This window comes from Zingiber officinale, chromosome 5A (genome assembly GCF_018446385.1).
Source record: "Zingiber officinale cultivar Zhangliang chromosome 5A, Zo_v1.1, whole genome shotgun sequence".
NCBI classification, from domain to species: Eukaryota; Viridiplantae; Streptophyta; class Magnoliopsida; order Zingiberales; family Zingiberaceae; genus Zingiber; species Zingiber officinale.
In genome coordinates, this window is record NC_055994.1 from 123,063,766 (window position 1) to 123,207,944 (window position 144,179).

Consider the following 144,179-nt stretch of genomic DNA (forward strand, 5'->3'; position numbering starts at 1 on the left):
AGCCGAGCCGAGCCGAGCTTAAAATTAACCAAGCTTTTGAAATGAGTGTTCAAACTTGGCTTGATTTATTTTTTATGAGTTTGAGCTTGTTTGAAGCTTGGCTTGAGCTTGGTTCGTTTAGATGTTATCAAGCTCTCAATTCAAGCTTGGCTTGAGCTTGGCTTGAGTTTGGTTCGAGCTTGGCTTGAACTTGGCTTGAGTTTGGTTCATTTAGATGTTATCAAGCTCTCAATTCAAGCTTGGCTTGAGCTTGAGCTTGAGCTTGATTCGAGCTTGGCTTGAACTTGGCTTGAGCTTGGTTCGTTTAGATATTATCAAACTCTCAATTCAAACTTGTTTGATTGTTTGAAACTTTTAATTGTTTGATTAGTTATTAAGATTGATAATTTAAATTTATTTATTTATTTTATTTTATTTTATTTTATTATTTATTTAGCATATTGAAAATAGTTTTATTAATAAATATGATTCGTGAACATTGTTCACGAACGTTGTTCACGAACATTGTTCACGAACGTTGTTCACGAACGTTAACGAGCTGAACACATATGTGTTCAAGCTTGTTTGTTTAGCTTAACGGGCTGTTCAAGCTTGTTTGTTTAATTAATCTTATGTATATTGAACTAACATAAACAAGCTCTTACCAAACCAAACACCAAGCCTGTTCACGAACGCTTGGTTCATTTACAACCCTATTTCCAATACTTGATCGCACTAGAGATCAAGTGTCATTTTTCGTCGAGACGATCAAAATGACTTCCTCGAAAATGAGGAAGCGGCTACCTAATTACCTCTTCACAAGAGGTTGTCTAATAGCCCTCAACAAGGAGCTATGCCTTCCAAAATTCTGCAAGAAGGTGGACGGTAATAATACTTCTTGAAGAGGAGAAGCAACAACAAGGAGATCGAACTTTCCGATGGAAGAGAGGGAGAAGATCTCTATCTTCTTTCTTTGAAAGGTTTGCTGAATTTCTCCAGGGAGAGGATGAAGAACTTGCTGTTCGAATTCTTCAAAACTCAAGAAATTATGTGGCTTTCGAATTTCTCTCCAAAAATTGAAGTTGTACACAAGCACCTCACACCACGAAAGAAGCCACCGAAAATTTTTCAAGGATGAGAAGAAGAATCACTTGCTCACTCTTAAAGGAAGAAAAAAAGAAAAAAAAACGTGGTTTAGTGGATGAGTGGAGAAAATGTAAAACGTGGATGGAGATGTGTGAGTGGGAAAAGAGGAGAATAAGGGTAAAAGAAAAACAAATTTTCCTTTTCCTTTTTCATGTCACGTTGAAAAGCAAAATCCTTTTTTTTTCAATCTTTTTTTCATAATGCAATTTATTATAATTGCATTTTTTTCTTGGGTTTAAATTTTCAAAGCCCAACATCTCTTCCATCTCGGTCTATTGGATTTTAGAACTTTTCTAGAATCCAATAATGTGAGTCCATTGTAATTATATCAACGATCCAATATCGTTGATTCGTTGACACAATAAATACATTTACTCGCTATTACAATAATATAAATCTAATTTATAGAGTTTATGTAGAACTCTTCCACTCTCCTTGTTTTCTATTGATTGGAAATCAATCTAACATTTGATCATATCAAACTTTATTTGTCAATACACTGTTTGATCACATCAAACTTTATTCGCCAAATTCAACTCCTTAAATTTGACTTTCTCAATGGGAAATAGGAAAATCAATACTTATGTGACCCTCAATGGTTCAGGGATACAGTTAGTCGTGGATTCACAATTCTTTGTGATTCAAGACTATACTTGTCCTTTATGTTACTACAGGAAGCATCCGGCCATCGAACCCGAGTTTTGATAATGGTAAAGGGTTCAAAGTTAAGATTAATTGTTGTCTAACGTACTTGAATAAGTGTTTCAGGAAAGTCCTAACTGCGGTTAGGCAGGTGAAAATCCTAAGGGGTGGTAACCTTAGGTCCTATGGGCGGTAACCCTAGGTGGAGAAAAACTCTAAGGGGCGGCAACCTTATGTCCTAAGGGGTGGTAACCCTAGGTGGAGGAAAATCCTAAGGGGGGTAACCTTAGGTCCTAGGGGGTGGTAGCCCTAGTTGGAGAAAAATCATATGGGGAGGTAACCCTAGGTCCTAGGGGGTGGTAACCCTAGGCAGAAAGTCCAGTCGGTCTGGAGGACCAGACTGACATCAGGTAATCTCTCCTGAGGGGAGTAGGTGAGGGCGCGTTCCCCGCAGAGGGAACAGTAGACGTCGGGTCGACCTAGGGTTTCCGGTCGGAGATCCGAAGTCAGACCCGGACAATCCGACGACTGTCAAATACTGCTTTTACTATATTTTATGTGTGCTAATTTTGTCTTGCAGGGTATGTGTGTGTCTTGTGAACTAACATGCTTTGCAGGGACAAATGAGCAAGGCTAGCTTCGGATGAACAGTGTCCGAGGCGCCTCCATGGAGATTGGAGGCACCTCGGGTGCAAGGCAGAATCAGGCTGCGCATCAAGCTTGGAGGCACCTTAGACGGAGCTCGAGGCGCCTTGAACCAGGGCTTGGAGGCGCCTCAAGCAGGATAAGAGAAGAAGCTTTCAACGCTAATCCACGCGGCTGACTCGGCTGCTTTGAGGCGCCTCAGAAAGGTTTTGAGGCACCTCTAACACTGTTTAAAAGGGGTATTTGAGCAGTAGGTTAATTCAACGAATTGCAAATCAATCTTCTCCCGTGTGCTGCGAATAAGATGACCCAGAAGTGTTGCTACAAGTGCCCGACGACCCAGAGCTTCAAATCTTCAATTTTAGTTATCGGTACAACGTTTAATACTGTTAATCTGTAATACTTTTGTAACTGAATTTGCAAGATATAGTTGTTGCCCACAGAAAGCGATCAACGATCGTGAGCCTTGGAGTAGGAGTCACCCTAGGCTCCGAACCAAGTAAATAGCTTGTGTTTGTGTGTTGTTTTTCTATTTCCGTTGCATTTACTCGAACGATTTCCGAATCTGAAACGCGTGAAAGTCACGAGCACTATTCACCCCCTCTAGCGCTTCTCGATCCAACACTTTATTTGGGCATAACCTTAATAGCCCCATCCTATGATTAACTCCTTAATTATGGGACATCATAACTAATTATGATTAACACCCAGCGAATCATGGTAAGAGCGTCTAGTAGCACCGCCCCATGATTCCCTAGGTATCACTGAATAGTGCTTGCAAGAACTAGTCAATTATGGTTAACGTACAGCCCGGTCCCTTCATCTCATATATCCCGGTCGAATCTACAATCATTGGTACATCGAGGATTGTATATTGATTTGACAACCATGTGACATATCTTATAGTGATATCGCATGTGTAATTAGAAAACTCCTTCCCTAAAGTACATCTTACAGCTTTGATCAGAGACTTCATTCACTATAAAATAATATATTACATAAGATATCCACACCTGTAGGTGTGCGGTGAATCCCCGACTACAATACATCGACTCCTATATGTTTCGTTACTACACCCAATCTCACCACCTGATGACTCTAATAGAGTCGGTAAATGAGTCAAAGTGCAGCCCCAACATATAGAGTCTTAGTGTTGTCCCAGGTCATAAGGACTACTAGTGTACAATCACAACCAAAGACTTATCCACTCGATCAATGATAACCACTTGGAAAGTCTGTGTGAGGGATGTTCGATGAACTCATCATATGATCATTCATCTGTATGTTTGAACATCTCTATGTCCTTACTAATGAAACATGGTACACTACATCACAGATGCTAGTCTCTAGCTCAAGCAGTCTTTTATCCCTGTTTATTAGGCGACCCAATTGACTAGGAACAAACTTAGAATATATAGTGAATATTGATGTATTTCATGATGGTCATCATATGTACCACCACATCTTACTATAATATATTCAAGGATTTTATCTATGCATATAGCATGAGTATAAAGATAAATTAATGCCAAACTGAATTGAATTATATTAAAATAAAGATTGTTTATTTACATGAGTCCATAAAATCCTAGCCAACAGTTGACTTTGCAGGGCACCTACTCTAACACTTCTATGTGTTAGTTATACACCCCATCTCCACTGCAAGCTTTGTCTTCATTGTCAACCTTAACACCCTCTAGCAAGAGCTATGTAAAATTATAGTATTAAGTATGTTCATCCATTGGTCTAATTAAAAACTTGTAGCTATTTCAATGTCGACGAAGGTTGTCATCATCTCATTTAAGTATAATCACATTTCCTCTTTGAAAATTTCTTTTTTATTTAGTTGGTAATTTTAAATTACCTACATTTAATTGGTGTTTTCACAATTTGTACACACTCTTAATTATATTATTTAAAAGAGCCAAATACTATCACATTATTTCTGTGTAGTTTAGTCATCATCATATGAAAATATATATACTATTATAAGTATAATTATTATTTATAATGCCTTTTTGCATTGCATTTAATTTATCATATTCCTTTTATTTTATAATTATCATTTGTTGTCAATACTTAGATTGACATATCAATAAGAATTGCCCAACTTACCACTGAATACATAAGACATAGTAGATTTTATGAGTAAGTGATATCAGCCAAACTACATTAATCTGAACAATAAGCTTAATTTCATGAGAACTATAACAAACGACCTAAATAATTATTTATACATTTATAATTCCATGACGCTCAAATTATGTCATATCTACAGATGATTTTTTTTGAAAATAATAATTGTTGTGACCAAATGTGTTTAGGACAAATGCCCCTCTTTTTGTTGGTAGAATGGACCTTAATGAATTTCTTGAATGCTCAGATGATATTGAAAAGTATTTTAAGACATAATATGCCAGCTACTGAATGCTTACAATTCGGTAAATTCACTTTTAATGGATCCACTAAAAATTATTAGCGATATGTGGAGGCTGTTAATCTAAGAAGGACAAAAACCCATTACACATTAACATGAAATGAAAAGAAAAGACAAAGGACAAGATACTCAGTGACATGGAATAAAATGACAATTAACGAAAAAATATATTCTACTAAATTTTAATAGACGGGCCTAACATGTAAAGACAATAAATTTCTTGAAGTTAAACTCGAAGGTAACATCCAAAGACCTAGTTCACTTACAATCCATCAACTTGGAACTAAAATGAAAGAGTTGTGGTTAAATAAAGCTCCCAATAATCAACTTAATAAAATAACTCTCTTATTACAATTTTTTAAAAAAAAAACCCTCCAATGTCACTGTAAATGAGCTCCTTAGCAATGCAATTTTAGAAAAACCTTCTATTTACTGAACTCCTTTTGAAGATAATTAATGAACTTGATATTGACCAAACTTAGGCTCACAAATTTAACTCATTTGTGTTATTCAGAAAAAGAAACTATGCAAAGCAAATATCATGAACTAGTAATGGAAGAAATCTAACTTAAAATATCGCAAATTACTTGAGATGTCTCCTTTAATAGATGTGTTGTGCAAAGAGAGGGCAATACCTCTCAACCTTTCTGAACCGCGGAAGAAGAGGAATAGAGAAAAGAGATCGCGCGGAACAACAAGACAAAGACGCACAAAAGAGAGCAAACACCAGGAAGGAGAAGAAGAAGAGAAAGAAAAAGAGTTACCGTGGTTCGGCGACTTGCCTACTCCACAAAACGGCCGAAGCTTTATTAGAATTCTCTTCTACACAAGAGAATCACATCTAATGATTCTTGTGTTGTCTGATCTACAATGGGTTTACAATGATCCCTATAAATACTGCTAAACCCCCCAGACCCGGTAAAATCGTAACAGAATTTGTTATGAAAAACATAACAAAATTCTGTTATATAAAATCTTAACAGAATTTTATTTCTTCATGACTTCCATGATATCCTTCATCCAAATATGAGCCACTCACAACAATCTCCACCTTGGCGAATATTCACCCCTTCGAAGAATACGAATATCTGGACAAAACTCCATCTGGATCTCTGGGTCTGGGCTTCCTTCCTCTAGCATCTAGAGATATGGATCAAGTTCAAGCAATGCTTAAACTTCTCTGTGGTCACTGGCTTTGTCAGCATATCTGCAGCATTGTCTGCAGTGTGAACCTTCTCAAGTTGAATTTCCCCGGAAGCAATCAACTCTCTGATCTTGTGAAACCTCACATCAATGTGTTTGGTTCTCGCATGATACACTTGATTCTTCGCCAAATAGATAGCACTCTGACTATCGCATAACAACTTGACTCCACCTTGCTGAACACCCAGTTCTCTGACCAACCCTGTAAGCCATAAAGCTTCCTTCGCTGCTTCAGCTGCTGCCATGTATTCGGATTCCGTAGTAGACAATGCAACAATAGATTGTATCATAGATTTCCAACAAATAGGTCCTCCTGCCACAGTGAATACGTATCCTGTAGTAGACCTCCTGTTATCTAAATCTCCTGCATAGTCTGCATCTACGTACCCAGCAACTAAAGGATCTTCCGGTTGTCTACTGAACATGATGCCATAATTAGTTGTATTTCTCAAGTATCTGAAAATCCATTTCACTGCATCCCAATGTGGTCGACCAGGATTTGAGAGAAACTTGCTTACCATACTAACTGTTTGTGCCAAATCTGGTCTCGTGCAAACCATGGCATACATCAGACAACCAACTGCACTGGCATAAGGAACCTTTGACATCTCTTGGATCTCGTCATCCGTCTTTGGACACTGTGTACTGGATAACTTGAAGTGATGCGCCAGGGGTGTGCTCACCGACTTTGCATTCTTCATGTTGAACCTATCCAACACCTTCTCCACATAGCTACGTTGAGACAACCATAATCTCCCTGCAACTCTATTCCTGTGAATCTCCATCCCAAGAATCTTCTTGGCCTCTCCCAAATCTTTCATGTCAAATTCCTTGCTCAGTAGTCTCTTCAATTTGTCAACCTCTCTCATCTTCTTCGCAACAATGAGCATGTCATCTACGTATAGTAGTAAGAAAATCAGTGATTCATCTTCAAGGCCCTTCACATATATGCAGCAGTCATACTCGCATCTCCTATATCCGTTTTGAATCATGTATGAATCAAAACGTTTGTACCATTGCCTAGGAGATTGTTTCAGCACATAGAGCGATTTCTTCACCCCCCACACCACCTGCTCTTGTCCCGACTGACTAACCCCCTCACGTTGTGACATAAAACTCTGCTCCACCAAATTTCCATGAAGAAATGCCGTCTTCACATCCATTTGCTCCAAATACAAATCGTGATGTGCCACCAAAGCCAATACCGCTCTAATTGACGTATGTCTTACCACTGGAGAGAAAATTTCTTCATAGTCAATCCCCTTTCTTTGTGAATACCCCTTTGCTACCAACCGAGCCTTAAACTTCACTTCTTCTCCCTCGACATTGCTTCTTTCTTCTTGAATATCCACTTGCACCCTATAGCTTTCTCTCCTTCGGAAGTTCCACTAGATCCCACGTTTGGTTCTTATGCAACGACTCCATCTCCTCCGCCATAGCACTCGTCCACCTGTCCTTTTCGGAGCTATGTATTGCCTCCTGAAAAGATGTAGGGTCTCCGCTACTAGTGGTAAGTGCATAAGATACCAAGTCTTCGAATCCGTATCTAGTGGGTGGTTTTACGACTCGTCTCGTTCTACCACTAGCTATAGTGCGATGCTCCATGTGCTCTGAGCTAGAATCATCAGTCATGAGTCTCTAGCTCCACCTGCACAATATCTTTCTTTTGTTGCTTTGTGGTGTTTCCTTTCCTTCTTCCCGAGTACGTTGTAACATAGCTTTCTCGTCAAATACCACATCTCTGCTGATCACCACCTTGTTTGCCTTAGGATCCCAAAGCTTGAAGCCTTTAACTCCTTTCTGATAGCCTGAAAAATGCATTGCTTTGACTTTGCATCCAGCTTTGATCTTTCCTCACTAGATATGTGCATATAAGGTGGACATCCAAAAACTCAAGATGAGAGTATTCTACTTGATTCCCTGTCCATACTTCCATACTTTGCCTTCTAGTGCTGCCCTTGGTGATCTATTAATGAGATAACATGCCATGTTAACTGCTTCCGCCCAGAAATTCTTTGCAAGCCCTACATTCAACCTGAGACATCTTGCCTTCTCAATGATTGTCCTGTTCAACCTTTCCGCTATCCTGTTCTGCTGAGATGTTCTGCTGAGGTGTCCTGCGAACCGAGAAACGCCTCATTATCCCATGCTGCTCATAAAATTCTTGAAACTTTAAATCTGTGTGCTTGATCCCATTATCTGACGTAAGACATTTGATCTTCCTTCCGGTCTAGTTCTCCATTTCAGTTTTCCACAATCTAAACTTTGCAAAAGTTTCCGACTTGTGATGCATAAAGTATACCCAGACCTTTCGTGAGAAATTATCAGTAAAATTTACAAAATACAAGTGTCCTCCATGTGATGCTACACTGGCTGGTCCCCAGAGATCTGTATGTATGTAGTCCAGAATCCCCATCGTCTTGTTTGCTGTTGTCTTGAATTGCACTTTGCTCTGTTTCCCAAAAACACATAATTTACATAATTTAAGCTTGCATGTCTTGACACCCTTCAACAAATTTCTCTTATGAGGTTCTAGCATCCCACGTTCACCCATATACCCTAGCCGCATATGCCACAAGACAATACTGTCTGATTCAGACTCCACCGAGGCGACTCCACCTACAACTGTAGTCCCTATCAACTTGTAGATGTTTCCTGCTACCTTTTGTCCTTTCATTACCGTCAGAGCTCCCTTGCTGACTTTCATCACCCCGCTCACTGATTTGTAATTACAACCAATACCATCCAGTGTGCCTAGTGAGATCAAGTTCTTCCTTAGCTCTGGTATATATCTGACATCACATAAAGTTCTGATCACACCATCAAACATCTTGATTCTGACATTCCCTATGCCAATAACCTTGCATGATGCATCGTTTCCCATCAACACTGAACCAGAATCCACTGCCCTATAAGTGTCAAACCAATCCTTGTTTGGAGTCATGTGATATGAACATGCAGAGTCTAAAATCCATGCATCCGCCAGCTGCTCCGAACTTGACATAACTGATAGCATATCTCCATCACCGCTTTCTGAATTTTCTTCTTCAACTATGTTTGCAGACTTTGCTGAACTACTTTTGTTCTCTGCAACATATTTCTTTATCTCTGGACAATTTCTCTTGATATGACCTTTACCTCCACATTTGTAGCACGTGATCACCTTCTTCCTTCTCGACTTAGAACGAGTCTTGTTGTTGTTGTCATATCCATGTCGAGATTTGCTCCTACCACGCTCTTGGTTGCTATTTACCACAAGTCCTTCTCCTTGAGAAATTTCATCGCTTGTTTTCTTCCTTTGGTGAAAACCTAGCAACGCACTTGTGATCTCCTCCAATTTGAGAGTTTCCTTACCCCACATCAAAGTAGTAACCAAATTCTCGTACGTAGGAGATGAAGGTAGAGAATTCAACAACATCAGCGCCTTGTCTTCGTCTTCGATCTTCACATCAATCCGCTTCAGATCACTTACAATCTGATTGAATACGTTGATGTGCTGGCTCAGATCGGTTCCTTCTATCATCTTCAGCCCGAATAATTTCTGCTTGAGATACAGCTTGTTTGTCAATGATTTTGACATGTACCGGCTTTCCAGCTTTTGCCAAACTGTCACCGGTGACTCCTCGTCCATGACATGGTACATCACGTCATCCGTAAGACAAAGCCTGATTGTTGCTACTGCCTTCGCCTGAAGTTCTTCCCAATCTGATTTCTCCATGCTTTCCGGTTTTCTTTCTCCTAGCGCCTTCACCATGCCTTGTTGCACCAACAAGTCCTTGACCCTTCTCTGCCATAATCCAAAGTTTCCGGTTCCGTCAAACTTCACCATATCAAACTTCGCAGAAGTCGTCCCCGACATGTTGAAGAAATCTGCCAAAAACCTGGAGCTCTGATACCAATTGTTGTGCAAAGAGAGGGCAATACCTCTCAACCTTTCTGAACCGCGGAAGAAGAGGAATAGAGAAAAGAGATCGCGCGGAACAACAAGACAAAGACGCACAAAAGAGAGCAAACACCAGGAAGGAGAAGAAGAAGAGAAAGAAAAAGAGTTACCGTGGTTCGGCGACTTGCCTACTTCACAAAACGGCCGAAGCTTTATTAGAATTCTCTTCTACACAAGAGAATCACATCTAATGATTCTTGTGTTGTCTGATCTACAATGAGTTTACAATGATCCCTATAAATACTGCTAAACCCCCCAGACCCGATAAAATAGTAACAGAATTTGTTATGAAAAACATAACAAAATTCTGTTATATAAAATCTTAACAGAATTTTATTACGAAAAATCTTAACAGATTTTTCTTCCATGATATCCCTTCATCCAAATATGAGCTACTCGTCAACAAGATGCTTGTCAACCAATTGAATAAAGTTATTTCTTTCAATCCATTGAATTGAGATTTGAGAGTTCCTCCCCTTTAGCGGTTTGATGCTTCAATTTTGGTGACTTCTCTAAGTTCTTGGTGGTTTGATGGTTCTATTTTGGTGCTATGTCATATAGTCCATATGATCTCAATTACTTTCGACTCGGATTATGAACCTAATCAACTTTTTTTATTCTTCATTCATAGGACAAATTAGCGAGTGTGCCACCCAAGAAGTAAAACATTAGATCAATGTGCTACAATGGCTCAAATTGGTCCAGGCTGTGCTAAGCATGGGGCCGGTCCATTGATAATTTAGTGTCAACTACTTAAAAATTTAAGTATCCCATTAATGATCTGTACGCTAGCTGATTGGTTATGCAGGTGTAAGAACTCATGTTGCAGTAGTTGAACAGCCCATTACTGCAGAGGCTCAAAAGTTAGAAGCACCTGTTGTCATTGTTGCTGGAGCATCCAGAGGTATAGGAAAAGCAATAGCCTTAAAACTGGGCAAATTATTTTGTTTAAATGTATGTTGAGATTGCAATTGCTTGAACAAGCATATCACTCTGCAGGATTCATGAAATGAAGATGACAAGTCTTGTCATCTTACTTGTATTAGACCAACATCATGTCATTGGCTTAGGATTTTACTAATCTGGACAACAAATCAAGATGCTGCTGCTATATATGTATACTGGACACCTTTTATCATATGCATATTAGTTAGTAAAGATTGTTTCATGGGCCTTGAAATTCTTTAGAATTTATTAATTTGTTAAATATAGTTGATATTAGTACAAATAAATTCTCAAATATTGGGATTTAACACTTTGGTGTGGATGAAAACTTGCATTGATATACATACCTAAATCAAAATTTTCAGTCTCATATGATTATTGACCTTAAAAGCTTGTTTTCTACTAGAGGAAATGAAGAGATGGAAAAAAATTTCCTAGTTTTTCCATCTCTACATCGAGTCTCTCATTTTGAGTTGGTGTCCAAGTTCTGGTGCACAACAGCTTCTACAGATAGCACTATGATGCCTGAGACAAATATACTTTTTCCAGTAAAATTGTAGTGTGAGTTTCCTGTCCAAAACACAGATTATTACTGTTTTAATTTCCTTAATTTGGCCCACTTGTGGATCTTGGAGAGCTAGTACCATGAATGCTATATTTCTACTGAACAACATTTTTTATAGTTTCTGTTAATTATTATTCTCTATGGAAGTCAAGTTCTTGTGAATTATGCAAAGATCGTCCAAGGAAGCTGAAGAAGTATGGATCAGTCGAGTTCAAGCCATGCAAATATAGGATGATTTCATATTTTTTCAGTAATCATTCATCTCATAAAGTTTTGTTAGTTAGTTTAACAAACTAAAGTTTCAAGAAATTATCTAAAATGAGTGGAATCCATTGGGAAATGGAAGGAACTAATTGAAATTTGGTCAATCAGAGAAAAAATGGATAGAATATCTTGGCATTTGCTTGATTAGCTACTTTAAAAAACTTGGCTGATCTAGCCTTCTTTTTTTTTTTGCTTATTCTTGTTTGAATGCTAGCGAAATGGGATCAAAGAGTCTGTATCATATCTTAGAATCACATAGCCTCACTATATCACTGAATTTATTGTGAGATTGGTCAAGTAATCTCTTTGAATAGATGGAACTAATTGAAATTTGGTCAATCAGAGAAAAAAAATGGATAGAATACCTTGACATTTGCTTAAATTAGCTACTTTAAAAAACTTGGCTGATCTAACCATTCTTTTTGCTGATTCTTGCTTGAATCCTAGCAAATTAGGAGCAAAGAGTCTTTTATCTTATCTTAAATTCAAAATCACATAGCCTCACTATTACTCAATTTATTGCTGATTCTTGCTTTAGTTTTCGGTTTCTAGGATGCTTGTTTCAATAAATATGCTTGGTCCAGTCTTAATCTTGTCCTTAATAGATCTATTTAGATTAATGAACTTGCAATTTAATTTTCTGCTTAATCTCAAGTCTCCTCCTCATTGTTCATCAATGCTTTCCTTGCCCTTATGGTAGTTTGACCCAATACATTGTGATGTGCCATGTAGCCTACTCACTTTGACCAAGTTACATTCCCATAATTGTTGGGCATCACTACAATCTAAACAAGTGTATGGAAATATAATATTAAGACAATTTGCTATTCATGTGGATTTATTAACTTGATTGATGAGTCTTGTTTTATTAGATTTGAATTATTTTTTTAAAGTACAATAGAATTTATAATAATAATATAAAATATTTGTTCCCAAGTACGAATAATAGTGAAATAAAGTTTGCTTTGACTTGTCAACAGAGCAAAGTGGACTTGACCAAACTCATTATTATTATTGCCATTAAAATATCTTTCTCGCATTAGAAAAATTCCTTCCCTGTCTATTGAAATTGGTATGCATCATGTATGGAGTTAATAAAAGCACGAGGCCTATCACCACCGACCACGTGTCTTTCTGCCTTAGTTCCGCGAGTTTTTATTCGCCGTTGGATTCCGTTGCTTCTCTTTCATCCACCGTCCACTCGAATCGTCTTCAAATTCGAGAATCTTCCAGGAGTCGACGCCCCCATAAAACCGTCGTCTTATCCCTTTGACAGCCCACTCTAACACACAGCGGAGGTCTCCCTGCGCCGCTGCGCTACCACCGGCCCGCTAGCCTTGGATTAGGGTTTGCGTCTTCTGGGTTCGTAGGCTTATTCGATCGTCCATGGCGACCTCGTCGGCGCAAATCCACGTCCTCGGCTCTTCCGGCGCCTTCCCTTCTTCTAAGTTGCCGTCCTCTCGCTTTGCCGCTTCCAATTCTCTCTTCTTCGGCCTTCGCCGACCTAGCGGCGCTCGGATTGTTTCGGGACGCCGGAGCCATGGCTCCGGTTATAAGCCCCTGCGGGTGGCGTGCGAGAAGGTGGTCGGGATCGATCTCGGCACCACTAACTCCGCCGTTGCTGCCATGGAGGGAGGGAAGCCGACGATCGTGACCAACGCCGAGGGACAGCGAACCACGCCCTCGGTGGTGGCCTACACGAGGAACGGCGACAGGTTGGTGGGGCAAATTGCCAAACGGCAGGCCGTGGTCAACCCTGAGAATACATTCTTTTCGGTGAAGCGGTTCATCGGACGGAAGATGTCAGAAGTGGACGAGGAGTTGAAGCAAGTCTCTTATCGGGTTCTGAGAGACGAGAATGGAAATGTCAAGCTCGATTGCCCTGCCATCGGGAAACAGTTTGCTGCTGAAGAGATCTCAGCTCAGGTAATTCATTTTATCTTGCTTTGAGGGTCTATTTCGTTTAGTAGTATGCCGTGGGAGCTATTTAGTTTAAAGTTTTTTTATGAGAAGTTTGCTAGCTTGAGTTTCAGTCCACTGACATAACAGTGGCCGCAACTTGTTTCCCTTCCCTAATTGTTTAGTAGCTAGTGATTAAAGTGACCATATTATTGAGAATCATTTTACTATAAAAAAAATAATATAAAAACTGTCATGATGGCTTGTTGAATTGTTGGACCTTTGTTGCAAATATTTGTGGTTAAGTTAAATTCCATAACTAATGTTGTCACAGTTCTGATTGCTAAGCTTTGGCTTGGCTGCATTATTTTTGCCTTGATTGTTGAAAACTTTTTTTCCCTGTTCTTCAGGTTTTGAGAAAGCTCGTGGATGATGCTTCCAAGTTTTTGAATGATAAAGTTACGAAAGCGGTGGTAACTGTTCCTGCTTACTTCAATGATTCTCAAAGGACAGCTACAAAGGATGCTGGCCGTATTGCTGGTTTAGAAGTCCTTCGTATCATTAATGAGCCAACAGCTGCATCATTGGCATATGGGTTTGAAAAGAAAAATAATGAAACTATTCTGGTATTTGATTTGGGAGGTGGCACTTTCGATGTTTCAGGTAAACAGGCTTACTGATGTTTATTTATTTTTGTAATTATCTTATCTAACCAATTTCATTTTCAGATGTTATTTGTAATTTCAGATTACTAAGACCCTAGGGCATTTCAATCGTCCAGTTCAGTATGGATATGTTGGTAGTTTGCACTTTATGTCTATGTTAAATAGTTCGAAGAACTATAGTGTTCATTATAACAGAAAAAAATAGAGTTCAGTAATATCTTTGGGATTTGAATTCTTCTGATGTTAAGAGGTAATTTTGAATGTACATTTATGCACAAGCATCTTGTGAGTCTCACATCATTGATTTCAACTTTTGTAAAATTCAGATCAAACACATTATTTAGTAGTTTGAAATTTGTTCCATTATCTTATAAATTTAAAGGCATAGAATGCCTTTGTTACATTATTGAGATGAATATGCTTTGAATGTTAAAGATGGCAGTATATTTGGTAGTTCTTATTGTGGTTGGCTGCAAAAATTTGCCTTTGATTGACTGGACCATACCTAATTGTATGTTGCAGGGGTTCGATAGTTGGAAATTTAGTTGTTAATCTATGAACAGAAACTCAAATCACATAGCACTTAATACTCTATCCTCACTATTTATTCACAAAGTTTCTTTGTTAACAAGCATATGACACTTAGTTGTATTGCATGAGATTAATAGGAATAGATAGATGAAAACTGGTTAAAAATTGATTTGGATGATTTAGCAGGCATGGAGCAGTAACAGTGTGTTCATACTTATGAAACTATTTATTGAATAGACAATCTACCTTAGTTTCGTATAGGTTATGCTTCATGACATAAGGAGATCATGATAAAGGTTTTAAAAAAGCATGCATGAAAGTAGCTTCTTAACAATCTACTTTGTATGTGTTGCTATTCTTTTCTAGTCTAAAATTTTTTTGTCATCACTGTCGATTACCATTAGTATTTTTTTCCCTTATTCACTGCTTACTCACTTCTCACTCTCAGCTTATAAAGTCATTGTTTAATCCTCTATATTGCAGTTCTTGAGGTTGGAGATGGTGTTTTTGAAGTGCTATCAACATCTGGGGACACACATCTCGGTGGTGATGACTTTGATAAGGTTGGTTTCTCAATATGTTAAACTTTGCATTTTAATATTTATACATGAAATGTGTTTTCCTCTTAATGCTTGCGCGTCAATGCAGAACCTGGCAGAGGCACTTGTCATTTTCTTGTTTAGTAGTTTAGTAGGTGAACTATATGTGCTTATTTGCAATTGATTTTGCTAACAAAAATATTTGAATATCTTGTAAATGCAGCTGCGATGTTTGTTTATTCCAACTGTTTTACCCATTCGTTTGGTTGGTGTTTGATCATTAATGTTAAACACAGTTGTATTGTTTTCCTTCTGTACTATATGATGCTTGAGCTAAGTTTTAAAGTTTATACGATTGAATTATGTTTATTACACATGTTTCCTTATAATGACATTACTTGATAGCGCAAAGTTTAAAATTTTGAGCCGTATTGATATTTAGGTCTATAACCAAAATAATATTGTTTTGATACTATATCATGTTATGCCGATACAATTCTGACTCTTATTTACTTTCAAATGTAAGTCTATGCCAATTTAAAAAATTATTTCCATTAATTTTTTTAGAACAATAGGCTACTCTACTAATTATTATATGAATCTCGACCAACTTACTAATATATCAAAAGTAGTGATATTGTGCATTAGATGGGAGCATCGGTTCCTATAGCATTCATGTGAGTTCAACCCATGAATTTTTAAGATCTAAATGAAATAGCTCTCCTATGGCATTGACATTGATTTCGACGTGTTCATCAATATTTCTTGATTCACTACTGGGAGTTGGATTAACACCATTGGAATTGAAACTAATATAGGCAAATGATAAGGACATGCATATGCCATTAAGCTATGAGATAATGGATCACCATATGATCTATGAAAGCTATAATAAAAGGTGGAGAGTGTGACAAACTTTGAACATAATGCTGCTAAACTCTCCTGCATATTTCAATAAGTATGAACTTCATTTCGTCTACCACCTTTTTATTGAGTTCGTTGCTATTGGCTCTTAATATGTCTAGCACCATGATCATCATCCTTGGTTGCATGCAAGCAACGTTGCTCACGTGTCTAGGGCACAAATGTTCGAGTTGAGGGAATATTTTCACCACCACCTAGTTCAACTTCACAATCATTGCCACCATTAGTAGTTGCATTACTATCGACACTATATCATTCCAATCTTCTTGTCAGATTGTCGTATTAGAAGACGATGTTTCATCCCTCTCATCAAGATCTTGCTCAACGATTCCATGGAGTGGAGCTGAATCCAGGTGGATGGCATTTGCGCATTCAGGCTGGATGCTGTCAGTGATGTTAGAAGCCAGTGGACATGCTCATTAAATTATGTTATGATTCATAATAATCATGTACTCCACCTTGGTAAATGGATCCATAGGGTCTGGCAACTGTTATAAAGAGATATCAAGCTCTACATGACTAGTAGAAAATGAATGTCTACCAACTTTACTGCATTAGGCCATAGAATATCATACATATTCTTCTTACTAAATTGCTAAAATGCTAAAACAATATTTATGTTGATCAGAGAGTTGTTGACTGGCTTGCCGCTGACTTTAAGAGAGACGAAGGAATTGATCTGTTGAAAGACAAACAAGCCCTTCAGAGGCTGACTGAAACAGCTGAAAAAGCTAAGATGGAATTGTCATCCTTGACTCAAACAAACATTAGGTTGGTGTATCTTGTCATTTTTTATTTTATCTCACTGTCTTTAGAGTTGATCTTTCTAAGTTGATTGCACGCTTAATCTTTTGCTAGTTTACCATTTATCACCGCCACTGCTGATGGTCCTAAGCATATAGAGACCACAATTACAAGGGCGAAATTTGAGGAACTTTGTTCAGATCTTCTGGACAGGTATGCCAAAACCTTATTTCTTGATATTCCCTGATCAGCAATGTGCCAGTTTGTGTTTCTTATGAGACAGGAAAGGACAAATCAAAATTCTGCTGAGTTTGGATATATCTTAGTTTTATTGTAACATGTCTGTTTCATTTTGGTTTTTACTTAGAACTTATTTAATCTTTGTTCTACTTGTATTGATTGTCATACCAGGCTTAGAACACCTGTTGACAATTCCTTGAAAGATGCAAAACTCTCATTTAAGGACATAGATGAGGTAATCCTTGTTGGTGGGTCAACCCGTATCCCAGCAGTACAGGAACTTGTGAAGAAGATGACTGGAAAGGATCCTAATGTCACTGTCAATCCTGATGAGGTTGTCGCTCTTGGTGCTGCAGTTCAGGTTTGGCTTCCAAAACCATTATTATTAATCATGCAAATAGTTATTTTAAATTTATTCTCTTATGTGTATTTTTCATTTTTAAATGTGGCAAATTGGTGCCTGCGAGTCAAGTTCTTGTCCTTGAAACTTATAAGAGCTCTCCTAGTATGCAAAGGTTTATATTCACTATGACAGAACAATAATTACAACTAGAGAAATCCGATGCTTAAGATGAGTCAGTGGAGTATATATTTTTATATGTATCTGAGTTCATAACTAGTAAAATCTTTGGCTTAATGTTTTGCGGAAGTTCTTTGCTGCTTCTGATATTTTCATTTACACTGTGCACACAAATTTGCACGAAACAATTTTGGAGCAACACTTGTCTTTTGTGGTGGGGTCGTTAGCTTGCTTGTTATTGGCTTGTAGCTAAGACATTCAGCATTGACTTGAGGTGCATTTGCGAGCAGATTCCAATGCCTGAAGCACATGAATATTTTCTCATTATTGGCTTTTGCTCTTTTGTTTTCAGGCAGGAGTGCTGTCTGGCGATGTCAGTGACATTGTCCTCCTTGATGTCACACCACTATCTCTTGGTTTGGAAACGTTGGGCGGGGTGATGACAAAAATCATTCCGAGGAACACAACACTTCCGACATCCAAATCGGAAGTGTTTTCCACAGCAGCAGATGGTCAGACAAGCGTCGAGATAAATGTTCTACAGGGAGAGAGAGAATTTGTGAGGGACAACAAGTCACTTGGCAGTTTCCGTCTTGATGGAATCCCTCCAGCACCACGAGGAGTGCCACAGATTGAAGTCAAGTTCGACATTGATGCCAATGGAATGCTGTCTGTAACTGCTGTCGACAAGGGCACTGGAAAGAAACAAGACATCACCATCACTGGTGCTAGTACCTTGCCTAGCGATGAGGTGAGATTTTCATCTATTTTTTCATATTTGAGATTCTCTATTGATCAAGTAGAAATGATCCAAAGAATTTTGAGATTTCGTTTTCCAGTTTTAGTCAACTGTATTATATGAATTTATGCAGGTAGAAAGAATGGTGAAGGAAGCTGAGAAGTTCGCAAAAGAGGACAAGGAGAAGAGGGATGCCATCGACACGAAGAACCAGTCCGAATCTGTGATTTATCAGACGGAAAAGCAACTGAAGGAGCTTGGTGACAAGGTACCTGCTGCTGTCAAGGAGAAGGTCGAAGCCAAGCTTAAGGATCTCAAAGATGCAGTTGCAAGTGAATCGACTCAGGGCATGAAGGACACAATGGCTGCGTTGAACCAGGAGGTGATGCAGCTTGGCCAGTCACTGTATAACCAACCAGGTGCAGCTGGTGCTGGTCCAACTCCTGGAGCTGATGGCGAGTCTGCAGGAACATCGCCCGAGGAGTCTGATAACGGTGATGTTATCGATGCGGATTTCACGGATAGCAAGTGAGCATGGTCAGGTGGGTAGGAGACAATTTTCACGAAAATCCTCAGCTATATAGGTGGAAAAAAAATTGAATCCTTGAAGATCAACACTAAGAGCACACTAATGGGATAGGTGCCAACAGGTTTGTGAGCAAATTATATGCGTTAGGGATAAATATGAGGCTTATTTTCCTTCAAGAAAAATGTCGTGCATTATCACATCTTTTTTATTCTGTAAGCTCAAATTATGAATTCTTAATGCTTTGAAAGCTAGATTCTTCCAGTTGCTGACTATTGCCAAAAACTAATTCCCAAGGATGGATAATTTGGTTTGCTGAAGTTTCTTTTGTTAAAAATATTCTGGAGATAGGTGGGCTACATCAACTCAACTATCATCAGCAACACAATAAATACACTTGCAAACTTGAAACACACTGCAGAGGAATATCAACCTAGCTGCACACTACATAAGTCTATCTATATGCTATGTCCTAAGGGTCTTGTTGCTCAGGCTTGCTGTTGAAGTAAAATCAAACCACTGGTATAAGTGAGGGCTTGGGTTCTTGATTAGATTGCTGTTCTTTGCCAGATTCATCCGTTGCCAAATCTTGTGCACCGAGGCAGAAGTACTGGTTCATCAAGCGAATATTTACAAGACTAGCTCTCGGTGTCACAGAATCTGCCGTTGCACTGCAATTTATTGCAGAACTTGAACAGGAGGCTCTATCATTTTCACTTCCCAAACATACTCCTTTGTCTTTCTCTGTTGTAGATGATAATGATGATCGTGAAAATGAGCCTGGATCAGTATGCACAGCCGGAGCTAGATGAGGCATGGTTTGAAACACTCCTCGCATTAGACTCGCTGATAGTTTCTTTTTAGTTGTGGAACTTGGCGTTGGAGCAGCACTTCTGACAGAAAGTGTTCGCTGCTTAATGATACCTGGTGCCGTCACCGAGAAGCGTTGTCGGAGGGGAGTTAGAGCATCTTCTTTGCCAACCAATTTCTTGAAAGATTCCAATGATTCATCATCTCCAAACTTATTTGGTGTCTCAGATGTCTTCTCCTTCCGACGAGGCCACCTGAGTAGAATCTTGAGATGCCTTGCTGCATTACTAATAGGATTTTGTTTCTTCTTATCGTAAAACCCATGGCTTTCGTCCAAGGCACTGATGTGGGTGGCCTCACTCTTACTAGCAGTGGAACATGAGCTCAGCCTTCCGCTAGCCTCGGAAGCTTCGATCCCCGTGTATAAGAATATTTCAGCATCCGAAACCCTAAACGAAGTACCTGGACTGCTTCCAGCGCATTGCATTTTTATGTGGGAAGCAATGGCTGACCTTGCCCTGTAGTCCTTCGACTTGGCAATTCCGCCAGCAGAAATCAATTGTTTGATAAGCATCTCAGAAGATGCTGATCGCGGGTGCTGCCTGACTATGTCCAAGGGTGTAACACCATCATTATCTCGAATATTAAGGTTGATAGATCGAATCTTCATCAGAAGTTCAACTAGGTCTGTATGCACATTGCTAATGACAGCCATATGGAGGACAGTCCTTCCATCATTGTTCCTCTCATTGATGATCTTATCGATATTTACAATGGTTCCATCAACCAACTGCTTCATGAGATTCATTTGCCGATCAAGTCTTTTGAAACCAGGAGTGCAGAAGCCCGCCACTGCCATATGAAGGAAAGTATCGCCGGCATTGTTTGTTAAAAGGGAGGACGATGGAGAAACCATAATTATGGCTTCTACAACTGATAAGTATCCTCGAAAAGCCGCCACATGCAAGGCTGTGTTTCCTCGGCTATCTCTAGAGTCAATCACATCAAAACATACAAGTAGATCCTGGACTACCTGGATCATTAGATAATGCTTACAAGTGTGAAACAGAGTTGACTAACCTAGAAACAAATATGCGATTAGAAATTTGCTAAAGAATGGCATGAGATTAGCAAGTGAAAGGCAAGATTCAAAAGAGCATTTAGAGTTACTAGAGAAGTTAATATCCTTCATTCATCCTTAATATCTTTCAGCTTTTACCCCTTCTATCCTCCCAACTAAACAAGGTCCTAGGGAGTAAGGATGAACAATATCAAACCGTAATATGCTCCCTACAATCCTTTCTTCATTCATCCTTGATATCAAAAAAAAAAATGTGGAACCACCACATCAACAGCCCCCCTAGAGCCGGTTCCACGGATATGGAGGGAGGTAAATGCAAGTACACAGGGAGAAAGTGCATCATGGCGGAGACGTTAACCCCAGGCAGTGACACCCCAGGGATCGACCCCTGAACCTTTCAGTCACAGAACCATGCACTCCCCATCTGTGCTACGCTCTGGGGACATTCATCCTTGATATCAAGGTCGTAGGGAGGAAGGATAACCAATATCAAATCATGGCATGCTCCCTACAATCCTTCTTCATTCATCCTTAATATCTTTCAGCCTCTAACCTCCCAACTAAACAAGGTCATAGGGAGGAAGGATGAACAACAGCAAACCGTGGTATGCTTCCTACAATCCTTCATTCATCCTTAATATCTCTCAGCTTCTATCATCCCAACTAAACAAGGTCTTAGGGAGGAAGGAAGAACAATATCAAACCGCGGCGTGCTCCCTACAATCCTTTCTTTGATGCGACAAACAACCTAAAGAAAGCAGCAACATGTGGATTGACGGCAATTGCGACCATCACAAGTGGATAAAAGAAACCCTTGTCATGCAACTTGTAGTGAAATTGCTAAGTTATCTTCAAGCAAAAAACACTAATGCAAGCAATGAATCAAGATCAAAACCTATTTGTCAGAATCAATACTGTGTTCTTCAAAGTAGAAGCATTTCTCACCTCGACCTGTCCTCTTCCGGCAGCAGAGTGCAAGATGGTCGATCCTTGAGTATCTCTGTAAGCCAATACATCTGAGCAATCGGCAAGAAGTTCCTTCAAGAACTCCAAGTTTCCTCCTCTGGCAGCAGAATGCAGAGCCCTGTTCACCATCTCCCACCTAAAGCCAGAATCAAATCCTCCACCACCACCACCACCACCAGTGTCGCCGCCGCCGCCAATGGAAGATTTAGGTGACACTGCAAAATCAAACAGCAGCCTACAAACCTCTGAATTCTTGCTCCTCGCTGCAGCATAAAAGATATCAGTGACACCATACTCTCCTTCACCAAACACCACCAAGGGGTCTCTCTCAAGCAGCTCCCTCACAAAGCTCACGTCGCCAGCAGAGGCCGCCGTGTAGAGTAGCCACCCGCCGTACCCGGCCCGGACCAGTGAGTTCTTCTTGTTCTTCCTGTCGCACTCATGAAAGAGATTCCGAGCCACGAAAGATCGGTTTTTGGCCACGTCGGCGAACTGCGCGTCGTCGTCCCACACCGTCTCGAGCCGCCGGATGCGGCGAAGCGACGAGAGCTTGATGAGGAGATTGGCGTCGAGGTTAAGCAGCTGCCGGACGAGGTCGTAGTGACCATTGGCTGCTGCCCAATCGATCGGAGAGGCGTACCACCACTGGTCGCCCGTGCTCTCCCACCGGAGCGGGAAGTAGGGTTCCGTCATTTACCTGAATCAAAAGAAGCCAAATCTCATCCAAGCATCAAAAACCCTAGTTTCACACGCGAACAGACGAACTTTCACAAGATATCGCCAAAATCGGTACTCGCATCAAACAAAGAACAAACAAAGCCAGCCTAAACCGCGCATATCCAATCTGAAAGAACCCTAATAATCCCTAAACAGTAGAGCTCCCATTCTGGAGATTATATCGCTGCAAAAAGATGCAAGAACCAAAAAAAAAAATGGAAATCTAGAAAAGTAAACTTACACTAGAAGCGACGTCCAGATCAAAGAGGAGAAATGAAGTTTAAATCCATCTTCTTTCAGATCAACAGTTCAAGAACTACCAGAGGACACGATTATATAGATGGTACTCGTGGCGAAGAACCCAGAGCTCGCTCTGCCACCAAAAGAGACCAAAGAAAAAAAAGTGGTGAAGAGCTTTTGAGTGGGAGCAGCGAAGATAATGATGGCGACTGGCAGCTTGCCTCCATCTCCATATATCCGATCAGATCAGATCATTCCCAAAAAGAGACCTGAACTGGAAGAACGTTCCAGCTCTTCTCGTTAGCTCTTCTCGTTTGGACACTTTGCAGAGTGGAAGTTCCAAAGCTGAAGGGAAATTATGAAAAATAGCCCCTCGGGTTTAGGGTAATTCTCGATTTAACTCGAGTTTATTGCGGTGTCTCATGTCTTGTAGGACTATAAATGAATCAAGCGTTCGTGAATAAGTTTGGTATTCGGTTTGATAAGAATTTATTTATGTTTATTCAATATACACAAGATTAATTAAATAAATAAGTTTGAACAATTCGTTAAACTAAATAAGCAAGCATGAACACATATATATTAAGTTCGTTAATGTTCGTGAACAACGTTTGTGAATAATGTTCATGAACAATATTCACGAACTATATTCATTAATAAAATTCTTTCAATATGCTAAATAAATAATAAAATAAAATAAACAAATAAATTTAAATTATCAAGCTCAATAACCAATCAAACAACTAAAGTTTTCAAACAATTAAACAAGTTAGAATTGAGAGCTCGATAATATCCAAAACAAACCAAGTTTGAACCAAGCTCATGCCAAACTTGAACCCAGCTCAAACCAAACTTGAATTGAGAGCTCAATAACATCTAAACAAGTCAAGCTCAAGCCAAGCTTCAAACAAGCTCAAGCTCATAAAAAATAAATCAAGTCAAAGTTTTATTTATTTTAAGCTCGACTCATTCACCTTATCAAATAAGTTTGAACACCTCAAAGTTTGGCTCGGCTCGTTTACCGTCCTATCTATTTGTTTTTTTTTAATATATTTTTAAAGTTATTTCATTGATTAATGAAAATTTATTTATTAGTTTTGGGGGTTTTTTTAATTTATAAGTTTGACAAGAATTTGGTTGATAAATATACTTCAAAATATTTATAAATAGTTGATGATCTTTTATTCCTGAATATAAACATTAATAAATTAAACGCATATATTTAAATTTGATCATTTAGTCAAATTTATTTAATGCAATGAATAAAAAAATCATTTATCAAGTTGAACACCAAAATGTTCTGGATCCATTTATCGTCCTACTTTATATATATTATTGAAATACTTTTAATCTCTACTAAAAAATTACCAGATCGATCACTACAAAATTAATAAACTAACTAAATTTATCATTATTAAAATACTTTTATGATTTTATTATTATCAATTTTGCCCTTCTTCTTTTCTCCTCTTTTGATTAGTATTGCCGAATTCATCTCTCCATTATTGTTACAATGAAGAGGATGGATCCATAAATACTCATAGGAATATAGAAATAATAATAAATGGAGTTTTTCACAAAAATGGTAATGACTTGGCCACAATATTTTGGCATGAAGTTTTTAAAGTGATAATGTAGAAAAGAGGAAAGCCAATGGAGAAACAAACAAAACGCTAGAGATTGAATCTTTTGCAACCTCTAGTACATGCGGAGAATATAACTAAATTCTATTGACCAATAAATATACAAAATTATTTTTCTATTAATAATAAAATAGTAATAATAATAATATCTTTGTGACTCCAACTATTGTGAAAGTGGCTTTGGAGAATCCAACATTAATTGTTTGTATATGTTGTCTATGGAGTTATTTTCAAGGGGACAATATCCACGTAATTAGTAACTAACTAAATTAAGAATTTTAATTAAATTATAATATCAATTACATGTATTAGAAAAATCTAATTTGATACACATTTTTTTAATCTGAAATTGATTAATTAGACCAGTTAAATGTTTAAAAATGTATTAAATTAGACTCAATAAACTAAAATTACTAAAAGAAAGAAGTTATTGTATCTTGTCGGCAAGAATATTATATATCAAATTAAAAGATTTAAAAATATATTTTTCATAAAATTATTACAATTATTTATTTTCCTTCATCTTGTATGTTGTACGATAAAAGTATTGTAAGAAAAATTCTTTTTCTTTTTATTTTTCTTAATTAATCATAAAGGTGATAATTGCACTTGTCAGTATCAATTACACTTCATTTATTTAGGGGAATTATGTTAGTTGATCCTTAAAAAAAATTGAGCCACAATAATATTATTGAAAATTTTAATATTAGCAAATTAGAATAAATTACACCTATCCTAAAAAAAATATTCAATAATTTTCATATTGAAATTGCTTCAAGGTACATTTAGTTTAGAGGTGATAGGTCATTAATCAAAACTTCAAAATCAAGCTACACATTGCAAATGATAGAAACTTGATACAATCCTTGGTTCCTCATAATTAACAATTATCATTATATATTTATTGTTCAAAAACACATTTAAGTTGAAAATTGAGATGTGATAAGTTTAATTATTTATATTTGTTGGAAATACTTAATGCTTAGTAATGATGTTGCCAAGTTATCTATAGAAGTTTTTTTTTGTGTGTGTATGTTAGATGTGCAAGGCCTATTTAGACTATTGGAACCTCTCACACCGTAAGCTTTGGCAAAATATGCACAATTTATAGTGTACGAATAATACACCACTTATGATTAAGACATAAAGTCATTATCATTAATCATGATTACCCCAACTAACTATTTGGAGTTGTTGTCAAATTTCATCGTTCTTGATAGTACTTTTTATTTTAATTTTATCTTAGCAATTCAACAAATATATTGATCATTTTTTGTAAACTTTGCTTTTTCTAATACTCCAATATTCTAATCCATAAAGTGTTATAGATCATATGGAAGTCAGTCCTCGGGGTTATGGTGCCATGGTAGGACATTCAAGTTATCTCCCAGGCACTCGCGGTTCAAACCCCAACTACGATGTATTTGTAAGTATTTTTTCCTCCAAATGAGGGGCGTAATCAAAGGATGCTGGGCTTCTGGGTTGGCCACCGCGTGCGCTTCCCGATTTATCCTGGTGGCCGGTGGAAAATTTCCATGAGACTGGGTCGGTCACTCCAGAAATAGTCAATGAGACTAATTAGGATTATTTTTTATTTTTTATTTTAATAGATCATATGGAAGTCTCATAGAACTTTCTTTATAGTCTAAGGGATACACACTATGCAATGATCTCACAAAACTCCACAAGCTCATATACACGAGGAATTGACTTAAGATATTAATGCTTTTTCCCCTAATCAGAGCTTCGCCAAACTATAGTTGGACCATATTGAGTCATCATTAAAATCATGAGAAGTTGAAATATAGTTAGACAATTTTTTGTACTATTGTTGGTGTTTAGGTTAGTTTAGTTAGCTTGAGCAAAATTTAATACGTCATTACATCCCAAAGTAGCTTCCACAACTACATTCATTATGAGATAGCGAAAGCAAACAAACCTATAAAACATCTTGTCAGTGCACCGAAATCTCAATAGGTAGTTAGATATGTTAGTTTAGAGTGTCGACATGGTGTAACATCAATTTAAGAGAATGACAATTGATAGAATTATTGTCATTGTCATTTTTTGAATAAGAAAGAATGTGAAGAACAACTTGACTAATTTCTACTAACATTAGAATCCATTGAAATAATAGACTAATTGAACCAAATTAAAATTTACAATGAGATTTAGTACTTAGAGGCATATTGCGGGTAGAAACATAAATCCATAGTACTTCTAAAAAATATCATAATTGTTTCAGAGCAACTAGAAAGAATTCCTATCCAAAAATTTTTACAACTCAATCATGTATGATTTTACAACTCAATCATGTATGATGGAATTATCAAAGATTCGATCTATATTAACTCTATCTATAACTTACTAGAAGCTCAAGAAATAAATATATATATGCGAATGAGATATCCAACAATAAGAAGGGAAAAAGATTGAATAGAGAAACTTCTGAATCGCAGATGTTCCTATATCAATGGAATGGATGATTGCAATTAGGTTTAATACTTAGAGGGGGAAAAGGTTTAGTTAGATTTGATAGCAAACATGTGGCGTTAGTGAGATTTAAACCATGGTTAGGAAAATAAAAAGGTGGTATCATATGGCACATGCCCATAAAGTGAACATCAAAAAGTGGCTTTCACATGCCATGGGAGTGAAGCAATAACTAAGTTTCTAATGATTGTAAATGCAAATAGACAATCAATCAAATATTGTAACTTAAACAATCAAAACAATAGCAATCTTCGTCCGTAGTGAAATTTGTTGACAGTGTTCTAAATGACACTTGAGTCGACTGCTAAGGTGGGAGACAGATATCATCCACCCCCACTTTCATTGAAAGCGATCTTTTAAAGCAGTTAAAGCAATGGTATGTTTAAAAAAAAAATCCTTCGCTTTGATTTAAAAAAAAATTCACCGCCTTCCATATCAAACCACCGCAGCCGCTCACCACCGTTGCTATTATCGATTATCGTCTGTTGCCTGTCGTCATTAGGTTAGACTTATATATATATATATATATATATATATATATTGAATTTTCATCTCATTTCACTCAAACGGGTGGCATATGCAACATATCGACATGCTGCAACATGTTGTGCGAGCCCGATGACGAGTCTGAACTTGTCGTGCAAGCCAGACAATTGGTCTGGACCCATCACACAATCTTGGACTCATCGCTCGAGCCTGACAACGGGCCTTGACTAATCACACGAGCAGAGTAATTTTTTTATTTTTGGTCCGGACCCATCACACAATCTTGAACGCATCGCTCGAGCCTGACAACGAGCCTCTACTAATCACATGAGCAGATTAATTTTTTTATTTTTAGTTAATATTTTTTATATTTAATTATTAATATGGTTATTAATTTTTATTACTATTATGTATAAAAATAAGTATAATAAAGTGCAACCACCTAGGCACAGACCATTCCGCCATCGCCTACCAGTGTTACAACACTGTTTGTTGATATCGATAAAAAAAACACTTGCTTGATCACTGACAATAAGATATATGCTTGAATCTACCATTTGAAATTGCCCTATGTAAATGAATGTACCAGAAGCGTAATCTCCTTCATGTGTAGTAACTCTACAAAACCTTCATGGCTTGTGGCATAAGTACTATGACAAACATTTTATATGCCCGCAAGAATAATTTCTTCCAATAGAACAAGATGACAAGCACAAAACACAAGATAGGAAAGTTCAAAATAATATGTTGGGTATTATTCTATTTCGCAAAGAGAATTTGTGTTGTAGCAAGGTGAACTAAGGACTTTATAGAAAAAAATTTAGAACATGTTGAAGGTGACAAAGGAAAAACTCACAATTGCTGTTGTAGCAATCGACTCAGAAGTCCATAATTATCTCTTAATATATTGTGTTGTCTTGAGCTAGGCCAGTTGGGTTCTGTGCTAGATGCACTTGCATGTGGTCTCCTGGTCAACTTAGTCATGCATCAAGGCTAAATGTTCAACCCACCTTGCAAGTAACCCGAGAATTGGTGTCACTCGACAAGAGAATTGAAAGGTTCAGCAACATTATCGACCATGGATAATCAAGAGGCATAGTTCCCTCAACTTACAGAGTATGCGGAGATTGATTCTACAAGGTCAATCTCAGTTTAGTTCAATGTTCAATTTCTTTGCCAGCATGAATAAAGCTGTTGTAGCTGTCGAATTAGACCGAGAAGAAGATACAGATATGAGAAGATGATGTACCATGCAAGGAAGAAAAGAAGAGATAATTCATGGTCCTGAGTCCAAACTTAGAGCTCAAAGGAGCACATGGCATGCAGGGCATGGCCTGCCACAATTCAGTGAGCAATGAACAATCTCTTTGCCTAACTACCGAGATCTCTTTTATCATCTTCTTCTTATCTTTGTCTCCCTGCTTTTTTGATCTCATAGATGCTGGAGCTGCAAAGACTTTGAGAATAAATCACTAAACTCGTAGCTGTAACCAGGAAGAATCTACAAAAAATCAAATATCGAAAATGGGGGGTAATGAAAAACAAAGAAAGAAAGATGTTTGAAGTATCTGTCAGACACCTTGGGGTGCACTTTGTTTCCACCAGACCGAAAAGAGGAGATATCACTCACCCGGAGAACATGATGTTTCACCAGATGCCATGAGTGAAGATTGAACTAATATGATGTCACACTATACCTTGTCGATATATGATTGTTGGTCGTCAGCTCGATGGTACCAGGCATATGGAGGGGCTGACACGAACCGACCCATTTTACTAGCCTAAGATTTAGTATAAAGTCTGCATTAGGATTGTACTAGCTGCAGTGTACTATCTGGTCCAAACCCCAAATAAGCTCAAGTTGGGCGCAGAGACCCCGCAGGTCGGACCAGGCTAGGCACAACACAATGCCTAGCCTGGTCAGATATTTCCTCCCACATACTCAACTGCAGAAAATTCCTTCCACCTCTTTCAAAACGGGAAAATGAAAATATTAATAATTTTTATTTTTTCATAGAAATTGAGCCAAATGAGTCTAGTCGGAAAGGGTTCAACTATCCTCGAGCCAATGACTAGGCTGAGATCCGACCAAGTTAAACACAGGCCATGTTTGGCTGAGCATAAGCAAACCCAAGCCGTATGATGCCATGCACAACCCACTAACATATTAAACTAGTTGTGATGATACCTCAAGGAGCACTTAACAAAAAATGTGCTTTGTACTTTGTGACAATAAAACACAATAGTTTCCAGATATTGATCCCTTGTGTTGCCACTAGGTTCTCAAGCTAAAATGTTGATGCTTTAGTTTTGCATTAAATCTTGAATACTAGATTTTTGCCTGTAACCATTGTTTTTTCCAGGGTTTATCATTTAAGACTAGGTTTGGTTTTTTAGTTGATCAATGTTATCTTAAAGTCTTCCACTGTTGGTTTTAGTATTAGAAAATGAGTGGAGTTCTGAGGCATATGATATCAGAAGGATGTACAAGTTAATGAACGACGGTGGAGTTATAACCATCTTTACAAATTCCACCAACTTCTCAGGTCGTTTACGAAACACAACCAACTCCCGATTTGGATGGAATTGCATCAAAATGACCAAAGGAAAAGACTCACATTTAAGCTCAAGCGCAATCACCTGAGGACCATTTACAGCTTAAGCCATTTAGGCTTGGCTGGTTTCTTAGCAGGTGGCTTAGGATCAGGAGCAGAAGATGGAATCTGCACTCCCTTTAGCTCTTCTTCAGGATGAGCAGGATCAACTCGATCGATAGGCAGATCCAAACCATTCAAAGATAGGATATCATCACGAAGATAAGGTCCTTCCTTTGAATCATCAGACTCCAAATCTGTTGCAAAAAATCAACTAGTCTCAGTAGATAATTGATGTGTCGATGCTCACTATTCTATAATTACTTAATCAAATGTATCTAGATGGCAAAATATGATTACAAGATATAATGATTATTGATACAACTAAAAGAACTGTTCTTTAACTTGATTTTAACAGATTAGTAATAGATGAAAGGAAGTATATGCCCATTCTTTACCTTGTTTGGTTGGAAGGATGGATCAATCGAGAAGGATAAGTGGAAGGACAAAAAATTTCAAATTTAACTATAAATTTGGTCTGCCCAAATCAAGCAGACCAAGGACCTGACTGCCGAATGATAATTTGCTTTCACACACACACCCAATTTTATTTTATCCCGTAACAATGATCTTTCACATATGCAATGCCTTCTTCAGTTCTTCACCAGAAAAATTTTCAACTGCACATTTTCTATACCAAAAGTTTGAGTTGAGGTATAGGATCTTTTCCTTCCCTTTTTGATCAAATTTCATCTTCTTTGTAATGTTCTAGTTGCAGCACAGTTTTCTGTTGGTTTCATATTAACAATAAATATTATGTTGCCATTCCTTGCGCATAATTTAGTGCATAAAAAGTGTTCAAGTAATTAATAGGGTATACAATGCTATCAATATCCTCTTGTTTTATGTTCTAACTTTTACACTTCATTCAATCGTGTCCCCTTTTGTCTTTAGATTCTTCATTCTTTCAAAGCTATATAGTAAAGTTGTCATTTTCTCACCAGTTTTAGGCCATAAAGAATATGACGGCACGTAGTTATAGGAACACAGGAAGTGGAGGTGAATAATTCGGATATTTATTTGTTGTTCCGTAGAATAAGTTTCTAAAATAATTTCTGAAGGCTAAGGTTGTCTTTTTCACAATTTGAGTTATAAAGATCATGCTATGAATTGTTGTATGAATGGATTATTATATCAATGTTAATATTGATGCAATCCATGTCTAATTTGGCATTTTTAATGTTTTTCATAACTGGAGGCGAGTTGGAAGACTAAAATTGACAAAATGGAGTAGAGAGAAGAGAAGAAAGGAATTATGAATAGAAGGATACTATTTCTTTTTTAATTTAGTTATTCTTAATTTAGTAAAGACAAAACACATATAGCATGTGAAAAATAAACAGACTACAGCACTTAAAGAGAACCTATACTCCTACCTGTACTCAGCACCTTGCATTGTACACGCTGAAACAACTATCGCTTATTAGCCTGGTTCTCATTAACAATTCTATATGAAATTCCTTCATCCTGGTTACTAAACTTTAGCTTTAAGCAAATAAGGCATGGCATATAAGAGGCAATATTTTTTTTCCTTTTTCTTTGTTGTTCATCAGATCCAACAATTAATTAGCTAAAAACCCATTTAAGTGACAAAGGCAAACCTTTTGGAAGATCGTAAGAGAAATAGACAATAGCTCCTGGAGCAAAGCCAGCCGAGTAGAAATCCTTTGATGTATCTTTAACACGTTCCTTTGGAGGAGTCGTATCTGAAGCAAATTAATCATTAAGATTATTTTCCTCTTATATGGATAAATACTAAAGTACCATTACTTGCTCATTAGTCCAAAAATCAGTAATGCAGAAGAACCACATGTTTGTTCATCAGTTCTAACGAAGTTGTCTTTGAGCATGGTTGGCAGACTCAGTGGATCCTAATACGGATAGGCTGAGTTGGATCAAGATCAGAATTGGTCAATTTGATTCCTAGAGATTTCTCAGACAACATGCTGAGAATCTATAAAATGTTGAGTAGTCGAGAAATTTGATGATAATTAGATGTAAATAAGTCAACTAAATTGCTCAACCTCTCTACCACTCAGATCCATCCCAATCCATCTGAATCTAGTGTAGAAAGGGGGAAAATTGATTTTGGAGAAGAACTTAACGTGCAATTGCCAGCAAGTAGCATAGTGACATTAATTTACTGCTGGAATCAGAGCGAGGAGGAGAGACGGGAGTGTGACTATTTGCAGTTGTGAGGAAAAGCCAATGACAAGCCTTCGGTTTCATGACATCAATTGTGTAGTTCTTGGGCATTCTTACAGAGAAGTAGAAGTGTTTGCTCGTTTGTTCATTAGGGAGTTGGGACTGAGGAGAAGAGGTAAATGTATTTAATTAATTACTTATTAATAGCTTATCATTTAATAGTTTAATAATTAATTAGTTATTAATTAAAGCTTTAAACTATTAGTTAACTTAGTTTAAACATACTTATTTTATTTAAATAACTAAAATTTATTAAATTTAATTACAAAAGTTAATTAGATTAACTTTAATTGATTTCATTAGAGTAATTTAATTAATTTTATTAAATTAAATTCAATAATATATTTTGAATCGATGTAATTAATTTAAATTAATTTGAATCAGATTTAAATTTAACGAGTCTAATTAACTTAATTAATTAATGTTTAGAATCAACTTAATTTAAATTGATTTTAATCAGATTTAAATTTAATTAATCTGTTTAATTTAATAATTCAAATTTATTTTAATTTTAAACTATGAATAGAATCAACTTCAAGTCAGAATAAAGTTTAATCAATTCAATTAATTTAGTCATTTTTAAATCACAATTAAGTTAATTTAAAGTCAAAATTAAAAATAATCAATTTTAAATCATTATTAATTTTTTAAGATTAAAATGATATTTAATCAATTTTAAGTCATAATTAAATTAATTTAAAATCAAATTTGAATAAGCAGTTTAATCAATTTAAAATCAGAATAAAATTAAAGTTTAATCAATTTCAAAATCAAAGTTTATCTGCTTTACAATAGAATTAAAATTCAATATATAATCAGAATTAAATTATTTTACTATCAAAATTCAATTCAATCAATTTTAAATTAGAATTAAATTAGTTTTAAATCATAATTTCATATAATTATTATTACTTTTAAAAATATTGTTTTACCAATTCTAATCTCACTGATTCGTTACGGTTGATATCTAAATTTCAAGAACTTTTGATACTTATACCGACATTGTACATAATGTCAACCATGATATCCAGTAAGAACTTGTTCTCATCAAGGGAACACAACCTAATAAGTTTTTATGTAAAGAGGGGCAAGTTTTGTGGGATGAAGTGTTTGGGAAAGCAAATCCACACTTGCCGTACTAGCAAACCTAGGGAGAAATTCGAGGATAACGACTAAATTCTTGGCACAAGCAAAGCCAAATGACATGTTCCTATTTGCAAAGGCCAAACCTTTTTGGCCTTCGTATTCAACAAACTATGGAAAACTCAGCATGGATCAGCCCTGTATATATGGCCAGTAGATATCTCATCTGAAGATGGAGTATGAAAAAAAAACTTTCTTGTCGCAATATTAAGGAATTTGATCCAACAAGAATCACACAATGTAATGGATTAACATGAGGAAACCCACAGAAAGCATCTGTTTGAAGAACAACAAAGTCAAAGAAAAAGAAAGGTACAACTTACTGGGAAGTTTCATGGATTATCTAACTTTGACAAAACTTGAAATTCCATCTACAATTGCCATGACAAATTCTCAAGCTTTTGCTAGAAGTGGTTAGTTTGACAACTTTATCTCTCCAACCATACTATATAATGTGAATGAATGAGGGTCTAAAAGCTTCTACTTGTAGGCTATGTCCAATCAGCTAGTGTGTGCTTGCCTAGCTGGTCGAATGGAAAATACCATCCTTAATCCAAAAAAATTCTCCCAGAATCAATCGTATGGAATAACTAAAGTTGGATAGACCACAGTGAATTGCACAAAACAAACAAATTGTTGAGAAATCTAGCATTCATATCTTATATAGGACCTTATTTATGCTTCAAAAAGATGGCTTACATATATAGAATGGTAGATCAGGACGAGCAACTACTTTCTTCAAAAGATCCATCAAACTTTGGAGTGTCTCCGATGGTTGAAATTTTGCCTCAAGAACATACTTATCAGGGAAACGAACCCTGATAACAGCCTGAAAGAAGAATTCAAAACTATTCTTAAGTAATCACAAAAGGAAAATCCAATAGGAGAAAAAAAAGGTTATTATGCAGTAATGAGTTCCTTTTCATACGATTGTAAGAGGATTTTACCTTTTCTATTTATTTGATTTATTTAGCTCCATATTTTTTATTTAGTTTTTTTACTTTTTACCATAGTCACTTCAACAAAATGACAGACAAAAAAAAACATAAGCTAAATGCAAATTAATTAGTAGCAAAAATTGGAAAACAGAGGCTATATAATACCAGGGCAACACAGAAAAAGAGAGGAAAGGATAGCAGGAAATTGCAAAGAAACATTCATCAGCAAGAAAAGATGCTGGAAATTGCAAAGATATATTTAGATATAGACGGAGCCACGTATGGGTTGTATAGCCCAGCCCATTTTTTTTATTATTATTATCTATATAAGTTTAATTAAGTATTAGATTTTTTAACTAAATAAATAAATAAACAAACCGAATCACCGAACACGAAGTGAAGGTGCTGAATTAAAATTGGACTAGATCAAACAAAATCCATCGAGTCGGCACGAAGATAAGGAGCATGTTGGTCTAAACCGGGGTTGATTTGGCCAAGTTATGGCCGAACCAAGTTTAATTGGATTAAACCAGTTCAATCAATTTAAAACGAGTTAGTGAATTTTTAAGAAAACTTATTCTCTCCTCTATTTTCTTTTTATTCTCTTCCATGTACACAATCTCACTCCCACCGCCTCACGCACAAGCCTCCACGTGTTGGCTTCTTCTTCTGATCTTCTCCTTCCTTCTCTCTATTTTTTTCTTCCAAACCGTAGCTTAATTGTTTTTCTCTTCTCTTTCTCCAACAACTCTCTTTTCTTCTTCCTCTTCTCAAGAGTAGTAACCCTCCTTCTTCCCTTCCTTTTGTTGTTTTCCAGCTGACCAACAACAACCCTAGTCCATCTTCCTCTTCAACAAGAGAAGCTCTTGTTTTGCCTTTTCTTGTCGAGACCATCGGAAAAAAAGGTTAAGGCTTCCATTCTCTTTTCCTTTCATCCTTGTAGTTGTTTTGTCATTTATTTTTCTTTTCCCTGGGCCAAAAAACCAGCGGTAGTTCCTGCTATTTTGTTAGGTTTTTCTTTTGGCCTTTTGGTTTACTTTATTTCTCGTCTTCGGCCAAATGCCAATAATGGGAAGAACAAGTCACCATAGTAATTAAGCTTATTTAATAAAGTAATTGAGCCATTGATGGACTCTTAATTCCTGGATCCTTCCCTGTATTCATATGCATGAAAAGATGCTTTGTCTTCTGCTCCAAGCGTGCAACCTCTGTTCTCGCCGTCCCTCATCCTTTGTCTTCTGCTCCAAGCGTACGACCCAGAGACAGCATTGAATGTGATAACCTCAGGGGGATCTCCTCCAGCATGCAACGTCTTCCCTTTTGGCAAGAACCTTCTCCATGCACGTACATTTCCTAGGAGTTTCTCTCCTCGAGATTCCACCACTACACACTAATCTGCCACCTTCTCCACATGTCTATCTCTCACCCAACCCATTCTCTACGTCCTCGCACGCAAGGTCTCTTCCACTTGCAGCAACCCCTAGCACGAACATCTTTAGTGTTTTCTATGTGAGGTGATCCCTCTACATGAGCATCTTCTCTTTCTAAGGTCTTCTTCTATGTAGCACCTCCTTACAATATTATCTTTCATCTTTGCAGTATGCCTTCCTACGTCTGCTTTCATATTTTAATCTACCTTATTATATTTCTTTGTTGTATACGTGCTACCTAAACAACCATTGAAGAGTTGAACAGCAAGAATTACTGTCGCAGTTTGCTATTCCTACCAAAGGGTCGAGCTATGCTTTCTATCATCAGTTATGATTTGGACCAAACCATCTTATTCTCATTTTGCTACTTATACCAAAAAATTGAGCTATGATTTTCACAATGATGACCTAAACAAAGAAAACATATTGTTCTCAATTTGCTACTTCCAACAAAAGGTTAAGTTATCTGTCTTTCTATCAACACCCTCAACTCCTTTCCTTTTCCTTAAGGGTATTTTGTGTGCTATTTGGCATCGCTTCAGGAGCAATCAACCCATCAGATTTGTTCCTAATGTCTCTGATTTTTATCCTCTCTTTCTTTCCACTCTTTGTTGGTGGGTTAATCTGAGGCCAAAGGGATTATTGACTATGTGCTTTGTTAGTTCCTTAAGTTTTATTTTGCGTACATGCAAGTATCATATTTTATCACATCAACCTTATTGTACTTTCTAGTTTACGTAACAAGTTGGACACAGATAGTATCTATTTTCTAACTTAAAAGGGGAGTGTAGTAGTATTGGGTTAATTTAGCATTAACTAGTTGGTTTTGTTGTACATGAGTACTTTAGGCTTAGTGTTATAAGTAGAGTCCTCATGCACAATAGTCATTATTCGTAAGTCATCATCATCAACAAGAGATCCAAAGAAAAGACCATGGTGACATAAGGAAATTGGAACAAAAACGAATCAACAAAAACTAGGGATAAAATGAGTAGAAATAGGGATGGACAAGGGAAGAAACAATGAGCCAAGGAGGAAGAATGAAACTTAGCTAAGAAGCAACAAGATTTTGATGGATGCACACTGATTTTGTTGCTCAGGAGGGTGGCAAGTATTATTATGATGTTATTAATACTATTATTATTATATTATGAACTCATAATTCAATAATAAGATTTCATTTTTATACATTGTTTCCACTCTACTTCCAGCTCTTTCACTGACATCTTCAAGAAGCTCAGCAATTACACTGTTTTTTTTTTTTTCATTCTCCAATAAGCATATCCAAGCATCTCTACAACTAATTTCAACTTCCTTTCTTCAATATCTGTCTATTGATCCATCTAAGTTCATCTTTGGTTGAGAAAGGCTATTTATAAGTGAATTTCAGATAGAAGAGAATACTATACCAAATAAAAGAACACAGGAGAACATAAAAAATCTGATCTCTCTAGGTAGATAAGTTAAATTGCATAAGAGCCATAATTACTAGTGAATAGGAAATATGAGTTAAAAAATTCCTGGTTCAACTAATAAGAAGATTAAAGAACCTCAAGCAAAGAGCCGGTATAGTCATTCCTTTACCTTGGTTACTTTTGCTCTGCGGGTTGCTTTCTCTGCATCTCTCATTTTGCGGGTCTTTAGTATTTGTGACTGTGCTGTTGAGTTAGCAGAGAAACATAAGAGAGTATTAATTAAAAGAAGTGCCATAGCTATGAATTTATTCAAAATACAAGGTTGGAAAGAAAAATTGAATCTATAGTTTGTTAACGATACTCTGTTCCAATATTTAGACTTGTTATGTAAAAAGAATGGATAACAAACAATTGTTCCATGAAAAATAAGAATGTAAAACAGATTAAGATCCAAATTCATGTCACAAACAACCATGAAGACTACCTCCAATTCTATCTGACATGATCCGGTAATAGTCATCAGGGGTAAATTCATAAAATTCATCAGGTTCCTCTGCAAATAAAATTGATTAGCAGTTAATATACAATTTGTAAAAACAGAAATCAGCTTAGTAGATTCTTACAGTTAAATTAAAGAGATTATAAAATGTTAATAAAAGCTTTCACAATGTATGTATAGACACATGGTACCAAACAGTAAAAGGAAACAAAAAATGCAAGTGACCTGTAGATGACGAAGAAATTTCGCCTGGGTTTGCAAAACGCGCAGTGTTTGTAAAAACACGAACTGCATGACCAAGTTCCTTCTCAACAGCTAAAAGCTTGGCCTGAATATATTTTGGGGAATTATGCACTATATCAAAAAGCACAGTCCACAAAAAATCACACTAAGACGTCAATGCACACCACATCAATGCAAACATCCTAATTAATCCCCACAAAGATCTACTTGCCCAATAATCATCAGATGTTTTCATTACAACAAGTTTCCTTCTTCGTCTGCAGCACCGGAAATTCGTGTTTTATTCGTGCAAAACCAATTTTGCAAAAAACAACAGCATCCAGAAAAGAAGAAACAGAAGCAAAATCAGAAAAAGAAAGCGTTGCGACGAAAGATCTAGATAGAGGAGGAGGAGAAGACGACCTTGGCTTGCTGTGCATCCATCGAGATCTATGCTTCCAGCTGAGATGGGAGAATACGATGGAGAAATTAGGGCTGCGAGTGCGAAAGGAAAGAAACAAGCGAACCTTCACGAACACCTGAGAATAGTCCGCGGAAAGAACCGCTTTATATTTCCGAACGCAACCAAAGGGAGCATCGCAAATTAGTTTTAATTCTTCTCTTTTAACCGTGTAAAAGAGAGCGGAATCAGTTTCTCAATAAATATTTCTAATATTTAAGATAAATCCTACTTTCCACTGTACACTATGGCAATTCTCCTAAAATTTTTATTATTTTTATAATATTTTTTCTCTCTTTAAATATTTTATTTTTTAATTATTTTTTCTCTTTCCTAATATTTACCTTTGATTATATAATACATTCTTTTATTTAGTGGTTAACCGGTGCGCTGGAGTGAGCATTTTGGCTTTTACATAATTATCTAATATATTCTTTTATTTTTTTTTCTCTTATAAATTAAATAATATTTTAATATTTAAAAAATAAATTTTCATTCTAAAAATTTAAAATATTATTTATAAAATTTAAATTTTAAAAATACATAGATCAGTGATATAAAATTTTTTACATAAAATATAAAATTTATCTTAAATTTTATATTCAGAGTAGCTCCTGTATATTTCACCTAAAATATCCGTGTAAAATATTTTTTTCCAAAAATAAAAAGAAGGGATGCTTTTGTGTTTAAATAAATGAATTAAATATTTTGATAATTAATTGGGTAAGAATATATGTATCGTTTTTTATCGGACCCACATAAACTAAACTTTTTGAAATATTTAAATGATGTACCCTGCCTTTAAAATTATTAACTCAACTATCTTAAATACATTTTACTTTATCCTAATTAATTATAACAATCAATTCAGATTATTTTTTTAAAATACATAGATTTTTTTATAAAAAAAACTGATTTATATTTTTAAAAATAATATTTTAAATAAATTATGTTAAATTGATATTTAAGAATATAAATATAATTAAAAAAATTAAACAAATGTATATGATTTTATTTTATGTCATTCTGAATTTTTAAAATTTATCTATCAGTTTTGATCAAAATCAAAACTTAAATAATTCGAAATGATATAGAATTAAATTTTATATATTCGTATAATTTTTCATTCGTATCTTGAAATATCAATTTAATATAATATATTAACAGTATTGTTTTTTAAACATAAATAATTTTTTTTGTTTTAATGATACAATTGCTAGGTTAACCATTGATTAAAATTACATTATTGTTTATACTAAAAAAATAACTCCTGTAATTCTTAAACATGGGTTAGGAACGGCGATGTATTATGAAAGTAAAAAAGAACTATGGTTAAATATATAAAATTATAAAAGTACTCTCATGCTTAAATTTGATTAATTAGATGTAACATGTTATCCTGTTTAGGGGAAGGGAAGAAAATATGATGAAAATATATAAAATTATAAAAAAACTCTTTATTTTTAAATTATGTATTGAATTGATTTGATTTTATAGATAGAGATAAGATTGAAAAGAATATATTTTGATTAAGAAAAATTTCCTTAGATAAAATAGATTAAAGCTTCCTTTCTTTTCTTTTACTTTAACGGGTTGATTTTCAAAGTTTAAAATTCTCTTACCCTTGTTTACCTTTCCTCATCTCCTCCCAAAAAATACTTAAAACTTTTCATCTCAGCAAACAGGATTTTCTAGTCCGATTTATCTTGGTCTGTCCTTGACTAGAGGTAATGATTAAAGGGATTTAATAATCCCCATCTATTTAGTAGGGGAATCATTAAATTCCTCCTATTACTACAGTGAATCAGAGTCTAGTCCGCTAAAATCGGACCATGATATCCCTACTTTCATCTAAGGATATCTTTAATTGTTAAACCTGAGCATTTTTTTTTAGTCTTAATGTACTATATTAATGTCACATTATAAATATAAAAGTTTACTATTCTCTCTTCATTAAAAAAAAAGTTCATATAATTTATTTTATGATCTTACATTATAAAATACATATCTTTATTTATTATTCTTTCAATTAATATGTTTATATAATTTTTAGTTACTATTTTAATTAATTATCATCTTTAATTTAATTTAATTTAATTTATTTATAATTAATAAATTAATGATTTTAATTTAATTTAATTTATATTTTTATTTAATATTTAATTAATTTATAAATTTTAATTTAATTATTGTCATAGATATAAATTTTTTTAATTTTTCTGAATATATTTATTTTTAAAAGAAAAAATACCACTTTAATTATTACTAACCATTCATAAAATAAAACATTATAATTAAATGTTCTTACAATAATTTAGTTTTTAGTCATTTTTAAAAAATGATATTATCTTATACTCAATTATTGGCTCCCACTTTAAAAGAAAAAATAAATTTAATTTTTAAACCTACTCTTAATTAAAAAATCTCAAGCGCCACCTACGTAATCATAAAATTTTTTTATTAAGATTTTTAATTTTACAAACCTTGTCAAATCAATTTTACAAAACATTGATAATGAGTAACAAGCAATAACCTCCCGTAACACGGTAACACCACGTCTCCCACCTCGCCTCGTGTATTCATTTTATTTCTTTTAGTTTTTTTTTTTTTTAAACACGTGTAACTAATTCGATTTCCCTCTTCGGTATGTCTACGCTGGGTGGTGGTCCCCCTACTCAAAGTACCCGCTCCATGCCGTCCCCAACGGGGGCCACCGGTCGAGGTCATACGGGAAAGAGATAAAAGAGAGGCTCAGACTGGAAGATCGATCGAGGGATTATAACGGGAACGGAAGCAGCCAGCGAGCGTAGCAGAGAGGGGATCGGGGATCGGAGATCGGAGAGATGGCGACGGATCGAGAGAAGGAGCGGGAGGCGGAGCTCGAGAGCGCCATGTACACCAATTGCCTCCTCCTCGGCCTCGATCCCTCCGTCCTTGGTGTCGGTCAGGCCGGCGGCGGCCCCTTCGCGGGGCATTTCCGCCACTCCAATCCCAAGTTGGGCGAGCAGCTCCTCTACTTCCTCCTCTGCGCCCTCCGAGGCTCTGCCAAGGTAACAGTTTCGAATGCATTCGGATTGTTGTGATTGCCCCCCCCCAATTGCTTAAATCTGACGCGGATCTGGTGCGTTTTTTCTAGGAATTTGATAGGGTATGGCCTATCTTCGATTCCGCCCAATCTCGAGATTTCCGGAAGGTTTGTGTTCCCTGGCGATGTTAGTTTTCTCCTCCTTGTATAGCTTGTTTTGCTCAATTCTGTTGTTCTGTTTCCGTCGTAGATTGTGCAAGGGATAATCAGTGAGCTAGAGTCGCAAGGCGTGCTGCCTAGGAGTAATTCTAGGGTTTCTTCTCTCGCAACTTGCTGCGGGCCAAGGTCAATCTGCGTTTTCTATCTTGCACAAGCATTTTTCTTCTTCTTCTCTTGATTCTGGAACCTAGAAATTAGGTTTTCCTTCATCTTCTGTCCAAAATTTGTTATGTTTTTTTGAAATAATTAGCAAACTTATGCAGTGTCTATTTCGAGGGCAGGAAGTAGGAATGGAATAGTTTAAATGAAGACAAAAGAAACATATGCATTATATTATCTTAGTTATACTCTATTGCATTTATTTTGTTTACTGGTTGTCTAAATGAATGCAATAAAAGCACATTGTTACTTGTGTCTATTAGATGCTTAAACTTCATTTTGAATTCTGGTTCATTGTAACCGGTTCAACTCGGTTCAACTAGCTAGTTTGGTCCAATTTTGAAAACACTGGTAACATACATAAGATACATTTGTAGGTCCCACAAGCAGGTAGACTCCAGAACATATCGCATTGGAAGTAATGATAAATTTTCTAAAATTAACCTATTATAGAAGTTTCTGTCAATGGGTTAATAAAAGATTTCATTGTACTATTTAAATCTTGCCATTGTTGAGTTCATTGCATTATTGTAAATATCTAAATGACTTGTGTACAATAAGTGAGATAACTTTATACGGATAATTTATTGTTGAGACAATATAAACATTGTCAGGTCCAGTGGCACGACTAGAGGGGATAAATAGGTGCAAATCTGTGATTAAAATAAACTTTTTTGATTGCTCTTGCAAATCCAAGGCTTAAACATTTATCAGCACTTGTGTTAGTCAAGATAAAAGTTATATAGTGGAAATAAATAAACAAACACGAATAGAACAAGCAACACTATTTTTAAACTCAAGGCATTTAACGTGGTTCGGACACCGTAGTCCTATTACATGACCTATTAACTCATTGGATGAGTGACTCCTTCGAAATCCCCTATCAAATCTTCTCCTTTGGAGTTAATCAGGTAAAGAAACCTCTTATATAGTACTTTTTTTTTTAAAAAAAAATATGAATTTGAAAGAGTACATAAGAAGTTATCGAAGGGATGTAGAAGATGAGCCTTTCCTTGTTCCGAAGCCCTTGGAAGTTGTCTCTCTTTTACTTGAATGTCACAAAAGAATTTTAGTATTTTCGTACATTGGTTTTCAAGTAAAAAAATTTCCAAAGCTTATATAGGCAAGGCTCCAACGGATACTGCTTTGAATGCCTCCAGTTGATTGAAATCCATTCAATAAACTAGTATTCTAAAATCTATCCATTACCCAACCCTCGGTAGACTCGTCATTCAAAGATCTTTTAATCAACATAAATCTGTTTGAGTTAACTCAACACCATTCAATCGACTCAAGTGGATAAAATCCACTCGAATGGTCTTATTTTAAAACTCAACAGAAACTGTTTATTTTGATTGGTCTATTTAATGCTCTTTAGTTTATTGAACTCAAAATAGCAAGCAATACGTCGTCAGTCGATTACTTAGTTGACTCAGCTATTTAGTTGCTGAAAACCTTATTAGTCCATGAAATCTACTCGAGATTAATCTCATGTAGTCAATTTTGACCCAAAATAACCTTGTACCTTAGCTGAACACATTCCTAGGCAAAACTTGCTCATAAATCTAAGATTACAATGCCTCATAATGTTTCACATGCCAAGAGGCCTCACTTCCAAGTTTTCTTACGTCAGCCAAGGGGGCAATCTCTTGCCTCCAAGTTTTCTTCTAGGGGGCAATCTCTCACCTTAATGACTTCTTCTCATCATTGCCACATGTTGCGCTCAAGCATCATGTCAACTCTTTTTGGTCATCTCCATTTGCCAAGGTGTTATTAGCAGTGTTTTAAATCGCGTAGCGTTGGTTCATAGCGTTTTTGTCTTGTCATTGCATAGCGTAAATAGCGTAGCGTATAGCGCAAGCTTTTCGTGCACGTCAATGTTTAAATTTTAAAAAATAAAATATACTTATATAAGTAAAATAAAAATAACATAACCTAAAATTAATCATAATAATTCATTACATGTCAAAATATCCCATACCAACAATTTAAAAAGTCTTATAATTAAAACAACATAACTTAAAAATAATCAGTATCATCCAACTCTATATCACTATCATCATCAATAGTGTCTATGGTTGGAAAATTTCCACTATCAAAAGTTGGAATTACTCCATAATTTTCAACATCAAGATGATTATCTTCCACATCAACAAGACTCAACCTTGCTTGTTTGTCTTTGCTTCCACCTATTATATAAGAGATACAACATTTAAGAATCAATTATAGGTGAAGTAGATATAAATAAATAATCTGCATATGCTTAGTGCTTACTTGAATTTTCAGCAACTCTTTTTTTTGAATTCGTAGGAGGAACTTCAACTATATCCTCAACATCTTCGACTCGCTTATCTGAGTCGAAAAGACTTTCAAAGGTAGCAGATGACACACTCACAATAGGATCACTTTCAAATAATTCATCATCTTCAAGCCATTTAGTAGTTACGGGGAGAACTGGACCTTCTTTCTCAGTTATCCATTCATCATCTGAATTAATTTCATCAACTACAATGGGATCAATCTTGTCTCTCCTCCTAATACTTCTCTCCCTAAGCTTGAAGTTATATTTCACAAACACCAACGCATTCAACTTTGCATGTTCAAGCCTATTTCTCTTTTTTGTATGAATCTAATATTACAAAAAAGAAAACATATATATATAAAAATAAACAATGATATGAAAATTATAAAACAATTAAAATTCAAGTAGAGTTAGAAACTTAGAATACTCACCGATTCAAAAGTGCTCCAATTTCTTTCACATCCCGAAGCACTACAAGTGAGACCAAGCACTCGAATTGCAAATGTAGTAAGCTCGGGTGTCTTACTTCCAAAACGTTCCCACCACGAGACTAATAAGTAATAACATTAAAAAAAATTACAAGAATGTATATAATTTTAAAATATGAATGCTAGTATAATTTTACAAGAACGGTTACAAGAAGAAAATTTTACCCGGAGTTCGCAACATTCTTGTTCGTTTTGCTATTGGAGTTCCAAATTCTCCTTCAGCTTTATTATATAAGTCCAATTGGATGTCTGCTTTAAGACGATCATCAGAAGACAACATCCTATCCATGCAAGTATACAATCCATCTCTAACTTCATCACAATAAGAAAATCTTTCTTCATAACGCAATTGCGGATTCAAATAGTACCCGACCGCGTGTAGAGGATGATGAAGTTGTGGAGTCCATCGTGAATCAATTTTTTTCCAAATAGGTTTGTATTTTCTGTCAACTCCCTCACAATTAAATTTTATTGTCTCTTTTGCCTTATCCATAAGTTCATAAATATATCCCATGGCCGATCTCTCCTCCGAATCAACTTCCCTTAACACACTTACAAGAGGAACAACACTCTTAACACAAAATGCAACATGTGGCCAAAAGTTGGGATCATTAATAACAATTCTCTTCACGACCTTCCCCTGAGTTGTTTGAGATAGTGGTGAACTAACCCAATCTTCGGAAGCAAACATTTGTTCAAGTGACCTTTTAACCTTATACGTACTCTGAAGAGTGAGAAATGAAGTAGCAAAGCGAGTAACAGCGGGACGGAGAATTTCTTTACCGTTTGTATACTTTCTCATCAAAGAAAGTATAGTCTCATGACCATAAAGGAACTTCACAACCATCTTAGCATGCTCAATTGTGTCAGAAAAAATCTTCAACTTTGCAATATCCTCCAACATTAGATCAATGCAATGCGCCGCACAAGGTGTCCACCAAATTCTATGTCTAGTCTCCATAATTTTTTTCCCCGCCTTAATGCAATTCGAAGCATTATCCGTGACAATTTGAATTACATTTTCCTCTCCCACCTCATCAACAACATCATTAAGATATTTAAAGATCAATTCCCCATTTTTAATAGAATCTGATGCATCAATAGATTTCAAAAAGAAAGTGCCGGCGGGACTATTTACTAAAAAATTGATCAAACTTCTATTCTTTCCATCCGTCCAACCATCGGACATAATAGTGCATCCATATTTTTTCCATGCCTTTTTATGCTCCTCATATATTAGGTTGATGCCATCAACCTCAGCTTTAAGTATCCAAGTTCTTAACTCATGCATTGAAGGAGGCTTGAACCCTCTTCCATATTCCGCAATGCCCTCAACCATAGGCAGCCAATAAGGATCATTCACAACATTAAACGGAAGTGCGACAGAGTAAATAAAACGACCAATTCTACGCTTCACATCAACCAACAAATCTTTTTTGTATGTCGAATTTAGGGTTGTTTGTCGAGGTTCGGAACTAACAAACCCATGAAGAGTACCTTTACCTTTTGATTCACCACTACCAGAACATCCAATTGAATTTCCCCCTACACTTCCAACTTTTGATGATTGCGTACTCATACTTTGGGGACCTTCACCGATCTCTCGTAACAATTCAGTTTGTTTACTTTTAGATGCTATAATTTTGTCAAGTGATTCTCTAATTTCTTTCTTAATATCATCCGGAACACTAAAACAAGGTGCAACCCCTTTATGAGTTTGAGCTAAATGTTCCTTCAAGCGAGTAATCCCTCCATTCGATATATGATGACAAAATTTGCACCGAACAGCTTTTTCCCCTTCATTTTGATAACAATACTTCCAACCAATATCTTTTTTATCTTTTTTTGATAAATTCGTAGACATTGCAAATTCTAACTAGACAACCAAAATCCTAGAAAAACAAAAGAAAAAAATCAGAATAAATAATTAATTAATTAGAAACAAATCAGCAAAAAAAAAAAAATCAATCCAGGGCGTCTGGATCGATCATTGCATCGATCCAAGGAATTGGATCGATCCAACGATCGATCCAGGGTCGAACAGAAAGGATCTGGATCGATCCAGCGACCGATCCAGATCCTTTCTGTTCGACCCTGGAAGGATCTGGATCGATCCAGCGACCGATCCAGATCCTTTCTGTTCGAACAGAAAGGATCTGGATCGGTCGCTGAATCGATCCAGATCCTTTCTGTTCGACCCTGGATCGATCGCTGGATCGATCCAGATGCCTGACTTCTGGAAATCGCGAAATCGTTTTTGCTCCTTCGAGAAATAAAAACGAGAAGGAAAACCTAAACGAAGAAAACGAAAGGAAGGAGAAAAGCTTACCTCCAATCGCTGTCCCTCGCCACCACTCACAGGTCACCGCTCGCTGCTCGCCGATCGCCGCCTGTCGCCTCTGCAGTCTGCCCTACCTTCGCCTCTGCCACAGTCACGATTCGACTCACCTTTGCCCTAGCTATTGGTAAGCAATTTGTAATTTTAGCGCCCGCTATGGGGCGCTAGGGCATGATAGCGCACGCTATGTGCGCTATCGACGCTTTTGTCCCGAATAGCGTGGGCTATTCGGGACAATCGCGATTCAGCGAACGCTCTGCAGCGTTCGCTGGTCGTAGTGCGCGATAGCGCGCTATGTAGCGCGCTATTCGCCACTATTGAATACACTGGTTATTAGACTCCCTTTGTCAACGAGCCTTCGTAACTTTTAGTTGTCAAGAGGCCTTGACTCCAAGACTTTTCTGCCAAGAGGCCTCACTTTGGTTAAGGCTGAGCAATCAGTTCAAAACCGAGCCAATTTAACCGAAACCGAACCAACCAAAATTTGTTCGAACTAACCGAACCGACCAAACTTTCTAACAAAAACCGAACCGATAAAACATCGGTTAATTTAGTTTTTGACCATATTAATTGAACTTTTCAACAGGTATACATTTATATCCGATTTTAACTTTTAAGTTGGTGACTTTGAGAATGTGTGCTTGCTTATCATTGCAAGTGACAACTTTGAGAATGTGGTGTCATTGAAGATCATGCAAAATTAGAAGTTGGATACAATCCCTCATTCAAATCCCTGACAATTGTGATGGTTGCAAAAAGGGAATGAAATAAATCGGTTTAACTGATTAAGAGTTTTAAAACTGAGATCAAATCAAATTAACCAATATTTTTTAATAAAAAAAACTGAATTTATGAAATAACTGAACCGAACTTTTAAATTTGGTGGGTTCGATCGGTTAATTCAGTTTAACCGAACTTTTGCTCACCCTTCCTTCTGGTTTTCCTCCTTGGCATTTGTAGCGGTTGAGCATCTCACCAGCTCTTGTTGATCATCTCCATCTGCCAAGGCGTTCTTGGACTTTTCCTTTTGTCAACGGGCCTATTGGACTTCTTCATCTGTCAATGCTTGTTAAACTTCCTCGTCTGCCTAGGTTCTCTTAAACTCTTCCTTCTACCAATAGATATTGAACTTCTCCATCTGCTAAGGTTCACCAATCACCCCTTAACTTCTCTGCCAAGTACCTTTTAGATTTTTTCTTTACTTGACACCTGGTTGACCTTGACAACTTGAATCATTCTTGCATCAACAATCTTTTTTTCCTCTCGACACCTGTTGGAACACCTCCCTATCAAGTTCCCACATCTCACATTTGACATACATATCAAATTCAAAGCGTAAACCTACAAGCTGGTCAACTTAACCACTTGGGACATGATTGCACCAACAAAAATGATCAACACTGAGGTCGTGTTTCCTATGAGGGAAGGGAAGGCCAAGAATATTTCCTTGATACTAGGTATAAGAAAATAGGAGACATAAATATGGAAGAACAGAACTGATAGAGCATTTCTCTCATATTGTTTCCTTGAATGGAAAGAAACATATAACAATTGTTTGTTTGCATCACGTTGGAAGGACTCATATGAGGGAAGAATCATTATCCAAATCTTTTATTTTTTTTCAAAAGCTTTAAATAACTATATCTATATTCTCTGCAATGAAATGAAGAACTTTTAGATCCCTTAATACCGTTCTCTCTGCTTCTTTTCTTTCTACCATTTTTTTTCCCTTCCTGCAGCGTAAATGATTCAAATACATAACCTGATGTTTAATGGTATATGACAACAAAATGATGGACTTAATATTTATGTTCACAGGGTTTCAGTATAAAAGCAATACTTATTTTAGTCCATAGACATAGCATGGCTGTATGTAATGTAGGAGCATCTGAATAAAGAGCTTTCACTTTATTCTTTTGGGATCATGATCTACATTGGATGTGTTAGTGAAACATAGCATTCTAAATTTAATACAATTTACATAACTTTATGACAATTCTGTCAATCCATATATCACCAATACAACTTGGAATCTCAAGTAGATTTTGTTCTCTTGCTTTCTTATGTTACTTCAAATTTATCTTATTTTTTCTCTGCTGCACAAGATGGCAAGCCGTGTGTTTTTATTCGTTTACTTATAATTTTGTTTAATTGTGTCACAGTACCAGACTGAATCACATTCCTTCACATGACTTCTTTGCTAAATAATGGAATCTATATGATGTTTATAGCATTATTTCATTCTTAAATGCAGATTCGTGGAGCTTCTTTGGCAACTTTCTGTGCATGCTCTGCGAGAAGTTCATCAGCGGACATTTGCTGATGATATATCTTCTAATTCTCTGCCTCCAGTATTGACAGAAGCTTCTTATCAAAATGCTGCTGCATTGCTTCAAGTGACTAAGGTAATTCCATGAATTGTCACGTTGCATTACTCTGGCAACTAAGGGAATTCTAGATGTTAATTTATTTCTATTTCCTGAATGTTAGAAGATTGTGTATCTATTGTCCAATCTATGTCGAAGATGTATTTTTAATGTGATGAGACTTTTAATTGCAATATTCAAAAGTTATAGTGATACTAGAACAGTCCTATAAAATGTCTAATTAAGTCAGACGTGAGCTAGTGAAGTTCTTACCCTTGAAACCATATATTTTCTAACAAACAGAATTATTCCTCTTGCCTTTTGTTTTTTGGGTTTTAAATCTAGGTATCCCTTTTAAACTTGTGATGTTTTAAAACACCTGATATAGTTAAAAGATTTGATTATTTGTGGTTAACTTGGTTACTAAATGACTAAAATTCTATTGGCAGGCTAGAATAGCTCTTGAGAGAAGGAAATTTATGGAAAAAGCAAATGCTGCTGTTCATAGACAATCTGCTTGGTCAAATTTAGCCCATGAAATGACAGCAGAATTTCGTAGCCTTTGTGCAGAAGAGGTAGAGGATACCTTCCAGATAATACTACAATTTGAGTTACATCCTAAATTTATTGGGTTTTTCTGTATACAATTACTGATATTACCTTCTAAAACCTATTGCTTTATCAGGCCTATTTGCAACAAGAGTTGGAAAAACTGCAGGACATGCTAAACAAAGCTAAAGTGGAAGGGGAGTCCTTTGATGATCACATTCCCAGCTCTCTTGGTCAGAATTCACACTTGATTGCCAAAGCTACTCGTCTATGGGAATCATTATTAGCTCGAAGGAGTAAGTACAGAAATGAACATGAAAATTTGTTACTCCTTTGCTATTTGTACCATAGTGGGTAGGATTGACCAATCCCGATGTGGATCTGCCGAGTTGGTTCATGATTTGCTAATGCTGATTTGATTCTGAGTGAGAAATTGTACACCCCTCAAGTTTGTGAAATCTTGATTAATCAAGGTCAAATTAGGGAAAATTCTTGATTAATAGGTAGTAATTGGTTGGGATACTGGATAATTGGTTGAATCGGAGAGAAATCGCTTCAATTTGGCATATTTTTTCAATTTTTGCGCGGGAATCTTTTTATAATGATAGGAGTTGGGACCAGGGCCGTTCGAACTTATAGATCTTTATCTGGAACGGAGTCTTGCTCATGCTTTTTAGAGGAAGAGAGCTCCGGGTGAATGATTTAGTGCTTGCAGAGGTGGATAAGATCAAGGCAAATAAACTGACATCTGCTTTTGGAAGTTCTCAAGGAAAAAGATGGGAGGTGTTCTAATGTAGCATTGGGATGAACACAAGCCTCACACACAGGAGAATTAGAATTCTTATTATTCAAAGTTAACTACTGTATAAAGAGACAAGACACTTTTTATAGATTTGATATGCTACAAAATAGGAAATAACTCGACAAACTAGGAATATGTCAATCACTGACAGTTGATTGCCAAATCAGAGTTGAATTACTAAAGACAACTCATCAATTCATTTCTTAATCTGTATCATTCCCCACTGAGAAGAACTCAATCCCATCGAGCGAGGAGGTTAAGAGATCAACGATGCCTTAGGTAAGTAGAAAGTGGGAGTGCCGCTATAGATGAAGTGATTTATTGTCGCACTATTTCTTCAAGTAACTTGGGGGGGGCAAGGTTTCAAAGCTCATCCTCCTAATCCAAGCATTGTTGATGCTCGAAAGCCCCTTCTAATGAACTAGATACCGCTAGTTGTTGCTATGAGGAGCTAATATGTGTGTGTGTGTTTTTTTTTTTGAAATTCCACTAGATAGCTAAGTAGAATATTAAAATTGTTATGCATTTTCAAAGTTATGCAAAAAATAAAGGAAATATAAAAAATGACCAATAGAATAATCAGTTCAGTCTAAAATTTAATTTTATTTGATTTTTGTATAATCTCCAAATATCCTCTTCTCTCTTCCAAGATTATCTACTGGGGTACATGAACCTTATGCAGTGTCTCTTCTTTTATAAGTTTTTTTTTTTAAATTACTTTGTCTTATCATGATTTGAGCAAAATAGACTTGGTGTACTGAAAATAATATAAGTAGAGTAAGCAACTCTATTTTTGACTAAATAGAAATAAAATTACAATTTAGACCTTGATTTGGTTTATTTAAAATAGTCTACCTCTATTTGCATCACCACATTCCTTCGATTATGATGATCACTTGAGCTCTTAGAGAAATTTTACCCTGACCATCGAATATGGTAATGATTATTATTTTGTGTTTTTTCTCTTAATCAATGTTTGTCTTGATATGCTAATAGATGTAGTAATTTAAGTTTATGCTCAAAATTTTCCAGCTTCACCCAATTGCTTTGCCAATCTTGAAGAAATGTTTCTTCAATGTGCAGGCCAACATGAAATTTTAGCTTCTGGCCCAATCGAGGATTTGATCGCCCTTCGTGAACATAGGTGAATCTGTGTGTTTTTGACTATATCTCTACTTTGTTGGCTTATTATGTTTGCTTTGTTTTGCTAGATATCGAATCTCCGGCTCAGCTTTGCTTGCAGCTACGGATCAAAGTTCACATATTCCATCTTCAGATGCCATGTCAGTTTCTTCTGATGAGGTTTCTTCACATGGAGGTATTAGGGAACATATGGATTCACTTCATTGCCAAGGTAAAAGTAACACTCTCTTGAAGATGGTCGATAAAGGTGTAGCTCCACCAACAGTTGATGTTGCTGAAATTTTTAGACGGTGGACTCATGCTTTACAACGTATTCATAAACATTCTCTTCATCTGGTAAGTTTATTCATTTTAAGCAAGTGTTGTGGGAATATATATTTGTTAGATATTCTGTAATATATTCATGAAGGTTAAATAAGAATTTCATGTAGTACATAACGAACAAATTGTATAAATCAAGATGGATAAATATTTTATATGGGATATATACACCTGCTAATCCTATTTCTTGAAAATCTCCTGAAATTTTTTTACCATTGACAATGCCACAAAATCTTTGTTCATAAACAAAGTTTTCCCAGTTACTTATTATATATTACTGATGATTAAATCGAGATCTCTCAACTTGTCCAGTGCACTGTCTTTCAAACAAAAATTTTAGCCTATCCGTAGAAACAAAAGACTATGCTATCTGCTTTTTAATTATTTTGGACAGGCCAAAATTCTGTTGTTTGTTTGTGCATTGTTTGCCTCTGAGAGGGAAACTGCTAATACTTGAGATTGAAATTATGATATAAGTTGTGACTTGTGGAAACAACTACAGCACACTCATTAATTACGGACTTCAGCTTTGGAGCCAAGCGTTGTCCATGAAATTAGAACTATAAATGATATAATGATTTAAACCAACTCTGCTACTGATATATCTTGCCTATACCAACTCGTAATTTTGTTAACTTATTCTATGGCAGGTCAAGGCTAATGATGGAGAGGGCCCAGAGCTACTTCAGACTTCATCTAATAGTAGTACCAGTGGTCATGGCGTGTCAATGGCAGCAACTCTTGCTGAACATCACCAACATCTAGTTAGCATACAAGTAAGGTTACATTTAGTGCTATTTTTTTTTTCTTCTACAATCTTGATTGTGGATCTCCAAAGTAGTATGATATAAATTTATAATCTCTATAATATGAGGAAATTTACCACTAGGCATTTAGTGAACACAGAAAATCTGGTAAACAAATTGTGGACAAACTGAAAAGATAATATCAATTTGGGAAAACATATTTCCTTTTTTTAATTGGATCCGAATCTTGTGCAATTTGGCAATATTCTTGTTTAATTGATTCACCTAGACAAGTCTGAATGATTTGGGATAGGTTCTGTGAGCAGTGGGCATGTTGTGCAAGTATGCTTTACCCACTCACTGCATTGATTCATACTGTAATTTTACAGTCAAGATTCATAAGTCATGTCAATCCTACAGGCAATGAGTGATATGTAAACATATATCCACTCATCCCTTGAGAATTCTTGCCTGGCGTGAGGATTATGACTCTTAGGAATACTATGAGATAAGGAACAACAACACATAATACTTTATATGGTCTTCACTCGACCCTTTTCAGTCAGGTTTGTAATTGAAAAAATTTGTGAGCGCTCATAAGATTGCTATATTACAATTCCTGGGTAATTGTGGATATGGGTGATAATTTATCATTCTTGTGTAGGATGGAGTAGAAGAATAAAATTCAAGATGAGTTTGCGCCAGTTTTTCATAAGGGTTTGGGTTTGGGCAGTATCAAGTATTTGATTTGTTCTCATCCCTTGGAGAGAACAGAATAGTTTCACTGTTTATCGCCATTTGTTTGCTTTTTCTTATTTTTTATGTTCAGAATCTCATAGTAAACATGCATGGTCATTCAACTAATTTTTATAAATGAAAATTTTCTCACTGCTTGGGAAGCTCTTCTTTAATGACATCTAAGTGTAGCAGTATTGAGATTCAAGATAGGCAAGCATAAGACATTGGGAAAACAATTGTTATTGGTCCATGTGCTTGCAAAAGGAGCCAGATAAACTATAGGAAACATTAAACCCTGATGATAGGTTGGAACCGAAATGATCTTGGTTCGGATGGCCATCGATAGCTGGCACTAGATTGAAATTCAAAATTGAGTACAAAAGTAAAAAAAATATAAGATTATTTAATATCATGACGAAAATAAAAAACTGGTCACACTTAGCACAAGCTCAAAAAACAAATACATATTAAAATGGACAGACATATTTTAATCCAAACAATTACATTATTATAATAGCATTTTTCTAAAATATAAATTAATATCAACACATGTATAAAGTAAAAAAAAAAAAAAGGTGCTAGGTCAAGTTGAGCCATGTTGGCCACATCTGCATTTTCATTGATCAATGACTAGAAAGTAGTTAGAATTCATTCCATATGCACAACCAAATGAAAAAAAAACATAAACACTTTCTTCAACTCCGAAAACAATTTACTCAAGGATGTGAAAAAGTTAAAATAAAATGGACCTTAAGTGAAAATGATTGTGTATTTTCATTTTTTTTAGAGAAAATATGATTAGTTTGAAGTTGTTAACCAATTTGGAATCCAACATTGAGGCTATGATTTATTAAACATAGGTGCATAATTTGTGATATCTTCTGTCAAGGAGAGAATTATCTTCATATGGTTCACTAGACACCCAAAATATGCCCCCACTGGGTGTTGAGTTGGCTAGAGGGTGACAGATTTACTACAATGGGATATGGATCGATTCTCGACAAACACATACGCTTGGGGAAAAATTCCTCCCACCCCCTAGACATTTGGCGGTCGGCTATAAACTGATCCCGTAATTTACCTTCCTTCACATAATTGGGTTGTGAGAGGTGCTTAGGTGAGCGTAATCATCTTTTGTTACAACTAGACATCCAAAATATGGCGCTATGTTTTGTGTAAATTATTTCTTATCTACTGAATTTGCTATTTTGTGCTGAAGCTGTCTTAATTAGAAATAACTAATTCTTCTAAGTTTCTATGGTTGTTATAGCCCCTCTTTGCACCAATTTTTGTTGGACCCCCAACTTTTCTTCCTTCACTCCTCGCTCTCCTTTTTGTTTTTCCACTCGAACTTCACTGCATTTCACTATTTTGGTTACACAATATCATATATTTTCCAATTATTTTTTGCTTTCATAAAAATAATTTCACCAGTTCAGCATACAGTGTCTTGTGACTTCTAGATTGTTTTTTTGCTCGTTTTTTCAGCTAAACGAAGTATTCAGTGCCATGTTCCTCTTCACAACTATTATCTAGTTCCTTTCTAAATTCTATGTGAAAGCTTTATGAATTCCACTGCTTTTCCATGATTGATCAAAGAAGTGTTCCAGTCCTAATTCATGATAAATCTTTTGAAATTGAAGTAGATTGTACATTGGATGCATATCTGAACTGAACCCTGAAGGTTTTGCACAAGTGCACTTAAAGGGACCTCAATGGTGCCTTTCTGGCATCTTTAACACAGAAGAGGCAGTATAATAACCTATCAACATGCATTCATGGTCCTTGTCATCATTCTTTTGAACAATTATTTTTACAATACAACCAAATAACTACTCATAGCTTTTGTCACATTTTTAAATGTATATGAAATTATAAGTGGATTCTGTTAGCATTAAGTTTGAAAAGTCGCTGTTAAGCCTCCAGCGCTGTGCAAGAAATTTATACTAGGACTACAGAAAATAAGAATTTTGATTGTCCTACGTCTTAAAAAATATGAAATGGGATTTGGTTGTTGGTTGCTACTCGGAAAGCCTAGAGGTTCCACTGTACAAAAATTTTGTACAAAGGTCTGAACCTTTTCCTAGCTACCATGTGTTCTTTTAAATTAAATTTTGGATCGCCTGCGGAACTTAAGACGTTTGATCCAAAACTTAATCTATTCGTTCTTTTAGGTTTTGACTTGGGTCTCCTGCGGAACTTAACACGTTCGACCCAAATCACCTTAAGTTATTAATTCCATTAAATATTAATTTTCATAATTGGTTCCCAGTACTGACGTGGCGAGGCACACGGTCTTCTTGGATATGGGAGCAACCACCACCGACTAGACAAAACCTTTTATAGAAAGATAATATTTAATTTCCTAAAATAACTTTAGGTTAACCAAAAGGAACAATCAAATCACAAGGAAAAGAAGAAAACATAAGAACACTACATCGAAAATAAATTCGAAATACTAGAATCGTAAGCCTCTTGTATTTGGTATTATTTCCAAAAATAACTAGTATGATGCGGAAAGGAAAAATATTAGTTATACCTTTTAGAAAGACCTCTTGATCTTCTACCGTATTCCTCTTCTAACCTCGGACGTTGTGTGGGCAACGACCTTCCGAGATGAGAACCACCAAGCACCTTCTTCTTCCTTCTAGGTTTCGGCCACCAAAATTCTCCAAGAGAAGTAGAGGTCCGGCCACCACCACCAAGCTCCAAGGGATGCAAGAAATAAAACCTCCTTTCTCTCTTTCTTCTCCTAGCTAGAATCGGCCACCATCAAGAGCTCCAAGAGGGATTGCCACAAGAAGAAGAGAAGAGAAAGAAGCTAGGGCTGGCCACCAAGGAGGAAAAGAGAGGAAGAATAGAATAGAGTTGTTCACCATGAAGCCTTCTCTACCCCTCTTTTATAATCCTTGGTCTTGGCAAATAAAGAAATTTAATTAAAAACTTCCTTAATTATTTTGCCATGAAAAATAAAATTTTATTTAATTAAAAATAATTTCCTTTTTACAAATACAATGGCCGGCCACACCATTCCACAAATCAAGGAAATTTTAATTCACACAAGAATTAAAACTTCCTAATTTACTTTCGAAAATTTATAAAAATTTCTCAAATAATTTTTCCCTTCATGGTGGTTAATAAAAAGGAAATTTTATAAATTAAAATATTTCTTTTAAACATGTGGATAAAAAGAAAGTTATCTCTAAAAATTAAAATCTCTTTTAATCTACAAATAAGGAAAGATATCAAATCTTTTCTTAATCTTTTGTAGAAACTTATAAAAGAGAATATTTAATTTTAAACTCTCTTTTAAATCATGAACATGATTAAAATTGAAAGTTTTCTTAAAATTTAAAATCCTCCTTTAATCAACAAATAAGGAAAGATTTCAAATTTTAAACTCTCTTTAAACATGTAGATGATTTACAAATAAGGAAAGTTTTTACCAAAAATTAAAACCATCCTTTTAATCTACAAATAAGGAAAGAGATTAATCTCTTCTCTTAATCTTTTGTAGAAAGTTATAAAAGGAAATTTTTAATTTTTAAACTCTCTTTTAAAATCATGATATCCACATAAGAAATAATTTTAATAAAAATCCTTTTAATATTCTAGTGGCAGCCACCTAAGCTTGGGACCCAAGCTTTGGCCGGCCACCTACATGGCTCATCTATTTGGACTTTGCCGGCCCTAGCTTGGGTTCCAAGCTAGCTTGGCCGGCCCCATTGGATGGGTAAGAAGGTGGGTATGCGGTGGGTATAAATCTCTATATACTAGAGGCTACGATAGGGACCGAGAGGAGGAATTGGTTTTGGTCTCCCGATGAAATTAAGCATCCCGTGTTCGCCCCGAACACACAACTTAATTTCATCAATAACAATTCATTCCACTAAAGAACTATTATTGAACTACCGCACCAATCCCAAATTACATTTTGGGCTCCTTCTTATTATGAGTGTGTTAGTCTCCCTGTGTTTAAGATGTCGAATGTCCACTAATTAAGTAAGTTACTGACAACTCACTTAATTAATATCTAGCTCCAAGAGTAGTACCACTCAACTTCATCGTCATGTCGGACTAAGTCCACCTGCAGGGTTTAACATGACAATCCTTATGAGCTCCTCTTGGGGACATTCTCAACCTAGATCACTAGGACACAGTTTCCTTCTATAATCAACAACACACACTATAAGTGATATCATTTCCCAACTTATCGGGCTTATTGATTCATCGAACTAAATCTCACCCATTGATAAATTAAAGAAATAAATATCAAATATATGTGCTTGTTATTATATTAGGATTAAGAGCACACACTTCCATAATAACTGAGGTCTTTGTTTCTTTATAAAGTCAGTATAAAAGAAACGACCTCTAATGGTCCTACTCAATACACTCTAAGTGTACTAGTGTAATTATATAGTTAAGATAAACTAATACCTAATTACACTACGACCTTCCAATGGTTTGTTCCTTTCCATTATGGTCGTGAGCTACTGTTTATAATTTATAAGGTACTGATAACATGATCTTCTGTGTGTGACAACACACACCATGTTATCTACAATATAAATTAATTGAACAACTACATTTATCATAAATGTAGACATTTGACCAATGTGATTCTTATTTCTAGATAAATGTTTATACCAAAAGCTAGGCTTTTAGTATACACTCTAACATTGGTGACACTGGTGAAAAAGCCACTTATTGGATATCCTTTAGTTGATTGTTGCAGCATAGGGATCAGATTAATGAACTCTCTCATACAGTATGAGGTTGTCTACATTATCATTCTTGCCCACTACGACTATTTCTTGTGAGCCTTAGTTGATCCTTGATCTATCAAGGGCAATGGTGCAACCAAGGGGCTGAATCTCTGGGCTAGAATGGTAGGCCTAATTAACAAGATAAAATAGGCTCTAAGAACTTTGCAGTTATTAATTGTGGATAACATTGTGTTGTTCCACTTCTTGCATGAGTTGTAATTTTGTGAAATCTTTTTGGACAAGAGAGTTTTCTATTTGAATCCTTTGTAAAGAAATGTTCAAGGCTGCTTCCTATGCACATCCTGGTTAGTTCACACACCATTTTCCATGGTCAGTCAAGAGATCCCTGGACAAGGGAGTTTCCTTGCAGCCCAATAACTTTTCTTTCTTTCTATAACTGATAATTTTTCTTTTTAAGAAAAATAAATTTCCAACTTACTTATAGTTATATAGATTTCACCTTTTGTTTTGGTGCAGGGACTAGTTAGTCAACTAAAAGAGGCAATTCCATCGATGCAGAAATCCATTGCAGAGCTTACTGAAGAAGTAAATATTTCTTCAACTACAATGGACGGGTTTAGTGCAAGGTCAACTTTAAGCACGCAGTCCCAAGTGCCTCAAGTAAGAACAAAGCTTTACTTCTTGAATTAGTAAGCTTGTCTGAGTATCTTAAATTCTTATCATTTGTTTTTATTTCTTTTTTTTCCCTCTTAATACTTTTTTTCTTAAACATTGATCAGGGCATTGCTAATGACGAAATTGATGACTTGAATTCTAGACTCTCTTCCATTCAGTCTGAGAAAGTTTCCGCCAGTTCTGTTTTGAAACTCCCTCATTTGATCAGTGTGGCCCCAAATTCGTCGGCAAAAAGCATGCACACAGCAAAGCAGTCAAGTGCTGCTGAATCCGTCCAGGAATATTTCCCCACGGTCACATCAGTGACACCACAGATTGCACATGATCATGCAGATGGTCAGTTGAAAGATTTCGTTTCCTACTCTAGTCTCTCAAACATATTAACCGATGTGGAATTTTTCAACATATTTTATTTCTTTTCGAGAATCACTTTAATTACAGCTGGATATCTTTTTCCCCTTGTACAGAGAATGGCAATAATGATGTTCGGAGTATTAGACGTTCTGTTCGCGAATCAGCACTGTCAGGACTGGCAAACAACTCAAAATTGCGAAAAGATAGAAGCAACGATCATGGTTCTCAACACTACTTCTTGCCTATGTCTACAGGAGCTTCTCTAGTAGAAGTAGATGCCTCTCCTATTGAAAACAAACGAGGAGTCTTTCCACCACCAGAAATTCATGTTCCCAGCAGTTACAGACATCCACTAAAAACTGACAGCCAACTAGATTCTCATGCAACTTTATCCGACAATTCGCTTGGAATCCATGGTCACACATCTCTGCAAAGCTTAACCCAGTCACCCATTGTTAACTTGAAAAACCCTCTTCTCGACATCAATGATTCTCTGGATCAAGTTTACTCGCCTCCATTTCTTATGGATTCATCATTCTTCCAGGATGCATACGAGGACTTGCTCGGTACACACTTCTCCCACTGAATTTATGCATATTATATGTTTTGCTATATTTTTACCCAGTTTAGTGTGCTGAGAGTGGTAGTAATATCTAGAATTTTCGTAGGCGAACTTGTGTTTTCTTCTCTTTCTTATACTACCTAGTACCTCCTGTCATTATAATCTCAACATTTATCAAGTACCTTTTCAACAGTTATTTGAAAGTGTCTATTCCTCCTTGCAGCCCCATTATCTGAAACTGAAGTTGCCCTAATAGACTACTAGAGATCGCATCATCTCAGCCATCCGACAAATAGTCCTTCAGTTACCGAATACCCTCGGTCTCAAGGAGCAGCAGAATTCAGATGCTACCTGCCGAATGCAACCGGGAAACCTGTACATTGAAGTAGAGGCTTGCATTCAAGCATGACTGACTGGGCAAGGCGTACACGGTACATCGATCTACCGATGCTAAAACACCCAAGGTTTTTGTCTGCCACAGTTACAGCAGCTTCTTGTATTGTAATATTCAATTGTTCAATGCCATAAGCATTACTGGCTTCTTGAGGAACATTGTTCATATCAGACCTTGTCAAATTTTTTTCTTCTCTTTTCTCCAAAATAGCAAGAATATCTTTAGTGACAATGGCTATAAGCTCTACTTTTATTCTCAAATATTTTTACATGATCGTTATGTAATCGGATATCTATAGGAGTGTAAATGAGTCAAGCCGTTCGTGAGCTATTCGAAGCTCGATTCGATAAAAGTTCGTTTGAGCTCGTTTAATGAGGCTCGTTAAGATAAACAAATCAAGCTCAAGTTTTATAATATTCGGCTCGTTAGTTCGTAAACATGTTCGTTAAGTTCATAAATTAACTTTTAAATATAAAAAATAATAGTTTTGATATTAAATTTATAGATTTTACACTCTACTTATGAAAACACATGGATAAATATATTAAATTTATTTATTAGAATAAAATTATAAATTTTAACAAGAATATTATAATTTTTTTAAAATATATAATTTAGTTTTTAATAAATATTTAAATTTATAATTTATATTTATTAAGCTCGTTTAGGCTCGATAAAAGCTCGAATGAGCTCGTGAGTCATGAATATATTCGTTAAATAAAGCTCGAGCTCAGCTCGATTATAAACGAGCCAAACTCAAACATCTAAGAGTTTGGCTCGGCTCGACTCGGTTCGAGTACACCCTAGATATCTAGTTCTTGCGAGTTGATTAATCCCGAGATGGACGATTTTGGTCTTATATTTCGTTCACTAAGTAAATTGGAAAGAATTGGATTTTTCCAATGTGATGATCGTTATAATTCATATAGATTTTTATCTATTATGTCAGAAATATTATGCGTTTACCATCTAAGCTACATTTTGGAGATACGATTTTTATATTAAAGAAACATCCTTCCTTTGAGAAACAATGAATCTTGGCTAGTTCACAATCATCAAGAATCAAATGAGAGAACATGAATTCAAATTTATCTTCACAATCATAAGTTTTGTTTATTCACACAAATGCATATTAATTTAAGATATCTCCCTGTTCATCAATTCTTCAACCTTCGCATGACGAAGAGATGGCGTCACACCTCCACCAGAAACCACTCTTCTCCTTCAGCGAATTCCCTCGAGACGCCGGCAACCGCATCACCGTGAGTCTCGTCCCTTTCTTCATCTCCGCCGTTGGATTCTTTCTCTTCTTCAACGTCACGCTCTTCTTCTTCTTCTTCTTCTTCTTCAAAGTCACGCTCTTCTTCTTCTTCCATGGTCAATGATTCATGGAAGGTATTGCAATTAGCGTACAGCTTCTCGACCATTTCTGTGGCGGATAAGTGGTGGCGGCGACCTTCTTCTCCGTCGTCGTCGGCGACGGCGCCTGCATCGACAAGCCTCCAGTCGACGAGGCGGTAGTTGAGGAGGACATCGAGAGATTTGAGCTTCCAGGCGCCCTTGGCTTTGTCTCTGGACTTGGACTCGGGAATCGACCGCGATTCCTTCCCCCGGGCTCCCCGGCAGATCTTCCCGGTGAACTTGGGGTGGTTGGTGGGCTTCGCGGGCGCCTTGGCGATGGGCGGCGCGGCCGGGGCCTTGCACGCTGGCTTGGGCATCGCAGCGACGCGCACCATTCCGTGATTCTTCCCGTTTCTCTCCATGGCAGTTGGCGGTGGCGGAGGAGGAGCAAGAAGAAGACGAAGGACGAGGTTGCTTCTCTGTCGGTTGTTCTAGTTCCGTGGAGAAGAGAAGTTGTCCATTTTTAAACGAAAATGTTTCATTTTGCCCCTGTTAGTTTATAAAATTATCAAACTAATTCCCCAAAACTGGCCTTCATCTTAGACTAGACCCGTAACCGAGTTAATAGGTGTAGGTCGGTTACCTATCGACCCCAATTGAATGGCCCAATCTGTAACCGGCACGTGGCCTCCTGATTATTTGGGGGTTCATTAATTTTTTTTTAAATTTTTTTATAGAATTTTTAATTATAATTTTTTATTTAATATATTTTTAATATTTTAGTAATATTAATGGTATATTTTTTGTTTAAACTAATTTTTTTAATCTATTTATTTTGTATCAGATACTATTATATGTTTCTATTAAAATTAATTTTATAATTTATTTATCTTGAATTATTTGATATGAAACTATTTTATCTTTAACTTATTAAATTTATTATTATTTTTTAACTCTCTTAATTACTTATTTTATTCATTTAATATTAAATTTATAAAAAAGGGATAAAACTTATTTAACTTGCATAATAATAATTTATTTAATAATAAAATTATATAAGTGTAAAAATTATTATTGAACTAATAATAATAATAATAATAATAATTAATTTCACTTTTTAATTTACTCTGTACATTTGATCAGTATTAAGAGAGGGAATAAAATAATATATAATGATGAATATAACAAATATTCTTATAATATTTCGAAAAAATGAGAGAGATTAAATGATAATATTTTTTTTTTTGTAAAAATAGTTAAAATATACAAATAATTCTCTTTTCCAGGGCTATTTAGAAGCACTTTCAATTTTACAACTAAAGAGGCCTGATGTGCGACTAGGCGAGCTAAAAGAAAAGGAAAAAAAAAAACAAAAAGCAAGAGGTCTGTTATAAAATAGTACATAACATACTATAAATAAAGGTAAAGTAGACAATAATTTCGAGAGCGAGAATTCATTTTTTTTTTTAATTGTGATCACCTATTTCTTTCACATAAGTTGCTATTTATGGGTTTCATGCATACACCTTTCATCTGCCACATGGTAGGTTACAAGACTCCATAACTATGAGAATTGTAATGAGAGAGTAATGGAGGATAATGAGATAATAAAATTTATATCTTGTAACACTAATATGTGAATAATATGGCCATCTACTAAAATATATTATTTATAACACTCCCCATGAATGTTCATCTTTGACATGCCTCGTTAAAAACCTTATGCAGAAAAAAAAATACACTAGAAAAAATTAGTTAAGGAAAAGTACAGTGCGTAACATCTCCCGCTTGAGCATGCCACTTGACATCTTTCAATTGTCGCATTTCAATCTTATGAATAAGTTTTTCAAATGTTAAAGTTCGTAGTGATTTTGTGAACTAAGTCTGCCAAATTGTCACTCAAATGAATTTATTGAACACTAATATTGCCGTTCTTTTGAAGCTTATGAGTGAAAAAGAATTTTGATGAAATGTACATTGTTCTATCATTCTTGATGTATCCTTCCTTCAATTGAGTAATACATATAGTATTATCTTTGAAAAACAGTAGGTACTTCTTTGTTTAGCAGCAAGCCACATGTTCCTCGAATATGATGGATAAGAGATCTCAACCAGATGCACTCTTGACTTGTTTCATAAATCGTCAATAATTTAGCATGATTAAAAGTAGCAGCTTTATCTATATAAAATCTTTTAAATACTTTGGTTGTATAAGCTGATATATATAAAAAGATGTCATTTCTAAGGTTCCATTTGTAAATCTAGACAAAATTATCTTTATAAGGTCTTTCATTTCAAATTTTTGCTTCAAATAAGTAACAACTCTTTCAACCTCTTTAGGAGTTCCAATGAAATTTAAATCATCAACATAAACAACAATGATAGCAAATTTAGATTCAAATCTTTTAATGAAAACATAAGGACAAATGAGATCATACATATAGCCTTGTTTTATCAAATATTCACCAAGTCTATAGGTCTCGTGTGACTAGTAAGAGAGAGATGAATTGTCCTAAAAAAATAAGTATACCTTTCTCGAAACTTATAACTTTGATTAAGACAAACACTTTACTAAAATAAACTAAAATTCATAAAAGAAGTATGAAACAAAAAGATTTACTTGATTTGTAACTGGGGAGGTTTCTAATCTAAGGTAAATGAAGCTCAACTAATCAACTCCTTCTTCGACATAAGTCGGAAGCAGAGAAGCCTCGTATAGAACATTGAACACACAGACAAATGAAGAATAGAGTGAAAGAATTCGAATACAGAAAATATTGCGTCAAATGAAGAGCACTAGGGCTCCTTTTATAGGCTCACTGGTCGAAGTGACCATTTGCTGACATGGCATGGTCCGGGCACCCAAACTATCTCTGGGCACCTGGACCGTTGTTGATGTGAACCCAAAAGTTGATCCATAGTGACGAGGCGCCCTTCGGGCATCTTGGTGATTCAGGCACCCGGACGATCCGGGTGCCCAGATCAGTCAGCCTTGTACTAACTATCCGGCATCATCTCTCTGGTTGCTTAGGTGATCTCGGTCATCCCGAATTGAGCTCACCCGAACCCATCTTCTGACCTTCTCCTCAAGCAATATTTCGCTCTGGCTTCTCGTTCCTCGGAAATGCCACTTGCTTCCTTCTCGTCCGCCAGCATACTCTTCCATAGCACCTCGTCCCTCGGACGTACTGAGCCCGTTTACTCTTTCCCGTGTCATCCTTTTCGCTAGTTACTTCTTTCGCTCGACTTTTTCTGCTTCTAAGTTCCTGTACACTTAAACACAAGGATCAAACACAATAGGACATAACTTGACTTGATTAATCACATCAAAACTAACACGAGGTTTTTTGATATGATCAATCCAAGTTAAGTTAGAGTTAAAAAAAATAAAAAACAATAAAGTAACAAGGAAATAATTGCAATTAATAAACATTTATACAATGCAAAATAAAAAATGTACCTCCCTTAAACTTAATCTATAATTCTCTTCCTTTAATCGCATTAAAAATAGGGGTATATTCTAAAAATAAATTAAAATAAATACTAAGGGATAAAAAAAATAATGACTAAAAGATAAATTATGAAGTTTATATTTCGAAAATATGAATTTTTACGATTTACAAACTAATTTTGGAAGAAATATTTTTAATTATTAAAAAATTCTGACAATTTTGTCACGGCTAAACATACTTCTCCAAAATAGTGATAAAATTTTCACGAATAAAAAAATTTTATTTAGCAGTAATGAATTATTTTATACAGAGAGATATATTTTCTTAACAAAATGTTTAAAAATAATTTTTAAGCTCGAAAAATCTTGAATTTGTTTTGAGAATGTAATATAGCAAGTATTTTTGTAGGAAAAAAAATAATATTTCAAAAATTAAATGTTTTGAAAATTTTTAATATTAAAATTAACATTTTAATAAAAAAAACATAGAAAATTAAATAATAGTTGAAAATTTTTGACAAAATTTCTTTTATCAGAGAACATGATGTTTTATCATTAAAAAAATAATTTTTTTTAAAAATAACTCTACAAAATAATTTTAATTTTACAAATATAATTTTTTGTTAAAAATTCATAAAAAATAATATAGTAGTAAAAAAAATTTAAAAATTTTCCTACAGATATATAATGAAATCCTTTTTCTTGAAAAATATTATTTAATTAATTTTGAAGAGAAATGTTATGAAACAATTTATTAAATAAATAATTTTAAGCATGCAATGGAAATATTAATGCAAATAAAAATTAGAACATACATGAAAATTTAACTTAAGCATGATTTTGAAGCCCAATATAGTTTTCTATCTACTAGATTAATCAAATTTTTTTTATGAACATATTTTTATGATAATTTTTTAATTTAACCCTTATGATATCTAAAATACTAGTTTAGTTCTTGATAATTTTTAACCTGTTGAACATGTGAGCATGCATCATCCTAGTTTAATTTTTCTAATTATTCTTTTAAATTTTTATTTTTAAATTTCAAATTATCAAAATCTTCTAGTCTTCATGCATTTGCTAATGTTAACTTTAACTTTGCATTTTCTTTTTCTAACTTAACCATATTTCTAGTAAGCATTTTAATAAACTATATGATTGTCCAGAAGATAAAGCACATACCTCACTTACCTCGTACTCTGATGCTCCTGTTGATGTAATATCTCCTGAGTCAAGGTTGACTAGGTTGATTAAGCTTGAGTTAACTCAAGTTTGAGTCTTGATGTTTGAGTTTCGATGTTTGATAATATATGGAGATTGTAGTTGCAATTGTCCATGTGTGGAGATTGGTTAAGTAGGTTAAGGTTGACTAGATACTTGATTGAAAAATTCTAACTGGAGGTTAGGCAAGGGCAAGTCCAACGGAAAGGTTGGTAGAAGATGAAAATCCAGGTGGGTCAGTGTTGACTGGACACTTGGTGTTGAAAGTTCTGGTGAGTGAAGCGAGGTGAAAGCTCTAGTGAGTGAAGTTAGGTAGATGAAAAATCCTAGTGAGTGAAGCCAGGTGAAAGCCCTAGTGAGTGAAGCTAAGCAGAAGGAAAGTCCTGGTGAGTGAAGTCTGGTGAAAGCCCTAGTGAGTGAAGCTAGGCAGAAGGAAAGTCATGGTAAGTGAAGTTAGGTGAAAGCCTTAGTGAGTGAAGTTAGGCAGAATAAAAGTCCTGGTGAGTGAAGCCAGACATGTGGAGGTCCAGGTGGGTCAAGGTTGACCGGACATTTGGTGTTGGGAAGTCCAAGTGGGTTAAGTTTGACTGTGTTGGGATGTATACTATAAACCTAGCTTTTGTATGAACATCTGTTTTGAAATATTTTGAAATGAGAATCATTTTGGTTAAATGTTTGCATTTTATATTTATATATATGTCAATGCAATTGCCCATTTAATTTATATTTTAGATAACATGGTGTGTGATGCCACACAAAAGATCATGTTATCGATTCCTTATAAATTATAAATAGTAGCTCACAACCAAGATGGATTGGGACAAACTATTGGAACGGTTGTAGTGTAATTTGATATTAGTTTGTCTTGACTATAAAATTACACTAGTACACTATGTGTGTATTGAGCAGGATCGTTTGAGGTTGTTCGATTTGTACTGATTACATAAAAGTACAGAACCTCTATTATTATGGATGCACGTCTTCTTAATCCCTATATAATAATAAGCGCATATACTTAGTATTTATTTCTTTAACTTATTAATGGGTGAGATTTATTCGTTAAATCAATAGGCCCGATGAGTTGGGAAATATATTATTTATATGGTGTGTTATTCATTATAGAAGGAATCTGTGTCCTAATTATTTAGGTTGATGATATCCCCTTGAGGAACTCATAAGGATTATCATGTAAACTCTACAAGTGGACTTAGTCCGACATGATAATAAAGTTGAGTGGTACTACTCTTGGAATCAGATGTTAATTATTTGAGTTGTTAGTAACTCATTTAATTAACAGACATACGATATCTTAAACACAGGGAGTTTAACACACTCATGATAAATAGGAGTCCATATTGTAATATGGGATTGATGCGGTAGTTCAATAATAACCCTTTAGTGGTATAGGTTATTATTGATGGACTTGGGTTGGGTGTTCGGGCCGAACACAGGAAGCCCAAACCCATCAGGAGGCCTAAATTAATTCCTCCTCTAGGTCCCTGTTGTAGCCTCTATATAAAGCCTCACATCCACCCATCCATAACTTGGTTTGATTTTCTCCATCCTCCTAGGGTCCGCGGCAAGGTTATAGAAAGGGAGATTTTTTCTAAACAGAATTATGTTATTTTTATTTCTTTGTAACTGACAATAAAGGTTATAAAAGGAGTAGGTGATGCCCCCTAAAGTATAATTTTCCCACAAGCCTCCTCTTCTCCTTACCTAGGGTCGGCAACATCCTACCTCTTCCTTGGTGGCCGGCGCCCCCCTCCTCCTTGGTGGTTGGCGCCCCCTCCTCCTTAGTGGTCGACGCCCCCTCCTCCTTGGTGGCTGGCAGATTGGAGAAGAAGAAGAAGAAGAGAAAGAAGAAGATTAGAAGGTGCCCCATCCTAGAGCCTCCTTTTGTAACCGACGGTTTAGAGAAATGAGAGGAAGGGTGGTTGTTGTCTTAGTAGATCGTCACCCACACGACGTCCAAGAAGAGGAGAGGAATATGGCAGAAGATCAAGAGGTCTTTAGCTACAAAGGAAAGGTACAACTAGTTCTTTAATTCCGTTGCATAATTAGTTTAAGTTTTCTTTGTATCGATTTTGAATACCAACACAAGAGGCCAACGATCTTGTACTTCGATCAAGGTGTGCTTTGATCCATCAAGAACCTACTTGATTGACCAAACACATGTTTGATCAAACATGCAGGTTGCTAGGAATAGTTCTGTACTTGTACAATTTTTGTATAGGGAAATTTAAACAGAACGGAATTCCAACGTCTTACAGTGGTATTAGAGCAAGTTTTCTAGTTCGGTGTGATTGGTTTTTAGTTAAATTATGCATTGCTCGTATATAAGTTTAGGCCGGATAATAGTAGGATGTGCAAGATAGATTAACTCTGTGGTTGCAGGCATCCTAGATCCAACTATTATGGCTTTATGTGTTTGTGTATGATTTGAACCCTCGGGCATGTCGAGGTTGTTGTGTGTGCATGATTGTAATAATTAAATACGGCTGGTTGTTGTATTATTTTTTTTTTACATTCTGTTTGATCTAGATTACATGTAAATTTCTTTATGGAATATGTTGGAGCAATCCCAATGGTCCGTGGGACCATGTGTTTTGGTGTTTGGGCAAAGGGTTTAAGTTAGGTTCACCTTTGTATTTGATATGTGTATTTGAGTTGTGCAGGTTTGCAGGATACACATGTGACTCAGGTTGATGGCTTCGGGTCCGGTGAAGGATGGAGCATCAGAGGGACCGTGGACAAGGCAGCGAGGACAAGGGCCGAGGGAAGCGACTTCGAGGCATACGCGAAGGATTGCATTGGGGACGAGCCGCGGGCTTGAATGCATCCGAGGGACGAGAGCTAAAGGAAGTAGGCTTGAAGGCAAGAGGTCAAAGCTGCAAATGAAGTGTCAAATGAGTCGTAAGGGTGAGGGTACGAGTGTATGAGAGATTGTACTCGGAGTAAAATCCTAGTTTTAGGGTTTCACTATAGCGTCACTGTAGCAGTCGACTGCATGTTTTAGCAGTCGACTGGTAGCGAACAGAATGTCTCTGTTCGCTCGGTTAGTGTGGAATCGAGCCGTTGGGATGTAACGGTTGAATTTCCACAGAAGGCAGTCGACTGCATGTTTTAGCAGTCGACTGGTAGGCGGGGTTTTCCAACCCGTGGCCTATATAACCAAGCCTTGGGAGCTTGGCTGAGGTTGACGAAATAGAGGTGGTTAACCCCTATTAGTAGTCTACCTGTGCCCTAGCTTGTAAGAAGTTCTTGTGAGAGTTGTGGTGAGGTTTCTCCACCCACAAGGAGCTACGCGAGCTAGTCGGAGGTCTTCCGGGGAGTAATCCACCGACGGATAGGGATCGTCCACCTTACAGACACGCCGTGGAGTAGGAACTTTATCTCCGAACCACGTAAATGATCGTGTAGCTTGGTTTGCATTCTTTCCTTTAGTATTTAGCTTTCTACTTGCTTTGTTTGCATTTCCGCTTGCGCACTAACATTGTAGAAAGAAGCGAGTATTTGGGGGCACCGTCTATCCAACCCCCCTTCAAGCCGGCCGTTCGATCCCCAACAGAATATAGGATCGATAAATGTAAATTTTATTTCTTTTCATTACGGCTTGTATCCTTACTATGCGTGGTGCTATTTTGAGGACCGGAGGTGCGGTGAAGAAGGAAGCAAGATAGATGCGACGACTTGATCCATCGGTGGTATATTGGAGGACAACGTTGGATGATGCCATAATAGTTGAAACTTTTATTTATTGCCTTTATATGCTGTTTGTGTGTGCTGTGATGATGGTTTTATGTGCTGTGATGTGTGTGCATGTTAAAATTCCTTAATTTAAATAACTAAGTAGGAGAGGGATTATTTAAATAAATTCCACGGTCTCCATTACTGGTTTGTGAGTGATGCATTCAAACTTGCGCGTTGGCTTTAAGTGCTTTCCTCTATATCAGATGAGTTTGCTTGCGGATCACAAGATCAAACTTTCACTATGGATGATTATAGGAAATTATTTAGGTATGTGTGATCTTCTCCATCTGAATGGGCACAATCCTAATTAATGGACTAAGTATCAAGTAATGGTATATACTTAGGCACATTTAATAGTTTCCTCCCCATCGGAGTCACTGCTATTATTTGTGTGATCGAAGATGAACCAACTATTAATTTTATTTGTCATAAAGTTAGGTTGACAAGATAATAAAATTAATGGGTAAAACCTCCTCTTACAAATGTTTGAATTAGTATACGTCCACACTATCATGGCATACGAAATTCACGGTATTTTGAGGTGTTGGTGAATTTAAATTATATTGTTTGAGGAATTAATATTAATTTAAATTCTAAAGTTTTGACCAAATATTTTATTTTGTGATTCTCAGGATTTCAAAATAGTTTTCAATCCTCTTGCTGTTATTTTAAAAGAAAGTAAACTTACTGGTCCAAATTATATTGATTGGAAACGGAACTTGGACATTGTCTTAACTGCTGAAGAATACAAGTTCATACTTCTTGAGATCTGTCCTAGCGTGCCTGATAAGGATTCTAGTGAAGAGGAGATAGAGAGACATAGGAAATGGGTCAAGGCATATGAGATGGTGCGGTGTTACATTTTGACTTCTATGTCAAATGTGCTGCAACATCAGCATCAGGCCATACCCACTACCTATGATATAATGCTCAATCTCAAGGAACTCTTCAGACACCAGAATCGGGCTGCCAGGCAGGAGGCCATGAGAAACTTAATGACGACCACCATGACTGAGGGGACACCCGTAAGAGATCATATCCTCAAGATGATGGCTCATTTGAATGAGATGGAAGTCCTTGGAGCTGAAATCGATAGGGAAACCCAGGTCGAAAGGCAAGTGCTTCACATGCAAGCAGTCTGGACATTGGAAGGTGGACTGTCCTCGTAGAAAGGAAAATAATAAAGGTATATCTTATTCATTAGTTGTTGAAACATGTTTAGCGGTGTTATCTATCGGTATCTGGTGTGTAGATACATGAGCCACTGAGCATGTCTGTAATTCATTGCAGGGGTTCCAGAAAACCAGATGACTACATGAAGGGGAGATCACAAACTAAATGAGCAATGCTACGAGAGTGGCAGCTGTTGCAGTGGGAGATGTTTATTTATCTTTTGATAGTAATAAAACTTTGATTTTGAAAAATTATCTTTACGTACCATGTTTTAGAAAGAACCTGATTTCAGTTTCTAAATTATTTATGGATGGATATTCTGTTTCTTTTGATGACAAAGTGGTTGTCAAGAAAAATAGGGTGGTTATTTGTTCTAGTGTGTTGGTTGACAATTTGTATACTCTTAATCCAATAACTTCCACGATGTAACAAATGAAAATTAATAACACATCTTCTAATTCTAATAAGAGAAAGCAACCTTAGGAAATGAACAAAACATATCTTTGGCATCTAAGGTTGGGTCATATTAACTTGAGTAGGATTCAAAGGTTAATAGCCGATGGACCTTTGGGTTCATTGGTAGTGGAAAAATTTCCGACCTGCGAGTCTTGCTTGGAAGAAAAAATGACCAAGAGACCTTTTAAGGCAAAGGGGTATAGAGCCAAAGAAGTGTTGAAATTGGTTCATTTTGATTTGTGTGGGCCTATGACTATCCAGGCAAGAGGTGGTTTCGAATATTTTGTCTATTTTATAGATGACTATTCAAGATATGGGTACATTTACTTGATGCGCCGCAAGTCTGAGTGCTTTGATAAGTTCAAAGAGTACAAGGTTGATGTGGAGAAACGTCATGGTAAAAGTATCAAGACACTACGGTTTGATCGTGGTGGAGAGTACCTCTTGGGAGAGTTAGGAGTTACTTATCAGAGGCCGAGATTCAATCCCAATTGTCTACACTTGGTATACCCCAATAGAATGGTGTGGCGGAAAGAAAGAACAGGACTTTTATGGAAATGGTTAGATCAATGATGAGTTATTCAGAATTACCAAATTCATTTTGGGGATACACTCTGGAAATGGCAGCGCACATTCTGAACTTAGTACCTTCTAAGTCAGTACCCTCTACTCCCACAGAATTATGGAATTGGCGTAAGCCTAGTTTGAAACACATTCGAATTTGGAGTAGTCCAGCACATGTGCTGAAGGGAGATGTTGATAAGTTGGATTCACGTACAGAAGTTCGCTTGTTCGTGGGATATCCTAGAGGAACGAAAGGTGATTTGTTTTATAGTCCTAAAGATCAGAAGGTCATTGTTAGCACTAATGCCTGATTTTTAGAAGAGGACTATGTAATGAACCACAAGCCCATATGTAAAATTGTTCTTGAATAAATAAGCGAGGACACTTCTATCGTAGTACCAACGGTACAAGATGAGATACCACAAGTAACTGCAACACATGTCTTGGAGAAGAAGAAGAGAAGGAAGAAGATTAGAAGGTGGCCCATCCTAGAGCCTCCTTTTGTAACCGGCGGTTTAGAGAAACGAGAGGAAGGGTGGTTGTTGTCTTGGTAGATTGTCACCCACTCGACGTCCAAGAAGAGGACAGGAATACGGAAGAAGATCAAGAGGTCTTTAGCTACAAAGGAAAAACTAGTTCTTTAATTCCGCTGCATAATTAGTTTAAGTTTTCTTTGAATCAATTTTGAATACCAACACAAGAGGCCAATGATCTTGTAATTCGATCAAGGTGTGCTTTGATTCGTCAAGAACCTGCTTGATTGATTAAACACATGTCTGATCGAACATGTGGGTTGCTAGGAATAGTTCTGTATTTGTACAATTTTTGTACAGGAAAATTTAAACAGAATGGAATTCCAACGCCTTATAGACTGGACACTTGGCATGAGATGATAAGTCCAAGTGGATCATGATTGACTGAACACTTGTCGCAATGAGAAAAGTCTAAGTGGGTCAAAAGATTGATCGAACACTTGGTGAAGAAGTCCCAACATGTCAAGGTTGACCAGATGCTAGGCAATGAGGAGTCCCAACAGGTCAAGGTTGACTAGATGTTGGGTAAGGGAACCTTAGACCTCAGTTTGGTAGTTAGGGTTCGATAATCGATTAGGCTAATCGATTACCATAGCTTAAGCGATTAGGCTAATCGCTTAAGCTCGGAATCATGAGAAAGCATGCATAATCGATTAGGACACCATAAGTGATTAGGGTAATTGCTTACGGTGCCTTTTGGTTCAAACATAATGTTTCTATTAGAAGCTTAAGTGATCAGGTTGATCTCTTAAGCTATTTCTTGCGATTGAACAGAATGTTGCTGAATTGATCTGGCTAACTAATTCAGTAATGCCAAATCGACTAGGATAGTCGATTAAGGTTGAAAATATAGTCATTCATGTGGCAAAAAGGCGATTCGCTCGCCCCCAGCGCCCCCGCCAACCCGTCCCTAGGCCAACATGGAGTAGGTAAATCACGGGTGACTACTAGCCATTAGTGCAAATGGCCAAGACATGGGGGAGGTCATGCTCGGTCACGCCGAGTTTCGACCCCAAGACCTCATGTGGCAACACCCCATGCCTTAACCATCGCACCGCCCCGAGGGGACAAAAATATAGTCATTCATGCAGATTGCTGACGTGGTAATCAATTAAGGGAATTTTATTGATTAAGGCGCTAATGATAACCCTATAAAAGGATTTTTTGAGAACGGTTCTCAGCATCGCTCACAGGTTTTCTTCTCCACTCTCTTCATCAAGCTCGCCAGTTCTTGAAGCTTCTTGGAGACAAGTGTTGCTGCACTTCCAAGGTCAAGAGGCATTTCTAAACAAGAAGAAGAAGCTAGTTAGGGTTTCATTTGTATAAATCTTATAAGATTTTCCTAGTGTTTGCTTCTTTTTTCTTCTTGTCATATTGAGAATCTTGTACAAGGTTTCTCTACCTCCGGAGTGTTTTTGAGAAGGAGTGTATTCTTAGTAGATGTGTGAGTGAGGGACGAATCCTTGGATTAATCATCTCTTCTTGAGGTGGATACTAAGTAAATCCTCTTGTTAGCATTGGGGAGCTTTTGCGTCGAGTTTTATCCGCTGCAACATCATCATCGACAAAATGCGAGAAACTATTCACCCCCCTCTAGATCCAAAGAGTCCCAACAACTCCTTCTTCATTGATGCTTTCTTCTGATGACGCTCTTCCTTCGTCGGTACTTTCTTTTGATGATGCTCCCTCTTTATTGATACTCATCTCTGATGTACTTTTTTTATCCCTCTGATGGTTCGCCACTAGTGCCAGTCTGGCATAGGCCTCGATCTCAAACTCAAAGGATGATAATTCATTCCACGTACCTTTTAAGTTCTTGTGTTTTGTTCGTCTTGGTCCTTTGTCTTTTTCTTTTTCCTTTCTTTTTAGTTTAGGGCAGTTGTCCTTGATGTACTTCTTCTTGATAATTGTAGTATCAACCTCATTTTACTTCGAAGGTGTTTCTTTGCACGTGACTTATGAAATTTGTTAGTTTTAAGAAATTTACTAAGGTTTCTTACCATTAGTGCTGCTTTATTTTCGTCGATAGAAGTTTCAGAATCTGGTTCATCTATTTTTACCTTTAAGGCAATGTTCTGATTTAGCTCCTTCTTTAGTTCTGCATATCTAAATTCATGAATTTCAAAGGTAGAAAATAATTTTTCTTGATTACTTACCTCTAAGTCCCTAGAGATGTAGTATATGTAGAGGACTGTTGGTGGCCGACTATCAGAGGGGTTGAATAGCCCTGCACAAATTAAACCAAAAATACCCTTCTCAGACTTATAACTTAAACAAACACTTGCATAAATAATTAAATAAATAGAAAGACGAGGCTCACCGGATTTACTTAGTTACAACCGGGGAGGTTGTTAATCCAAGGAAGTTGAAGCGCAATAAAGATCTCCTTCATGCGGAGAAGCCTCTTACAGCATTCAAGCACATAAAATGAGAAGCTAAACTAAACAACAGAAGCGAACAAGTGTTGAATATCAAATTGCTTGTTGATACCAAAGTTTCTGGACCAAGGCTGTATTTATAGCCTTGGTCGGGGTGCCTGGAGGGTTTCAGACACCTGGAAGGGGATAAAACTTTATCCCCTTCGCAACAGATCATGGTCAAACGTGATCTGGTCAAAGTCAGGTTCCAGGCGCCCTGAATCGCTCCGGGCGTCCAGACCACTAGAGTCAACATAGTTGACTTTTTTTGGTTGGGCCCTCTGCTCCGATTTTGCTCGCCTCGGTCTAGGTCTTGCGCTCCAGCTCCACTCGCTTGGGTGATCTCAGCCATCCGAAATAGGGTCACCTGAACCCAACTTTCGGCCTTCTCAAGCAGGCTTCTGCTCCGGCTTCTCGTCCCTCAGAATCGTCGCGTGCTTCCTTTTTGTCCGCCAGCATACTCATCCGCAACTCTTCATCCCTCGGACACACCGAGCTCGTCGGCTCTCTCCCGTGTCGACCTTCTCGCTAGCAACGTCTCTTGCTCCTCGAGCAATCTTCCGCTCCGGCTTCTCGTCCCTCGGAAACACTGCACACTTCCTTCTCATCCACCAGTGTACTCTTCCGCAGTGTCTCGTCCCTCAAACGCACCGAGTCCGTCGACTCTCTCCCATGCCATCCTTCTCGCTAGCCGCGTCTTCTGCTCGACTTCCTGTGCTCCTAAGCTCCTGCACACTTAGACATAGGGTTAAAACACTACAGTATCTAACTTAACTTGTTTGATCACATCAAAACAACCTGGGGTTCCAACAGTATGTATCTACTAAGGTTGACCATTTTGGTGTTCTTGGAAAAGCATTAAAAGCATACCTTAGTGAATCTCAGTTAGTTACTTTTTCTCTGAGATTCATGAGTTCGGTGATTAACTCCTTTAGCTTGGCATGCAGTTGAGGGACCGTTTCACTTTCCTTCAGTCGAAGATTTGTCAGTTGGTTCCGAAGTAGATCTCTTCTTGTGAGCTTGGCTTTGAAGGATCTTTCGTGAAGATCCAGGAATTTTTACCAGAGATCTTTTTTGCAAACTTGTAGATTTCGATCTTGTTGACCTCTTGTGGTGGCAGCACACTCAGCAGATGAAATTTTACTTTTTTGTTGGCCACAAATTTAGCTTGTTCCCTCTTTGTTTAGTTGTTCTCTTTCTTTATAATGTTGTTATTGTTGATAGGTACTACAAAACTATTTTTTAAAATTAGAAAAATATCAAAATTTATTTTGAAGTATATCTCCATTTTCTTCTTCTAGTGGACGAAGTCTCCCTTGAACTTAGGCGGATGGATACTTGTTCCAGCCATCATCTTTTGTGCCTTAGTGGGCGGTTAGTCATTTTGAAGCGGTTGGGTTTTGATACTAATTGTAGGTCCCATGTGGCCGACAAAAAGGGGTGAATTTCCTTGAAAAAAAATAAGTATATTTTTCTTGAAACTTACAGCGTTAATTAAAATAAACACTTTACTAAAATGCATAAAAGAAGTACTAGACAGAAAGATTTACTTGGTTTACAACCGGGGAGATTGCTAATCCAAGGCAAATAAAGCTCAACTAATTAACTCATTCTTTGACACAAGTCGGAGGCGGAGAAGTCTCGTACAAAATGTTGAACATACAGACAAATGAAGAACAGAGTGAAAGAATTCGAATACAGAAAGTGGTGTCAAATGAAGAGCACCAGGGCTCCTTTTATAGGCTCACTGGTCGAAGCGACAGTTTGCTAATGTAGTGCGGTCCGAGCACCCAGACCCTCTCCGAGCACCCCTACTGTAGCAAAACTATATCTTCATGCAACGGTTACTCAACGACCAAGCTATAAAGTTTTATTCACTTTCAAGCACCCAGACCCTCTTTAGACATCCAGATCGTTGATGACATGAACCTAAAAATTGATTTGCAGTGATGAAGTGCTCTTTGGGCACTCGGACCATCTTGTCTGAGTGCCCGACGGTTCGGAGGCCCAAACGGTCAGGGCACCTAGACGACCCGGGCGCTCGGATCAGTCAACCTTGTGCTAACTATCCGACGCTTTCTCTGGTCGCTTGGGTGATCTTGGCCATCAAGAATTGGGCTCATCCGAACCTATCTTCTGACCTTCTCCTCGAGCAATCTTCCGTTCCAGCTTCTCGTCCCTCGGAAACATCGCGTTCTTCCTGTTGGATTGTCAAGTTCGCTAGAGGGGGGGGGGGGGTGAATAGCGATCGTTGAAAATTCATTATCGAGTAAGCAGCGGAAATAAAAAAATAAACACAAGCTAACTAAATCAATTTTACTTAGTTTGGAGCCTTCGTCGACTCCTACTCTAAAGCTCGCATGTGAGAGTGCTTTCGTTGAGCAATCACTAATAATTCGCAAAAGTATTGCACAATTTAGTACAAGAATTATGAAAAGAATACCGACAACAAGGAAAATGAAATTGTGTTGCAGGTTGTTGGAGGAGCTTCGTAGCGTCGCAGGAGCAGTGCGCAACAGAGCAATCGTAGAAGGAAGTTGTGTATATTTGCTCTAGGTGGAGGGCTCCTTATATAGGTAGCTCCGAGCGCCTAGACCGTGATATCGGCTCAGCCAATCAGCGCACTCCATATTTGCGACGAGATAAACTTTTGCATTCAGGGGGCCCAGATCCCTTCCGCGTCCGGACCACTTTTTTCTAGCAAAAGCTTTTTCCTGCAAGAAAAAGATTAGTCCGAGGCAATAAACATTATACTACCCTGTAAAATAAAAGTTAGCATAAATATAATGAAAACAGAGTAGTAATTAGATTCTGTCTCCTCGAGACCAGAATCTAGTCACAATCTCAACTTAGATTTTTAAAATGGATTTAAGTTGGATCAATGCCTACAATTCCCTCAAACGAAGAACGTATCCTCACCAAATTACTCCCCTCCAGTGACTTACCTTAACTTATCGCTTTGCCAGACATCCGGTCAGCCCGTTGACCTATCTGGACTTCATGCCAGCTATCCGGTCAGCCCATTAACCTAGCTAAACTTCGTGCCAGCTATCTGGTCAGCTTGTCGACTTAGCTGGACTTCGTGTCAGCTATCCGGTTAGCCCGTCGACCCACCTAGATTTCTTGCACGATATCTGATCAGCCCGTCGACCTATCTGGACTTCTCCTGCACACTTAGTTAGATCGTTAGATCATAACAAACCTAACTTAACTTACTTTGTCATTCATCAAAATCTGAGTTAAACCGTTAGTGCTAATCGCACCAACAATCTCCCCCTTTTTGATGCAATGACAACCTGGTTAAGTTAGGGAAAAAATAATATGAAAAAATGATATGATTTTTAAGTTAGTTTTGTTTTAATGTTATATCTTTGGTATTTTACTAACTTAAAGAATTTTATCCTAGAATTTTTAAAGATTTTTTTTTTAAAATAATTTTGAAATTAAGAGTTCTAGTCTATTAAGCACATTCCTAATTATTGACACAAGTTACTAAATTCATATTCAGAGAGGGGTTTAATGAATATGTCAGTTAGGTTTGATTTGGACTCAATGTATTTGAGTTTAATGTCGCCTTTAGTGACATGATCCCTGATAAAGTGATGTCTAATTTTGATGTGATTAGTTCTTGAATGATGCACAGGATTTTTGGTTAAATTAATTGAACCGACATTACCAATTAGTACTTTTGTATTTGTAAAGTTTAAATTGAAGTCTTTTAAAGTGTGCATCATCCATAATAACTTGTCAACACATTCTCCTATAGCTATATATTCTGCCTCAGTAGTAGATAAGGCAACACAGTGTTGCTTCCTATTAAAGCAGCTGACAAGTGATGGGCTAAGTAGCTGACATCCACCACTTGTACTTTTACGGTCTAGTTTATAGCCAGCATAGTCTGAGTCAAAGTAGCCTATGAGTTCAAAATTGAGTGTTCTAGGATACCAGATTACTACTTTTGATGTTTCTTTGAGATATTTAAAGATTCTTTTGATGTTAGTCCAATGTGATTCTTTAGCATAGGTTTGGTATCTAGCACACATACTAACTGCAAATAAAATATCAGGTCAACTTGCAGTTAAGTACAGAAGGTTACCTATGACACTCCTATAGTATTTTAGGTCAACTGATTTTCCATTTGGGTCATCATCTATGGTTGTGTTAGTTGCCATAGGTGTCTTTATTTCTTTACTATTTTCCATTTCAATTTTTTTAAGTAATTCCTTAATATATTTTTGTTGATAAATGTAGTTGCCTTCATTTGTTTGTTTAATTTGTAACCCTAAAAAGTAAGTTAGTTTACCTAACAGGATTATTTCAAATTCTTGTTCCATTAGGGTTATAAATTCTTGTAAAAAGTCTAAATTGGATGACCCAAAGATTATATCATCTATGTATACTTGAGCTATAAAAATATCTTGATTGATTGATTTGACAAATAGAGTTATGTCAATTTATCCTTGGTTCAACCCTTTGGAAATTAGGTAAGAGGTTAACCTTTCATACCATACTCTAGGTGCTTGTTTAAGACCATATTAGGCATTTTTAAATTTAAATACATGGTCAGGATGATCTAAACTTTCAAACCCAGGTGACTGACCTATATAAACTTCCTCTTTTATTAGCCCATTTAAAAAAAAGAGTAAATTTTACATCTATTTGATAAAGTTTAAAGCCTTTATGGGTTGCATAGCTAAGTAGCATTCTAATGGACTCTAGTTTGGCTACTAGATCATATGTCTCATCATAGTCAAGTCCCTCTACTTGACTAAATCCTTTGATAACTAGTCTAGCCTTGTTTCTAATAATCTCTCCATTTTCACTTAACTTGTTTCTAAATACCCATTTTGTTTCTATTATCTTCTTGTTTTTAGGTGGTGGTACTAATTCCCAGACTTCGTTTCTCTCAAATTGGGCTAACTCTTCTTACATAACTATGATCCAGTCTGGGTCAAGTAAAGATTCAGCTATTATTTTGGGTTCAATTTTTGAGATTAGGGATATCTGACTTAAGTTTCTAAAGGATGACCTAGTTTGAACTCTTAGGTATGGGTCACCAATTATTTGGTCAATTAGATGATTTGGGTTGACTCTTATGGTTCCAGTTGGTTCATTCGTTTGAGGTTGATCTTCTTCTTCTTGACTTAGATTTTCACTGGCTCCCCCTTGACTAGTGTTACTTTGAACAAAATCAAATCTGGGTTTATTCTAAGTTTTGGTTGGACTCTTCAAATTTTATATTTGAGGTTTCTTCAATTCTTAATGTAACTTTATTGTATATTATATAACCTCTACTATTTAATGAGTATCCTACAAAGATCCCATTTTCTATTTTTGATACAAATTTTCCTAGGTGTTATCTTGTATTTAGTATGTAGGTTGGACATCCAAATACTTTAAAGTATTCAATATTAGGTTATTTATTATAATATATTTCAAATAAAGTATTATTTATTGTGATTCGATTTTGTACATAGTAGGTTGTACTAACAACTTCTGCCCAAAAATATTTTGGTAGGTTATACTCATTTAGCATTGTCTTAGAGGCTTTAAGTAGGGTTCTGTTCTTTCTTTCTATTATTCCATTTTGTTGAGGTGTTTTAGGACATGAAAATTCATGATGGTAATCGTTTTCAAGGCAAAATTGGTTAAAATTATGATTTTTAAATTCATCTCCATTGTCACTTCTAATTCTTTTAATTTTTAGGTCCTTTTCATTTTCAACTTGTTTGCAAAAATTAGTAAAGATTTCAAATATTTCATCTTTATCTTTTAATAATTTTACCCAGGTGAACCTAGAGTAGTCATCTATTATTACTAGGCAGTATAGACTTCCATTTATAGATTTAACCCATGGGAATCAAATAGGTCTAAGTGCAATAGTTCTAATATTGAATTTGTTTAAAGTTGATTAATTGATTTGTGAGTAGATTTTGTTTGTTTTCTTTATTGACAAGCATTATAGATTGTTGAATTAGGTAATTTTGGTAGTCCTCTAACTAATCCGTTTAATTTACTTAGATTTCTGAAGTTTGTGTTCTTCTATGCCATAACCAGGTTGATTCTTTTTTGTGTTAACACTTAAGTGAAGAAGAGGTTAGGTTAATTTCATAGATATTATCTTTTCTAAACCCTTTTAGGCTTACAATAGGGTTATCTAAGTGCTTAATTAAATATTCAGTAGAAAGAAACTTAACCTTATATCCAGAATCACACAATTGACATATACTAAGAAGATTGTACTTGAGTTTTCAACAAGTAATATTTTTCTTAATAATGAAATCAGTTTTGAGTTCAATATTACATATCCCAATTACCTTGAGTTTGTCGTTGTTTCCAAAGGCAATTGTTCCTAAACTTTTGTAGGTTAATTTAGTGAATTTGATGTGATCCTCAGTCATACATTCGGAGCAACCACTGTCCAATATACACTTGGTTTCTTACAACAGGTAGGAGTTAAGATTAGTTATATTTTGAGTTAACTTTTAAGTTTAATTTTTTAATTTAATTTTTTAAGTTTAATTTTTAATTTAATTTTTTAAGTATAATTTTTAATTTAATTTTTTAATTTTAATTTTTAAGTTTAATTTTTTTAATTTTAATTTTTAAGCTTTTAGTTTAATTTTTTAAGTTTAATTTTTAATTTAATTTAAATTTAAATTTTTAATTTAATTTTTTAAGTTTAATTTTTAATTTATATTTTTTTAGTTTAATTTTTAATTTATTTTTTAGTTTAATTTCAATTTAATTTTTTAAGTTTAATTTTTAATTCATTTTTAAAGTTTAAATTTTAATTTAATTTTAATTTTAATTTAATTTAACTTTAATTTAAATTTAACTTTAATTTCTTAGTTATCTCACCCGATCTATGTTTTCAATCAGGGAATCGTATGATTTTTGTGAGATGAATTAGGTTCAATTTTAGGGTTTAGTTTAACTTTTTGTTAGATTCAGGTTTAGCTTTGGGCTTAATAAACAGACATTGTTTGGATAAACTTCTGGGCTATGATGAGTCATTTGAATATCATTAGAGTAACCATGCCTTCGAAGTTTTCCAAATAGTCTCATCCATTGAACTTAGTACAAAACCTTCACTACAAGAAAAACCTCATTCAACAGCACTCAAACGACAATGATTTTATACCAAATGGTTGTTTTTTTTGCCTTTTAACAACGGTTTTAACAAAAACCGTTGTCTTTTAGCAATTTTTTTGGCCTATGACAACGGTTTTTAAAAACCGTTGTCTATTTATGTTTTTTTGGGGCTACGACAATGGTTTTTAAAGGCTACGACAACAGTTTTTTAAAACTGTTGCCTATGTGCGCTTTTTTTTGGGATTATGACAACGGTTTTTAAAAACCGTTGTCTATTAAGTGTTGTTGAATGCCGTTGTTTCTTTCTTTCGCCGCTTTTTCCCCTTCGCCATTTTTTGCCGCGGCGTTTTTTCTTTCCCTCTCCCCAAAATTTTTTGCCGCCGTATTCCACCCCTTTCCTTCTCGATCCAAGCCCTAAACCCGTCGCCCCTTCTTTGCCCCGCCTCCTCCCTTCTACCGCCCGCTTCCACCGCTCCGTTTCCACTACCACTCTACACCTCTGACTGTACACTCGTAGGTCCTCCCTCTTCCCCCGCCTCTTCCGCCTCTTCCGCCTCCGCCCCTGCCGTTGCAATCACCATCTCCGTCAGAGACAATCTTCCTGACACCAACCACTCCTACTTCGACTCCGATGGGGAGCTCCAGACCGTCACCATCTCTGATCTCACCAAAGCCATCTTCTTCGCCGTCCCGGGGCCTTTATGCCGACGTGCTTGCAGAAGCACCTCCCTGGATTTGTGGAAAAGGCTGGGGAGCTGCATGCCAAAGGCGTAGACAACATTGCCTGCATCTCGATCAACGGCGCTTTTCGTGATGCATGCTTGGAAGAAGGATCTCAACATTAGGGACGAGGTTTTGCTACTCTCCAACGGAAATAGGGAGTTCACCCTAGCACTCGGGATGAAGTTGGATCTGTCAGACAAGCCCATGGGCCTAGGCGTCCGATCCCATCGCTATACGTTGCTGGCAGAAGATGGAGTTGTCAAAGTGCTCAACTTGGAGGATGGAGGTGCCTTTACCTTCAGCGGCACCGACGACTTGCTGAAAGTCCTCTAACAACCCTTCAACATCATCCCTGTTTCAGGTCCGTGCTTTTTTTTCCTTGTCTGTTTGCAGTTATCTATTTTTATGATCCCCAAAACTATTGAATTTGGATAAACGAATCATGGTTATGCTTTTTGAAGAATGAAATATTTAGTATTTCCTAACTTTTTGGAGAACCAACTCAGGCAGTTTAATTGACTGATGATGATTGTTGTGTGTAGACCAATTGTTCGCCCAAATGCTTAAGAGAACGAAATGCAATATCTGTCATTCATAATCTAGGTGTCTGCTGAAATCTATCATGACCTCTCTATTGATTTTCAAATCAATCATAATATCTCCAATCTGTCGAGTAAGGTAATGAACACGACATTGTTGATTCTTCTTGTATATGATACTAAATGAAAAGCATGCAAAGCTAGATTCCCACAAAGAAATAATTTATACAATTGTAATAACTCATTATTTATATGGTGGTATACTTTAAACAATTGTCGACCTATTTTGAAATTTTAAAAAGGCACAACAAAATCTGCAAATAGAAAATTTTTAAGACTATCTACATTATCTATCTGGAATCTTCAACAGACGATAAAAATGTGATTGATTTCTATTTCCTATCTCTGTTTCAGGTCTTGCTAGTTCTATTGAGTACATTCCAAATGCAAGAGTTCCTCTGCTTAAATACATTAGTAGGCAACATAATATTTCTTTTGATGTCTCCGTTAATAATCATCTTGGTGTAATGAAGTCCAACGTTCTTAAATGGCTATCTGAAATAGATGACCGTTTCCGTGACATGGTTTTAGTGGTTAGCATTTATTGTAAGCATTTTTTAAAGTGTTATTAGATTTCTTTGTGATGTTATTCCATTCCTTTTCTCAGTTGAAGGAGTGGGCTAAAGCACAAGATATTAATGATCCAAAGTCTGGGAGTTTAAGTTCCTATGCCCTTTGTTTGTTGGTTATATTCCATTTTCAGGTAAAGTCGTGAGTTTGTGATTCTTTTCTACTCATTTCTTGATGCAATATCAACTATCAAATTCTTTTCTAGAATCCTTGGTGTTGTTTTACTTTTTCTTTATCAGACCTGCGAACCACCAATTTTCCCACCACTGCGAGCAATAATTAATGAAGAAAGAATTTCTGATCGAGGTATATATCTTCTAGAGCCTTGAAACATCTTTATTTCTTACGTCTTTTTTGCATGCCTGCATGTCTATAATTATGATATAGGCCTTTCCTTAGTGTATGTGTATTTTCTACTGTTTGTTGCTGCAGGATGGAGTAACTTGTCTAGGAGTCCTTTTGAGGATGTGTGTTCCATAAATATACAGAGGTTCAGATCTAGCAGAATCATAAACCAAAGCTCTCTTGCTCAACTTTTGCTGTCCTTTTTCGACAAGGTGCGATCTTTTAGATTCATGGCTAGTTACCTAATTGTACAACATTTAGCATTTTAGACTGAGCAAGTCTCGATTTTCTTATCTTGAATTTATATAAAGTAGGCTATGATAGAAAGAGGCTGTCGGGATATTGATCAATATTAAATCTCTATGTGCAGTTTTCAGATATTAGAACTTCTGGTTCAGATTATAGCATCGCGACATATGAAGGACAACAAAAAAGCCATTGTTTTTGTAGATCACTGCCCCTGATTGTAAGATTGTTGATGTTTCTGCTGAAATTTCTTGGAATGATTACTTGTAGTCTATAGCTAGTTGATGATCTTTCAACTTTATATATAGAGGATCCTTTCGAGCGAATGGAAAATGCTGCTAGAACAGTCTGCTGGGTTGAACTACCTAAGATATCAAATGCATTTCAGAATTCACACAATAAGCTTTCGTCTGGTTCGGTGCTCTCTGATTGTGACTCCTTGCTCTCTCTTTTGACTAGGCCTTTCCTTGCTTGTAAGTTTCATGAGCAGCAATCGTCAACACATTGCATCTGTTTTATTTGATTATGTGAAAGATAACATTTTCTTTAATGCAAGAACATGACTTGTTCATTCGACTATGTGGTTCCAGGTTGGTAAGCACAACCTTGTGTTGACTTTAGAGATTGAAAATTGATGTAATTAGCATGTTTTTCTGGTGCTATAATCCAATGATATAATTTATTCTTCCAATGCGAGTAAACATTGTCAGATTCCTTTATACTCCTTTATGTATCAGATTTCTTATGATTATTTCTAATTGCCTTCTCATTTTTCTGGTCATAGAGATCGAGCGGATAGAAGAAATACTTGCAATGCCGAATGGAAAGGTTAGTTTGCATCTAGTTTAGCTTTTTCCCTCTTAATGGAACATTCTTGAGATAGAAATGAGTGCAAAGTAAGTCTGTCAATATCTTAATTGTCTCGGAAGAAGTCTATTATGTCACTTGTGCTGGGCTACTGTATAATTTGAATACTTAATTCTATATTTTTCCCTCTACTTGATATTATAACTGTTTCTCTTTGAAAGTACCCTTAATCTTAGTCCTTCATCTCATATAAACTTTATTCACAGATTATTAGTCTTGATGAAGCTCATACCTCTTGGGTGCTTGACAGATAAGTAGATTAGAAATCTTTGTTTTCTTAAACACGCTAATGATTTTATTTTATTTCCAGACACTTGATGGTGAAACAAGACCTATCGGAGCTTAGTTTCTACAATGCTACAACAGATTTATCTGAGAATCCCTTATCCCTCCTTTGAGATAATAATTGTTGATTAAGAATCACCCACTAGTGGGAATTACATGAAACCCTTGATCAAGTTGTATCCGCTATTGATTGAATAAGTTAATTAAAGTTGCAAGTTGAGCCTGTACTTTCACTAAGACTAGAAACTTTATCCTTTAATCAAGTAGTAGCTTCTTGATGGAGTTTATTTAGCATATGAAACTCATTTAAGATTTATGTTTGTTGTTCAATGTTTTTTTTACCTCATACTTGTTATAATTTTTTGTTTATAATGCATTGGACCTTATTTAACATTGTTTAAATTTTAAAGTGTGTATTTAAATAGATATATAACAAGTAGCCTTATTGAAGAAACCACAGTGCCAAAGAGGAACATTATTGCAGTCATTCAAAGGTTCAATATCCAAGTTAGCAATTTGACTCAAGTAAGTTTTACAATAGCTTCTTTATATATCTATACTTACATGTTAGATTTTCCCTTGAATTGTTGTCAATCAATAGAATAATGATGCACTACCATGATCTCACCTACCAATTCTCTTTAAATGCTCTCTGATGTCGATCTCTCCATTCACTCATTTCAGCACCAACAAAGAGCTAGCTTCATATACATCAACAATCACCCTATTCTTCATGTAAGATATATAGATAGACTTTTATTTTTTTTTAATTTTCTTGTATACCAGTGCTATCGATGTTGTTTTCTTACATGTAGAACTACAATAAACGGAAAGAAAGGTAGTAGTATTCAGATTGACATTTGCTTGTCGCCAAACTCAACACCACAATCAGAAAGCACGAAGAAGAACTACAATTAAGTGCAATCCTACATGGCATGAACCACCATTCAAAGTTTCTAGTCTTTGGCTATTGTTCATTAGTTGTAAATAGAGTTTATTTGTTTATTTGTATTGGGATAAATTTTATTTGAACATGAGATATATTTCTTCTTTTATGATTGTAATTCTTGTATAACTAACAGTTTGAATGATTTTGATGTAGGAAATAATATTCTTTCTTGATTATGATTCTTTATTATATATTTAAATTGAAATCTGATATATTGGTATTAAAAAATAATAATTTAAAAGACAACAGTTTAAAACTGTTATTGTTTTCTATCACTCTCAAAGACGACGATTAAAAACTGTTGTCGTAGCTCCAAAAACGATTGTAACATGCAGAAAAATGATCTAAATAACAACGGTTTTAAATCATTGTCTTTTCATTCAAAGACAACGGTTTAAAACTGTTGCAAAATTGTTGTCTTTTCATTCAAAGACAACGGTTTAAAATCGTTGTCGTAGCCCCCCACTTTTAACAACACTGTCAATTACAACGGTTTTAAAGGGCCTATGACAACGATTTTTAACCGTTGTCTTTTAATGTTTTTGTGGTAGTGCTTGGTTAACTAGTTAGAATCCATAAGGGGTAGCTTCAGTTAGTTTCACTAAGTCAAATGTATCAGGTTGAAGCCATATCTTCTAAGACATGCATAGACAGAGCTTCCCTAACCTACTATCATACAAAACTTTACCAGTACTGTAGGTTAAATTAAACTTTTGTCTCTTTTTACTCTAATCCTAATTACCCTGCCAGTTAGGTTACTCCCCTTGAATTATTGATCAGAATTTTAAGTTTTAGTTTTGAGTTTATGTCGATTACTTTTGTAATTATAATAGACTTGATGATAGTTTGAGTTTGAGTTTGTTCTATAGTTATTTTATGATTTAATTTTGGTTTAGTTGATTTAGTTTTATAGTTAGGATTTTGAATTTGGTTATTTGATTTTACATAATATATTTTATTTTTAGGTATATAGTATTGGTTAATTCCTACTTGCATGGTTAGGCACGCTTTTAGAGCCCGAGCTTTAGTTTGTGTTTTGTTTTGAGTTACAAGTGACATAAATGATTTATTTGTTGAGCTGGACTTGTATCCAAGTCTAGATTTGTTGTATAGCTTTTTGATTTTTTAGAATTAAATCAAAGTTTTTAGATCTAGTTATAAAATTTTCTAACAACCCTTTAAGTTTATTAATTTTAATTTTTAATATTGAGTTTTCCTTCTCAAGCTTTACAACTTGATTTGGATTTTCAATCTGTTCCTTGAGTTGTTGGTTTTCCTCAAGGAGCATTTTATTTTGATTTTCATTTTCAGTTAATTTTTGATTTAAGCATGCAATGACTTTAAAAAACTTTTTGCTTAAATTAAGGCATACCTCATCGGAACCTTCAGAAACGAGTACAGACTCGTGGCTTGATTCGGGTTAGGACCCGTCTTCCGATTCGTTCTCTAATTCTGATTTGTGGGCCATCAGTGTGAGGTAGCTTCGGTGTTTCTGATCTTCGGCATCCGATTCATCTAATGATTCGTCCCATGTTGCCTTGAGTACTTTCTTCTTGGTTGTTTTGTTTTTGTCATTCTTCAGCTTTGGGCACTCGTTCTTGTAGTGACCCTTCTTGTTGCATCCGAAATAGGTCACATTTTTTGGTTCGTTAGTGGAGTTGATCTTCTGCAAGTCATTTCTGCTGAAGTTCTTCTTTCTCCTAGTGAACATTTTTCTTACCAAGTTCACCAAGTATTCTTCATCTTCTGAGTCTTGGTCAGACTCACTTTCAAATTCGGGCTTGGTTCTTGACTTTTCCTTGGAGGCACTTGCAAAAAGAGCAATTCCTTTCTCGGCATGTTTTGTGTTAGTCTGCTCATGAAGTTCGAGTTCACAAAATAATTTGTCAAGTTTTAATTTAGAAAGATTCTTCGAAATCTTGTAAGCATCCACGATGGATGCCCACAGTGCATTTCGAGAATGTGTTCAGGACGTACCTTATAGATCGCGGTTCTCTATTTGATGGTCGATAGTGTGAAGCCCGTTAAGGATGCCCTTTATCCTCGTGTGGAGTTGACTCGCAGATTCTCCTTCTTGCATTTTAATATTAAATAACTTATTTAAGTAGAGGTCTCGTTTGGTTACCTTTGTGTCGCTGGTTCCCTCGTGCAGTTCGATGAGCTTGTCCCACAGTTCTTTTGCATTTTCATGCGAGTCGACGTGGTTCAGTTCCTCCTTTGTTAGCCCGCACTGAAGGGTGTTGAGAGCTTTGAAGTCTATTTAGGCTTTCTTCTTCATCTCCGGATTCCATTGTTCCTGGTCCATTAGATTTCTGGGGTTGTCGACGGGAGCCTTATAACCTCTGGTGACACTGAACCACTGGTCGAAGTCAGTCTTTAAATAGACCTCCATTCGCTTCTTCCAGTATGAGAAGTCATCGCTATTGAAGAGGGGAGGACGGATAGTACTGAATCCCTCGATTTGGCCATAACTCTTGCACACAAAGAAACAAGAAAGAGGATCCCAAGACTTGGTCTTGGATTTAGCAGTGTGGGAGAAAAAGGGAAAAAAAATTAAGATTGAATTGGTGTTGCACCAGTTCAGTTTAATTTTCTACGAAAAAGAATTTTCCAAAGAGGAAACTATACCAATTTGGATTATGTCGAAAAACTTAAAACCGAAAAAAAAACAAAAAAATTTTCACCCCTTTTGCCTGATTGGTGGTGGCACTAAATCATAGCGGTACCTGCTCTGATACCACTTGTTGGATTGTAAAGTTCGCTAAAGGGGGGAGGGGAAGTGAATAGCGATCATCAAAAATTCGTTATCGAGTAAGCAGCAGAAACAGAAAAATAAATAACAAAATCAATTTTACTTGGTTCGGAGTCTTCGTCGACTCATACTCCAAGGCCCGCACATGAGAGTGCTTTCGTTGGGCAACACTAATAATTTGCAAAAGTATTACACAATTTAGTACAAGAATTATGAAAAGAATACCGACAACAAGTAAAATGAAATTGAGTTGCAGGTTGTCGGGGGAGCTTCACAGTGTCGCAGGAACAGTGCGCAACAGAGCAATCGTAGAAGGAAGTTGTGTATATTTGTTGGTGCAATATCCCTATGTCAAGTTTGATCTGGTTGACTAAGCTTGATTTGGCTCAAGCTTGAGTCTTGATGTTTGGGTTTCGATATTTGACAATACATGGAGATTGCAGATGTAATCGTCCAATTTGGGAGATTTTTGATATAATTCCCCTTTGGTGAAGGACTGAGTAGTTTGATGTGAAGAAGAGTCAAGTAGGTCAAGGTTGACCGAATACTTGACTGGAAAGTCCTAACTGGAGGTTAGGCAAGGGAAAATCCTGGTGAGTGAAAATAGGTGAAAGACCTAGTGAGTGAAGCTAGGTAGTTATAAAATCCTGGTGAGTGAAGCCAGGTGAAAGACCTAGTGAGTGAAGCTAGGCAGTTGGAAAATCCTAGTGAGTAAAGCTAGGTGAAAGACCTAGTGAGTGAAGTTAGGCAGGTGAAAATATGGTGAGTGAAGCTAGGTGAAAGACCTAGTGAGTGAAGCTAGGCAGGTGAAAATCCCGGTGAATGAAGTCGGGTAGTGGAAAAATTATGGTGAGTGAAGCCAGGTGAAAATCCTAGTGAGTGAAGTTAGGTGAAAGTCTTGGTGAGTGAAGCCAGGTAGATGGCTAGTGAGTGAAACTAGGCAGAAGGAAAGTCTTAGTGAGTGAAGCTAGGCAGATGGAAAGACCTGGTGAGTGAAGTCAGGCACGAGGAAATCCAGATGGGTCAAGGGTGATCAGATATCTAGTGGAAGTCCAAGTGGGTCATGGAGGACTGGACACTTGACACGAGACAGTAAGTCCAAGTGGTTCAAGGTTGACTAGACACTTGGCATAAGGAGAAAAGTCTAAGTGGGTCAAAGGATTAATTGGACACTTGGCAAAGAAGTCTCGGCAGGTCAAGGTTGACCGCATGCTAGGCATGAGGAGTTCCAACAAGTTACGGTTGACCGGATGTTGAAATTGGGAACCCTAGACTTGAGTTATGCAAGTCAAAGGGAAGTCAATCGATCAATCGATCGATTGAACTATGGTTCAATCGATTAGCCGATCGATTGAAGGTGTGCTGCGAGGAAGGCTGGCCCAATCGATTGACCGATCGATTTAAGGTGTGCTGCGAGGAAGGCTGTCCCAATCAATCGACCGATCAATTGGGAAGTGAAATCGCTAGCATAGAATGCTCCTCAATCAATCAATTGATCGATTGGGCTCCCCAATCAATTGGTTAATCGATTGGGGCAAGTTTTCTTGCGCAGACGCGAGAGCATAAAAGAAGGTTGAATCGATCAGCCAATCGATTCAGACTCCCCAATCGATGTCGATCGATTGGGATGTGACCGTTGCACAGGTAGTGAGAGATGGACGACTAGGATCGATCGGATCTGACGTGGCAATCGATTGGGGGCATGCCCAATCAATTGGGAGCCCTAGAAGCGTGAAGTATATAGTCGTTGGCGAGCTTCTTCTCCGAAACGCTTCTTCCTCGATCTTACTGTGATTCTCTCTGACACTCACAAGCGAACTTCGAGCTTGGAAGAGAAGTGTCGTTGCACTTTCCAAAGGGTCTAGAGACGATCTACATCAACAAGATCAAGCAAGAGAAGGTTTTTATTTATACACTTGTGTATTTTCTTCTTGTTTGAGTGTATCTTGTTGTGTGAGTCTTGTACGAGATTTCTCCACCTCCGGTAGTTATCGAGAAGGAGTATTTTCTTAGTGGAGAGTGCTCATGTGTGTGGATCCTTGGATTAGTCACCTCATCTTGAGGTGAATACAAAATAAATCCTAGTGCTGGCATTGCTTCAGTTACATTCCGTTGCATATCATCATCAAGGAGCAAGCAACGAAGTGTGATGAGTTATTCACCCCTCCTCTAGCTACAAATCGACCATAACAATATTTGCTCTAGGTGGAGGGCTCCTTATATAGGTAGCTCCGGGCGCTCAGATCCCTTCCGAGCGTCTGGACCGTGACGTCAACTCAACCAATCAGCGCGCTCCATGTTTGCGACGAGAAAACATGCATTCTGGGCACCCGGATCACTTTTTCCAACAAAAGCTTTTTTCTGCAAGAAAAAGATTAGTTCGAGGCAATAAACATTATACTACCCTACAAAACAAAAGTTAGCACAAATATAATGAAAATAGAGTAGTAATTAGATTCTGTCTCCTCAAGACCAGAATCTAATCACGATTTCAACTTTGATTTTCAAAATGGATTTAAGTTGGATTGATGCCTACAATTCCCTTAAATGGAGAACACGTCCTCACCAAGTCACTCCCCTCCAATGACTTACCTTAACTTATTGCTTTGCTAGACATCTGGTCAGCCCGTCGACATATCTGGACTTCGTGCTAGCTATCTGGTCGGCCTGTTGACCTAGCTGGACTTTGTGCCAGCTATCTTGTTGGTCCATCGACCTAGCTGAACTTCGTGCTAGCTATCTGGTCAGCCCGTCGATCTAGCTGGATTTGTTGCCTGATATCCGATCAGTCCGTCGAACTATCTAAACTTCTCCTGCACACTTAGTTAGATCGTTAGATCACAACAAACCTAACTTAGCTTACTTTGTCATTCATCAAAACCTGAGTTAGACCGTTAGTGCTAACCACACCAACACTTTCTTCTCGTCCATCAACGTACTTTTTCGTAGCACCTCGTCCCTCGAATGCACCGAGCCCGTCGACTCTTTCCCTTGTCATCCTTTTCACTAATTGCGTGTGTCGCTCGACTTCTTGTGCTTTTAAGTTCCTACACACTTAGACACAAAGATTAAGCATAACAGGACCTAACTTCACTTGGTTGATCACATCAAAACCAACACGGGGGTACTTACAAAGTCAATTATACCTCATGCATCTAGCTTGCTTTAAACCATAAAGAGATCTACATAATTGAATCAAATAAAGTTTTCAAGAATTAGAATCATGTCCTTTAGGCAATTTAAATCCTTCAGATATTCTCATATACATATCAGTATCAAATGAACCATATAAATAAGATCATGACATCCAATAGATGCATATCAAGTTGTTCATTTGCTGTCAGATTAAGCAAATAATGAAAAGTTGTTGTATCTACCATAGGAGAATATGTCTTCTTATAATCAATACTCAGTCTTTGGGAAAAATCTTATGTGACAAATCGTGCCTTATATCACACAATTTCAATTTTCTCATTTTGTTTGGCACAAATACTCATTTATACCCCACTAGTTGCACATCTTCAGGTGTGTGTGTGTTACAGATTCAAAAACTTTACGTTTTGCCAATGAATCTAACTTAGCTCGAATTGCATCTTTCTATTTTGACCAATCTTCTCTACATCGACATTTATCAACAGACTTTGGTTCATGATCCTCATTTTCATTCATTATTACAACTGCTATAGCATAGGCAAATTTATCATTGACGTCGATTTCACATTGATTTCATCTTTCTTAGTCATGACTTAATTAATTAAGATCTCATGATTATCAAAATTTTCAGGTACCTAAAATTCTTCTAGAAGTTTATTATCTATCATGTTGGGAAACTCTTCGGAAGTTTGTACACCGATTTGACTATCCAAATTATTTGCTCCTTTCCTCTTTTGAGGATTTTTATCTTTGCATGGAATAGATTGGTCTACCATATTTTAATAGTACCTTTAATTCATTATTAGTGGTAGGCGGCCTTTCAGGGACATTAATTCGAATTGGAGGGTTAGCAGTCGGTACATGTGATTTGGTCACACGTTGTGGGCATGACAATTGATTTTCTAAACATTACAAGTGAATTACCTTTTGAACTTCTAGTTCACATTCTTTTATACGAGGATCCAAATGAGATAATGATAATTCATTTTCACTAATTTTCTTAACCGACTGTTTATTAGCTCCCCCTAATGTAAGGAATACTGATTCGTCAAAATGACAATCAGCAAAATGAACTGTAAATGAATGCCCAATTTTTGTCTCAATATACTTTATTGTAGATAGAGATTCATACCCAACATATATTCTCAACCTCCTTTGAGGTCTTATCTTTGTGCATTATGATGGAGCTATTAAAACATAGACCACACATCTAAAAATTCTAAGATGGGAAATATCTAGTTGATGACCAAAAATCATTTGTCGGGGAGAAAATTTATTATAATTTGTTGGCCTGATGTAAATTAATGATGCATCATGTATAATACCATGTGCGCAAGCAGTTGTTGGGAGCTTTATTCTTAAAAGCAATGTTCTCACAATTAATTGAATACACTTAATAAATGATTTTGCTAGGCTATTTATGCATGAATATAAGTGACTGGATGTTCAATACTTATCCCAAGAAACATACAATAATCATTGAAAGATTAGAATGTAAATTCACCATCATTGTGAAGATGAATTGTCTTGATTGGATATTCGGAAAATGTACTCATAACCGAATTAACTCTTCAAGTAGTTTCATAAATGTCAGGCTGCGAGTTGATAATAAACATGCATACGACCATCTAATTGATGCATCAATCAAAATCATAAAATATCAAAATGGTCTACATGATGGGTGAATGGACTCACATATATCACCATGTATACATTCTAAAAATGTAAGAGATTCAGTAGAATCTTCACTTCTGATGACTTTATAATTAATTTTTCTTGAGAACAAGTAACACATGAAAATTCATTCGATTGAAGAATTTTTTTGACTTTTTAAAGAATGACCCTAAGAATTCTATAATATTATTCCCATCATTATAGAACTAGGTTGACCCAATCCATCACGCCAATTAAATAATAAAATCACCGTCATCAGTAGACTTCTGGTTTACTGATGTATGTGTAATATAATCCAGAGGAATAAGAGGATAATTTTTCCAATATAATTTTATTTCCAGACCTAACACATCTGATGTACAAGTTTTTTTTATTACCTTTATTTTTAGTTTCAATATGATACCCATTTTGATGAATGTCTTTGAAACTTAACAAGTTTTTTTGAGATTTTGAAGAAAATAATACATCATCAATGCAAAATTTTGTTCCTCCTAACAAGATCGCAATTGCTCTTCTGGAACCTTTAATTAATTTTGTACTATTTGATATAGTACTAACATGGGTTTCTTTCGTTATTAAATAAGAAAAATATTTCTTATCCTTAAATATGGAGTGTGTTGTTTCACTGTCAAGCATAGGCACAATTCTTTGTCACTGATCATTGCAACGTCCATTTTCTTCACAAAATAAAAATTCCAAATGAGATGTATTTTATTTATTTAAGAACCATATTTGTAAAATACAAGACATAATGGAATAGATTAGCAATGAAGATTTTTATTCTAGAAATTTAAAATAAAAATTCATTACATCAGTCTAATGAAGAAAATTTATTTAGTACACCAAAATTAAGCGTAAAATATTTATTCTTGGATATTTTTGTTACTAATAAAATTACTAGTCACACCTTCAGGGTGATTGATAAAGAAATCGACAATTTCTAAAGAAGTGAAATAAAAAAAAGTAATTATTGATAAGACCATAGTCTACATCATTGTAGATAAAATTTATCTCAATCATTTTATCTTTATTTTTCATTGATTCTTGGTAGAGATCAGAAGATGTTTTGGGGTACGACAGGTACGTAACTAATGTCCTTTCGTGCTTCAACAATAGCATTTGTTCTCATCTTTCTTTAATTTGTTGTGACTTTCATCATTTTCATTGTTACTCTTCCACTTCTAGGGATGAGTTGTGTCATTCATGTGACCACCATAATTTATATAACTATACCGGCCATGTCCACATGCACGGCCACGACCATGATCTTAGCCTCAATATGCATTATTGAAATGCACGACTATCTCATTTGCTTCAAGAAATGAAGTAGCACCAGTTGGATGTGCCTCATGTATTTTCAATAAAAGTTCATTATTTTGTTTAGTAACCAAAAGAGAAGAAATTAATTTAGAATATTTCTTGAAACCTTTTTCATGATATTGTTGTAGGAGCACATTACATACGTGAAAAGTAGAGAATATTTTCTCCAATAAATCTTCATTAGTTACTTTTTCTCTACATAATTTTAATTGTGAAGTGATCCGACTGATTGCTAAATTATACTCACACTTTTGAAATATTGCAAACGTAAGTGCATCCGATCGTAACAAGCTTTTGGAAGAATAACAGTCTCTTGGTGATCATGCCTCTCCTTCAAATTTGTCCACAAGACAAATGGGCCCTTCAATGTCAAGTACTCAGCTTTTAGACCTTCATGAAGGTGATGGCGAATAAAAATCATGAATATTGCAAGAGAAGTTATCCCTAGTGTTGACCTTAAAGAGACTAGCATGACTAAGACTTCTAAAAAGCTTAGGAAAGTCATTAAGAAGGTCTCTAGAGAAATTATTCTTAGTGAATACCTTGTACACCCAAGGAACATCAATAGATATTAGGTTTCTAAGAGTATGATCTCTTTATACTAAATGAGTTTAGAGTGTGTCAACTCTAATTAGAATGATAGTTAACCCAACCATAATGAAGTTAATATTTTAGGATTTTTTCAAGGTATGGTGATACCTTGAAAATGAGAAGTTCAACTTTACTCTTAAAGAGTTTATAATGTACCAATAAAATTTGAAGGTTTGAGCTTAATTAAATTGACATAAATAGGATAGAATTCAAAAAGATCGACCAAATAGGTTTATAATGTACCAATAATGTCCAGTTGAGATTTTTGATATTTTCTAGGGAGATGGGGCAACTTATACTTCTCTTGGCATAATGGTTAAAAGATGGAACTTAGATGAAAATTTAGGTATTTTCTTTGTGCTATAATTGTCATGTTTTGTTCATATGTCATGACATCATATCATTCATTCATATTATTTTGAAAAATGTTATATGTCATGCTATATATACATCATTATTTTGGCACAAATATGATGATCTTTCTTTTGAAAGTATATATTATAATGTATGTTAGAGTTATTGTCATGCATTATTTTTAATTCCTTATAATTAAGGACAATAACATTAATTGACAATCGAGGTAGAATAATCAAAGTTAAAATATCTAGTTAGAGATGCATGATTCATTAGTTTAAGGAAAACCAATGTTTACATCTCGCACGATAATAGGATGACTTGCATGTGTATAGAGACACATTAGATACAAATAAGATATTAGGAGGATGAACAAAACTCAAGATATTGATTTAGTGCATCTATTTGAGTTTTAATTTCATCAAAATACATGGATTTTATGAAATCCAATTATGGGGAAAGAAAATGTGCAAATCATGTGCATTTAGCCCAAAGATCATAGTTAAAAATTTATTTTGAAAATGATTTCAAAAATGCCTTGAAAAATCTTGGTGAAGTCTATTGTTGATAAGAATCACTATTGAATAGTTCGATACAAAGTTAGAATGAAACATTAAAATTTTTAATGATTTTCAATTTTATATTGGTCTTTGAAAATAAGATGTATTTTCATTAAAAAAAATTATTTTTTTATGATAGTATGTGACATAAGTAATATATATGTGAAGTTTCATGATTTTTTGAATATCGCAGAATTATTATTAGTTTCTTAATTTCATATGAAATTTCAAACTCACCAATTGATTGGGCATTATTGCCAATCAATTGATACGTCCGAAATTGATTGGTCAGAGACACTAATCTATTGATATAGGTTGGAATCGATTGGTATATTGATATATACAAATTGATTTGCAGTGACTGATTTTGACTGAAATAGGTTATTTTAGTCAATTAAGTTGTAGTTAGGTCAATTTAACTATTCCTTATTGGTGCAGGAAGCACCAGAATCGAATCTATATTTTGAAATTATCAAAGGTTTAAGTTAAGTCTTGTTGTGATATGATGAATTGATCAAGTGTGTATGATGTTTAATTTGGAGAGTCCTAGTAGGTTAGTTGGACATGATACTAGACAAGAAAAATCTCAGCAGATCATGGAAACCAGGCAGGAAGTCTAGATGGATCAAGTGGACCTGTCATCTAATAGGTGTTGGAACCCCGAGGTGTTTTGATGTGATCAAACAAGTTAAGCTAGGTCCTGCGTAGTTTAACCCTTGTGTCTAAGTGTGCAGGAACTTAGGAACACAGGAAGTCGAGCGGAAGACGCGGCTAGCGAGAAGGACGACACGGGAGAGAGCCGACGGGCTCGGTGCGTCCGAGGGACGAGGTGTCCGCGGAAGAGTACACCGGTGGACGAGAAGAACGTGCGCGGCGTTCGAGGGACGAGAAACCGGGAAGGAAGGCTGCTCGAGGAGAAGACCGGAACTTGGGTTCGGGTGAGCCCTATTCCGGATGGCCGAGATCACCCAAGCTAGCGAGACCGGAGCGAACAAGACCTGGACCGAGGAGAACTGAACAGGAGCAAAGAGCCCGGGCCAAAAGTCAACTGTGTTGACTTTGGGCTCCGGGGCGCCCGGAACAGTCCGGGGGCGCCCGGAGCAACCCGGGGCGCCCGGAAGTTGATTTTCGAGCAGATCGAGCTTTGACTCGATCTGAACGTTGGGGGATAAAAGTTATCCCCCCCAGGGCGCCCGGAACCCTTCCAGGTGCCCCGACCAAGGCTATAAATATAGCCTTGGTCTAGAAGCAAGATAATCAATCAAGAACAACTACTTGTAATCCAGTGCTTTCATTTGTTATTTCTTTCTGTGCTTTCAACGCTGTAAGAGGCTACTCCGCCCAGAGGAGAATCAATTAGTGCGCCTTCTTTGCCTTGGATTAGCAATCCTCTGATTGCAAACCAAGTAATTCCTCTGTGTCTATTTTCTGTTTTAATTAGTCTCTGCCCTTTTAATTACAAGTTCTTTTAAGTTAGTTGAATATCCAAGAAGGGTTTCTTGTTTTATCTTGTAGGGCAATTCACCCCTCCCCTCTTGCCGGCCTCTAAAGGGACCAACAAGTGGTATCAGAGCGAGGACGCTTCAGGAGGACTAACCGCCGATCGAAGCAACAAGATGGCCGGACCAAGTATCGTCCCACCAAAATTCGAGGGGAACTTCGCAGACTGGAAGCGTCGTATGGAGGTATTCCTAAAAACAGATTTTGAAATTCGGTTTATTATGAAATATGATTTTATAGCTCCAGTAGATAAAGATGGAAAAGAAAAAGAAGAGAGCGATTGGACAAAGAAGGAGCAGAATGAGTCGGTAGTAAACAGCCGTGCGGAACATCACCTGCTGAGTGTGTTACCGCCTCAAGAGGTCAATCGCATCGGAAACTATGTGTCTGCTAAAGAACTTTGGGAGAAGTTCTTGGAACTCCACGAAGGCACGTCCGAAGCAAAGCTCGCTAGAAGGGACATCCTCCGTAACAAACTGATGAACATCCGTCTAGAAAAAGGTGAGAAAGTAGCCAGTCTACACGCGAAGGTAAAAGAACTAATTACTAGTCTCGAGAACCTCGGAGAAAAGGTATCAAATCGGGATACAATACGCTACGCGCTCAACGCATTTCCTCGAACTCCGGAGTGGACTTCAATCATCGACGCCTACTACATCTCAAAAGATTTGGAGGTAAGTACATTAGAGGAATGTTTTTCTACCCTTGAATTACACGAAACTAGATGTGCAGAGACATCAAAGGACACAACCCAGACTATGGCGCTAAACGCAACCAACAAGGATGAACCCGAGTCAGACTCCGAAGACGACAAAGAAGCATACATGGTAAGAAACTTTAAAAAGTTTTTTAGATCTAATAAATTTAAAATGCAGAATCAAAAGAATCAAAAAGGTAGAAGAAAGGTGCGGTGCTACCAGTGTCAGAAGGAGGGACACCTAAGGGAAGACTGCCCAGAACTCAAGAAGGTCAAAATGAAGACACCCAAGAAACACAACCTAAAAGCAACTTGGGACGACACTTCTTCATCCGAATCAGAAGCTCAAGAATATGCTGGGATAGCGCTGATGGCAAGTTACGAAGGGCAAAGCTCTAGCATCGATGAAGGGGGAGCGACCTCAGATGAGAGCAGCGAAGCAGGGGGAGATTCAGACTTCAAGTCTGATATGGTAAGTGAGGTATGCCTCTTACCCCCTGATCAACTTTACTCTGGCATTAAGGCAATGACTAAATCCATGTATAGATTAGAAAATGAAAATATCAAATTAAAAAATAAAATTCTGGAAACAAAAAGAATTTTAGCAAAATCATGTCTAATAGAGGATTTTGATAAATTGAAAATTCACAATGAAAAACTAAAAGAAGAAATAGAAAGATTGAAAAAATATAAAAGTTCAAATATTTCTACTTTTAGAAATTATAGAGGTTTAAATTGGTATTATAGATTTCATCAAAGTCAAATTAGAAATATATCAAAAAGCTATGTACCTAGGAAATAATTGGTTAACCCTGTAGGTAGGAACCTCTACTGGGTTCCAAAAACCTGTTTAATTTAACTTAGTATTTTCAGCAAGGAAATTAAACGACTAATTTCATTATGAGGCTTTGTCTAAGGAAGTGGTTGTTGCTCCAATAACCAAGAAGGCCTAGTGCCTCGCCACGACCTGGAAGCCAAGTATCGAAATGAAAAGTTTAATTGACTAACTGAAAAAGCATTAATTTAATTTACCTAATGCTTTAAAAGAGTTATTCAATTTATATATTTAAAATTAATTTATAATAATTTTTTTTTGGAAATTAAATTTTTTTTAATTGACTTAGAAAATTTCTGAAAATTATTGACTTAGAAATTTTCTGAAAATTGACTTAGAAATTCTTTTTGGAAATTGACTTAAATCTTTTTAAATTAACTTAGATATTTTTTTTAACTTAGGAATTTTTCTATGAATATTGTCTTAGACATTTTCCTTTGAAAATTGCCTTAGAAATCTTTTATAAAAATTCACTTAAAAATTTTCTGAATATTGACTTAGAATTTTTTTAAACTAGATATTCTCTTTTGAAACATTGCCTTAGAAATAAATATTAATTGCCTTAGAAATTTTTTTTCACTTAAATTTTTTTTACCTTAGACTTGTTTAGAGAACCCCTATTTTTTATGTGATCAAAGGGGGAGAAGTATGTTAAGTCTAGGGGGAAGTATACACTTATTAAATTGAAATATCTTTGGACTTAATTGCAAATAAATTGTTTTTACTGCATCTGTATTACCCTAGCTTAACTTGGGTTGCTCACATCAAAAAGGGGGAGATTGTTGGAACCCCGAGGTGTTTTGATGTGATCAAACAAGTTAAGCTAGGTCCTGCGTAGTTTAACCCTTGTGTCTAAGTGTGCAGGAACTTAGGAACACAGGAAGTCGAGCGGAAGACGCGGCTAGCGAGAAGGACGGCACGGGAGAGAGCCGACGGGCTCGGTGCGTCCGAGGGACGAGGTGTCCGCGGAAGAGTACACCGGTGGACGAGAAGAACGTGCGCGGCGTTCGAGGGACGAGAAACCGGGAAGGAAGGCTGCTCGAGGAGAAGGCCGGAACTTGGGTTCGGGTGAGCCCTATTCCGGATGGCCGAGATCACCCAAGCTAGCGAGACCGGAGCGAACAAGACCTGGACCGAGGAGAACTGAACAGGAGCAAAGAGCCCGGGCCAAAAGTCAACTGTGTTGACTTTGGGCTCCGGGGCGCCCGGAGCAGCCCGGGGTGCCCGGAAGTTGATTTTCGAGCAGATCGAGCTTTGACTCGATCTGAACGTTGGGGGATAAAATTTATCCCCCCCAGGGCGCCCGGAACCCTTCCAGGCGTCCCGACCAAGGCTATAAATATAGCCTTGGTCTAGAAGCAAGATAATCAATCAAGAACAACTACTTGTAATCCAGTGCTTTCATTTGTTATTTCTTTCTGTGCTTTCAACGCTGTAAGAGGCTACTCCGCCCAGAGGAGAATCAATTAGTGCGCCTTCTTTGCCTTGGATTAGCAATCCTCTGATTGCAAACCAAGTAATTCCTCTGTGTCTATTTTCTGTTTTAATTAGTCTCTGCCCTTTTAATTACAAGTTCTTTTAAGTTAGTTGAATATCCGAGAAGGGTTTCTTGTTTTATCTTGTAGGGCAATTCACCCCTCCCCTCTTGCTGGCCTCCAAAGGGACCAACAATAGGTGGATTCGATAGGTCTGGATGACCTGATATTGAATCAAGTGTAAGCCCTGATAGGCCTATCTGATGCTGAACAGTTGAAGTCCAAATAAGTATGGAGGACCTTGGCAGGTGAGTTGAGGTAAGCTCTTGGAGAGAGTGCAGTGAGGTTGTGTCCAAGAAGGGACAACACCTTAGGCGATGATCCAACTGAAAAAAATCAATGGAGATTTCTAAGTTGAGATCAGAATAGTCCTTACTGTCCTACTCATGTATTTATATATTTGTCTAACTTTATTTTGAAGGACCATTATTATTATATTGGCATGCTAACTTTGTTTTACAGTTGAGCAAAGTTTGGGTTGACTGAGAGTTCGGTCGACCGAACAGATAGTTCAATCAACTGATCAGGCCATTGTGGCATAGATACGAACATGTTCTGCAAACTTGGAAATACAGAGTTATCAGTCGACAGAAACCTTGGTTGGATCAGTGGACTGATTCAATTTTGATAACGACAAAGATCAGATTGAATCAATGTAGAAAAGGCAGATTCAGTTCAGTCAACCGAACCCGTTGATCTTGTCTGAAAGCTGAGAAGACAGAACAATTAGAATGATGTGGTCGAAATGTTGACCGAATCACCACGACCTAGAGGGAAAAGAGGGGTGAGCTATCATCTAGGTTGACCAAGTTATCAAAAGGCCTTTGATCAACACTACCTGCAGACAGCGACCGGGTTACCCTGGTCCCTAGTACCCTGATGCTCGAGGTAGGTCCCAAAAATATATAAGGAACTGAATAAATAAATACATGGAGAATAAGCATGGGAAACATACCCTGGCCCATGGAGCACCCTCTAGTAGATTGGTGAGCTAGATGTGACGTTGATCGAGTCATCGTGACTCGAAAGAATAGATGGCTGTGAGTCAGATGAGGAGCTGGATCTAACGACACATAGCCGGACAAGGCATGGATTCGGAAGGCGGCATGTAGATCAAAATATGACAGCAGCATGTAGGCCAGGATATAACTGTTGGGACACTCCGGAGTTAGAGGGGGGTGAATAGCTCATCTTGCTTCGTCGATGATGATTTACAATAGAAAGCATAAAGTGAACTCCTCTAATGATAACACAAAAGATTTACTTGGTAACCACCTCAAGATGAGGTGACTAATCCAAGGATCTACACCCGAGCACACTCTCCACTATCAAAAACACTCATTCTCGGAACAATTTGGAGGTGAAGAAATCTCGTATAACTCAAGAAGAAGAATACAACTCTAAACAAGAAGTAAATGTAAAAATACAAATGGAAAACTCTCTTGCTTGATCTCTTGCTGCTTGAAGATGCCTCTAGTAAGCTTAGAAATGTAGTAGCACTTCAACCCTAAACTTGCAAGAACTGACGATGAAGAATCATAAACTTGGTGAGTTGTTGCGGAGAAGTGATTTCGCATTTAAACTCGCCAATGACTTTATCTCTGCACTTTTAGGATTTTTAATCGATTGCCACGTTAGATCTACACAATCCTAGCCATCCAAAACTCGCAACCTATGTAATGGTCATCTCCTAATCAATTGGCTGATTGATTGGGGGCAGCTGGATCGATCAGATGATCAATCTGAAAGGATTCTGTGCTCTCGCAGAAGGCCTCAGAATCAATTGGTCAATCGATTCCAACTGCCTCACAATATCACAAGAAAACCTTCCCCAATCTATCGGCTAATCGATTGGAGTGTCCCATTGGGGAGCACACTGTGCTCTCTTGAGAAGTACCTCAATTATCAATTAAGCTCTAGTTAAATCCATCGGTTGATCAATTCACCTTCCCTCTTCGCGATGGCATTCCCAATCAATCAACTGATCGATTGAAAGTCTAAGGTTCCCTTGCCCAACATCTGGTCAACCATGACTTGTTGGGACTTCCTCATGCCTAGCATTCCGTCAACTTTACTTGCTGAGACTTCGTCACCAAGTGTTTAGTCAATCTTTTGACCCACTTAGACTTTCCTCCTTGTACCAAATGTCCGGTCAACCTTGACGCACTTGGATTTATTGTCTCGTGCCAAGTGTCCGGTCCTCTATGACCCACTTGGACTTCCAAACACTAGGTGTCCGATTAACCTTGACCCACCTGGATTTACCATTTCGTGTCAAGTGTTTGGTCCTCTATGACCTACTTGGACTTCCAAATACTAAGTGTTCGGTTAACCTTAACCCACCTAGATTTTTACTATCTGGCTTCACTCACCAAGACTTCTCACCACCTAGCTTCACTCACCAGGATTTTCTCACCGCCTAGGTTCACTCACTAGGGATTTTCACCTAGCTTCACTCACTAGGATTTTCACACTGCTTATCTTTACTCACTAGGGCTTTTCACCTAGCTTCACTTACCAGGACTTTCCCAACTACATGACTTCACTCACCAGGATTTTCCAATTGCCTAATTTCTCTCACCAGGACTTTCATCTGCCTAGCTTCACTCACTAGGGTTTTCCAACTGCCTAGTTTCACTCATCAGGACTTTCCAATTGTCTGGTTTCACTCACCAGGACTTTCACACCAAATGTCTAGTCAACACTAACCCACTTGAATTTTCTTATTTTTCTAATATTTCCGTTGGTTTTGCCCTTACCTAACCTCTAATTAGGACTTCCTAGTCAAGTATCTGGTTGACCTTGACCTACTTGACTCTTACGATCAACCTTTGACCATCAATATCTCATATGAACAATTACACCTGTAATCTCCATATATTGGCAAACATCAAAATTCAAATATCAAGACTCAAGCTTGAGTCAACTCAAGTTTAGTCAACATGGTCAACCTTGAACCAGAAGAAATTACACCAACAATTTCTCCCTTTTTGATATTTAACAATACGTTTAAGTTAGGCTCACACTAGCCTCAACTTCTTCATGCCAAAGCATGAATGAGGGGTTCCTTCATTTTCCCTCTTAACAAGAGGATAATCTCCTAATAAAGGTTTCCTAACTTAAAGCCTACACTCTCCCCCTTTGGCACACATCAAAACTCTCTCCATGAAGAGTTATCCATATTTTATTCACAACCTTATTGTTCACAACATCATAATAAAGGTCTCATACCATTTATTGTCTCCAAATGCTCGTCTTAGAGCATACATCCATCACAATGAAGATTTCTAATCTTCTATTGTTCTTCAATGCTCAACCTTGAGCACTCGTAATAATGAAGGTTTACAACCTTCCATTGTTTCAAAAAAAAAATCGTGTCTTTAACGAGTATCTTCCCCTCAAAACATGTTTCAATCTTCTACCATTGCACCAATAATGACTTGAAATTCTTAAACCTTTAGAAACTCCAAAATTTGAAGTTTTGAGATTTAAAATTTAACTTTAAAACTAAATCTCATTTTAAACTCCAACTTGCTCTTCTTTAACTAATCATTTCTTGTTTCATTAAGAAAACTATCCTTAATTATATATAAATACATTTCTTAGGGTTAAGGATAGTTAGCACAACTAAAAGTGGCTTAATGGATTGAAATTAGACCAATACAATCAAAAACAACCTCTCAATCGATCAACTGATTGATTAGAGGTGTTGATCGATTAACTAATCGATTCCGTGGGCTTCTATTCATGAAAAACTGCTTCAATTGATCAACTAATCCATTGAAGTTGAGGCCAATCGATTGGTTGATCGATTCTACAAACTTTTGTTCATGGAAAAACCCCTTCAATCGATTGACTGATCAATCCACACTCGATTGGATCGATTACTTGATCGATTGAGTTTCTGAATTTCTTAATTTCAAAATCAGATCAAAATTCAGAAATGCCTAACTATTTCTACATTTTTCCAAAAATCACAAAATTTTATATAGATATTATTTAAGACATATACTATCATGAAAAAAATAATTTTCTAAGAAAATAATTTCTATTTTCAAATATTGACACAAAACTTGAAACTATTGAAATCTTCATTATTTGCTCTAGTTTGTGTCTAACTATACAATGATGATTCTTATCAAAAGATAACCTTCACAAAGGTTTTCTAAAAGTATTTTGAAATGATTTTTAAAACTAATTTCTAACCATGTTCCTTGGGCTAAATGCATATGACTTGTACACTAACTTTCCCAATAATTGGATAACACATAATCTATGTGTTTTGATGAAATTAAAATTAAAAAAGATATACTAAATAAATATCTTGAGTTTTGTTCATTCTCCTAACATCTCACTTTTATCTAATGTGTACTAAAACACATACAAGTCAACTTATGATCTTTGTGAAATGTAGATATTGATTTTTTCTTAATCTAAGAGTTCATACATATTTATCTAGGTATTTAAATTATGATCATTCACCTAGAATGTTATTTGATAGCTAATATCATTTCCCTTAATTGCAAGGAATTAAACTAATGCATAATAATTTATGACATATATCAAAATGAATAATTTTTAAAAGAAAACATACTGTAGCTATATGATGATGTAAGTGCAAAATATGATGTCATGGTATATGATGGGCAAACAATTATGTAATTTAACATAAATAATATACCTAGATTATCTAAGTTTCCCTAGTTAATTACTAAATTTAAAGAATAGACTTAAGTTTGTCCTTATCTCCCAAGAGAATGCCAAACTCCTAACTTGACATTTTTTTTACTCTTCTTATTTGTGACAATTTTATTAAACCCAAATCTTCAAAATTGGGGACATTTTACTCTTCCAAAGAGTGATTATTTAAACCTACATTTTCAAGGCTGACAAGACCTTGAAAATGCCTCCAAGTGTCAACTTCATCAAGGTTGGGTTAACCGTTCTTCCAATTGGAGTTAACACTATCTAAATCCATCTATTATGTAGAGAACATACTCTTAGGAATTCAAAATTTATTGGTGCTCCTTAGGTGTGCTAAATACTCACTAGAGATAACATTCCTAGTTACCTTCCTAATGACCTTCCTATGCTTCTTATAGGAGCCTTGGTCATGCTAGACTCCTCTAGGTTAACCCTAGGGATGACTTCCCTTGTGATCTTCTTAGTGTCTTTCTTAGGCTTCTTAAAAGCCTTAGTTGTTGGTTGGTCCTAGGAATATTGTACCGGTTCCCTTGTATAAAAATTTTGTACAAGTCTTGAACCTTTCCTAACAACCCATTGTGTTCTTTAGAAATTAAATTCAGAATCACAAACGAAACTTAACATTATTGATTCCAAATTTAACTTATTTATTCTTAGATGTTTAGACTTGGATCGCAAACGATACTTAACATTATAGATCCAAATTCACCTATGTTATAAATTCAATTAAATATTTATTTTGGAAATCGGCTCCCAGGTCAAACATGGCGAGACACTTGACCTTCTTGGGTATGGGAATATCCACCACTGCCTCGACAAAGCCTCTTAACGAAATTCAATATTTAATTTCCTTATATAACTCTAGGTTTAACAAAAAAGAACAATTGAATCACAAGATCGAAAAAATAAAAGAAACACAAATTCGAAACAAATCCGAACATCTAGAATCTCTAGCCTCTTGTGTTTGGAATTCATATAAAGAAAAACTAGTATGATGCGGAAAATAATTACTAGTTATACCTTTCTTTGTATGAAACGACCTCTTGATCTTCTACCGTATTCCTATTTTTATCTCGGATGTTGTGTGGGCAACAATCTACCGAGATGAGAACCGCCCAAGCCCTTCTTTCTTCTTCACCAAGTTTCGGCCACCAAAACTCCTCCAAGGATGTAGAGGTTCGGCCACCACCACCAAGCTCCAAGGGATGCAAGAAACAAAGCCTCCTTTCTCTCCTTCTTCTCCAAGTAATATCCGGACACCTTCCAAGCTCCAAATGATGAAGAGTTTCGGCCAAGGAGAAGAAAGGAAAAAAGAGAAGGGAGAACTAGAAGGGTCGACCACACCACCAAGGAAGGGAGGAGGAGAATAAAATAGAGTTCTCCCCATGAAGGCACCCCTACCCTCTCTTTAATAATCCTTGGTCTTGGCAAATAAAGAAAATTTAAATAAAACATTCCTTATTTTCTTTGCCATGAAAAGGAAAAGTTAATTGATTAAAAATAATTTCCTTTTCATGAATCAAGTGGTCGGCCACCTCATAGCTCCAAGCAAGGAAAGTTTTAACACTAAATTAAAACTTCCTAATTTGTTTCCAAAAATTTTAAAATAAAAATTTCTCTAATAATTTTTCCCTTCATGGTTGGTTATAAAAGGAATTTTATAAATTAAAATCTTTCTATTAAAACATGTGGATGATTTCCAAAAAGGAAAGTTATCTTTAAAATTAAAATCTCCTTACAATATACAAATAAAGAAAGATATCAAATCTTTTCTTAATATTTTGTAGAAACTTATAAAAGGAAATATTTAATTTTAAACTTTCTTTTTAAATCATGAACATGGTTACAAAAAAGAAAAGTTTAATCAAAATTAAAATCTTCCTTTCAATAAGGAAAGATATCAAATCTTTTCTTAATCTTTTGTAGAAAGCTATAAAAGGAAAGATTTAAATTTTAAACTCTCTTTTAAAACCATGGAATCCATATAAGAAAAATTTTAAAATAAAAAACCTTTTAATTTGCTTAGGGCCGACCACTTATGCTTGGGCTCCAAGCATTGGTCGGCCACCTACTTGGCTCATCATATTGGTCTTGGTCGGCCCTAGCTTGGGCTCCAAGCTAATTTGGCCGACCACCTAAGAGTGGGTAGAAAGGTGGGTATAAGTGGGTATAATTCTCTATATACAAGAGACTACGATAGGGACCGAGAGGAGAAATTAGTTTTGGTCTCCCGATGAAATTAAGCTTCCCATGTTCACCCCGAACACCCAACTTAATTTCATCAATAATAATTCATACTACTAAAGAATTATTATTGAACTACCACATCAATCTCAAATTACATTTTGGACTCCTTCTTATCATGAGTGTGTTAATCTTCCTGTGTTTAAGATGTCAGATGCCCACTAATTAATTGAGTTACTGACAACTCACTTTAATTAATATCTTAGTTCAAGAGTAGTACCACTCAACCTTATTGTCGCGTCGGACTAAGTCCACCTGCAGGGTTTAACATGACAATCCATATGAGCTCCTCTTGGGGACATTATCAACCTAGATTACTAGGGCACAGTTTCTTTCTATAATCAACAACACACACTATAAGTAATATCATTTCCCAACTTATCGGGCCTATTGATTTATCGAGCTAAATCTCACCCTTTGATAACTCAAAGAAATAAATACTAAATATATGTGCTTGTTATTATATTAGGATTAAGAGCACACACTTCCATAATAACTAAGGTCTTGTTCTTTTATTAAGTCAGTATAAAAGGAACTTACCTTAAATGTTCCTGCTCAATACACTCAGAGTGTACTAGTGTAATTTATTAGTCAAGATAAACTAATACCTAATTACACTATGACTATTCCAATGGTTTGTTCCTTTCCATCTCAGTCATGAGCTGCTGTTTATAATTTATAAGGAATTGATAACATGATCTGTTGGGGTTGCAAGGTTGCAAACATAGTCCCATATTGGAAACACATGGGAAAGATCATGGGTTTATAAAGAAAAAGATATCTCCATTGGCATGAGGCCTTTTGGGGAGAGCCCAAGAGCAAAACCATGAGGGCTTAGGCCCAAAGTGGACAATATCATGCAATTGTGGAGATATCTAAATTCTTTTCGATCCTACAATTGGTATCAGAGCCCGGACTGCCAGAAGGTTTAACCGCCGACTGTGCACAAGAGCTATGGTCTGATTGAGTCATGTGGGTATAATATTGACCTCGAACAAAGAAAGTGGGGGCTCCTATGTTCGGATCAAGAGGACCAGACACCAGGCAGGAAGTCCTAGTTGCGACTAGGTAAGGAAGTCCTAGTAGGTCGGGTGGACCGAGGGGCAGGAAGACCTGGTGGGTCGAGGATCGGATGTGGGAAGCCTATGGTCCTTTGTTTGAGGGGGGGATTGTTGGGGTTGCAAGGTTGCAAACATAGTCCCATATTGGAAACACATGGGAAAGATCATGGGTTTATAAAGAGAAAGATATCTCCATTGGCATGAGGCCTTTTGAGGAGAGCCCAAGAGCAAAACCATGAGGGCTTAGGCCCAAAGTGGACAATATCATGCAATTGTGGAGATATCTAAATTCTTTTCGATCCTACATGATCTTCTGTGTGTGACACCACACACCATATTATCTACAATATAAATTAATCGAACAACTACACTTAACTTATAAATGTAGATATTTGACCAATATGATTCTTATTTCTAAGTAAATGTTTATACAAAAAACTAGGCTTTTAATATACATTCCAACAGTGACATCGTTCTTGTTAAGGTTAACTCTAGAGATGATCTCTCTTGTAACCTTGACTTAACCCCTAGACCTAAGATTAGTTCTATAACTATATGAAACTCTATGGTATGAGGGCACATTCTTCTTGATTGTAGGTTTGTATCACAAACTATGGCCATTGGATGGTTCTTGTCTATTTATTCCTAGATTATGCTCATTTGACCATTTAAAAATATTTTTCATTCTTTTTAGGATCTTTTCCAATTTATCAAGCCTTGACCTCAAGACTTAGTTTTTTTATCCTCAAATCCTTGGATGTGGATTTTTCTAGTTGCCTTTGACATTTTTATCTTTTGGCTTATATCTAGAATCCTTAAAATTCTTGCCTAATTTGTTATCTACCTTCCAAACCTTATGTACGGTAGTTATGGCATGATACAATACATATTTTTCCTTAATTTTATCATGTTTCTTATTTTCATGATAAATAGTATTAAAATGATAAAGATTAGACCTAGCTTGATTTTTATCATGATTTAAAGGAATTGCTTCAATAAATGATATCTTGGGTTTGCTTTTGAGAGCTTCCCCTTGATTTGAGCTTCCTTTGTTGACTTTGGTTAGTTTTTTCCCTTAGGACATTGAGTCTGATAATGCCCATTTTTGTTATACAAGAAACATACAATATGTTTCTTACCTTTTCGTATAATAGGGCCGACTTTTTTAAGCTTCTCCTTGCCCTTAGATGCCAATTGACCCTTCTTCTTAGTCAACTTAGGACACTTATTCTTGTAGTGCCCTTTTTTCCATACACTCAAAATAAATGATATTATCTTTATTTTTACAACTTGAAATTTTTATACCTTCATTTGTAGGGATAACACATGATCCTCTATTTGATTTTTCTTGACTTGTGGATCTTTTTATCTGGATGTAGAAACTTCTTCTTCTACATTCCCCCTTAATTCTTGAGGTGGATGCCTCCTCATCTTCATCCTTGGATGTTGAGCATCTCTCAACTTCCGAATCCTCATACACTGAAACAAAGAGTACTATGCTCCTTTGTCTTGGTCTTTGCACTCTATTAAGGATGGATCTTCTTCACTTTCTTCTCCTTTGGAAGATGAGCATCTCTCAACTTCCAAATCTTCTTCTTTAAGATCCAATGAGTCTCCCTCTTTGGATTCTTCTTAATTTGGCATAGTGGAGGGATCTTCATGAATTTTTGTCAACTTGCTCCAAAGCTCTTTGGCATATTTAAATTCTCCTATCTTGTTCAAGATGTTGCTAGGCAATAAATTGACCAATAGTTTGGTCACCTTGTCATTAGCCTCACATCTTTGAATTTTCTCCTTGCTCTAATTGCTTCTCTTGATGATTTTACCTTTGCTATCCTTTGGAGCCTCAAATCCTTCCATTAGAGCAAACCATTGCTTTATCTTCATCATGAGAAATTTTCAATCTTTGATCTCCAAAGATCGAAACTCCCAAACCCATATGGTGGAGGTGCTCATGTATCAAATCCGAATCCATCTTGGAAATCCATCTTGAAGTTGAGCTTGTTGATGAAATTTTTGACTTTGTTGACTTTAGGCTTCAACTTCTTCTTCTTCCCCTAGCTCATTGCCCTCTTCGACAATAAGTTCGATGAAGAGCGATCTCGCTCTGATACCACTTGTTGGGACACTCTAGAGCTAGAGGGGGGTGAATAGCTTGTCTCGCTTTATCGATGATGATTTGCAACAGAAAACATGAAGCGAACTCCTCCAATACTAATACAAAGGATTTACTTGATATCCACCTCAAGATAAGGAGACTAATCTAAGGATCCACACATGAGCACACTCTCCGCTATCAAAAACACTCATTCTTGAAACAATCCAGAATGGAGAAACCTTGTACAACTCAAGAACAAGAATACAACTCTAAACAAGAAGCAAATGGAAAAATACAAATGGAAAACCTTCTTACTTGATCTCTTATTACTTGAAGATGCCTCATGTAAGCTTGGAAATGTAGCAAGACTTTAACCCTAAGCTTGCAAGAATTGGCGATGAAGAGTTATAAGCTCAGTGAGTTGTTGCGGAGAAGCGATTTCGCGTTTGAACTCGCCAATGACTTTATCTCTGCGCTTTTAGGGTACCCAATCGATTAGGCCTACTCTCAATCGATTGTCATGTTAGATCCATGCAATCCTAGCCGTCCAAAGCTTACAACCTGTGCAACATTCATCTCCCAATTGATTGGCTGATTGATTGGGGTTAGCTGGATTGATCAGATGATTGATCCAAAAGGCTTTTGTGCTCTCGTAGAAGGCCTTGAAATCGATTGGTCAATCGATTCCGGCTGCCTCGCAATATCTCGAGAAGACCTTCCCCAATTGATCGGATAATCGATTGGAGTATCCCAATTGATCAACTGATCGATTAGGGAGCACACTATGCTCTCTCGCGAAATGCCTCAATCGATCAACTAATCAATTGAGCGTCGACTGAATTGTTCAATTGATCAATTCACCTTTCATTTTCACGATGGCACTCTCAATCAATCAACTAATCGATTGGGTTCAGCCCTAACTCAAGTCTAAAGTTCCCTTGCCCAACATCCGGTCAACTGTGACTTGTTGGGACTTCCTCATGCCTAGCATTCGGTCAACCTTGACCTGCTCCGACTTCATCACCAAGTGTCCGGTCAATCCTTTAACCCACTTGGACTTTCCTCCTTGTGCCAAGTGTCCAGTCAGCTTTGACCCATTTGGACTTACCATTTCGTGCTAAGTGTCCGATCCTCCATGACCCTCTTGGACTTCTAAACACTAGGTGTCCAGTTAATCTTGACTCACCTGGATTTACCATCTCGTACTAAGTGTCCGATCCTCCATGACCCACTTGCACTTCCAAAACCAGGTATCTGGTCAACCTTGACCCACATGGATTTTCATTGCCTGGTTTAACTTACTAGGACTTCTCACCACCTGACTTCACTTACCAGGGTTTTCTCACCACCTAGCTTCACTCACTTGGATTTTTCACCTGACTTCACTCACTAGGATTTTCACACTGTCTAGCTTCACTCACTAAAGCTTTTTACCTGACTTCACTTATTAGGACTTTCCTAACTGTCAGGCTTCACTCGCTAGGATTTTCTAACTGCCTAGTTTTACTCGCCAGGACTTCCATCTGCCTAGCTTCACTCACTATGACTTTTCAACTGCTTGACTTCACTCACTAAACTTTCTAGTTGTTTGGCTTCACTCACCAGGACTTTCACACCTAGTGTTTGGTCTGATTTTCTTCTTCTTTCGACCTTCCTGTTTGTCACTTATTAGGACTTTCCTAACTGTCTGGCTTCACTCGCTAGGATTTCCTAACTGCCTAGTTTTACTCGTCAGGACTTCCATCTGCCTAGCTTTACTCACTATGACTTTTCAACTGCTTGACTTCACTCACTAAACTTTCTAGTTGTTTGGCTTCACTCACCAGGACTTTCACACCTAGTGTTTGATCTGATTTTCTTCTTCTTTCAACCTTCCTGTTTGTCTTGCCCTTACCTAACCTCAGTTAGGACTTTCCAGTTAAGCATTTGGTCAACCTTGACCCACTTGACTCTTCTGATCAACCTTTGACCGTTAATATCTCATACCGACAATTGCACGTATAATCTCTATACATTATCAAATATCAAAACTCAAACATCAAGACTCAAGCTTGAGTCAACTCAAATTTAGTCAATCTAGTCAACCTTGACCCAGGGAAAATTACACCAATGATAACAATGGCACACAGTCCAAACATTGCCAATACCGGAACATAGCCTCGGCTCGAAGGCCGGAACACAATATTAGCTGAAAGGCTGGAACATTATATCGTCTTGAACGTCGAAACATCATATCAACTCGAAGGCCGGAACACAATAGCTAGGTGCACGACCGTGGTGATTCAGAGGGGGTTGGATCGTATCAAAAGCGCATGCCAACGTGGATTGGGGGCTAGATTGTTGATGAAAGCATGTATTAGCACAGTCGAAGGGTGACAACATGCGTCGGGTGGCTTCAGCTATTGGAGGTAGGTGCCAGCCACTAGAGGTGACAGCGGTCGTTGGAGGTGGCGCCAGAAGCGGTGGTCGCTGGTAGTAGCGCGGAGATGGCAGCTGTTAGTGGAAGAGAGGGGAAGGAAAAAGGGCAGCGAAGGCAAGGTTGCTCGTAGGAGAGAAGAGAGGAGGAGGAGCGGAGATGTCGTTGCCGGCTACCGACATAATGGCGGGCAGCATCCGAAGCCCTCCACCGGCAATGGCGGCGTACGTGAGGTCCTGGCAGCATGAGAAGGAAGAGACAAAGGGGACCAACCCCTCTCTTGGCGGCAGTGTGTTGTTGGATCGACTCGCACATGAGGGAGGGGTGAATCATGTGGTTTTCAAAAATTTAATTTTTTGTTTGAAATCAAAGTAAAGATGAAGTGAAAAAGACGCAAGTGAAAAGCAAGTAAAATACACTAACATAAGAAGTTCTTACTTGGTTCGGAGCTTTCGGCGACTTCTACTCCATAACCTAGGTCTCGCGGATCTATCGACGGATAATCCACTATACTTCCCGTTTGTAGAAATTAAATGCTATACAAAACTTTAGTTATCAAACAATGTCTGAAGTTGGTCGGCTTGAGCTCGGTGTTTGGTCATCTTCTCGGTTACAATCGAGCGTAGCAAAGTTGTAACAAAGTAGCAACAGAATACTGGAACAATTGGAAAGTCGTTTGGACGCACAAAAGCTCGCATATCAGTTGTGTCTAAAGCTTGGGTCAAGAAGCCCTTATAAGGGTTGTGGAAGCGCCTTCAAGGACCTTGAAGGTGCCTCCAACCTGAGAAATCTGATCCTGACTTTGTTATGCCTTATTTGCAACAAGGTCCAAGATTTATCCTATGGAAGACGCCTTCAACAACATTGAAAGAACCTTCTATGAACAGTAGGAAGGTGCCTTCCTTCAGTTAGAAGGAGCCTCCCTTCAGTTAGAAGGAGCCTCATGCACTATTCACCCGGGGCCTTTGTGCTCCTTTTGCCCTGCAAAACATGTTAGTTTAATAATACAAGGTGTACCTTGTAAATTAGAGTTAGCACAATCATAGTAAAGAATATCTCATCTCGTCAAGATCAGAATCTAGTCAAGGTCTCAATTTAGGTTTCTGAAATGGACCTAAATCGAACTGACGCCTACTGTCCCTTCGAACGGGGACATGTTCTCACTTAGTTACTCTCCTTAAATGACTTACCTCTACTTACCAGGTGTAGAGTTACCTCTGGAATCACACATCCGGACTTCAAGAATCGCACATCCCGATCTACCGGAATTACACATCCGGTCTTCTCTAATCGGGAATTGCACATCCCGATCTACCGGAATCCCACATTTGGTCTTCTCCAATCGAGAATCACACATCCCGACTGCCAAGCGGAAATCGAACATCCCGACTGGACTTTCTTTCAGTCAGGAATCGAACATCTTGACCACCAATCTAGAATTGAACATCCCGAAACCTGCACACTCGGTAAATGTGCTAGATCAAGACAACACCTAACTTAACTCATTTGTTATTCATCAAAACTTAAGTTAGACCGTTAGTACAAATTGCACCAACACGTGCGTGTGGGGAGAGAGATGGAGGAAAGAGGACTTCCGTGAGGAAGAACAAGACTAAGCATAGAAGCGGTCGACATTGGATGTAGCAGGTATCATAAGCGAGGGAGGCAATTTGAAACAAAGGTTGTGACGCCCCCTAAAAAAACGCAGCCAAATCCCCCTACCCCCTAAAAAAACACAGCCAAAGCCCCCTCCCTCCTTCATCGAATTCTCTCCTCTAAAAACCCTAACAGTGCATTGACCAAAATGCCCCCTCTCCTCTCCCTAATTCCCTTGGGCCCCTACATATATACGCATTACACATGATTTATGAAATCAGACGGATCATATTCGAGCAAAGAAGGAAAGAGACAGAGATTCAGTCGACGAATGGTTGGTTCGGGATAGGTTCAGGAACGATGCTTATATAAAGACCTCGAAATCTAAGCTAAGATTAAACTCATTCCATTATTTGGTCTTCTACTATGTTCATTCACTGCTCGTGCAAGCTCCTACTATTACAATGCTGGAAGGCTCACCGACAACCAAGCTTCATATTCATTTTTATTTTGTCGGTATACTTGTATTGCTTGCATTTATATCTGTACAAAGAGAGTGTTATCATTGCTATCCTCCTCATTCTGTACGCTTCAATTATTAGTGAATTGTCCAACGATAGTGATCAAGAATCACAAGTCTTGAAGTAGTAGTTACAGAACTACGAACCAAGTAAAAAGAAAACATATCTTCATTTAGTTTTTCACTACAAACTTTGTTTTCACTTTGATTTATTTTAAAGAAAAGGTTTTAGACAATCAAGATTCACCCCCCTCTTTTACTCTTATGATCCAACATTTCTAACTCTATAAAATTCTTAAATAAGTGTTAAGGGTAATGTTCTTGATACAAATGAGAAAAGAATAGTTAAAGGAGACTAATTGAGAGTTAAGGAGGAGTTTTAGATTCAAGGTTGATTTTTTAAGCTCATGACTTCAATTTAGAGATTTGCTAAAGGTTTTGGAATTCTAAATTATTACTAGTGCAATGATAGAAGTTGGAGCATATTTTGAGGGGAAGTTTCACCTTAAAGGCATGATTTCAATAAGAAAGGAGAAATTTTGAAAAATACTGAAGGTTGAGCATTTGGAAATAATGGAAGGTGGGGAACCTTCATTGTCATGATTAAATGAATCTTGTGAGAATATTTTTGATATATATGTCAAAGGGGAGAATATAGGGTTTAAGTTAGAAAACACTCATTTATAATTTGGCATGAGAAGGAGGAAGTTGGGTTAATATGATTAGCATAACTTAATCATATTGTCAAATATAAAAAAAGAGAGATTATTGATATAATTATCATTAGGTTAAGGTTAACCAGTTTGACTAAACTCGGGTTGGTCCAAACTTAAGTTTCGATGTTTGATAATGTGGTAGAGACAAGTCATGTAGGTCAAGGGAGGACCAGATACTTAATTGAGAAAATCCTAATCGGAGGTTAGACAACAGAAAGTCCTAATCGGAGGTTAGACGAGAGAAAGTCCTAGTGGAGCTAGGAGGTGGAAGACTTAGTCGGGAACTAGGCAATAAAAGTCCTAGCGAGGCTGGACAGTGGAAATCCTAATGGAGCCAGGCAGTGGAAGTTCTAGAAGGGATAGGTGGTGGAAGTCTAACGAGAACATTGGCAAGGAAAAGTTCAAGTGGGTTAAGGAGGGTCTGACACTTAGTGAGCTAATCCCAATAGGTCAAAGTTGATCAAATATTGGACAATGAGGAGTCTCGACGAGTCAAGGATGACCAAATGTTGAGTAAAGAGAGTCTTGGTAGGTTAAGGTTAATCAAATACTAAGAAAGAGATGAATTTAGTCTTGAGAGAATTGAATTCAGTATTACCAACCGATCGAGATGATGTGTTACTCAATTGGTAAACCCAAAACTCAGATTTCAGATTTAGGGTTGGGCAATCGATCAGTGTAATTAATTGACCTAAAGCAATCAATTAGTATAATTGATTAGATATATTTTCACAAGAGCACAGAATGTCTTGGAATTGATTAGGGCAATATATTAAGGCTAACCCAATCGATCCGCTTGATCGATTGGGAGCTTGTTCATGATAGAATAAGAAGTGTTGGAATCGATTAGGACAATCAATTGGAGACTTTCACAAGAGCACAGAAGGTGCAGGAATTGATTGGGACAATTGATCAACAATATCAATCGATTAAATCAATTAATTAGGCAGTATTTTCTTTCTCAAACAAAAGCTTAAGAATCGATTGACTTAATTGATTGATATGACTCACCAATCGATTGGCCAGGCGAAAAAGAGTTGTTCTACGGGTTTTGAATGGTCAATTTGAAGTGACAATCGATTGGGGCTAAGGATAATCGATTGGAAGCCATTTTTCAACATAAAAGGAACCCTAAAAAATCAGAATTTATGGATATTTGAAAGAGTCAGTTCTTAAGTGTTTGGGAGACAAGTGCTGCTTTATTTCCTACCACCAAGAGACAATCCAAAACAAGAAAAGATAAAACAAAGCAATGCTCATGTTGTAAAGTAGTGTTTGATTGTATTTCGTATTTGCTTTCTTATTTTCTTGTTGTATTTCTTGTGTTCGAGTTTATACAAGACTTCTCCGTCTTCGAAAATTTTTCAGAATGAGACATTCATAGTGAAATTGTGAGTGTGTGGCATGAATCTTTGAATTAGTCATCTCAAAAAGATATATATCAAATAAAATTTAAATATTAATATTATAGAATCTTCATTTCAAATTTTCCATTGCAAGTGAGCTATTACTTTTAGCTCATACCTGTTCTAACAGGTCATCCTCCACACTCGGGCGAATCTCTCTCCTACCTCTTTCCTTCATACTTTTTCGTCAGCTTCTCAACTAAATCTAAGATGCTGTGTGTTAACACACGTCACTAGATACCGTTGCGATCCTCCGACAGTTAAGTCAATGCTAGACTGAGAGTGGAACTCACTGGTGTGTGAGGAAAATACAAAAGAATTGAGAGAAGAAAAGTCTCTGCGTATGAGAGGAAATCATACGTTCACTTATCTTCACCATCCTTATATAGCCGAATAGGAAGAAGGTATGCATGGACTACCACTTGAGCCGAGAGCCGACTGAATCAACGGAAAAAAGGTCGGCCGCCAGAAGAGAGCGGTAGAATTGTACATCTTGACATGGTCAGGCTGTTAGCTAGGTGTCTCATCTGGTGCAGACTACACCGTCAAGGGCAATTATGGACCCTTAAGAGGAGGTTCCTATCCGTATGGGTGGGCTTGGGTACATCAATGCAAAATATAAATGATGTCTTGAAGGATTTCTTTTTCAGGAAACGATAGAGGTAAGAAGAAGAGATGAAATTTTTTATTTTATGTTTCTCATATATATTAAAAGAAAATTTTATAAAATGACTTTTTATACTCAAAAATATCATGGACAATTAGGTAAACATATTTGACTAGGGAGTGGAAACAAAGTTTTTCACCACTAGGGATTGTATGCAAAGTTTTAGTTACCAATGGGGAGTGCATGCAAAATTACCCATATAAATCATCTTTTACACAAACTCTACCAAAGTAAGAACCAATATCAACATTTTTCTCCTCGACATCTCATTATTCATTGCAAATCGAAATGATTTATTCTTCACCCATTGATATTCATATGTTTCAATTCATCTCCCAACTCCCATGCCATGTCCTTCAATTTGAGCTTCGACTCCCCCTTTGCCTTAGCCTTTGACTTCCACGCCGGCCGCACGCGACAACAAGTGCACATTGACAAACCGCATCGGCTAGTGAACTTTGAGTGGTTGGTGGGTCTTGTAGACACTTTCACAAAGATGCCCGCGGTCGGAGGTGAGTCAAGCCTATTCAACACTCGGGATTTGGGCTTCATGTTAAGAGGGGGAGGGAGGATGATGTTGGTTCGAACCATGCCGTGTTGTCTACCCTCGCGTCGCATCTCTTCTTCTGCTTTAAAGTACTAACTCGAGGTTTGTTCGACTACTTGAATTTGATGGGGAAGGATGGTGTTGGAATGTCGCTTATAAATGAGTAGATTGTGCTTTGATCCTTGGAGATCAAGGAGTTCAACATGATACTTGGGGTGCAAGCCAAGTTCGATTTTTATATATCAGAAAAGATATTCAATGGATATACTTTATTTATATATAGCAAAAGAAAGTCACGAACATCATTGTTTACTAGATATTTTTTTTAGATTATTAATTAATGAGAAGGGTAACGATAAAATTGAATGATGACTCGTGTGGTAGAAATCTACCGTCTCATTCGGGGTCACTGGCAGATATAAAAATTATTCGGTAGTTATTATAATGGGTAGAAATTATCATGTAATTATTAGATTGTTAGTATGAGTTTAAGGTTTAAGAATATCTGAATGCTGTATATTATATCAAAATATTATTTATTAATTTAGTTAAAATTATTTATACTTTATCAAAATAATTTTAAAATAATTGTAAAAGTTGTTTTGAAATAATAATGTTTAGATATCTTAATTCCTAACCCTCTATTTGGATGAGATGAGTGAAGATTCATTTATAAAAAGGGAAAGGGAGGAGAAAAAAGTATTTATAATCTTCTTGTTTAGGGGGGAAAGAAAGTTCATTAGTGTAACATGTGTTATTATATTTGGGAGGGTTAAATATATAAAGTTACGAAATCTCTCACTTTTGTTAAAGACTTAAGCGTTCAAGAACCTAGTGCATCTTGCATATATTTATTGTTTAAGACTTACGCATTCAATCAATTGTAGCTTATTTGTTAAAGTCAACATCAGCGTTGACGTCGAAGTTGGCATTAGCGTCGAAGTTGGTGTTGCCATCCAAGGACGTCGAAGTCGGCGTCGGTGTCGAAGTCAGCATCAAAGTGAGTGTCATCGTCGAAGTCAACGTCATCGTTGAAGTCGACATCGACAGAATGCGAGCGTTGCGAGTGGTTTTCATTGCGACGCAAAGAATACCTAAAATAATGATTTTTGGAATTAATATAATAAAATAAGGATAAAATTGGAACATAATTTTTTTTAGTTCTCCTTACTTTTCTTACATCCCAAATCAGGATGTAAAAAAAATTTTCGTTTCATGGGTAAGAAAAGTTAAAGTTTACCTTTCCTTATCTTTTTTTTCGTAGTTCACTTCCTCCCAAACAAAGGTTTCAAGTCTCCCTTCTCCTTCCCCACCCTTCTCTCCCCTTCCCTCACCTCTTCCCAAACAGTGCGTAAATCATAAACTCACACTAACTACATTGTAGTAGCTACTGAGTAGTTTTTATACGGTATAAATTCTAAATCCTAAACTCATCCTAAATATATTATAGCAATTACTAGGTAATTTTTACACATTGTAGCAAACTCGGAAGTTTCTACACATTGTGGAAACTATTATGTAGTTGCTACACATTGTAAAAGCTACCATCTCATGATGTTATTTTGAAATTACTCTTTGACTCAGGGTTGTTGTAGAAGCTATTGAGTATTGTTGTTGTAAAAGCTATGAGGTAGGTTATAGAATGCGTTTAGAATGAGTTTATGATTTACAATTTATAATTTATACTATGTAAAAATTACTCTGTAGCTATTATAATATTAAAAAAATACTCAATAATTACTACAATATATTTAGAGTGAATTTATGATTTAAAATGTATACCATATAAAATTTACTTAATAGTTAGTGCAATAGAGTGAGGAGTGCCTATTTGTTTTTTTTTTAAAAAAAATGTGGCGTTCTTTTATGATTTGTAAAATCTAGGGTGTCATTTTGATTTTTTTTCCCCCAATTTCATTTTGTTTTCAACTTCGGATCCAAAACAATTCGGATCGGGTTTTGTATGGATCCATTATCTTCCCGGTCGTCACCGCTCTGGTCCACTCACCGGCCGACTTCGGCCTAACCATTCGACCGGCCTTCCACAACAAATCTCACGCCTTTGCTTCATCGCCTCTTGTCCGATGTCTCTTCTCTCCCCCAATTCTCGCCCCGAGATCGTCTTCGCCGGGAGCGCCCGAGGCCCGATCCTGTTCGAGCTCGGCGAGATCTCTTGGCTGTAATGCCGGATCGCTCTGATTCTGACTCCTCCCCCAAGTCGCCCAACGGCTCGCAGGCGAGCTCCAGCGGGGAGGAGGTGAGGCCGCTCCCTGATCCGGGATCGCCCAGCAACGCCCAGCAGTCCTCCGACGAAGGCGGCAGCAGCGACGGGGTGCTTGTGGATCTCCCCGGACAAACGGATCAGGTACTCTCTTTGGATCTTCCGTTTTTTGTTTTTTGTTTTCCACCCTCTTTCCGTTAAGGTGGTACCTTTGAGCGATTGGGATCGGTTGTATCGCTCGGATGGATGCTAACGGGGTCGCGACGCAGGATTCCAGGAGCATGCGAGGGGATCCCGACACTGGCATCCTGGTAAATATAGATGGATCGATGCAGGAGTCCGTCGATGAATCCGGGAGGGAGGAGACGTTTGAAGATGCGTCGGATATTCTTAGCAGGACGGAGTCTTCCCGGAGCCTTGCGCTGGAGGAGTCTATGGCTGTGATCGAATTCGGGGAGCGTTCTGATAGTAGATTGGGGGACGGTGAGCTTGCTAGGGTTCAGGCTCGGCTAGAGGAAACCATTGCTGAATGCCAGAAATGTAAGGTAGGGTTTTTTTTTTTTTTCCTGCCCGCGTGATTTAGTTGAACTTAGTTGAATTCGTACCAAGATGAAACTGAAAGCTATTTTTTTGTCTCAGGAAGAAAGAGAAATTTTTGGCAAGGGGATTGTTAGCCTTCGGCAAAGTCTTAAGGACATCCTTGACCAGCATTCTTTACTTGGCATTGGGAAGAATAATGACTCCGTCAGTCTCCCTCGTCTAGAAGCAATTGAAAGCAACGATAGAGCATTGTCATCTCCCACACCTTTGCACTCTATGTTTGATGATTGTTCCAAATTGTTAACTGACTTGAAAGTCATTCTAGCCGAGAGAATGGACTCTGATAGTAAAATACTAGAGCTTCATGGTGCTCTGGATGCAAAAGACCAAGAAATTGAGGAACTCAATGCCAGAGTTTCAGAATCTTCTATTTCTCATGATGTCATTATTTCTTTTTTGGATGCATTCAAGGAAACACAGTTAAGGACTGCCGAAGAGTCGATTAACCTGGTCACCAAAAGGTTGCTTGATTCCCTAGAAACAGTAGTTGGCCAACATGCATCTGCTGAAGATTCTCCGAATGATGGTCTCCCTCTTGTTGAGAAAAAAACACTTCTTCTGATAGAAAAACATTCTAAGATCATATCAGAGATCCATCTACTGAAGCAATCCTTAGAAGAATGCAACCCTGCATTTGCAGCTATACAAGATGATGATTTGGGTAAGGTTTTCAGTTTTGCGCGTGAGAAGTTGTTTGAAAGCAACAGAAATGAAGCTAATGTACTCGATAGCATTAAAAAATTTGAGGAAGAGAATAAGAAACTTCTTGAACAGGTTGAGAAAATAAAAGAGAATTTGGAGAAAGCTCAATTGGAGACGAACAAAACTAAGGCAGAACTTGAACAGGCAGAAAACAAGTACATGACAATCAAAGAAAAGTTAAGTATGGCAGTGTCAAAGGGGAAATCACTTGTCCAGCATCGTGATGCATTGAAGCAATCCTTGGCAGAAAAGACAAGTGAGCTAGAAAAATGTATGGAGGAGTTGCAGCAGAGGTCTGAGGCCTTGCATACTACTGAAGCTAGTCTTGACGAGCTGAAGCAGTTATTGAACCAAAACACAAATGAGCTTGAGACGTGTTTAGAAAAGTTGCAAATTAAAACTATTGAACTAGAAAATGCAAAGCTAAGCATTGAGGATTTGAATGCAAACTGCATCATGGTAAATTCTTTTCATGAGTCCCTTTCACAAAAGAGTAAGTGTCTTCTGGACATTGAAGAAATTACGTCACTTGCACATCCTCCACAGGAAGTTCTCTCCTTGGAGATTGTTGATAGGGTAAGGTGGTTCATTAACCAAAAGGCTGCTGCAGATGCCATTGTCTTGGAAAATAGGAAAATTAGGGATGCTGTATCTTCCATTGAACTACCAGAAATTGTTTCATCTAGAGAACTGGATTATCAAATTGATTGGTTCGTGAAAGAATTCAACCATGCAAAAGATGATAATGGTAAGTTGCAAAATGAAATTAGTTCTGCCCAGATAGCCATGGCATCACAACAATCAGAAATGTCAGAAGCACATAAGGGAATTGATAGCCTCGTGTTGTATCTTTTGGAAGAAAATCTAGCAAAAGAGGTTCTTCATAATGAACTCAAAGAACTACAGTGCCAATATGATGACATGGTTCAGAGATTGTCATCTCTTTCATCTGATAAAGATCAATTGCTCAAAGCATTATTAGAATTATCTGAAAATACATTAGATTGCCAACTTCCTGTTGATATAAGTCCAACAGTAGATAGATGTGTGATTAAGATTAGTGAAAAAATGGCATCATCTCTCACAAGAATTGAACAAATTGAAAGGATGCAATGCATACTGTATATAACAGATCAGGATTTGAAATTATATGAGCAGATTCTTGATGATGATTTGCTCGAAAGATCTGCCACTACAAGGCTATCAGATGAGCTGACAAAGTTGTCAAATGAGGCAGTTGTATTGAAAAATGATAAAGAGTTGGTGCAGAAAGAACTAGAGCGAGTTGAAGAAAAAAATTCTCTGCTAAGAGAAAAACTATCCATGGCTGTGAAGAAAGGGAAGGGTTTAGTGCAAGAACGTGAAGGGTTCAAAACTGCCTTAGATGACAAAACATTTGAAATTGAGAAACTAAAACGTGAACTACAGCTAAAAGATGGAACTATTAATGAGTACCAAGAGCAGATCAACAATTTGTCAATTAACATTCAGCATATTGAGAAACTTGAGGCAACTATTGTTTCACTGAAGAATGAAAGAGACCAGAGCCAACAGAGCTTGCATGAGAGTAGCACCAAATTAGATAACTTAATTAGTTGTGTAGAGAAAATTGCTGTTCCTACAGTTAATGTCTTTGAAGGGCCTTTGGAAAAGGTAAACTGGATTGCTGAGTACATTCAACAATCAAAAGTGGCAAAAAGCCATGCATTGGAGGAGCTTGAAAAACTACAAGAGGAAGCTAGTCTGCAGGCTAGGAGGTTATCTAGTGCCACTGAAACTATAAAGGCATTAGAAGAAGAAAAGTCTGAAACAGACAATTATATTTCTTTGATTTTTGAAGAAAAGAATGCAATTCAACTTGGCAAAGTTTCTGTCGAGCAGGAATTGAAGAAGCTTAAAGAGGAGGTTGATTTTAGTGTCAGCAAATTATCTGAGGCTTATGCTTCCATCAAATTACTTGAAGATGAATTGGCAAAAGCACAAAAGGATATTACCCAACTCCAAACAGACAGAAACAATTTGGAATTTAAAAGTGATAGAGAGATTTTTGAGTTGAATGCCGAGTTAGCCGAATGCAGGGAAAAGTTGCTAGAAAGTCATGGAAGCATGGAGAAATATTCAGCAGAGATGAATAGTCAACTTGGACATCTGATAATGTTTGTAAAGGACAAGAGTCTGTTATCTATAATAGCTGAAGAATCTAGCAAAAGCACTGATGGTTTCAGAAAAATGAACAGTATGATGCAGAATATGCACAATCACTTTGCTTCAAAGCAAACACAAGTCCTTCTAGACTTGAAGGTACATTTTATTTGGTTTTTGTTAAAAATAACACTTTTATGGTGGCAAAAGGTTATAATACTTTTAGCTCTTATGGATAATTGTAGATTTCATGTTTCCTACTTTCTTTCAATTACTGCTAATCAAATTTCTCTTTTGTCAATATTGATAGTGAAGAAAATAAACATGAAGTGAAAATGAATTCAGTCAACTCATATCCTACCTCTTGTAGATGATGATATATAACTCTCCCTCAATCATGATATATGAGAAAAATAAACATAATGAGGAGCATGGTTTAAAGTGTCGTGCTGAAACGGACGAAACATCTCGTTCCGCTCGATGACCGGTGCCGGGGTCGGCACCGGCATGACCCCGGCACCAGACCCATGACAGGTGCGACGTGTTGCGCGACCCCGTGATCACAGCAAAGGGGTCGCTTGACCCTGCAACAGTAACGGAGAGGTCACATAATCCTTCCGCTACAGCTGTGGAGGCATCGTGCGACCCTACGGTCATTACAGAGGGGTCGCGCGACCAACGTGGTCGTGCCGAAGGAGTCATGCAATCCCCGCGGCCATGACTGGTCGCGCAACCTTGCAACAACACCGAAGTCGTGTGGGCTCGCGAGTGGTGTCAGACTTCAGATTTTTTTTAATTAAACTTAGGTTAGTTTTTTTAATCAACTCCTAGTTATGGTGGAGATAATCTAAAGAAACTTTATTAAACCCTAATAAAATTATCTAATTAATTTTATGTTTCATTTATTTTAATTTAAAAATTATAATAAAATTTTTATTTATTTATTTATCTATTTTCATATCTTTTCCTTTTTTAAAAGATTATTTTTTATCTTGTTTATTTTTTAAATATTTATGTTAAATATTTTAGTTTTTAATTAATATATTTTATATTTAAAAATACCGAAACTATATCGGCACAGCATGATACGGTACTGAAATCGTATCGTTCTGGTCCAGGACCGAAACCTCGGCATGGGTCGAAATTTTAAATCTTGATGAGGAGTTAGATGACTAGACAACTATTTTAGGTGAAGTTCTGAGTCTACTTGATGATTGAGATATCCGTTAGGATTGGATAGCCGAGCTAAAGAGAGGTGAATAGCGATTGTGCGATTATATCTCACAAGCACGATATTAGTAGAGATTCACACTTATCAATCACAAACACACAGGATTTGACCTAGTTCGGTAGTCTGCTTCTACTCACCTATGATCTGTCGACAAAGACACTATCTTTCTTCTCCTTGAAACCCTTTTAGAGGTTGATAAATCTCTTACACGCACAAGGAAATTCAAGATTAATTACAAGGGAAGGAAAACACAGGGAATATAAGGCTTATAATAAGGTTTAAACAACTCTGTTTTGCTAGCTTTAGAAGCCTCCAACGCTTCTCCTTTTATAGCCTTCTAATAGGGTTTAACCAATTCAACATAGCTAGACATCTTTGAGCATAATCTAATCTAAAATAGAAATTAACCTCTAAAGACCACTTTAAGTCTGTAAACCTAGACTCCTAGAGGTCAAAGGAAGGGAATGTGAGCACAGAAGTGCAAACTGGGTTAAGAAGGTATATGCATGACATAATATCTTATATAAGAAAACACAAATATTTAGATGAAATTTCATATTTTCTTAGCATCAAATAATTATCATTCAATTATTGATATTTCTTTTAGGCAGTTTCATTATTAAACTTTCTTTTTTATACTCTTATGATTTTTTTCTCCATTTCATTTCATCTAGAAATAATTTTATATAGGCCAGACGACTCACAAACCCACTCAATAAAGGATGTATTATTTATAAAGGTCGAACGACACTTAATCTACCTAATATGGATATTGTTGATTCTTACCTTGTTAGATTTTCAAGTTGGATATGCTGATGTGTTAAATACCATCCATCTTTTCTCTCAATTTACCATAACCTTCTGTTGTTTAAATATATATATCAGTTATTCTCTTGTTTCTTCTTTACTGAAAATTTGGCAACCTTGATCTAATTGAAGGATATAATTCTCATCAGGATGAACCTGCATTTGAAGAGATTCCTTTACCAGAAACTGATGACTTTACAAGCAACTGGAATGCACAGTTTGAGGAAAACAGTGCAATTGACAGTGAAGATGTTCCTGATATTACTAAGATTGTAGCATGGTCGCATGCTCGAGCTGAGCTTCTTGAAAATTATTTTGGCACTTTCTTCAAAGGTCTAGAAAAACACATTGCAAGTATATTGCGAGGTCTGCAAGTTACTAGAAATGAATTTGTTCATCTTCTTGAGCTTAGTGAGACCATGAAGTCAAAGACACATAAACTAGAAGCTCATAACGAGGCTCAGGCAAACAAACTTGTTTCTTTACAGAAAGGGATCACAACATTATTCTCTGCTTGCAATGATGCCACACGAGAACTTGCTGCATTGAGTGATTCACGGGACTCTTCAGGCAACACTGTCTCTGACTCACATAAGGAGTCCTTTTCAGGTGGAACTGAAGAGGATGCTGATTTTTATCCAAATGTGTCTGATAATTTATTATTTTCAGTAAATAGAATTAAGAATCACTTTCAACAATTATTGAATGTAGAGAACATCTGGTTAACATCAGTAGAAAACATGAAAAACAAACTGAATGAAGCTGAATTGATCTCTAAAACTTCAGTTGAAGAGAGGATGATCTGCGAAGAAAGAGTTTCCATATTGGAGAGAGATCTTGAAGCATTGACTGAGTTATGCGATGACTTGAAAACTAAAATCGATAATTATCAGGCCAAAGAGGATTTGTTGAGGGACAAAGAACTTTTGACAACAAAACATGCTTTAGACAGAGGTAATTCATCTGAGTCCACTTTTCTATTGAATCCTGCTACTAATGTCCTATTCAACTCTCATTCTTTTTATTTGATTGTCAATCAGGAATGAATACTCAATTATTATCAGAGAGTCAAATAAGTGTGCTGATGGATAAAGTAAATAAATTAGAGATTCCTTACATCGAGTCAGGAACACTTAATGCTGGAGTTCATTTCTCAGATTCTGCTGAGAAACTCTTTTTTATAATTGATGAAGTCAATGCGATGCAACAAAAGATGGAAATCCTGAAGCATGAGAAGGAGGATATGCATTTAATACTTGCATCCCATGTCCATGAAATTGAACATCTAAAGAAGGCAATTGAAGAAAATAATACCCATTTTCAGGAACTGGAATTAAAGAAGAATGATTTATTGGAAATGAATGAGGATTTGGAGAGAATCATAAAGAAGTTAGGGGGATATGATGCACTACATGACCAGAAATCTTTAAGTAGCAAGCTCCTTCTAACAATGTTGGATAGATTGATTATTTCCTCAATGTTGGAATCTGAAAAATTAAAATCTAGAGCACAGGAGTTTGAAGCTAATTTGCAAGCAAAAGATGATCTTGTTCATGAATTATCAGATAAGGTAAAAACACTTGAAGATTCAATTCATGCTCTAAGTTTGCTGCTGGAGAGCACAAAAGAAAGTACTATTTTTGAAGCAACTCCATCAAAAGGGGGTTCAGAGATATCCGAAATTGAAGATGTGGTAAGATATTTCTATCTTTTTCACTTGTTTCTGATTATCATCACAAAAACTTCTAAATAACTCAGTGAACTTCTAGTGCTACAAAATACAAATACAGTTTATGATGCTGGAACTTGCTGGTCCTGGTAGTATGCGACTGTTATTGCATTAATGAGCCAAAATGAGCTATATTTATTTCTTTAATACTGAAGATGATTGCAAAATTAATTATCTAGCATGAGTTGAAAAACATTATATTACATGAATATATTTAATATATCTGTGAACTCAAGGGGATGATGGACCCAAGATAATTGTGTGTCTGGATATTGAAGTAATAGCTTTTTTATTGATTTTGTCACCCATATAGTGAAGCATGCAATTTATGAAACATTTTTGAACTGGGGAATTATATGATATAGTGGATGACAGATGAGGAACACTGTTCTGACCCATCTCAGTGCCATGAGAGTATCCCAACACTAGGAGAACCGGTAATTATTACACATAAGATTCAACAAACCATATTACCACAAAAATTGCAACAGAAGAATTTGATAGAGGAGCCATGTACAACTCTAGCTAATCTGATATGGGTGTGTTATTGTCATTATTCAGATCAGACCATGAGATACCTGTTTGTATATTCAGATATATAAGTGAGATGCAAACTACTGCTTTTTTCACTGTTGACCAGTTAGACCACTGACATTACTTTTCAATGCTTGTCTGAGTATGTGCTTCCAGCCTCCCAGCCTCATTTAATGAATATTTGCTTATTCTTCTGGATGCTGAAGTAAAAGGTGCCTATTAAGTTTATTCATTTAAGATGAAGATAATAAGCCTAAAGTGGATTCATATAGTGTCAACTTAAGCATAGATTGAGATTCATATAATTTAAATAACCTGGTTAATATGTTAGACATTTTGCCATTAGAAATTGTTATACTTACCTACTTTGTCATCATGAATCCCAGTTTAGAGAATACAAGATTACAAGAAAATCTATATCGAAAAAGGTCTATTGGCCAGCTGATATCAGATGGCTTGTATTGTACGATAACTTGAATCATGACGAAATTACAGCTTTGTAACATAAACGATGCTTTACCTTTCTTTTGTAGGGGTTACTAGGAAAGAACTCAATATTACCAGTTTCAACTGCTGCTCAGTTGAGGACAATGCGAAAGGGTTCTGACGACCATCTTGTTCTAAATATTGATTCTGGGTTTGCTCAGTCTGTTGTCGCTGCAGAGACTGATGCTAAAGGTTCACACATCAACCTTCTGATCGTTAAAAGAGTTCATAATCACTGGTGCAAATATATTACTGAATGTGACTATCCGTCTTGAACAGGTCATGTTTTCAAGTCTCTGAACACTTCTGGTCTAATTCCAAAACAAGGAAAGCTGATTGCAGATAGACTTGATAGTATTTGGTGAGTTGTGAATCAAATCTTAAAGTTTAATGCTGTTTGTTTCTTGCCTCCTTGAGTTTTTCAAATATCCTCCTACAAGATCTTGCAACAATTTTTAGATGCAAATTTATGCCTAATCCTCTACTGTAGTATACATAACAAGTAGGGCATCATTAAAACTTTAAACTACCTGATTTGTTTATACTTTTTTTTTCGAAAAAAAGCAAAGTCAGTGAAGATAAAGGTTATGAACTATGCTTAGACCAGATAAATACAAAGATCTATAGCAGTTCCAAGAAATGTCTTCAAATTTGAAGAGTTTAGTTTCCTTGACAAAACAAACAGATTGTTTCTTTTTCAGACACTTCTCATAGTAAGTTAATTAGCACCAGGAAACTTGTTATCAAGAAACTAAAGAATATGCAACTTCGCCTACAAGATTCTCCTATTTCATACTACCAAGCTGTGTTATTACGGAAATTCCATTCAATCTGACACACATCATTTTTGCAGGGTTTCTGGAGAACAGCTACTGATGCGTCGGCCTGGAGCAAGACTAGGCCTCATCGCCTATTGGTTCCTCATGCATCTATGGTTGCTAGGAGCGATATTGTGACACATATATTTAGATTATTAATCATAAAATTAGAATGTAAAAATATGTTTTCCTTTTCTTTCCCACCCAGTTTATTTCATTCTTTCTTCTTCAATCCACTGGAATTTGTCTTCAACCATTTATAAACAGATTTCCAAAGATGAGAAGTGATAAAAATTCAGCATTGTTTTTACATGAAGTAACTGTTTGAATGGTGGATGACATGGATTCAAAAGGGGTAAGTGAGTTTTGGTTAGGTTGTGAATGCATAAAGTTAATTAAATAAATAAATTTAAATACCTTATTAAATTTTATATATATTTTACCTTGCATATTCCTAAGCGACCATCACATGTTTGGGCACCCGGATATTCGTTTGGGCATTTCGATTCTTAAAAGTGAATAGGGGCATCTGGGCGGACATTTGAGCATTGAGACTTGTGAGGGTTGCTCAAGAGCCCTACTCATTGTGTGCGACTCTGTCGGCTACTGACTCATATTTACTTCTCGTGTGCGATTCTATCGATTATTGACTTATATTTACTCTTCGTGTGTGACTCTGTTGGCTCTGACTCATATTTTTGGATGTCTCGCCCATATATAAATAGAGAGAGAGTATTGTTACACGACGGACGAAACACTACGCGCTCGTCCGCGTCACAGTGATCTAGCATTTAAATTTTTTTTTTCTTGAACACGATAACCCAAGAGGGAAGCATGAGTACTAAAGGGAAAATCTTATTAGCTTAAATTTATTATAACCCAACCCCTAAATTCTAAAATCTTAAACCCTAAATACATATAATATATCTTGTGAGATTTTAAATTTTTTAATCTTGAACACTATAATCCAAGAGGGAAGTCTAAACTGTTGGATCGAGACGCACGTGAAAGAGGAGGTTGAATCACGTGGTTTTCTAAAAACTTATCTTTTTTACTTTTTGAAATAAGTCTGCAGCGGAAAAACAAAACACGAAAGCAAAACAAAAAAACTCAAACTCGGTTAGTTTTATTTGGTTCAAAACCTTCGACGACTCCTACTCCAAGACCCAGGTCCCGCGGACCTATCAATGAGTAATCCACTAATAACCTTTTCCAGAACCGCCGGAAGAGGGGATGAGTACAAACAAAAATCAGGGCAAGTGTAACATGCTACACTTTCCTTTTCTGCAGAAATTAAGTACAATAATAATCGTTCGTTACCCAACAACTTTGAAGAAGATCAGATTAGGCTCGGTGTTGGATAACTCCTCTATAGTAGTCAGGCATAGTAGTGTCATAGCAGAGCAGCAACACGAACTGGAGCAGTCGAAACGTTAAGTGGACGCGTAAAAGCTTATAGAAGAGTTGTGTCTTAAATGTTGTTCAAACAGGATTTATATAGGCTGTGGAAGGCGCCTTCAATCTCCTCTGAGGTGCCTCCATAAGTAAATTTTATCCCTTATCTTTGATGATGATAAAATCTACAAACTTTGTGCTTTATCCTCTAGAAGGCACATTCAAAGCAGCTCAAGGTGCCTCGGGAAGTATGCAAGGCGCCTCCAACTGCTGGTTTAACATAGCAATCTTCCGGAGGCTATATCTTTTGACTCCGAACTCGAAATCAAAATTTGTCAGTTGTCACGCGTGCATAATTCGAAGGTCTATGTTTGTCTCTACAACATAGAGTTAGAAAAATATATGCATAAATATATAGATTTATGAGTTAGATTATGTCTTCCCGAGATCATGATCTAGTCCGGGTATCAATTTAGGTTTCCAAAATAAACCTAAATTGAGTCGATGCCTACTGTCCCCTCAAATGTCTCCACTTACCAAATGTCAAGTTACCTCCTTGACGTGACCCACCAGGTCTTCCTACCAGAATCAGACATCCGGACTTTGCCCATCGGGAATCAAACATCTCGACCTCTTGTCGAAATCGCACATCCGGACATCAACCCATCGGGAATCGAACATCCCGACCACCTGTCAGAATTCTAAATCTAGACTTCACCAATCAAGAATCGTACATCCCGACTGGACTTCCTGCCTGGTGTCGGGTCCTCTTGACCCGTCAAGTTAGTCAACCTTGCGTACTCGATAATAAGGTTAAATCAACAACACATCTAACTTTAATCCATTTATTATTCATCAAAACTTAGGTTTGATCATTGATGCCAAATATACCAACAATCTTCTTAGTTTTGATGTAATAAAAACTTGGGTTAAAATTAGAAAAATAATACAATGATAAAATAACAATATGAAAATGTTTCAAATAAATTAATGATTATTGAATTTATTCTCTGGAGCATTTTTAAGGTTAAATTTTTTTAGATTTCCTTAGTTTTTTTTATTTAACCTCTACTCTTCCCCTTGGCATTCATAAAAAATTTTACATATACCAAAAGGAAGTAAAACATGCAAACACACCTAAGTAAATTTACCGAATACTAAAAGTAATTTGGTCAATTTTAGGGAGGAAAAAATAAATTGTTCAAGTAAAAATTATTGCTTGAAATTTCAGGCCTATATTAGGGGAGATTTAGAAATTTAAAGGCAATCTTTTTCCAAAAAAATTTGCAAAGCAAATTTAAAAGTCAATTTTTCAAAGCAACTTTTGAAAAGGACTTTCAAACAATTTTCACAGAAATTAAGCAACTTAGGCTTAGAAATATTTTTAAAATATTTTTCAAAACAAGGATTGACAAAGTTAAAAAGTAAAAAAATATTTTTCAAGTATAAATTTTGGCAAGTGTTTTGAAAAGTAATTTCTAAAAAGTTTACAAAACATTTTTCTTAAGGGAATTGGATCAAAATAATTTCAAAAACCAAAAAACAAATATTTTGCAAAGCATTTCTTAAAGCAATTAAAAAAAATAAACTTTGCAAAAATTTTGCACACCATTTTTCAAAATAAGTTGCAAATAAAAGCTTTTTAAATTCAAAGTAAATTTTGTAAGGGAATTTTCGAAGTGGTAAAGTAATTTTTAAAGTATTGTTTAAAATAATTTTCAAGATGATAAAATACTTTTCAATAGATCAAAATAGACATTTAAAAAAAATATAAGAATATTTTTTAAAGTAAATTTTAAAAGAAAATTTGTAAAATATTTTTACAAAGATTTAGTAAAGTAATTTTTTAAAGGTTGATTTTTATTGCAACTTGTAAAAGTAAATTTTTCAAAGTAAATTTTAAAATATCTATTCAAAAGATTTTAAGTAAATTTTAAAATATTTTGTGTTTAAACTATCAGTTTATAAATTGCAGTAAGAAGAAAAAAAAACTCTAAATAAGATATTTTGGAAGTAGTTTTGAAATATCCTCCCATAAATATGATATTATTTAAAAAATAATATTAAATAAAGCCAAATATTATCAAAAAATTATTAAATTTGTAAAAATTATTTTTTTTTAAAAAAAATTTATATAAGTTCATGTTAATAATATAAAGGTTTTTGATCCTGTCCGAGCGCTGAGTTAACGGACGCTGGGGACGTGACACTCTCCGCTGTCTGCGACTGGTGGTGTAGATCTCCGGCGAACCTGCAAAGAAGCCGAGTTGGGAGGGGTTTCCCGGCGACGACCCTCCAACGCTCAAGTCAGGCAACGAGAAATGAGAGAGACAGCGTAATTGTGGCTACAGTGAAGATTTCGCATACCTTCGTCGACGTCTGGGGGTCCTTATATAGGACCCCGGGGAGGCGTGGGCACGCTTCCCCAAACATAACTTAACGAGTCCATGTCAGAAAAGTACCCCTGACGCCATTCCGCAATCGTCTGAGCATATCCCGGATGTGACGGTGGAAGCTTCCGCCGTATGATCCTGTGTAGCTTGTCGGCGGCAGACGTCTCGAGGATGATGTTATCCCCTGTCTCCTTTGTCCTCTTGCGCCTCCTGTCTGTTCCAGGGCCGAGCGGTTAGGCCGCTCGACAGGCATATCACTTCTGCTCCGGTTGTAGGTATCGGTCCGACCGGGAGGACTCTCGGGCGTATGCTCGGATGAGATTGCTCCTGCCTGTCTTTGTTGCCTTGTGCCCCGGCCGAACGGACAGCCCGCTCGGCCATGAAACCTTTTTACCTTAAGCATCGGAAACTCGACCGCTAGTCGGGTTGTCTTTCATTCGGCTCGGGGGATTCCCGGCCGGTCGGCCTTCTCAGTCCGGTCGGTCGGGTCTCAGGGTTGAATCTCTTGACCTTTGACCTCCACGTGTCGTTGACCTTCCGCCAACGAGGGTCCCCCGTCCTTACCACCGGATCACATGCCTCCCCCTCAAGTCTAGTCGAAGGAGGCGCTAAGTCCGACTGACTGGATTATCGGTCAGCCGGAGTGACACTGCTTTGCCACTTTCTGGAATGTTCCTCCTCACGGCCGCTCGGCCTCTTACTGCCGCTGGCTTTGCTACCGTGTCGACGGTCAACGCTGACGCCCTTCGGATCTCCTTGGGATTCATGCAAATCCTCTCCATTAAGACCGGGCACGCGTGCTGCGCGCCGTAATGGCGCTCATTAAATGCGCCCCTATGGCATGACGCCACGTGGCGCCTCCGCTGGCGTCATCGTACGGCTCGGCGATGTGTCCGATGGGACATCGGCGGTTTGAAATGAACGCCCGATGTGGGCCTCGGTTCCTGTGACCTGCATCTCACGGTCGAGGCCGATCGGGCCCGACCTTATAAAGCCTTCACCTTCTTCCTCCGCCGCACCCTTGCCTTCGCGTGTCCCGCAGCCTTCTTCGGTGCTTCAGCGTTCCGGCGACTCCGATTTTCCGTTCTCCGACGATTCCCCGCCTCCTTCGATCCTCAGCTTCTTTGTAAGGTTCTTCCGCCTTTCTTCCTTTGATTCCTGTGTTTTCTTCGCGATCTTGGTCGCGTTTCGTCCTTTGGTTACTGCTTTGCTCATCTTTTCGCTTGCGCATTTGCTTTCCCTTTCGATTTCTGCTTCCTCCATTGCTTTGGCGATGGCAAGTTTCTCTCAGCCTACGGACCCGGCTCTCGGCCCATGGTATACCGCCATGGAGTCATAGTTTGATCGGCGCGATGTCGAGAGCCTGTTTAACGCTTTTGATATCCCTTCCAATTTTGAACTGATTTTACCTTCACCTTCCGCTCGGGCGCACAAACCACCGAGCGGCGCCTTTTGTCTTTTCCGCGACCAATTCGTAGCTGGTCTGCGGTTTCCCCTCCACCCCTTCATTGTTGAAGTTTGCAACTTTTTTGGCATTCCGCTCGCTCAATTGGTTCCCAACACTTTTCGCCTCCTGTGCGGAGTTGTGGTCTTATTTAAGATACATAACATTCCCATCCGCCCGGAGGTCTTCTACTATTTTTATTATCTCAAGCAGTCCGAGCCGGACACTTATCTGTTTCAAGCTCGGCCCGGCTTAGTCTTTTTTGATAAGCTGCCCTCTTCCAACAAATATTGGAAGGAGAACTTTTTCTACCTTCGTGTTCCCGGGCGGCTCCCCTTCCATACGAAATGGTAGGTCGGACCGCCCATCTCTCCCGAACTGAAGAAATTTAAGACCCGACCGGACTATCTTCAAGCAGCGAATCTGCTAGTCGGTCTGAAGCTCAACATCAACAAACTCCTACCTGAAGGAGTGATGTACATATTTGGTTTGAGTCCGAGCCGGACCCCCTCCCGAGCAGCTTCGGTAAGAACTTCACTTGTACATTTGCCTTGAGTTCTAACTGATTTCCTTCTCTTTTCTCTACAGCGAATATCGTAATAGAGTCGGTGCTGTTCGGGATTTTGAAAAAGAAAGTGGTCGCACTCGAAGCGGTAGCGGCCAAGGAAATGGTGGAATTGGGCATTGCTCCGGTCGGCTTACACGAGGATGAGAGTGAAGCGCAAGCAGGCAAGTCGGCCGCTCAGGCTTCGCCTATGGATGCCGCTGCCGGTGCAACTTCTAGCAAGGAACCGGACGTTCGGGAGGAAGGCTCCGATCCGGAGGACTAACTCCCGCTCGATAGGAAAAGACGACGAGTTGAGAAGCCCCTCCGTTCGGCAACCTCCGCAGTGCAAGCGTCTGAGCGGACGGGCACTGCCTCTCAACGTGGCAAAGCACCATCGGTTGAGGCTCTCTCCTCCGACCGGACTCCTTCTCAATTGGAGGCGCCTGCGGCCCCCATTGAAGCGGTTCCGGTTACCTCCCTTCCTCCTGCACCACGCCGAGTCCTCCGCTCGGGCATTTTGTCCACCCTGTCCAGCCCGGCCTTCGATCCTTTGGCGTCCGCTCAGACGACTCTGAGCCGACGCCGTACTATTAGGGCCACTCTGCATCTTCCTGCTCAGGCGTTCATGGCCGAGTCCGATTGGCCGATGACCCCCGAGCATATGATCACTATGAAGGGGCCCCTCGTTGAGATGTGGGCGGACGCTCGGGCCCGTGTGGCCATGATACCGCTCGACAAGTTGGCTGACAGCTACATGCAGCAGTCCACCGGGATAAGCTTTATTCCCTCTTCGTTATGCAGCCTTCCCGACCGGCCTTTTAACCTTTCCGTGTACATCAGCGATGGGTGGAAGAGATTGCTGTCTCCAACCGCTTGGCAATGGTGGAGGATAAGCTGAAGAGGCTGAAGAGGCAGGGCGGCCCGTCGTCTTCCCGAGGCCCTTCTTATGCCGAGCTGTAGAAGGAGCTTGCCAAAACCAAGGATCTGGTAGAGGCCGAGAGAAAGAAGACGACCGACCAGGCGCACACGTTGAAGCAGCTTAAGAAGCAGGTCAAAAGTTGTGACCATAAAATTGAGCTCGCCACCACTCGGAAGAACACCGCCATCGCTGATCTGGAATAAAAGAATGTAGAAGCCCGAGCTCTGGAGCAGCGTGTGAATGAGCTAGCTGAGCTGCTAGAAGGCGAGCAGAAAGGTCGCTCGGAGGAGGTGACCAAGCTCAAGGACGATTTGAAGGACCTGCAGGGGGCTCTTGATGCTTCCCGTGCTGCCTTCAAGGAGTACCAAGTGGCTGAGCCGGGCCGCGTTGCCGCCTTGAGGCAAAACTACATCCGCTCGGCGGAATTTGTGGAGAAGGTGTGCGACCGGCTGGTGATTGCCTTCGAGTTGGCCATCACCGCCACGGCGGATTATTTGAAGTCCAAGGGTCAGCTCCCCGAGTCCATGGGCATCCCTACTACGGAGCATGCGACGCTTCTCACCACCATCCCAAAGCATATTTTTGACTTCCTTGAATGAAGTATTTTCAGTAATTCTTCCGACCGGCTAGACTTTAATTTTCATGTGGCGTCTGTAACTTTTAAATGCTAATTTTAAATGAATGCCCACTCTTGCTGTGTTAGCCTTTCATTTCGAGTGTTCCTTTTAAGTGTGTCGACCGGTCGCTAGACCTTTTTCCCGCAGGGAATTTCTTAATTTCGCCAATCGGTTAAACGACCTTCTGAGTTCGTCGCTGGGGTGTTTGTCTTTACTGTGTTGATCGGTCAAACGACCTTCCACCCTCCCTGGGATTTCTATGAGCTTTTCGCTTAGTGTTTTTCTTTACTGCGCCGATCGGTCAAACAACTTTCCATTTTTCATAGACTTTCTGCTAGTGTCTCGCTGAAGTGCTTCAACGCGATGCTGCCTCATCTGGGGGGTTTATAGTCGCCAGTCCGACTCTAGAGTTTAACGTCGCTGCTCGACGGTCTTCAAGCCGGTGGGTTTATAGTCGCCGGTCCGACTCTAGAGTTTAATGTCGCCGCTCAATGGTCTTCAAGCCGGTGGGTTTATAGTCGTCGGTCCGACTCTAGAGTTTAACGTCGCCGCTCGACGGTCTTCCGGCCGGAGGATTTATAGTCGTCGGTTTGACTCTAAGATTTAACATCGTTGCTCGACGGTCTTCAGGCCGGAGGGTTTATAGTCGCCGGTTCGACTCTAAGATTTAACGTCGCTGCTCGACGGTCTTCAGGCCGGAGGGTTTATAGTCGCCGGTTCGACTCTAAGATTTAACGTCGCTGCTCGACGGTCTTCAGGCCGGAGGGTTTATAGTCGCCGGTTCGAATCTAAGATTTAACGTCGCTGCTCGACGGTCTTCAGGCCGGAGGGTTTATAGTCGCCGGTTCGACTCTAAGATTTAACGTCGCTGCTCAACGGTCTTCAGGCCGGAGGGTTTATAGTCGCCGGTTCGACTGTAAGATTTAACGTCGCTACTCGACGGTCTTCAGGCCGGAGGGTTTATAGTCACCGGTTCGACTCTAAGATTTAACGTCGCTGCTCGACAGTCTTCAACAATAAGCTTACAGCTCGGATAATATACGCCCGGCCGAACGGCACGAGGTCTTCGCCATCGAGCCTGTGACTCGGATAGTATACGTCCGGCCGAACGACACGGGATCTTCGCCATCGAGCCTGTGGCTTGGATAGTATACGCCCGGACGAACGACACGGGGTCTTCGCCATCGAGCATGTGTTTCGGATAATATACGCCCGGCCGAACGGCACGGGACCTTCACCATGCCTTCATACAGCTACCCACTTGGCGCACAATGCTCATGCCTTTGCTTTATTCTTATAACTTTCATTCCTGCAGCCAAAGGATACAGTCGAACGGAATATTCATGAAATATATTACATCGGCGCACCTTTCATCCGGCCCGATAGGGCTGGGGGTGGTTTGCACTCTATGGCCTATCCAGCCGTCGTCCATCCTCATCCTCCATGTAGTAGGCTCCCGATCGGAGCTTCTCGACGACTTTGAAGGGTCCTGCCCAGGGAGCCTCCAGCTTGCCTACGTCCCCGACCGGCTTCACTTTCTTCCAAACCAAGTCACCCACCTGGAATGCTCGGGGAATCACGCGACGGTTGTAGTTCTACTTCATTCTCTGCCTGTAGGCCATCAACCGGACGGACGCTTTGGCTCGCTCCTCGTCGATCAAGTCCAATTCTTGCTACCTCCGCTCGGAATTATCCTCGTCATAGTTCTGGATCCGGACGGACTCTACGCCGACTTCGACTGGGACGACCGCCTCGCCTCCATACACCAGGTGAAACGGTGTTACTCCCGTTCCTTCCTTAGGGGTCGTGCGGATGACCCATAGGACTCCCGGCAGCTCGTCCACCCAGCTTCCTCCTATGTGGTCGAGTCAAGCCTGAAGAATTTGGAGGATCTCCCGGTTGACTACTTCGGCCTGACCGTTACTTTGGGGATACACCACAGACGTGAAGTGCTGCTCAATGCCATATCCCTTGCACCATTTCTCGAGCTGCTTTCTGACGAACTGTCGCCCGTTGTCCGACACGAGCCGACGCGGAATGCCGAACCGACAGATGATGTGTTGCCAGATGAATTTCTTGACCATCTGCTCTGTTATCTTGGCCAATGGCTCAGCCTCCACCCACTTGGAGAAGTAATCGACTGCCACCAATAGGAACTTCCGTTGTCCGGTCGCCATAGGGAAAGGTCCTACGATGTCCATGTCCCACTGGTCGAACGGGCAGGACACTGTGGACGCTTTCATTTCCTCTGTAGGCCTATGAGAGAAACTGTGGTACCTCTGACAAGAAAGACATATTGCGATGGTCCGAGCGGCGTCCTCGTGTAGAGTTGGCCAGAAGTATCCGGCCAGCAGGATCTTCCTAGCCAAAGACCGTCCGCCCGGATGACCTCCGCAAGATCCTTGGTGTACCTCCTGGAGAATGTACTCGGCGTCTTCCGAACTGACACACTTCATCAGAGGTCGGGAGAACGCCTTTTTGTATAGCTGATCTCCGATGAGTGTGAACTGGCCGGCTCTCCTCCTCAGTAGCTGGGCTTCATCCCGATCAGACGGCATGGCACCTGAGCGCAAAAACTCCATGATGACTGTTCTCCAATCGCTCGGGAATGTGAAGCCTTCCATCCACTCCACGTGCGCTACCAAGGATACTTGCTCGATTGGTTGCTGGATGACGACCGGTGATATCGAGCTTGCGAGCTTGGCTAATTCATCTGCCGCCTGGTTCTCCGTTCGGGGTATCTTCTGGACCACCACCTCGGTGAAGCTGGTCTTGAGTTTTTCAAAGGCCTCCGCGTACAACCTGAGTCTTGCATTGTTTATCTCGAAGGCGCCCATGAGTTGTTGAGCGATTAGCTGGGAATCCGAGTGGATCACCACCCGGTTGGCTCCAACATGCCGTGCGGCCTGCAGTCCGGCTATGAGGACTTCGTACTCTGCCTCATTATTTGTTGCCTGATAGTCCAGTCGGACGGACAAATGCATCCGCTCTCCCTGAGGCGAAAGTATTAGGATCCCAATTCCGCTTCCGAGCCAAGTGGACGATCCGTCCACATATACTATCCATGTAGCTTCAGGCTCGGGCTTTTGTACCTCCGTCACGAAATCTGCCAAGGACTGTGCCTTGATCGCCGGGCGGGGTTGGTATTGGATGTCGAATTTGCTTAGCTCCGTCGTCCACTTGATGAGTCGTCTGAATGCTTCAGGATTTAGGAGTACCCTTCCCAACGGGTTGTTCGTCATCACAATAATGGTGTGCGCCAAAAAGTAAGGGCGCAACCTTCGAGCGGCAAGGACCAAGGCGAAAGCCAACTTCTCGAGACCGGTGTAGCGAGACTCAGCATCCTTTAAGATATGGCTTAAGAAGTACACAGGTTGTTCTTCGCCGTTCGGCCTTACTAATGCCGAGCCCACAGCATGCTCGGTTGAAGAAAAATAAATACGGAGTGGCTCGCCTACGGCCGATTTTGCCAACACAGGTAAGGAATTCAGGTAAGTCTTCAGTTCCTCAAATGCCCGATCGCACTCCTCGTCTCATTGAAATTTGGTAGCTTTACGCAAAATCTTGAAGAACGGCAGGCTCCGGTCGACGGTCTTAGAGATAAACCTTGACAGCGCGTTATCCGACCGATGAGACGCTGTACCTCTCGAAGATTTCTGGGAGATGGCATGTCTTGCAATGCCTTTATCTTGCTGGGGTTCGCCTCTATGCCTCGCTCGGTCACGATGTAGCCCAGGAAGCGCCCGCCTTTTGCTCCGAACAGGCACTTCTGAGGGTTAAGCTTGACTCCATATCTTCTTAATGTTTGGAAAGTTTCCTCCATATCCGCATAGAGATCTGTCGCCCGGAAGGACTTGATAAGTATGTCATCCATGTACACTTCCAAGTTGCGTCCGATCTGCTCCCTGAATACCTTGTTCATTAGACGCTGGTAGGTAGCTCCTGCATTCTTCAGCCCGAACGACATTACGTTGTAACAGTAGGTGTCGTCCGTCGTGACGAAGCTGACCTTCTCCTGGTCTTCTCGGGCGAGCGGCACTTGATGGTAGCCTTGGTATGCATCCAGCATGCATATCAGCTCGCACCCGGGCATGGAGTCTACCAGTTGATCGATCCGAGGCAGGGTGTAGAAGTCCTTCGGGCATGCCTTGTTCAGGTCCCGGAAATCGATGTAGACTCTCCACTTGTTGCCCGACTTGGAGACCAGTACCACATTTGCGAGCCAACTCGGGAATTGCACTTCCCTTATGTGACCGGCCTCCAGAAGCTTCTCTACCTCCTCCCGGATAATTACATTCTGCTCTGCGCTAAAGTCCCTCTTCCTTTGCTTCACCGGCCGAGCGTCTGGTCGGACGTGAAGCTCGTGCTGCGCTACGCTTGGCGAGACCCCTGGCAGCTCCTGGGTCGACCAAGCGAAGACGTCGCGGTTTCCCTGGAGGCATTTGATCAGCTTTTCCTTCTGGTTCTCCTCCAGGTCAGATGCTATGAAGGTGGTGGCCTCCGGTCGGGAAAAGTCAATCTGCACCTCCTCCTTTTCTTCATAAACCAAAGAAGGTGGTTTTTCAGTTATAACATTTACCTCGACTCGCGACACTTTCTGAGCGGACTTGGCTTCAGCTCGGACCATCTCCACATAGCATCTTCGAGCTGCCAGCTGGTCTCCCTGCACCTCCCCGACTTGATCTTCCACCGGGAACTTGATCTTCTGGCAGAAGGTAGAGACGACCGCCTGAAACTTGTTGAGAGTCGGTCGCCCCAAGATAACATTGTACGCAGAAGGAGCATCAACCACGATGAAGCTGGTGGTCCTTGTCCTTCTGAGCGACTCCTCTCCCAACGAGATAGCCAGTCGGACCTGGCCGACCGGCAAGACTTCGTCCCCAGTGAACTCATAGAGGGGGGTTGTCATTGGCAGTAATTCAGCTTGGTCGATTTACAGTTGGTCGAAGGCCTTCTTGAAGATTATGTTGACCGAGCTGCCTGTGTCAATGAAAATGCGGTGAATAGTGTAGTTAGCTATTACCGCTCGAATGATCAGGGTGTCATTGTGCGGGACTTCGACTCCCTCGAGGTCCCTAGGCCCGAAGCTGATCTCGGGTCCGCTCGCCCTCTCCTGGCTGCAGCTGACCGCGTGTATCCTCAACTGCCTTGCATGTGCCTTTCTGGCTCTATTGGAGTCTCCTCCGGTCGGGCCTCCGGCGATGATGTTGATCTCGCCTCGAGACGCGTTGCCCCTATTTTCCTCCTCTCGAGCGGATGGTCGAGGTCGTTCATGGACGCCCGATGGTGGGTTCCGGGCTGCTGACGATGTTGTCGCTCGGGGGTTCTCCTTTCTATTCTTTGAATGGGGCTCCGTTGTCGATGTCGCCGGTCTGGTGAAGGCGATCGGCGGCGGTAGCTCCTTGGCGCTGGATGAGTGATGGGGGGAGGCTCCGACAGTCGCGGGTGTTGTGAGTAGCTGACTGATGGAGTGAACAAAACATCGGGGGTCCATACCTTCCCCTTGGGCTTGGGCCGATCAGCCGCGACTTACTGGACGGCGTGCGGCCGAGTGTGCTGATGAGGACGGGCGGCTTCGGCTCGCGGTCCTCTGGGGGGCTGGTGACTAATGGGCTGCTTCCGCTCGGCGGAAGCTGGTTGGTCATTCAGGG

At 37.8% G+C, this 144,179-nt stretch overlaps 7 protein-coding genes and 1 pseudogene across 10 annotated transcripts; 5 read left to right on the forward strand and 3 right to left on the reverse strand.

Moving 5' to 3' along the window:
• The first annotated feature begins 13,034 nt into the window (after positions 1-13,034).
• LOC121981551 (stromal 70 kDa heat shock-related protein, chloroplastic-like) lies at positions 13,035-19,360 on the forward strand. The gene is made up of 8 exons (XM_042534136.1): positions 13,035-13,695; positions 14,079-14,331; positions 15,348-15,427; positions 16,956-17,098; positions 17,186-17,284; positions 17,483-17,672; positions 18,184-18,582; positions 18,704-19,360. The coding sequence occupies exons 1-8, from the start codon at positions 13,156-13,158 to the stop codon at positions 19,100-19,102; spliced, it is 2,103 nt and encodes a 700-aa protein (XP_042390070.1). The 5' UTR covers positions 13,035-13,155; the 3' UTR covers positions 19,103-19,360.
• Positions 19,361-19,395: 35 nt separating this feature from the next.
• LOC121981552 (putative ankyrin repeat protein RF_0381) lies at positions 19,396-23,228 on the reverse strand. The gene is made up of 3 exons (XM_042534137.1): positions 22,912-23,228; positions 21,933-22,650; positions 19,396-20,939 (listed from the first exon to the last, which is right to left on the reverse strand). The coding sequence occupies exons 2-3, from the start codon at positions 22,644-22,646 to the stop codon at positions 19,608-19,610; spliced, it is 2,046 nt and encodes a 681-aa protein (XP_042390071.1). The 5' UTR covers positions 22,647-22,650; positions 22,912-23,228; the 3' UTR covers positions 19,396-19,607.
• Positions 23,229-28,600: 5,372 nt separating this feature from the next.
• On the reverse strand, positions 28,601-38,677 carry LOC121981553 (plant UBX domain-containing protein 1-like). 4 transcript variants are annotated; one of them, XM_042534139.1, is made up of 8 exons: positions 38,462-38,663; positions 38,042-38,144; positions 37,802-37,870; positions 37,487-37,560; positions 34,234-34,363; positions 31,788-31,892; positions 30,173-30,383; positions 28,601-28,979 (listed from the first exon to the last, which is right to left on the reverse strand). In XM_042534139.1, the coding sequence occupies exons 1-7, from the start codon at positions 38,480-38,482 to the stop codon at positions 30,184-30,186; spliced, it is 702 nt and encodes a 233-aa protein (XP_042390073.1). In that variant the 5' UTR covers positions 38,483-38,663; the 3' UTR covers positions 28,601-28,979; positions 30,173-30,183. The 4 variants fall into 4 exon arrangements, with proteins under 4 accessions (XP_042390073.1, XP_042390072.1, XP_042390074.1 ...); XM_042534138.1 differs by having other exon boundaries at positions 30,151-30,383; positions 38,462-38,662; XM_042534140.1 differs by lacking the exon at positions 28,601-28,979 and adding an exon at positions 29,008-29,033.
• A 2,580-nt stretch (positions 38,678-41,257) lies between these two features.
• Positions 41,258-60,640, forward strand: LOC121981555 (AUGMIN subunit 6-like). Its single transcript, XM_042534142.1, has 13 exons — positions 41,258-41,548; positions 41,635-41,691; positions 41,774-41,868; positions 49,284-49,434; positions 49,845-49,970; positions 50,081-50,240; positions 51,830-51,890; positions 51,958-52,225; positions 52,861-52,986; positions 58,941-59,084; positions 59,204-59,435; positions 59,567-60,019; positions 60,239-60,640. Exons 1-13 carry the CDS (start codon positions 41,342-41,344, stop codon positions 60,277-60,279), a joined length of 2,121 nt encoding a protein of 706 aa, XP_042390076.1. The 5' UTR covers positions 41,258-41,341; the 3' UTR covers positions 60,280-60,640.
• Positions 43,822-45,385, reverse strand: LOC121981556. Its single transcript, XM_042534143.1, has 4 exons — positions 44,857-45,385; positions 44,635-44,753; positions 44,176-44,530; positions 43,822-44,090 (listed from the first exon to the last, which is right to left on the reverse strand). Exons 1-4 carry the CDS (start codon positions 45,380-45,382, stop codon positions 43,921-43,923), a joined length of 1,170 nt encoding a protein of 389 aa, XP_042390077.1. The 5' UTR covers positions 45,383-45,385; the 3' UTR covers positions 43,822-43,920.
• A 22,062-nt stretch (positions 60,641-82,702) lies between the features above and the next one.
• LOC121979953 lies at positions 82,703-83,496 on the forward strand (annotated as a pseudogene).
• Positions 83,497-83,695: 199 nt separating this feature from the next.
• Positions 83,696-84,634, forward strand: LOC121979954 (protein HESO1-like). Its single transcript, XM_042531925.1, has 4 exons — positions 83,696-83,723; positions 84,090-84,268; positions 84,343-84,438; positions 84,545-84,634. The coding sequence occupies exons 1-4, from the start codon at positions 83,696-83,698 to the stop codon at positions 84,632-84,634; spliced, it is 393 nt and encodes a 130-aa protein (XP_042387859.1).
• A 37,343-nt stretch (positions 84,635-121,977) lies between these two features.
• Positions 121,978-131,525, forward strand: LOC121981557 (sporulation-specific protein 15-like). The gene is made up of 8 exons (XM_042534145.1): positions 121,978-122,308; positions 122,434-122,709; positions 122,804-125,767; positions 127,796-128,600; positions 128,687-129,339; positions 130,443-130,587; positions 130,675-130,756; positions 131,249-131,525. Exons 1-8 carry the CDS (start codon positions 122,126-122,128, stop codon positions 131,349-131,351), a joined length of 5,211 nt encoding a protein of 1,736 aa, XP_042390079.1. The 5' UTR covers positions 121,978-122,125; the 3' UTR covers positions 131,352-131,525.
• Positions 131,526-144,179: the final 12,654 nt, after the last annotated feature.

Coding starts and splice junctions, on each gene's coding strand:
- LOC121981552 (XM_042534137.1), bottom strand. CDS start 22,646: ATGACGGAACCCTACTTCCCGCTCCGGTGGGAGAGCACGGGCGACCAG. Junction 20,940..21,932: donor CCGGAAGAGGACAGGTCGAG/GTGAGAAATGCT, acceptor CTAATGATCCAG/GTAGTCCAGGATCTACTTGT.
- LOC121981555 (XM_042534142.1), top strand. CDS start 41,342: ATGGCGACGGATCGAGAGAAGGAGCGGGAGGCGGAGCTCGAGAGCGCC. Junction 49,971..50,080: donor GTAGCCTTTGTGCAGAAGAG/GTAGAGGATACC, acceptor TTGCTTTATCAG/GCCTATTTGCAACAAGAGTT. Junction 59,085..59,203: donor CGCAGTCCCAAGTGCCTCAA/GTAAGAACAAAG, acceptor AACATTGATCAG/GGCATTGCTAATGACGAAAT.
- LOC121979954 (XM_042531925.1), top strand. CDS start 83,696: ATGCTTAAGAGAACGAAATGCAATATCT. Junction 83,724..84,089: donor GAGAACGAAATGCAATATCT/GTCATTCATAAT, acceptor TCTCTGTTTCAG/GTCTTGCTAGTTCTATTGAG. Junction 84,439..84,544: donor TGGTTATATTCCATTTTCAG/GTAAAGTCGTGA, acceptor TTTCTTTATCAG/ACCTGCGAACCACCAATTTT.
- LOC121981551 (XM_042534136.1), top strand. CDS start 13,156: ATGGCGACCTCGTCGGCGCAAATCCACGTCCTCGGCTCTTCCGGCGCC. Junction 13,696..14,078: donor CTGAAGAGATCTCAGCTCAG/GTAATTCATTTT, acceptor CCTGTTCTTCAG/GTTTTGAGAAAGCTCGTGGA. Junction 17,285..17,482: donor TGTTCAGATCTTCTGGACAG/GTATGCCAAAAC, acceptor TTGTCATACCAG/GCTTAGAACACCTGTTGACA.
- LOC121981556 (XM_042534143.1), bottom strand. CDS start 45,382: ATGTTTGCTTCCGAAGATTGGGTTAGTTCACCACTATCTCAAACAACT. Junction 44,531..44,634: donor ATTGGAGCACTTTTGAATCG/GTGAGTATTCTA, acceptor TTGTAATATTAG/ATTCATACAAAAAAGAGAAA. Junction 44,091..44,175: donor AAGAGTTGCTGAAAATTCAA/GTAAGCACTAAG, acceptor CTTATATAATAG/GTGGAAGCAAAGACAAACAA.
- LOC121981557 (XM_042534145.1), top strand. CDS start 122,126: ATGCCGGATCGCTCTGATTCTGACTCCTCCCCCAAGTCGCCCAACGGC. Junction 125,768..127,795: donor AAGTCCTTCTAGACTTGAAG/GTACATTTTATT, acceptor AATTCTCATCAG/GATGAACCTGCATTTGAAGA. Junction 130,588..130,674: donor TGCAGAGACTGATGCTAAAG/GTTCACACATCA, acceptor CGTCTTGAACAG/GTCATGTTTTCAAGTCTCTG.
- LOC121981553 (XM_042534139.1), bottom strand. CDS start 38,482: ATGGATGCACAGCAAGCCAAG. Junction 38,145..38,461: donor TGGATGCACAGCAAGCCAAG/GTCGTCTTCTCC, acceptor AAATATATTCAG/GCCAAGCTTTTAGCTGTTGA. Junction 31,893..34,233: donor TGATCTACCATTCTATATAT/GTAAGCCATCTT, acceptor AATTTGCTTCAG/ATACGACTCCTCCAAAGGAA.